The sequence below is a fragment of the Athene noctua genome, chromosome 8, assembly GCF_965140245.1.
Source record: "Athene noctua chromosome 8, bAthNoc1.hap1.1, whole genome shotgun sequence".
NCBI lineage: Eukaryota > Metazoa > Chordata > Aves > Strigiformes > Strigidae > Athene > Athene noctua.
Genome location: NC_134044.1, coordinates 12,996,143 through 13,140,321, shown reverse-complemented (window position 1 = coordinate 13,140,321; position 144,179 = coordinate 12,996,143). Strand labels below are relative to the sequence as shown.

General features: G+C 40.2%; 4 protein-coding genes across 6 annotated transcripts; 2 read left to right on the top strand and 2 right to left on the bottom strand.

Annotated features, from left to right (window-relative positions):
• Positions 1-15,857: 15,857 nt before the first annotated feature.
• On the bottom strand, positions 15,858-18,909 carry CHST2 (carbohydrate sulfotransferase 2). The gene has a single exon (XM_074912399.1). The coding sequence runs from the start codon at positions 18,767-18,769 to the stop codon at positions 17,477-17,479; it is 1,293 nt and encodes a 430-aa protein (XP_074768500.1). The 5' UTR covers positions 18,770-18,909; the 3' UTR covers positions 15,858-17,476.
• A 12,128-nt stretch (positions 18,910-31,037) lies between these two features.
• Positions 31,038-77,589, bottom strand: U2SURP (U2 snRNP associated SURP domain containing). Of its 2 annotated transcripts, XM_074912688.1 has the most exons (28): positions 77,502-77,589; positions 69,822-69,869; positions 66,882-66,980; positions 65,741-65,855; positions 65,208-65,341; positions 64,030-64,071; positions 63,210-63,277; positions 60,592-60,686; positions 60,475-60,510; positions 60,291-60,373; positions 59,642-59,807; positions 58,321-58,532; positions 57,336-57,379; positions 53,983-54,087; positions 52,729-52,795; positions 52,478-52,641; positions 51,202-51,364; positions 50,615-50,694; positions 49,467-49,554; positions 48,142-48,264; positions 46,626-46,782; positions 46,164-46,259; positions 45,516-45,582; positions 44,365-44,527; positions 36,401-36,511; positions 33,817-33,935; positions 32,811-32,987; positions 31,038-31,549 (listed from the first exon to the last, which is right to left on the bottom strand). In XM_074912688.1, the coding sequence occupies exons 1-28, from the start codon at positions 77,544-77,546 to the stop codon at positions 31,411-31,413; spliced, it is 3,006 nt and encodes a 1,001-aa protein (XP_074768789.1). In that variant the 5' UTR covers positions 77,547-77,589; the 3' UTR covers positions 31,038-31,410. The 2 variants fall into 2 exon arrangements, with proteins under 2 accessions (XP_074768789.1, XP_074768790.1); XM_074912689.1 differs by lacking the exons at positions 57,336-57,379; positions 59,642-59,807; positions 60,291-60,373; ... (7 more) ...; positions 69,822-69,869; positions 77,502-77,589 and having other exon boundaries at positions 58,321-58,497.
• Positions 77,590-86,948: 9,359 nt separating this feature from the next.
• Positions 86,949-125,251, top strand: PAQR9 (progestin and adipoQ receptor family member 9). Of its 2 annotated transcripts, XR_012634027.1 has the most exons (2): positions 86,949-88,533; positions 125,156-125,251. XR_012634027.1 is itself a non-coding variant. In XM_074911696.1 (1 exon), the coding sequence occupies exon 1, from the start codon at positions 87,060-87,062 to the stop codon at positions 88,272-88,274; it is 1,215 nt and encodes a 404-aa protein (XP_074767797.1). In that variant the 5' UTR covers positions 86,949-87,059; the 3' UTR covers positions 88,275-94,866. The 2 variants fall into 2 exon arrangements, 1 of the variants encoding a protein (XP_074767797.1); XM_074911696.1 differs by lacking the exon at positions 125,156-125,251 and having other exon boundaries at positions 86,949-94,866.
• On the top strand, positions 116,124-143,360 carry PCOLCE2 (procollagen C-endopeptidase enhancer 2). The gene is made up of 9 exons (XM_074911697.1): positions 116,124-116,402; positions 117,330-117,438; positions 125,156-125,411; positions 127,041-127,165; positions 130,268-130,404; positions 135,121-135,275; positions 138,957-139,040; positions 141,000-141,167; positions 142,806-143,360. The coding sequence occupies exons 1-9, from the start codon at positions 116,314-116,316 to the stop codon at positions 142,934-142,936; spliced, it is 1,254 nt and encodes a 417-aa protein (XP_074767798.1). The 5' UTR covers positions 116,124-116,313; the 3' UTR covers positions 142,937-143,360.
• Positions 143,361-144,179: the final 819 nt, after the last annotated feature.

The following is a 144,179-nucleotide window of genomic DNA, read 5'->3' as shown; positions in this document are numbered from 1 at the left end:
AGAACAGTTTGGATTCTGGCCATTCATCCCTACAAATCAAGCAGAAGACATGAATCTCCATGCTAGAGACACTAATCAGGTTACCAAACAGTCCCACACTTACAGCATCTTCCTATACTCCTTGAACACAGCAGCATCACACCAAGGAAGGCAGTGGCTTGAATTTCCCTTAGATCCTAAATGAGCCACAACCAAAGGCTGATAGTAAATAGCTAACATACATCCTAGCTTTTTTTCTCCTCCACACTTGCAGTCCAGTTTCACGGCTGCACCACTTGTCTGTGTGCACACTTTTTCAGAGGAAATAAGGACTACAGACCCTACATATGGTCAGGGCAGTGTTTGGTGTTACAACAATGCAAGGCCAAGTTCAGAGCAGCTCCATACACAGCTCATCTCTAACCTACGAAGCAATCCCTCTGCACAGTACATAACCCAGGAGCAGAGGTTGCTTTGCTGCTCTGCAGCTCTCAGGCAGCCCCTTGACAGGGACAAGGGACCCCAGAAGGCACATCTGGCAGAGCTTTCCCATGAAACGAAGGGCTGCTGCAGGGAAAGACTTACTCAAAATTGGTAGAGGAAAATTGGCCAGAGAAGGGATAGTACCCAACCCTAATATGGATCAGCTGAAATCAGGTATTGGAAGCTAGTGCTCAGTACTCAAAATTTCATCCAAAATTACTAATCTAGCAGCAATAATTTTAAAAAGCACAGATGTCCACTGCTGTGTACCAGCCTGCAGACACTGTTTGCACAAGCAAAAGATTAATCTCAATAAATACGGGCAAAGGGAAATATTCCTGCTTACCAATTAAAGATAATTTGCATAACCACCATCTGGAATTAAAGTACTTCCCCCCCCCCCCCCATTAAAATGTATGAAGAGACTTTCCCTTTGTGCACAATGGATATGCCTTCAATGGCTGTTGCCTTTATCTTGTTTTGAGTCAGGCACTGTATGATTTTTACTTACTGCTCTAAATCAACTCTGAATATACCCTTTGATAGGGCTGTTCTTTCCTGATTGCTTTCATTACTGTTAGTCATCTGCTTCTGTCAGTTACTCTGGATCTTGTCTTGTGCTCTTAAACATAAATGGAGTTTTGCCATTGGTTTCAATAACAATAAAGTGGGAAAAGGCATTAGATCACAGCACAGCATCATCTGACAGCACCAAGTCATAAGGCCCAACACAAATGCTCCTTGCATCCAATTTATTTATTATAGTGATGGAACCCAAAACTCAAGCCCTTTCTCCTCCCCCACTTCCTTGGAGCTCTGTGCAATGAGAAACTGAACTCTGCACAAGTCCATCACAAAAGGTTGAAGGATTATTCTGGGGGAATATGGCAGATGAGCTATTTCCTATAGGAAAGCAGCAAGCACTACCTCTCCTGGGCACCCACATCAGGCACCATGAAAGCTTTATCTTCTAGCTCTATTCTTACACGCTCATTTGCATTTTCCTCCTGATAGCTAAATTCTTTCAACTTTTAGACTTTCAAATGTCTAAAATCAGAAAACCTGTATTTGCTGACCTCAGACCTTTTTTTGAATTCTATCCAGAAGACTTTAACTTGGCCGGGTACACACAGATTAAGCAGTATTTAATAAGCTACTGCTATATAATGCGTAAGTCCATACACTCCACACTACTCTTGCAGGATGAATTGTTGTAAAGGGCATTTCCAAAAGTCAAACCATCTGTGTGGTTATTACTCACTAGCTTTAAGAGCAGAATTCAGTAGTAAAAATCCTATTCAAACAACTAGGTACATATTGTTCTTTTTCCAATAAACATGGAGATGACTAAATTATTTCAGTAACTAAAAATACTTGGGTCTTCTGGAGACATGAGTTCAACTCAGGAATTCTTTTCCTCTTCCAGATTTAACAGATTATTTCAGCAAAAAATAATTATATATCTACTCTGAACAGATATTAAGCATCTCATGGGCCTATTGCAAACAAGTCAGTTTGTGACAGTAGTTGACGGAGTACCTAGTCCATTGCAAGTCAAATATCAATGAAACCTTTGCCTGAAGATCAATTCTCATATTTGGTACAGCAGCAAATGCTTATCCAGGTGGTGTTGTTCAAAACAACCTTTCTAGTCAAGGAAATTATTGACATTTCTCAAGTTCTGCAAAAAGACTGAAGTTGCCCCACTGAGATACCTTGATAGTTTCAAATACTCTTGGAATGACAGGTACTACTAAAAGGATAATTATTCACCTTGCCTTTCATCCACAAATGTATGTGGCATGAGTAAGAGTGATTATATTTGCAGAATATGTACGGACTCTTTTATTCAATAATCCCAAGAGTGTTTAAAGAAGTTATGACATTAGGTATTACAAATGAAGAAAAAGTTACTGAAGCTCAGGCGAGTTTGCCCTAAAATTTTGTGGTACAAAAAGGAGCAGAATCATATCTCAAAGCATAAATAGGATAAAGATTAAATCTAGGGACAAAAAAACACCAGGAATTGGATCACCTGAAATATTGCTATACTTATTGCTAGATTTAGAAAACAAAAACATACAAAATTTTAAATTATATATCGAACTTAAAATTAACATTGCTTTTCATGGTTTTCAGTATGCAAAAGAATTGTGATGTTCAGTATGTGTGTTATAAACTGTCTAAATAATGCATTCTGATTTGATCTGTAGCCCAATTCTGAAACATATGTTAGATTTGATTTAGTGCACATTGACTAGATTACCGACATGATTTAATTCATGTTATCTACAATCGGGAGAGCTTGACGATAAGTAGAAAACAAATTATACACGTTTATTACACCCTCCCTCTCACTTACACCAATGAGTAATTATAATGAGAGTTATAATCATGGAAGATTTAAAGAGATGGACAGAAAACTGTGTTGCTGGTTCAGCATCCAGAAACAACATATGCCCCACATACTGATGAGGGTACATTATGCACAGACACAGTAGTCTGCAAAGCACTGGCATAACACTATACTGGGCTTCCCTCTCTTGAAGCTAATCTGCATATTTGACTATGTAACTCGTTTGCTCTCTGTCACCAAATGCTTTTGGTGGGGGCGGTGTGTCACACAAACAAAGAACATGAACTAAGCAGATGGTTGCCAATTCTTAGAAGACAACATGTGTTCCTGTAGCTGGCACTCAAGATGCATTAAATATCCTTTTCTTTCACAGAAATTTGGTCTTGCATTGTTCATTAGGCTGCCATAGATGTTTAGTACCTCACAGTCAGCCAGAAACAGCTTTATCCCACAGTTGTGTTCCATAAACTCACTTGTTCTTTCCCCTATTCTCTTTCAAAACAATCCAAATAACCTTTGCTATCTGTAACAGTGGACCTAAGAGATGTAGAGCTATCATGTGGCCACTTTGAACTGTGCAAATTCAAATAAATCTGGAAGTAGTACTGCCCTTTCTGGAAGGTGTTCATGCTAAAAAGCTCCAAGCCACAGAATCCATAATCCCTTCCTCCACTTCCCTAAGGAAAATGATTAGGCAATATTTTAACTTCATTATCCATAGGAAAACTCTTGATTTAAAGATTTGCACATGACCAGATTCAAGTTACACGATTTTAAAAGGAGAGGAAACTAATTAAGGTATATTAATATAACCTATTTATTGGTATCTATCCTCTTAAACACTCACTATTCTGAAGTTATAACTTCAAGAACGTTCTGTTGAAGAACTTGACCTTTGGGACTGTACCCGAAAAACTGATGCCAGAGAGCAGAGCTTTTCCTGTGGAAATCTGCTAATATTAAAACCTTTTTAGGGGTTTTTTTAGGTTTTTTTAATGCAATCCACTAACACATTTGATCATCACCTTTATCTAAGGTATCATATCTGATGTTCAGAGCCAGCACATTGGGAGTTTTCTAGAAAATCCAGTAGTGCTATTTGGAGAAAAATTTCCAGCTAGCTAGCCTTGGATTTGGCATGGTTATGAATCTGATGAGCCTCATTCAGAAATACTCATCCTTCACTGAACTAAGGAGGCCATTCATTTCAGCCCAATCAAATAACCAGCTGATTTTGTTATATTACTTACTCAACATTTCTGCTTCCCATCAGAAAAACTAAACTTGCCATTGGAATAGATGCACTCAGTAAAAATCAGATGCATTGTCTAATGAGACAGTTCATTGCCCATTACAGCTGATGCCCTGCCTGTCATTTCACATACTAAAATGCAAGGCATTGTGCACTGAATATATTTAAGTATATAATGCACAATCAAATCCAAATCCTGATTCATGGCGATAATGGAAGCATCCTTTTTACTCATTTCACTCAATCAATCTGCATATTAAAGGTACTTTTCAAGTTTAAGAGTGAAAAAACAGGGTGAAGAGACATGGCCCTCAGGGTAGTCATTCAGTAAGCATATTCTGACACCAAAAACCAACTCCACCCATGTACCAGGCATATGAACAGTCAAAGGGGTATGGAGGGAATAAGGACTGAGCTACCCCTCCCCTGTCTGAAGCCTGACTTTCTCATTTACCTGCAGGGACTCCAACACAAGTATTTTCTCTGTTGTCAGAAGAGATTTTTCTAGTACCAACTACCAGAGCCAGTCTGAGCTAGTACTGACGTGACTACCAAGGCCATCACTTAAATGGATCACAGACTGCAATCCATTACTGATACAAATATTGCAAGTGAACTTGATAGATCAACTGTTTAGCTTGATGCATCCACTTCCCAAGCAGTTGTAGCTCTTCCCAAATTCACTGTATTGACTTTCTGACAACAGATGTCACTACAGTGAAACCATGATGAAGCAGCAGATAAGAAAGCAGGCATGCCAGATCAGCAACACCAATTCCTACAATGCCTTAAAAATAATAGGAGTGTTCAGGAAACTAACTGCTTTTATAAGAATAATAATTAAAATTTTGCTGAAAAATACAGGGAAAAAAGTCCCTCCTTACTCTCATGTAAAACAGCCTAGTTTCAGTGGACGAGATCATACTAAATTCATGCTAGGACCAGAAGTGTTCCTCTGGCCCCAAAAGCTCCATTATGGGGAAATTTGTAAACACTACCCTCACTGCATGGGCACACAGATTGCTGTGAAACTCTGCATGAGAGACTGTGAAACAATTGCCCACCAGAAATATTGCTAAGATGTGGCACAGTTCCAGACTGGTACAAGTGCTAGGGCACCTACTGATCTGTACTAGACTGCAGAGCAAAGCATACAACTTACAGGGACATCTAGGGCAAAATCAAGTGCCAATGACTAAAGAAAGCCAAATCCAAGTAGGAAGGCAAGGCTGAAGTAGAATTCAAATACATTTGAAAGAAATTGTTAGGGATTTCAATTCCACTTTAGGGAGGGGGAGCATGTACTTCAAAGACTGTTCAGCTTAACAGAACAGAGGAAGCGTTGTTACTATGCAATACGCTTCATTAAAACAAGGAACATCTTCACAAAAAGTGTATTTGCGACCTCTTTACCTAGCCTCTATTGTAAACCCAAATTCAGTCCTGCCCATATCTCAACTCCCAGTACTAGCCTTGAGAAATTTATTCTGATTCTGCTGCCTGATAATCTCTTGCCATTACGTGCATAAGTGAAAGCAACGTCGATTTCTCTTCCTCAGACACCCTATCTTTTTGTGTGGTTCACGAACCACTTGTTCCCTAATGCCTTACATCAGCATAGAAAAGACTTCCTCCCTTTCTAAATTACCTTAAACACAGTTACCTTTTTTATTTAAGAGGGGGTTATGTGAGAATTAAATGTCTATGAGTTAAGACCATATTCTAATCTTAATGCAATATTTTTTTTTTTTATTAAGCATAGATTTTAAATAAAGAGTATGTTAAATCAATGAGCTAAATCGCCCCTATCTCCTGCTCCTCCAGCCACTGAATAACCTCTTGTAGCACAGCACCTGTCCCTGTATGTTTATCACATAAACTAGGCCTGGATACTCAGAGCACAAATGTATATGCACTTAGCAACATTGTTGGACCATTTTTAAAGATTTTCTGAAAATGTGAAGTGATTCTCAGTATTTTTTATGGCTTTTCTTATAGCTGTGGGCTCAAACCCCTTGGTTGTTCCAAGGGCAGTGGGACAGAAATCAAGGGCTCTTGGACACAGGCCCCCTACCACACACAGTGCCCTGCAGGCTGTTCATGGCTGCTCTAGGTCCTACCTGCTGCCACCCAGGTTGTCACAAACCCCCAGAGCTGTCTAGGAGCAACATGACCTCTTCCACCCTCACCACAACCTCTCTATGTAGAGAAACTTCATTCAGGTTAGGAAGAAATGTTGCACACAAGCTCTGAGGTGCCTCTCCCAGGTCACACCACTGCTAGAAGAGTTAAGAAGATTTTATGGCTAAGTACCTGGACAATGAAGAGAAGTAGATCTGCATTAGTGATGTATCCAGTGGTCTGGAAAAACAAAGTGTTTTGCACATCCCTAAGGATGCCAGCATGCTGCATTTTTGTCACTATTCCAGTTCAATAGAGGCAAAATATACATTGCTTTCACTAAGGTACCAGAGAGCAGAGTTAGAAACAGTAACAGCTTTGTATAATGAAGTATTTAATATACATGTTAGAATAACCATATGTCAAAATAACTTTTTTGACAATAACATGATGTGTTTTGTCAGAGGTGTTATCATCTCATTACCACACTGGTTCATTGATTCCTAGAGCACCCAGCACAGCCTTGTGCTGCAGGACGCTGGTGCACTCTCACAGCCAGCACAGGTACAGGGAGCTTATTCACCATCTGGATATCATAGGATAGCCCCTCTTCTCTGACCTCACCCACATAAAACAGAAAGCAGAATGCCCAGGCACTAACAGCCTCCAACAACAGCATTAGGGAGCCCTTCACAAATGAGACAGAAAAAGAAATAAGAGGAGTATCTTGATTTAGCTTCAGTAACCTAATGCAGAAGAACTGCTGTGAACACTCAAGATAATTGTCTTAATTATAGAACAGAAGTACTAACTAAATAGTTGCAGGAGATTTTTTTTAAACACAAACCATTTTAAATGCATCATCTGCCTGTGCAGTTAGCTCTCTTTCTCTAAAATTATGTTTAGATTTTTCATTTTTTCCATTTCACCTTCCCACAGGGATAAATTCAGCAGCCACCCAGAAGGCTGTCATGTGTTGCCTATACACTTAAGCCAAGAAAATCCAAGGTTTACATGCGAAAATAATTTATGCCTAATTTATTGTTTCAGCCAGGAGTAATAGATTATAGGGACACACATTCATGGTGGTCAGAGGAGTCAACAGGACTTCAGCTGCAAGCCCCCACACACATTTTCTCAGTATCTTCTATGTACATAGTTGTAAGAGAAAATGAGCAGCCATTACTAGACACTGTACCAAGGTCTGAAGCCTTCAGTGAGGAAAAAGTCCATTGATTTCTTAATATGATTTAAGGAATCTAACTACAGTTTACAGATTCTGCCACAGTGAAAGCCAGCAATTGCGAACTTCAAACTAATTCTTTATTCAGACCTAAGTGACAGAGATAAACAGGCTGGTTACCACTCAGCACAAGGCCCTTACCCAAATTATTCATTATTAAAGGACTAATTAAGCAACAGGGAGCCTGATCACCTACAGGTTCTGAATGAGACAGAAATGAGGAGTCAAGAGCTCACCTGTGCAAAAAGGTTAAGAGGCCAGGACAGCCATAACCATTTCAGGGAGAAAAGGAAGGGAGAAACACAGACATTTTCTGTAATTCATCTGTGACTCCAGGCATGGCACAGGACTGCTACCAGATACTCTAAAGAACTCCACACTGAGCCCCAACAAGACATATATATGGCAAGGAAATGCATACAGATTTTTCTGTCAGTCAGTTCATATGTGCATGAGGACTGATCAGCTCTCCTTACCTGTAGGAGATTTGAGCTGCTGTATATTCCTGAAGAGGTGGATATAAGCAGGCGCGCTCAGGCATCCAAAGCCCAGCAAGAGCATTCCTGTAGTACCAGGCAGAACATGGCAGTACCATGCAGCCCACAGTGGTGTGCCAGCATACCACAGCACAGATAGAAGCCAAATGCCCTCACAGCAGCAGGGAACCCACAAAGCCTGAACCCCACACCATGACACTCCAGACAAACAACTTCCTCCCACCATTCAGCTGCAGTCAACAGTCTATGAGCACCATTGCTCCACAGAGTCCCTCACAGGCTCCAAACCATTCCCCAAAACATACCCGGGGCTCCCCAGCAGGGAGCTTACACCACCAGCATCTCCAACAGCCTGGCCCAGCACCACTCAACTGCCCTGGACTCTCTGTGGGCAGAGCCTTTCCCTGCACACCAATCATTCCCCCTTCAGAGCCTACTTGACTAAAGCATAGGTTTTGTGCCATGTTAACTAATTTTTTAACATCTCCTCAGATTAGTTTTCTTCAAGCTACAGTCCCCTCCAGTTACCAGCCCAAAACAACATTCCCAGAGCCCTGCTGCCACCAGAACAAGCAGACCACTGGCACTCATCTCCTCATGGCAGTTTAGCAGATGGCACTCCCAAACATACTCCACCTTCACCCACAAACTTCACCAAAGCAGTGTCCCAAGACTGCATCCACCCCCACCCTCTGCTCATCCTCCCTACCACAGCAGGGCAGCAACCCCACAAGAGCTCACCTTCATCAGTCCCAAGGTGCCTCCCAAGCTGTGCCTTTCCTGCATGGTGCACAGCCACCTGTATTGCTCGAGTCTCATTTCTTGCTTCACTCCACTCAGGAGTATCCTTTTTCCCAGCTGATGCTCTTCAGTTTGCTTTGTTGACTCCTTACCCTGAAGTGTGTCTTCTACATAGTGCCTGCACACAGTGGCCTCACCACCTCTGGCAGCAGTCAGGAGACAGTAAGGCCTCAAGACCAAAAAATGCTTTTGCCCAGTCTCCTTCCTGCAGACTTCCAGCAGTCCCGGGGCTACAAAGCAGCCATGAACACCTGGGGCCTGCAGCAGACCCTTTCCTCAGAGGTGCCTCAGACAAACACAGCCCACCCCACTAAGGAACTCCCCTCTTACCAGGCGGGCCCACCCTACATTTATTGTCCCTGAATCCTGCCTTCAGGAGAGTTCCATCCCCCAGCCAGCTGCTGCCCATGAGGCTGACTGCACATGGCAGGCCCTGAAACAACGGGCACCTGAGCGCCAGCGGGACCAGGGAGACGTCTGTCTGCACCCGGTGGGACACAGGCCCTTCCATTACTTAAAGGAGGCCTACAGTAAAGCTAGGGAGGGACTCTTGATCAGGGAGCGTAGGGATAGAACAAGTTTTAACTGTAGGAGAGTAGATTTAGATTAGGTATAAGGAAGAAATGCTTCCCTGTGAGGGTGGTGAGGCCCTGGCACAGGTTGCCCAGAGCAGCTGTGGCTGCCCCCTCCCTGGCAGTGTTCAAGGCCAGGCTGGACGGGGCTGTGAGCAACCTGGGCTGGTGGAAGGTGTCCCTGCCCATGGCAGGGGCTGGACTAGATGATCTTTAAGGTCTCTTCCAACCCAAACCATTCTGTGATTCTGTGAAATGCAGATAAAGAGGGTGTGGAGGGGTGGGGTGTGCAGATCAATCCCATGCAACCCAGGAGGGCGGGGGTTTTTATTTTCTTTGTCTAAGAAACTGTTACCTCTCTGGGAGGTAAAAGGGTTTAGCACCACATCCTCTCAAACACTTTCAGGTGTCCCTTTTCTACATCATGTGCCAGCATTCCTAATTAGCACCTGCAATGCACAGCCTCCCAAAAGTTAGTGGTTACTCTCTGGTGTGGCATCAGATACATTTTTTATTTAAGGCAAAATAAAATGGAGGGGGCTCATGGGTGTGTGAGTTATGCCCTGTGGTAAGGTCTCCTGGGTTCAAACAACGCAGCAACTATGCTTTGGGCAGCAGCCACAACATTACACTTTAATACTGAGTATTTTTACCTCTACTTGGCATGAAAGAACATCCTATTAGGGACCAGATGTTAAACTCTTACAAAATCAAAGTTTTACAGTCAGCACTTGCTGCTTCATGTCATTTCCACAGTGGACCAGAGAAGCACAAATAACTGTTTCCCACCACTTACTCTTTACCATTGTACCAAAACCTCTTTGAAAGAGATATCCTTTACCACTGCCATCTCTGATGCTTTGAGCTGGAGCTATAGCCAGCAAAGCAGGTGAAAAGCATGTAACCCCATGGAGGTCAGCACGTTTCCACTCCAAGCTCTGCTCTGGTAGTCAGAACTTTTTCATTGCTTTATGGGTTGAAAGACCCCAAGTGTCTCCAAGCCTCCAACCACCCCAGTATGGCATTGGCAGGGTTTGATGTAGCTATCGCATCAGAGAATCATAGAATCATTTAGGTTGGATAAGACCTTTAAGATCAAGTCCAACTGTGAACCTAACACTGCCAAGTCCCAATAAACCATGTCCCTGAGCACCACATCTACACGTCTTAAATACCTCCAGAGATGGTGACTCAACTACTTTGCTGGGCAGCCTGTTTGAATGCTTGATAATCCTTTCAGTAAAGAAGTTTTTCCTAATAGCTAATGTAAACCTCCCCTGGCACAACCTGAGGCCATTTCCTCTTGTCCTATTGCTTGTTACTTGGGAGAGGAGAGGGCAAGCAAATACAAGGCTGTCCTGAAGAATGAAACATGTCAACCAAGTCAGTACACTTAAAAACACCTGCTTGGTGAGTGTGTGTCTGATTTTAGTAAATGGTCCAAATAACGTGAGCTCTGAAGGGCTCATCCCAGACCAGAAGAGCAAGCATCCATAGGAACCACCAGTTGCAAATAAGCAAATACTGAAAGCTGCCAGAAGTGTTTCTGGAAGTTACAAAAACACTAAGTGTGTCCCTTTTCCATTTTATGTCTCCCATGACAAACTGTTATGAGACATGTACATGGCTTGAAACAGATAATAACTGATAATCCCGACTGGTGGGAGAAGGAACCATCTGGCAGATGGAAAATAAGAAGGTGCCAAGAATTTAGCAGACTAGGGGGCTTCTTGAGAATTTATGCGTAGAGGCCTGAAGAAAGGATTATTTAGACAAAAGGTCAGCTATTCTGTTTCTATCTATACCCAAAACAAATTGGAACACCAAAAGTGTCCAAATAATTATGAAAATTATTCCTGTTTGAAATTCATCTTGAAATTATAAGCAAAACCAGTTAGTCTAGAACTGTAAGTGTTAGAAGTGAGGAATTCTTTCTGCAGAGCATGATTAATCGCAAATCGTTACAGCACACAGCATCAGCACATTTTATCTTATATCCTTCAGGTTTCTACCCTCTCTTCTTTTAACATGCAAATGCCTTTATTCATCTTCTCCTGACCTTGCTGTATGGTATCATTTGTTTCTTTCCATTTTCCTTAACAGTATTTCTTTCTTCTTAGAGCAGAGCAAGAGCAACTTCTCTACTTTGTATTCCTTTCCTTTCTTCTAAGAGAATTTAATTTCCCTCTGCTCTCCTCTTTATCACTCCTGGGTAAAACAAGGGACATTGCTGGATGTAGCATTCTAATTGTGAGTCCATATTTTTCCACTGAGATCTCTACTCATTAACCTTTTTGCTGCTGAACCTCCACAACAGCTGACCTGCAGCCAACATCTATTGCAGTTAAGGGGAAGTGAGGACATGAGCCACATCAGTAGTCACAGGCAAAACACAAAATTAAGGGACAAGAAATTTATGTAAAATAATTAGTGATTTGGGGACAGTTTTGCTGAAGTATCATGGTTCACCACAAGGACCATTAAGCACTGCAACAAGCTTCTCAGGGAGATTGTGCAGTCTCTGTCCTTGGAGGTTTCCAAGACCAGCCAGGATAAAGCCTGGAGCAACCTGGTTTGATCTCATAAACTGACCCTGCTTTGAGCAGGAGACTGGACCAGAAGCCTCCTGAGGCCCCTTCCAATATAAATTTATGAGGTCATGATTTTCAGAGGCACCCTGAAATACAACTCCTGCATAATATTCCCATTCCAATGAAAATGACACCCAAAGGTATTCTTGAAAATCACACTTAAAGCTTACTAGCACCTTCGGAGTCTTTAAAATGGTAGCTGCAGGGCCCCTTCCAGTTAGCAACTTCACCTTCCACTAATGCCGTTAGGAACAGATTGCTCAGCAGCTCCTACCAGCCTTCCTTGCTCAGATTGCTTTGTTAATATTTTTTAATTTGGAGAGTTCCTCCAATCTGATTTTCATCTTGTTTTTCAGCAAAAAGTCCTGGTTTTATTCAAACCCCATCAGAATAATGACATATATCCAGACACAACTTTGTGGTACCCCATACTAAAAGACCCACAGGCTGTCCTGGCTACTAACCAACTTCTCTGATAGGAAGAAAGAGATGGTAAACCTACTGTTTGACCTAAATTCCCTTCTCACCACCCTGTTTATAATAGCATATTCCTGTATCAGACATTGAAGTGGACATCAGAGATCTCACCCATATCAAGTGGGTGTAAATGTGTCCTTTACATACAGAATTTTCTTCTGCAAAGGAATATGCCATATATTTTTACATGCATTTTACAGCTTTGTGTTTCACTGCAAAGCAGATGATTCTTTAATCATAGTTCTCCCATTTGCAATGCCATTTATATTAGGGGTGGTTTTTTTTTCATAGCTTTCATGGTATTGATGTGTCTGAGGAACGTTGGCTCTTCACGTGTCAAGAGAAGATGGGACGCCTTATGTTTTGCACTGATTCTCATTGGATTTGCATTGATCTAAACACCTGATGCAGGCCCATTCTTGTGATCCTTTCATGATCTCATGATGCAAGGAACCCAAGCCCCAAAGAAAAATAAATACAAAGAAATTTTTCAAACTGCTAAATAAAAACAGTTTTTCTAGTACAGAATCTATGCATTTTCTTTGCAGAATTGGTAACTTATGTGAAGAATCATGTATGTCATGACAGCCAAGAGCTCTTACTTAAACAGATTAACTCATTTGATACCAGTGAATCCAAATAAACCAGATAAACCTTATTTTTTACTTTATATGTGTGCAATATAATGAATATTGCTGAAATGTTATTCCATTTTTTTTTTTTTTTTTTTTTTGGAACATGCACATTGTCATAGGGTCTTGCTCTGGAGCTCTGATACAAAATGTAAACTGCATCCAATGACTGTCAGGATAACTAGAAGAAAGCACTGGTCATCAAAGTTGGATACATCAACAGCAAGCAGTCTCACACTCACAACCTCCGAATTAAATCTGCTTGCATTATTCACACACATAATTCCAGCAGAGTAATATTTATCCTGGTACAACATCCTTAACTGAAATGGCACTAGAATAAGAACATTTCTGATCCATCTGATTAAGTAACACAAGCAGAATTCGCCTGCTGTTCAGGCTGTTCACATGAAGCAGCCCCATACAATCTGACACAATTGCCATTCACTGCTCCAGAGACCCATGCCTGCACTTTAAGGGATGCACAGGAGCAAAACTGAAACACAGACTCTAAGATCACCCCTTGCAGTGTGCAAAAGCTTAAATACCCTTAAATACCCTTCACTTTCAAGGACACTTAAAGCACACCACGGCAATTAGAAATTAAGGGGAAACAAAGAGTAATCCCACTCTTCTTCTCATGGCCTACAGGATGAAAAACATTTGTTTCAGATTTGATTATAACCACCAGTATTTCATCTCTAGAGACCAGAGTTCAAATCATAACTGAAAAACAAGGTTTGTGGTTTTAAATTAAGTCAGTTATGTTCCTCTTTACAGTCAGGGCTTGAAGCTTAACACCTGACAAATTACAAAGTGATCGGAAAAATGAAGAACTTCCTCCTTTTATTAGAAAGACTGAAAGATACTTTATCTAACCATTTTTTCATTATCAGCATTTCAGTCAGCTGCAGTAACTTGCACACTTTTACACGTCTTGTGTTTTAAGGTGATTCAGTGGAGGGCAGAGGGTTTTCTCCTGTATTTTCACTCACTGTGTCATCATTACCATTTAGAATACTAGTACAGTTTCCTTGTTTTCTTCACAGCAGAAAACACCACGTAGTTGCACACTGGCCTTTCTGTTCCATCAAAACGATGTGGCAAGTCTTCAAAATGGTCTCACTCCCAGTTCAGTGCAACTTGGCACACCCTTTACCTTGTGTGTGCTATTGATTCTTCACTGATACAAGCACTAGTTTCAGTTGAAGAAGCACACTGTAATTAAATCAGACAGAAAGCAAGTCCAAGCACTATTTTTAAGCATAAGAGTCAAGTATTATTTAAGTATTTCAACGTCAGCTAGATGCCCCTCCTCACAACAGGCAGAGGTCTTTAGTAACCATGTTCATAATCTGATACCCTATTTTTTTCTCTAATTTTCCACATTTAAAACTTTTTTTCCAGCTCTGTTTTGCTCTTTTAAAGTCCTCTAATCCTCTTTTCTGAATATAAAAAAGGACTAAAAATGGTCTCTTTTAACTGTCAGTTGTTCACATACTTATTTCTTTAATGGAGCAGCATTAAGCGTAAGGCTTAGCCCACCTGCATTTTACACAAGCAGACTCCCATTCACTTCTCCCGAAGCTTTACCTGAACAAAATTGCAGTGCTTTATTTTCACAAAATGAGCTTTGCATTACTTCTGTTCACCAAAACATGCCCAGGTACAATTGTACAGTATGTTGGGTAATTCCTTGCTGCAATGTAGTAGGTGGAGCTCAAATTATGGACCAGATTCAGATGCTGTAACTCTGCTGGCACACGGTTTGTATCAGTAAAGTGAAGCAGATGCTTGCAATGCACCACTATTAAGAGAGCAGCGAGTGCTCTCTCAGAACAACAGGATGAGCTTTTTAATGTAATTAGAATCCAAAGGAGATTTTTGGAACCTAAGTCAATCAGGCTCATCTATTTCACGCTCCCAGAGGCAATTAATTCCTGTTCACTTTACTCACCCAGAAAACTTTCCCACAAGAGACCAAGGAATTCTGCACACATAAATGATCATGCTTCAGCCCCCCAAATCAAAAGAGCTTATGCTGTAACACGCTGAAAGCCCCACTTAGAAACTGCAGCAAAGTTTCACACTTATGACAGCAGGAGCCAGAATGGCAGCAGTGTCCTAGCCCGGCGGGGCAGCTGGGCTCGCTTCCCCACGGCAGCACATCGCTCTGCAGAGAGGCTCTGCAGCTGCCCGGGCCGCTCGGCCCGCCGACAGCAGAGCTGGCAAACGCCACGCACGGCCGTTACGAGGAACCCAGACAGGACTGTGCAGTGGGCAGCAGGGGTGCTTGATGAACCACTGGATGGATAAAAAGCAAGCAACATGCTCTATAAGCAGATCAGATTTCCAAGCACTGCCTCTGAATACAGCAACTGCATAAAACGTCCAAAATCCGCTCAGCATCGCATCAGAACACATACAGTGATAACATAAACCACCTCATTTCACAACAACGCAAGTACCTTAATCTGTATTTTAAATACCAAATTAACTATCCCTCCCATTTGTAGCACTGCTGTCTGGAATTTGGGAATACACTACAGGCCAATTGTAAGATCTCCCATTGATTATTTATGTTATTTGTACTTATGGTGAAGATGAACTGAAGGAATGGACATGTGTAATGCAGTCATTCAGCAAGTGTATAGGCGACCTTATGCAATAATCTTTTAACTAGTTTATTAAATGTGTTTCCTTTTCAGAGTAAGTTCAACATCTAATGCCAAGAACTCAGATAGTTTAGTAGCCAGTTATCACCTGTTTAACTTAAAGTACTAATATAAGAAACAGAGGTATCACACATCACTAAAATTTTCACACATACACACACACACACTTATCAGCATCTTGTTTATATCAATTTATTTTCACAAATCAGTTTCCTTTTTCCTACTCATACTCTTCACATTTTCTGAAGGCACAACACCCAAATAGGCAATGTAAAATGTACTTCCTGTAAAAAAGTCTATAGTCTCCTAAGAGGACAGTTTGGCAAAACCACTTTTTGCTAAAAACTCAAGTCCCAAAACGAGCCTTCAAAGAGCATCAGAGAACACTGCCAACAGCAAAAACTACTTGAGGTGTCTGCACTTCTCATATGCAATACACCACTTAATGTTTAATAAACCGGGACTTTTTCAGGAAATTATAAAATGCAGAAGTAGTAAAATCTCTTCTTTTTTTAATCAAGTTTTAACGATGGGACAGTCTTTAGGCAAAGCTCCCAGAAAGAACCAGACCACCATCTGGCTCCATCGTACAGCAATGACAATTCACAAGACACGAGTATCTAACCAGCGCTCTGAAATCAAACACTAGGTTGACTCCGTAAAAGCTCCAGTATAGCTATGAACACACAGCTGTACGTTTCCCCCCTCCTCATACATAAATATACCCTCGGACACTTAGACAAAGGGGAAAAATAAATCATTTTATGCATTTTTCTATGCTTCCCTGTTATGCCTGTTACCAATCAACGTCAAGAAATATCTTACATATCTTATGTATTGTTAGCACTATAGAATATATAATATATATAATTTTTATTTTTTTTTCACACATGCTAATGTTTCCAGTATGATACATGTCTTTTTAAATCCTGCACTTCTTGTCACGCTGTAGATCCATTTCTATTTGACAGTGACTCCTGGACATACATATCAAGACAAAAATAAATACTGCTGTGATGGCAAACGTTTTAAAACTCTTAGGACAATTAATACAGTGGCACTTGAAAGACTTTTTAAATACAACAGAAAAGACAATAGTTAAATAGAAACCTTCTTTGACATAGCCGTAAAACCTGCACTACATCTGTGAGATCTGTACTTGTTTCTGCGAGAGCAGCTCCTAATCTTTGAACACGTCAAATGTTGCACTCCAGCCCCCCACCCATACTCTTTACAGAAGCATCCCCTCCAGCTGTACATAAGCAACACTGTAATTCCCAAACAATTGAGGTAATTATAAAAATGAATATCATTTATTGTTTGTTGTTTTTTTTTTTTTTATTATTACTATCATGTCTGAACATTTGCTTTCATACAAAAGTCTGATTTTCAGCATCACGCTCTCCAAGGGCATCCCCTCCCCACCAAGGGAGATAAAGATGTGTTAGGAATTGTGCAAGAGTTCTTCAAACCCACAGGAACTCCATAAACACGATTTTGGTACGGAATCACTGCCTGGCATTTTAGAGAAGGGGAAAGGGGCTTTACACATATTTTGAGTTCCACTTTATTTTTTAAATCGCATCTAACCCAATGTTGGGGGGGGGGGGGCGCGGGGGGGTTAAAAAAAATAAAGAAAGAAATCATCACATTACTGTATGTTACCCTTCAGCAGTCTTTGGAGGAAATCAGAAACCAGGTTGCTTTTCCCGGCTCCCTTCCTCACTCAAGCAGCCGGAGCGGCTCCTCTCCCCGGGGGGGCTCAGCCACCCCCGCGGGCGCCCGCCGCCCGGTCCGTCACAGCTGCGGCTTCCTGAGCAACGTTCTGCTGAGGTCCTTCACCTCTTCGGGGCTGCCGACCCTCTCGTAGCCCAGCAGGGCCATGGGCTGGTGGCAGTACTCCTCGACCTGCTTGATCTGCTGGTAGCTGAGCGCAGTCCTCCAGGCGCTCAGCGCCTGGGTGGCGTTCCTGGCCGACACCACGAAGGGCTTGGAGGAGTAGCCGGGGCCACTGGTCATGTTGAGGGCGAACTTCTCCATCTCTGGACTGACCGCCAGGTTGACGAAGCCGTACACCTGCCGCAGGGTCTTGATGGGCTCGACCACCAGGTCCTCGTAGCGCACAGCCATGTAGTTGCCCTGGAGCCAGTCCGGGGGGTGCAGAGCAGTCTGCAGGGTCTTGGCCATGCTGCTGCAGATGACCTCCATGGCACCCAGAGCATGGTAGTCCGAGCCGCCCCCGCCCTCCTTCTTTCCACCCAGCTTGTGGCCGGCATCAAGGAAGGGCATGCGGTGGATGCGGGGGTCCCGGCTCCTCACCACCTGCAGGCTCTCCCGGATGAGGCCGTGCCGGGACTTGATGCGGGAGCTGGCGACGGCCCGGGGGTCCCGCACCAGGTGGATGACTTTGAGGTCCAGGGTCGGGTCCCGCATGAGCGGGGCAAGGACGGCCAGGTCGAAGACGCGGACGCCCTTGATGACCAGCGTGCGATACTTGTGGCATTCCTCCTGGAAGCGGCTGAGGCGCTGCGGGGGGCACTTCTTACACACCCGGTCGTCCACCATGCCCACCACCTCCTTGCGGTAGGCCGGGCAAAGGGGCGAGGAGCAGATGACCTTGTTGGTGGCCGCCCCGAAGATGCCCAGCGTGGTCAGGTTCTTGCCGGCGCCCGCCGTGCTGTAGAGCTGGAAGACGGAGAGGTCGCAGCGGTACAGGGAGCTCAGCATGTCGCGGGCCGCCCCTTGCAGCGAGACGGCGTCCCCGGGGTACAGCTTCTGCCAGACGTGCCACACCGGCTCGTAGAGGAAGAAGACCTCGGGGTTCTGGTTGAAGAGCTCCCCGAAGAAGGACGACCCCGAGCGCCAGGTGGTGAAGACATAGACCAGCTGCCGGCGGGCGCCCGCCGGACCGCGGCTCCCGGCCGGCGGCGGGGGCGGCGGCGGGGGGCGGTGGCGGGGGGCGGCCGGGGGCTCCCCGCAGCGCCGCGGCTCCCGCCGCCACTTGTACTCCAGCAGGTTGAGGGCGGCGAGGAGCAGCAGGAGCGCGTAGCCCAGGCACAGCGCCAGCGCCTTCCGCCGGCACACTTTCATGCTGGGCGGCGGCGGGGCCAACTGTTGCTCAGCGCCCCGGCGCCCCGGGGCCCGCGGCGGGCAGCAGGGCGCGCCGCCCCCGGCGCCGTCTCCCGGCCGGCCCCCCGCGCCCGGCCCGCATGGCGCAGCCGCCGCGACGGCCCCGCCGCCGCCCCCGCCCCGCCGCTGCCCTACTTAGCGGCGGCGCGGCCGCCCGCGCTTCTTCCGCGCCGCCATCGCCGAGCGGCCGCGGGCGCCGCCGCAGCCCAGCTCTCGGCAGCCGCCGGGGCGAGGCGGCGCCGCGCTCCGCCCCGCGCGGCGGGGGCGGGAGCAAGGGGCGGCGGGCGGGAAGGGCGGGCAGGCCCCTGCGCCGCGCCGACAGCGCGCATGGCGCCCCCGCCCCGCCCCACGCCGCGGCGGGGGGACCCCCGGCCCCGGCCGCGCAGGGAACGGCCGCGGAGGCGCGGCCCGCGATGGCGGCGCCCCGCCCCGCGCCCCCCATTGGCGGCCGCCGCCGTCGCTCCCGCCGCCGTCCCGCGCCCGCCGCAGTGTCCCGCTGGGCTCGGCGCGCCCCGAGGCGGCGGCGTCCCTGACCCGGCCGCCGCCCGGCACCGGGCCGTGGCGCTGCGCCGGCCCCTCCCGCCTCTCGGGAGCGCCCGGCCCGCTCAGTAACGGCCAAGCGCTTACCGCGCCCGGGCCCGAAGAGCCGGTGTGCGACGGGCGGTGTTAGAACGTTGTTCCCGTGTGGCGGTGGGTTTCCGCCGGCCCGGCCCTGCCCCGGGGGCGCAGGCTGCGCCTCGGACGCTGGAGCTGCGCCGGTAACAGGAAACGGGGAAAGTAAGACGGGGGAACCGTGAGAGGCCCGGAGCGGGTCGCGGCTCCGGTCCCCGGCGTCGTTAACCTTATAGTTGCAGAAACTCGGATTTCTCAAAGGTTCCCTAATAACTTCTCTGAAAACATCCAACACCCCCCCCCCCCCCCCCAACTGGACCTTCCTGGCACAGCTCGGGCAGGAGGCGTCTTCCTTCAGGTCCCAGCGGTGTTTGTACCCCCGGCTGCCCACCCCCTTGGCGGGCCGGGGGCGCCGGGGCCCGGCCCGGCCGCAGCCCCGCCTGCGGGGGGGGCGTCTCGGGCCGGCCGCAGGGCCTGGGCTGGGGGGGGAGCGACCGGGGGAGCCGCTGCGGGCGGCACAGCGGCCATGAGGAGGGGACAGCCCCGGGGCGCACCCGGCAGCGGCACCGGGGGGGCACAGGCTGCCCCCGCCCGCCGGGCCGGGGCCGAGGCGCTGGCTCAGCGGTTCCCTCGCTGTCCCAAGGGAGATCAGAGCGGGCAGACGCGTGATGGCGAGTTGTAGAAGCATCGGGTGACTTTTCTTTCCCTTGTGCGCTTTCCCCCGCAGCTCTCACCCCCTTGTCGCCTTTCCCACCCCTCCAGAGGATAGATCTGGCCCACGGCCGCAGGGCAGGGGTGGGTGAGAGCTGCTGGCGGGCGGCACCCTCCCTCCACCACGGATGACACTGACAAAAGTTCTTGCCGAAACATTTATTTTCTGAATGGCATGGATCGGACACAACAGCACACACTTTTTAACTCAGAGAGTGAATAAAACACAAATTCATCTTGTGTAGCTCTCGCCTGATAGCACTTTTTTAAAAAGGGAAGAGTACAGGTCATGGTGTAAGCAATCTTTACATCCCTTATCAGAAGGATTCTTATACTCCTCTCCGATTTTCTACAGGGATATCAACAGCCAAGCTGCCTCTAGAGAAAAGCTCCTAAACCCCTTCCAGCCCCAGTGTGAGGTGTGACATCCGTAGCAAGCGAGCTCTACCCTTCCCTGCTCGCTCCTCCGAGCCACGGCGCTTTGCAGGGCTGGGTGGGGGCACCCAGGAGCGCGGGGCAGGGAGCGAACCCCGCTCCGAGACACCACTGCCACCGCATCCCGCTGTCCTGAGCGAGAGGCAGCCATCAAACCACACGGGACAAGCTGCCAAGGACTCGGTAGCAGTATTAACACGTAGTAACGTGTTAATAGCAGAATTAAAACAACCACTAAATATATGAGAAAAGTCCCTATTTCATCAGTGAGGAGGAAGGGGAAGCCATTTATTACTTAGAGCGCTCCGGAGGAAGCATTTAAAGCCACATTCTGAAAAAATAATTTGTATCGAGTCGGCAAAATAAATGCAAAGTTTAAACCTTTGAACAATTGACTTGTAACTTGTGAAACAATGTACATAATTAAAACGGCTACACCTCTGAAGCACCTTGAGTTCTTCACATAAAAAAGGACTTGTGCTTATACCCCTTTTATATAGGGATGGATCAAATATTTATTTGGCTTTATGCTTGCTAAAGATGAAATGTTCTTCACTTAGCTAAAGGAGAAATGTTTGGTTTTAATTTTGGAAGGGTCTGTAATAGCATCAGTTAGGCTGTATTAAATGATGACTAACAACAGCAGTACTGAGACACCGTAGTTCATAAAACAGCATCCCCCACCAATATTGTACTGCAGCACTAATGCAATAAAGGACAGAGATTACAGGGAGCAAAAGCAATTCAGAGCAGTGAAAAAATCATTAAAATACCATGAAGTTCAAATTAATCCCTTCTTTCCATTTCACTTGAGGACAGGTATGAAATTTTTTTTAAAAACTCTAACAAAGTCATCTCCAGTTCTTACACAATTTAAAATTTAGCAAGTAACAAATAAAGATAAGCAAACATGAACTGCAAGCATAACATCTGAAATGGCAAAACTAATCAGTAAAAGCTGTAATTGGATTCTGCACCTTCCCTGCTGTTACACAGCAGTTACGTCTCTCTGAATCCAAGCATATGAGTAGACAGTAACACTGCCTTCATTATGCTGCTCCAACTCTACCTAGGAAAACATGGGTCCAAGCAGCTCTTTAATTCGACCTACACACTGCAAAATGGAATCTTATTTTTCAAAACTGGAGATATATATGTATTTATTCTGTGCAGGTGGACTCAAGCACCCATGCAGAACCCAACTGAAATCAATCAGGTTCAGTGCAGCTGCAATATTCGATCCTCCCAGAACAAGTTTCAGACCTGGTAGTCAAGTTATCACTTCAAGCAACTCAATATCAATGAATATTTAATACATACAACCCAGTCATCCCTCAGATAATAAATAAGGTGGCTCTATTTACCTAAGACTCTGCAGCAAGCAATGTATGAAGTGAGGGGTAAGTAACTGACTAAAATTCCCCTAAACTATGAGGAAAAAAACCTCTCTTTTTTGCATTTAATGCTCAAATATATTATGTTACAGTTTAATATTTTATATTTAGTAATTATATTTATTATTTTTATATGTAACAGACAACCCAGATCTTAACTAGTTGAATGAGTTCTGCCCCCCACAAAGAGATACTACCCCAGTCAGAATCCTCTGACATTTCCCCCATAATATCCCTTCATTTAAGCAGTGGGGCTGCAAAAGGTTTGATCCTTACTGGAATGCTTCCTGACTTAATTTTTTTATGCTTTAAGACTTGCCTTTCTCATGTTCACAAGGATGGAGTGGACACAAGGTGAGTAAGTTTTTTCTGAAGTCAAACTTCAGCAGGTTTATCTTTTAAGGCAAATTATTTTTGGATATAAGTTCTGGGTGTTGATTAAAAAAACCCACCTGTATCTAGCCTAATCAGAATAAAAGAGATGCTTAATTCCTCAAGCACTGCTCAAAAGTGAGATTCTTAAAACTGAAGCACAAGATAGATCGCAAAATGTGAACAAAACTCATATAAAATTAAATAGCTGCCCAAACTTGGAAATCTATGAATTTGTTTAAGACTGTATTTTGGTATCACCAGTAGAGACGGGTGAGAAAAATCTGTACAGTAGCATTTAGAATTGCAGATGTTTATATTTTGCATCCTTCCTTTTAGTACTGTGCATAAGTTCTAACAGCTTATTCAAAGTCCCATGCAGTAGTGGCAGCTGATCTCCCTTGAAACACATTTATTTCTAATGATGCTGAAGTTTTCAGCAGCCATTCGATTAAGGTGCAGCAATCTGCTTTCTAAAGTCCTCATTTTCTCTTGGATGTTCCTTCTGAACTGTGCTTGCAGAAGCTGTGCTGCAGAAGCAGCTGGCATGGACTGAAATTAAACCAGCTAGTCATAAACCAGAAAAACATAGCAAAGTGGACAACCCGTCTGTAGCAGGCTGTTGCCCCACCTGCCCCCCACAACCCCCACCCCCATTTCTCCTTTATATTCACCTCCAGTTGCACAGGTGACAGTTTCAATAAAGTTAATTTCATAAATATTTATAAACCCCTGTTTGTGCAGCTGAAGGGATTCCAGAACTTTATGAATGTCCTGAGGACGCTGCAGTGTACTTAGGTCTCTATTTGATTTTTATTAAAATTAGAAATCATCTTCTCAGTTGTTGTGTAACTGGTTTATGTTCTAAAGGAAATTAAGAAATTCTACTTTTATAACCACATACCTTAAAACAACAGGCAACACACTGTTTCACATCAAGATCTTCCAAAACCTTTAGCAGGTCACACGTAAGAGCTACCTTTGCCACACACATTAGGGTAACTCAACTCCCTGCAACCAAAACCATGAACCTGGGTTAATCAATCTCAGCACCCTGCAACCCCATGATCTGCAGTGCCCAGGAACTCCTAAATCTCTTCAGCTGGTCAGTGCATCTCTCGCTCTGGTTAGCATCCCTGTGCTGGGGGGCTCTGCCCTGGCACCGGCACCACGCAGGGTGTCACCCCACACCTCCTGCTGCACTGCAGGGTGCTGGGAGCCTCCCTTGCCTCTTGGCCCCCCCCCCCCCCCGAGTACAGCAGGCAGCAGAAGGCACACAACAATGTTCTCCTGGATCTGAACATTCAGATGATGAAGCAAAATAGCTGGTCCTCATTTGGGTACAGATTGGACAAATATAAATCTTAGGGAAGAGAGTCCCAAGCCCTTGTCTTAAAATTCAAATACAGAGCTCAGGACAAAAGAGGGAGAATTGTTTCTCATATAATTGACATGCAACATGCTATAAATGACTGTTTAGGAAAGATCTTGAAATTAATCCACTGCATCTCTTGAAGACTCAGTGAGTAACATAAATCATTCACTATTAACTCTTGAAAATCTTCAGAATTTGAGAAAAAGGGACTCTTTATCTGTACATCAAATTTCTACTCCATATCACAGTGAGGACTTCCTACAGGCTGTCGTGAAAGATGAGCACCCCCAGTGAAACTTAACTGCCTAGAAATCGGGCTTTATTGTAAACTTCTTAAAAAATTATTTAATATAGTTACCCTCTGTAAAAACAGGGGATGAGAATCTACAGCCCCTCAACTTACACAATGGCCAGAATTCAATTCCAGTCTCATGTCTTGAATTTTATAGCCAATTCTTTTCCAGAGTTTGCCCAAGGCAATATTCTTCTTTCAGTTAATCAGCAGATAGTTCTCTTCTCACAGTATAGGGAAGATAAACTGAAATGCTGGGAAAAAAAAACAAAGTCACTAGCAACCCAAGAGATGCAGATTTTATGATGAAAATGACCAGTATCAGCTGTAATGACAACCTCTATACCATCATAAATTCAGAAGGTACATCTCCAGTCTCTGAGTTGCTCTGCAACAGCGCAGTGTGAGCCCTCGCAGTATCTAGCAGGTGAAAATATCTGGCTAAATCATTCCTGAAACAAAGGTGTACCTTTTTAGCATGGCTAAAAAGATGAAAACTGGTTTCCACCTCTAATGATGACTTTGGTAATGATCTTGGAAGCTGAATCCTGAGCACAGGCTAGTTCCCTGATCCATCTTCCCCACATCCAAACTGTATGCATAAATTCCACCCTCTTCTTCCCACGACAGCTAAATTTTATACCCAGAACAGCCTGTCATACAGAATTAACCTATTCTGCTAGGTTAAATCTTTTCATGGAAGATTTCTGAGACTTATTACATAGACCTTCTGCTTACCCTTCCTCCATGCTCACCTTTCTACAGGCACTTACCATACACAAGTTCTCAGAAGCCCAAGAAGCAGAACCAGGAAACAGTTTCCACACTTGCTTGCAGGCAATCTCTTTAAGGTCCTGAAGAGTAAAACTGATGGTCTGTATTTAAGGCAAGCAGCTACAGGAAGTTTTCCAGTCCACACAAGAGTAAAAATAGAGCAAGTACATCCAGGGATATCACAACATACCATGTTTCTCGACTGTGAGCTCTAAGTTAAGATTGTTAGTAACTGGGACTTGTAATCTCCCCCAAATGAATGCTCTCAGCTCTAACATCAAGAGTTCATATTCCAGCCTTTCCCATCTTGTGGGGGCATCTGAGATCTCTTTCCTTTTTTGGTCTTTTGCAGATCTTGCAGAAACTCTTGGAGACATTTGCTCCTCTCAGATTTGAGTGATGGGTTCAAGCATCACTGGAGAAAAGGGGAGATGGGAGAGGCAGACGCAATGTAACAGCTCGCTGCTGCTAAGAGAGGTGGCCTCAGTTCCGCATCTCCTTCCTCCCACGCGCCTCATCATATAAACCTGCCTGCTCTGTGCTCATCCTACCTTTCCACAAGGAGAGTGATCAAACAAGTGCTAGAGCTGGTGGTGGGAAAGTGACAAGAGCACATGACCAGAGCAGAAGTGAGCAGCATGTAGCATCAATTCAGCCCATCTTACCAAAACACATGCTCCAAATGAAAATACTGTGGATGGAGTTGCATGCTACAAGTGAGCCATTGCCAAAAATGAGGACCATCCTGCTCACTGTCCACAATTGTTCCCTGCACTGAGCCAGTTGAACTCACTAAACCAGCAGAAAGTCAACAAAGTGAAAACAGGCACACACACAAAAAAGGGTTTTTCCTTAATAAACTGAACTGGCTCCTCATAGGGCACCAAAAGCAGCAGAAAGGACAGAAAAGTAAGAGGAGGCACAGGGAAGGCACAAACAGGACCTGCACCCCACAGCAGCAACAAGCTGGGTCACTGGCCCAGCCATAACACAACCTCATGCTATGGGATGCCACAGGCTCCGATTCCTTCACCTGAGCCCTGCAAACCATTTTAGGTATTGAAAAGCTGCTGCTCATCCCAGTATCTGATCAGCAGTTCCAAGGGGGAGGTTTTCTTTGTTCAAGAGAGGATTATACAAGCAACTACACAGTGAGCAGCCTGTGCCTTGTTAATGAGTTTCTGAGAAGCACAGAGGTCACTGTTGACAGCAGAACAGCAGCAGCAATTACAGTTCAACAACACAGGCAGAATCAGCATCAACCAGCAGAAGAGCTGGTGAGGCCAAGAAACTACCTTTAGCATAACAGACATGAACATCACCCTTTTACAGGTTAAAAATAAAACCATTTCTAGATATCGGCAAACTGACAATTTTATTGTCACCATGTCATTTGGAAAATTTTCTGCATAAAATACAAACCCAAAAGCAAGTAAGACAAAAAAATTCATGTGAAACTACCATTTCCTCTTTTAATAACCACAAACAGAAAACTTTCCAGCTTATGACAGAGTTACACAGTAAAACATCCCTGCACAAGATTAGACATCAGAAGTGACAAGTGGAACAGGCTTACCCATGAAAACTGACTGTGCTGACAGAAGCAGGTGAAGAAAAAAAAAGAAGTACGCAATTGCTTAAGACTTATGCATCCTACATGGGGAAAAATACACATGGACAAAATTAAATTATTTTAGTTACGATTCTTACAAGACTGGTTTACAAACTGAAGAGCAGCAGTTACAGCAGTGGATGAACTGGCAGTATACTGAAAGTCTTGCAGTAGCTCATGAGAACAAAAAAGAAATTTTCAAATAATACTATGAGCTGTTTTAATAAAATAGAAGTTTATGAACTCAACAGCCTTATTCAGAAAAGTAACCTCCAACATAATTTTCAGGGTTTGACTGCTAGTATCAGGTTTTTAATTTGATAAGTCTCACGATACTGAAGAGTTGATTTTAAAAGAACTGTAAAAGTCTCCTCTAGCTTACTCCACTGCTGCCGTCTTCAGCTGTAGAGAATTCACTTCTCTTGTTGGACCTTCAGAACTGCCCCCAAAAATCTAGATTTTTTCAACAATGAAAATACATAGAGAGTAGACCAGTCTTTACTAAAAAGGCAGCAATTCAAATATCCTTCAAAACTACCTTTACCTTGATGCAGCCAAATATGTGTCCTCACGTAAGTACTTCAGTGTAGACCCACAACAGCTGAGAAACCTCTCACCCTGAATTCCTCAAGCGGCTCTATGAAAGTACAGCAAGACAGCCATCTAAAACTAGATAAAAAGTTCAGACTCTAATCCATCTGCAGAAATACAATAACACTTCTCATTTTTATTAAAAGCGTTAATTCCACCAAAGGACTAAATGCCTGTGGAGGAAAAACCCACAATCAAGTTGCCTAAGGTGATCAAAGATGCTTGGAACAGGTTTGTCGTTTTTGGCCAAACTTGCTTTTCTTAGCATAAGATTCTAGTTTTTAAGTCATGGTACGTGAAGTCCTTCAAGATACCTTCCTCTTACAGGCACAGTTCAGAGACAGTGCTATTTTTTTTTCAATGTGCCAAGAACATGCCTCAAACACTGGCTGATCCCCAAGAAGTCCCTAAGGATTTCCCATTTTAGTGCTCTGTAACTTAGACGTCTCAGGTAGTTCTCAGGCCACAGTGGGGGTCTGATACAATTTTTACAGTTATAGCTATAAAATCTACCTCGAAAATTTATTAAATAAATCAGTACAAGTTTGAAAGTGATCCCAGTGGTGGGGTTAATCACAAGTTTGTAACTGAAAAAGCATAGTGGTAGTTTTACATGCAGAAAAACAATGAACACAATCCAGCAACGGCAGCGGGTTCACATGTGCTTAGGTCGAGCTACTATATTAGTACAGCAGGTGATTTGTAAATGCAGAAAGCAGCAGTATGTTCAGTGTCACTGGGACAGATGAACTCACATTAGCGATAGTTGCAATTCTAAATATATGCTTTAGAAAACATAATTTGTTACCCATGTTCATAAGCAGTTTATTCTTACACTTCAAAACCTCTGAGGGGGAGCAGGGGGAGAACACATGCACAGTGCCTGGTGCCCAAATAACCTAACACTGACTTTCAGAAACCAACTCTTCCTCAAATAGTATTGCAAAAGGTATATGCAGCTGGTGTGCAGAGGTCAAAGGAAGTCACAGAGTTTAAAAAAGGCAGTTCAAATATAAACACTTCTGTAACATGGTAAGGAAAGATTTTAATTGTCAGAAGGAGACTCTATGCAACCAAGTAGCATTTCTCCACTGAGACAGGGCCCACACGCTCCGAGCGTGACAAGAGACACAAGAGACACTCACAGGGGTCAGGACCGATTCAGAGAAAACAAAGATGAACTTGCAACTCCATACCTAGGCAGCCTTCATATAAACATCTGGATGTCCTATGGAGTGCTGGGTAGGCTTCACCAAAACAGATCAGCATGACAGTCTCTAGTACATACCTGGGAATATGCCATATACGATCCTTTTCTAGTGTGATCCCACACCGAGATAGGCCTCACCAGCCACCATTTCATGCTGCAGTGGGGATACTCGGCCACGCTAGAGCGTGGCTGTAGCAAGCTACACTCAGTTTCTCTGCTCTGGACAAACCTTAACACTAAAGCATGAATATTTACCTCTGATATTATCCTTAAGTCCAAGCAGGAGAGGACAGAGAAGCCCCTTACCCACTCATGCCTCCTCCTCCTCCCAAAGCGAAGGGTCTGTCGCTCACCACCTGGGGGGTGTTGGAGGATAATGGGGTCCCTCTTACTGTACAAGCACAAAAAACATCTGGAAATACTGGACCACACCTCCTCAGCTCAGAGCTTTTTTCCACAAGGATTCATTGAATCCTACTCCATGAATCCCAGGAACAATAATTACCCTTATCCTACATCAACTAGACGATTTTTCACCATTTCACACCAAAAAGCTGCATAAACACCAGTCACACAGTAATAGCACACTCCGACTATACCATGTAACTGCAGCACAACGCAAGGAAAAACAAAATTTCACAGGCAGCCTAACTGTCAGTCTTCAATATTCATGTACATCTTTTACAAAAGATTTGTTACCAGATGCTGTGTCCCCCCCCTGCTTTTCTCTGAGAAAAAGCCAAGCTGTAAACAAAACTATTTATAAAGGAAGGGAAGAAAATTTTAAAAGTAGGATCAAAAGATGTTCTTTTCAACAGGAGAAAAAACCCCAGGAATCCAGTTAAGGATTCCTAATTGCTCTTAAAAGACTACTAGGTCGAAAACAGCATTTCTAAAGTCCAGGATATGAAGCAAAGAACAAGAGGTATAAGAATGGTATTTCAGAGAATAAAGATACTGGAAAAAGGTATTGCATAAGACAGCTGTCACAAAATAAAGTTTAATGGGTGTGCTTCTTCAGTTCTCTAGCTACTTGAGACTTATAATCACTGATGATAATTTTATAAAAGCTGAAATCAAAATTAATTATTGAACAGTATGGCTAACCTATAATGCTTAATTATTTTCTACCCTGAGGATTTTTAGCTATTAAATACACAATTGATTCTGCAGATAGAATATTCCTGTGGCAAACTATCTGTAGTCTCACTTTACCTAGAACATTGACATTTACCACCCCTCCATTTACAAACAGCTGTAAGATAAAAGTAATAGTTTTAAAGCAGTTAAACGACCTGAAGTGATCTTCTTCCTATTGTAAAGTTAGGATGCTCCCTGTTCCCAACTGATTTTAGTACCTACATCTTGCTCTAGAAACTTTACCCAGCCTGTGTCACATGTGAATACATGGCATTTAAGAAAAAAAAACAACTTAGTTTCTAATAGTTTAGCTACCAAAATCTGTACGTCTGAAACACCTTATGTTACAGGGAGAAAGAAAAATATAAAAAATAAACTCTGTATATTTCTAAACCAGATTCTTTATAATGTAATATAAACAGACATAAGGTGTATTTTTTCTCATTATCAATGCATCTATTGAATACTCATTCTAAGTCAGTCTTTACAGTATGCATTCTCTGTATTTTCAGTATCCCAGGTCATCTCTCAGATCTCATTAGCAAAGAGAAATCTCCACTTAATTCTCATGTTTGCAACAATTTATATACTCTTATAATAAAGTCTCCCACTGGGAAAAAAATTTGATTTTTTTAAAAATTAAATATGTATGTTTTTCAAAAGACCTTTTAGATTCTGCTTCTGAGAGTATTGCCTCTTAGGCTATATACATGTACACCATAAGATTGTCCCCTGAACATTTAGAAAATTCTAACAATGTAAAACCCGTAGATATACAACAGCAGGATCTCATCCAGCACTCTATGCCTGCAGTTGTTTTGCTTTTAGAAACAGTTCACAGGAAGCAGATCCCTTTTAATTTTGTTTTTATTACAATCTCCCCACACCTCCAAGTATAAACACTAAACCCTCCCCCATTTCTCATCCCTCCCTGCCTCCCACCCAGAGAAAGGCTGAATGATGAGACCAAGGTGAAGTGATTTAAAGCCACATCAATGCCTAACACACAGAACAAGTTTGGAAAAGGGAAAGTCTAACATTAAGAAAAGGTAAACAGCATCTTGATTCCAAAAGATTAATAAATAAAATACGTAATAAAAAATTTATTTTTTCCCATTTGGAAGGATTTCCACAACAGAGGAATAAATTCAATAAAATAATGTAAAAGCTGTCCTTTTGGAGTAAAAATCAGTTTTAGAAAACAATAGTGTGCTGTAGGTTGCAATTATTGTACCTAAACAAAGAAGTCAGTGCCTCAGACCTGATGTCCTTTTAATTGTTCCCCAAGCATGCCATAAGTATGGCTTGTTACTGATACATCATATATATATGATATACACATACATGATGCATCGCTGCAGAGGCCCCTTTTTAAAAACGAACAAAAACATTACTCTGGTGTCACAAATATTCCCTGCAATTAAAATGGAGAAATACGAAGCAAAGATTTACCTGTAAAGCTTATTATCATGGTAGGTACCAGACTGTTCAGCTGTTCTTAGGGTAAAATATCATGGTAGGGAAGAAAACCCATCCACTGGATTCAAAAGGTGCTTTTATCTGGATAGTCAAACTAGCGAAAACAGGAACAGAGCTACCACTATGCTGAAAGACCTAAGCACCATAGTATGTCTGAAATACACAGTACTTCCAAACAAACTATGAACTCCTTTAAAGATCTGTATCACCAGTGGGGCAAGAAAACAACATCTTAATTTTCTGTTCATATTTTATTTGAAATCTAATTCAAATTGTCAAAGCTACAAAAAAGGGGAACATTTGAGTTATTTCTGCTATGTCACAACATTCTAAAACAAAGCATCACTACTGCCAGCAGATCAGTTACACGCATTTCTGATGAAACTTCTAAACACAAAAACGTTTCTTTTGGGAAATAGTCACAATGAAGATATTTTGTACAATATAAAACAATGACAGGTCTACAGATGCCGATACTCATGAGTATACACGTGCATTCACAAAAAAAAATATCAGGAATGCTTTTTTGTTTTTTTAACAGACTGTTCAGGCACAAAAACAAAACCGCATTTCCAGTGACAGAATCATAAAAAATATTAACAATGTCAGTGTTTGCTTTTCTTTGACTTCTTGTGAGATCTGTGAGGAGAACGGGACTGAGACCTGGATTTCTTCCCTGACTTTTTAGGGGATCTGGATCGTGATCTTCTTGATCTTTTGGGTGTCCTGGAGCCAGATGGCGACCTGCAAAAAACCCGAAGTTTTATGTCAAGTACTAATTGATAAGAGCAACTTTTTCTGCCGCTATTTGGTATTTATTCATTGAGCTATACAAGGTGGAATATGTTTTTTTCTAGTAAGGGAAAGTAACAGAACAATATCCCGCTGTTGAGAAAAAGGCAATGTTTGCATTATAAGGTTTTTCATGTATTTTGGGCTTAAGTTCAGTGCTTAGAACCCACAAGAAAAACACCACCAACTCATGTCCTTAAACCAGCATAAGGAATTCACAGCCTTCCACATATGCCTCAACCACCTTGGCTCTTGTATTAATAGCAGCCTATACGCATAGAGAAGAGATTAAAAATGAGTAATTATGTTGAACTGTGTTATGTTGAAATACTTCTGACTCTCAAACATGTTCAGCTTGTGATGTAACCCCACAGAAAGAATGGACACTGAATAAACTTCCTGTCATCTAACCCACACCCAATACATTAATATGATATAACCTAAATTGAATGACCATCATATTAACTCTAAAAAAAACCCACCTCAAATACTTTTCTACTTCTATTCAGATTCCTTAGAGCACAAGAATCTGATTACTGTAAATACGTGCTATGATTTTCTCAACAAACGAATTTTCCTCAGCACGTCTGATGAATCTTGTATCAGTAAGGTATTATGCACGCTAAAAGAAGTGGAAGCTGAACTTTTGATTTTTGAGCTACAGAAGTATCAATACAATAATAAAATCTCACTCCAAGTTTAACAGTAGCTACAGACAAATATTTGTAAGTCTAGAAAGTAGGAAATACCTACTTTGGAAATAAAAATCTGTAAGCAGTATCTAATCTAGGTTTTTTTTTCATTAAGAAAACAAAGCATGGGAGAGGAGCTTCATGTAAGTAAATCATCAGTTGAAGACTACATGCTCACTATAATTCTGGAAGTTCTACAGGCTACAGAAGATTTGTCCTTTGAAAATAAAAAGCTAATAAAGCAGCAAGGTGCTTTGGTTTAAGGAGTACTTATCAAAATTTTCAGTAAACAGGTAGACAAGAACATAGAAGCAGAGTCTAGAGCTTTCAAAGCAGGACGCTGTATGCATTTCAGTGTCCAAAGATATTAACCAGGAACATGCAGTACAGTCCATTATGAGAGAAAATATTTGTGCATCAAATGTGCTCTGCTAAAAAACACACAAACAAAAAACCCCACTGAAAACACACCTATGTACTTAACTTTTCTATAACCTGAAATAGAGAAGATACCAGCTTACCTTTTGGCTTTTTTACTGACATCTCTAGGAGAATCTTTATGTGATGACCGAGAACGTGAACTCTCTTTGTGGGACCGTTCAGAACGCTCTGAGCGTTCTGATTTTGGTGACGGAGATTTTGCTCGTCTACTGCCACTGCTGCGAGATGGACTAGGTGAAGCACTGTGTCGTCTTTTCCTTTGTAAAGAAAGCAAATGCAGTTGTGTACATACAGACGCAGAGATACACAGAGTGAAAATTTATATTAAGAAAATCAATTCCTTTCTGTAATTTTTTTTATTTTGCCAATGTAACATTAGATCCTTTTAAGTAATTAACAAGTGGTAGGCCTTTTATTACTTAAAAAAAAAAAAAATCAAGTTTAACATGTGCAGCAGATTTTCTCTGGTTGAAAAAAAAAATAAGGCCTGTGACTCATCTTTGTTTATTGCATTGTAAAAACATTCTGTTATAGCTTCCTGAAAGGCAAGGCATTTTACCATATCTACACTTAATATCATGGAAGAGTTTGACTATACAAGTATTAGAAAATCAGAGTGTACAATCAACTACCCTAAAACTAGTTGTTTTGAAGAATTTTCATTATGAGATTAATACATTTAAACTACTGCAAAGAATTTGCAGTGTGACTTCAGTACAATTTTCTGACTAATACACTGCAGTAAATTTACAGCTAAAAGAGTTAAATATACCCTGTTTTCAACTGGTCATTATTTTACATGTTTCCTCAGGGTATAAAAGACCAAAAAGGAGATTCTATTCAATAAGGTACATCACTTGGGGCAGGATAAAAATGACAATTCCTTCAAAATTTTTAAGTATGTTTTTATATCCAAAGTGCATTTTTTTTGTTGTTGGGTGAGGTTTTTGTTTGGGTGGTTTTGTGTTTTTCTTTTCAAATAAGATGCATGATACAACAAAACTTCAAGACTGCCATTATATACAAAGACTATCACTAACTGTGAGGTTTTTCCTTCCATCCACTTCACTTCAAGGAAAGTCTTACCTCTCTTTTCTTGTTGGTGTACATTCCTCCTTCTCCTTCTTATCTTTGGACCTGGATTCAGATTTTTCCTTGTCTTTTTTGTCTCTGTCCCGTTCTCTTTCCAACTCTTTTTCTTTTTCCTAAATTATCAGAAGCATTCATTATTTCAGATGAGGTATGACTATTAAGTAAAAACAATCAAGCTATCACAAACAGCATAAAAGCATTGAGCACTGAAGAAACACAGTACATCATCGGGGAAGGAACTAAAGGTCACCCCGTACTCAGGCTTCAAATCTTTACTACTCCTTTGTACACAGCCAAAATATTTATTGTAACACAAACACTGACAAAAACATGAGAGATGTCCCCCAACATGAGAAAGTCTGAGTATCTAATTGGAAATGAACAGTCTTCAACTTTGCAAGTTTCAGGGAAATATTACAGCTGTAATAGATTTTCTAAACTAAACATGAAAGAATACCAGGAACCTCTTTCTACTTGAAACATATCTATTCATCTTCATTAATTCAGACTGAAATTTGAGAGACAATCTCATAGCTACAAGAAATTTAAAGGAAAAACAAAACTACAAACAAGACTCTGCAATAACACCTACTCTTGTCAAGAAAACCCCATAAAAACAGTCCATTTCTATATACCAACAGGACTATTTCAAAAGAAAATATATACCCTGAGCACGCCTCGTCTGTCTATCAAATAGTTAGAAAATTAATTTTACAAAAAAGAAACCTAAACCATCAGCAAGTCTGAACACAGAGATCAAGAGATGAGCTTCTTTCAGTACTGGCATAAAAAAAAACCTTCCATGGCAAAAAATTAACAGATATTCCCTGCATAACCCATAAAGAAGACAAAGAAGGGATGATTTAGCTAAATGAAAGATGGGGGGTGTGGTAGAAGGAGAGGGGAGAGATTACACAAGTACAGGAAATACCAGGACAATGGTACACTAATTTAGTCTCACATTTTCTTTACATGGAAGACTTACCAGTGAAATTTTAAAGTGTCCCTTATTGTTATACCTACTATTGCAAACTACTGTTAGATTATACTAAAATCAATGGGCTCTTAGGATGTGCCTTATTTATTTGATAGCACAACTAATTATTTCATCTTGATAAACAGGAATAAACAGTATTTTAAATAGCTCTCACTTCCTATTCTCTTAATATACAATACTACTAGCAAACTTACTCTTGGAAAGCTTATTCTATAGTAAATTAGACCCCAAAAAAATGACCAACCACCAAGTTTGTGGGAAATGCAATTAGAACTAGTATTACATTATTATTATACAAATTAACTTCATTATGGCATTAAAGCAAAAGATAAAGTTATTCCCTTAACAACAGGGTTATTACTGTTTTAAAGAACACCTGTTATAATTGTCATTAAATATTTCTTAACTAAGTATTACCTTCACCATTTAGAGTGGAAGTGAGATAATTATTAAAAATTTAAAATATTGCAAGCTGGTTGAACTAATTCAACACAAGGCACCTAACAAAGTTACCAGAATTATGATATCTGTTTTTTTAAGATACCATCTCACTAAACATCCTGTGCTTACTGTACAAATCACTTCTTTCTCTAATTACAGAAAACACTGAGGAAGTTGGAAGTTTTAACACACAACTATATTTAAAAGGAAAGTTACTTATAAAAATTAAAGCCTTAACTGCTAACATTGACCTTCAAATGTGTCTGTAGTGAACAGCTGTGTTAATTTTTACAAGTCTCTTTCTTCAAGGTACTGTGGAAAATTACTGTAGTGAATTAGTCAAATATTGAGCACCAAATAATGCAAAGAACAGGTGACAAACAAGCACCTGTTGAAAACTGCGTATTTGTATTTAGCTTCCAAGAAACTGCACAGGTATCCAATTTCATCATTGATCGGTCAGGCTATGAAACCAGACTAGAGAAGCAAATGCCACTTACTCTCACTAAACACACTGTCCAAACAGGTTACTTGTCCCTTCTTTATGTTTCAAAGATTCAAGATCACATGACATCACATTTGATGATAGTTTTTAAAGCCACTGTAACTTCATAGTCCAGAGAGGACTACCAAAACTGGTAATGGTACAGAATTATTCACTTCTGGGTGACAGTATGGGCTAGAATTATCCAGGAAATCTTAGACACTGGAGAATCAGAAGCACATATGCTGCTTAATACAATTCTTTGTCTTACTTTGGAAACCTTTTAGCACAATTACTAAAAGCAAAATTAAAAGTCTGATTAACACCTTCAAATGACAGCTCTCCTTTTCTTTTCCCACACCTAACTTTGTAGTAGCTTTGCTTTATGTAATAGATCCAGAAGTGACCTCTTTAAGGTTTCAATACATGTTAGCGATACCCATCTGTACACTGTGAAATACTACATTATTATTCTGATTAAAAAGAGAGATTATAGCTACTCCGCAGAAAGCACTCAGACTTAGACATGCAGTTTGACATTACAGTAGAATTTCAACGAGAACCACGTGCTGTTATATTTTATGCCACCTTACATTTGATAAACTCAATAAAAGCCTATCACAGAATCAGAGCCAAACATAAAGAACATTTCTTACCCTCTGGAGCAGCTTGTCTCTATAGTGTTCAACCTGTTCCTGAAAACTCTGGCCTGGTTTCTTGGGTCTTTTCCCAGACTCTAACTCATCCTGAAACTTCATCACCTTAAGCTGTGAAAATAATACTGACCATTAGGTTATTTGGCTTATTATTATCCAGTTAGGCAGGTGGCTGAAAATGAAATTTCCATGATTTATTATCTCTGGTTTTCACTCTTTCTACACAAGTTTGTGCACAAAAAGATACTAACTTAATTGAAACTGGATCAAAGCAACAAAACCCCATACTCATCTGCAGGCACCTGCAGTTGTTTACAGACATATTAAGAACTAAAAATAGAGATTTTTTTCCATTATTCTAATAAATTCTGTTCCATCATTAGAACACTGCATCCTTATATTTCTTAGATCATTATCCGTTTATTTTCTTTCAAAATGAGATCATTTACTGGACGTGTCTTAATAATATTGTTTCAACTTCTCTACTCTGAGTTTTCCTTCAGAAATTGCCTTTTTTTGCCATTTAACCCTAAATATTAAAATCAAATGACTGACATAATTAGGGTATAAAACAAATGCATCTCCTTTTCAAGGCTGTTTGCACAGTGACTGATTTCAAAGAAGTGATTTTTACTAACATCATAATCTTTCACATGCTATCAAGCTGAGCAACAAAATTCAGTTCACTAGTGCTGCTAAATGTAACACTGAATTTACTGCGATAATATCTCCGAGTCACAAAGTTAAACAAATGTCAGAATTCTTCCATGTGGGTTTTTTTTTTTTTTGTCTAGATACACTAAAACCTTTCTCCACGTTGACTCACATCATAAAACTTCACTCACATCCCCTATCATTTGTCAATTCTTTATTCTTACTGTCAGAGCCTTTTATAAACAATCCTTCAGGTTTTTTGGATGAGGAGGTGTCTCAAGGCTTGGTAATAAATCATGTTGTATTTGTCAGCCCTCTTCCAAATATTGATGCTCTGACCCTCCTGTATTTCATGTTTCAATACCGACTTGCACAGACATATATGAGTAGATTTTTCCAGTGCTTGAGGTTTCATTTTTAACAAACACTCAAAATATTTTTCTCTTTAGAAATATTTAAATCTTCCACACTGAAAACACACAAAGGAAAAATAGATTGCAACTGCTTCCATTTTGATTATCTGAAAGGATTCTTATTCTCCAGGTCCTCAATTCCCTAATATGAAGTAGGCACAAAAATAAAAACCCTAAAGGTTTTTTCTTCCCTCTCAAAAGCAGCAGGCTAGATGGAATATGAAGACACAATATACATTCGAATCAGCCCTTCTAATTATTGACTGAGAAGAAAGGAAAGGTATTACAAAAACAAACTAATCACAAGAACAAATACGTTAAGAAACATAAAACCCAGGCAAAGATAACACTACTTTGAACAGGCTTTGGAAAGGATCCCCTTCCCCTTGAGGCACAGAGCTTATGCCAACAACACATTTTTCATTTTAGTTTCAAGCACAATGAAGCAACCGGGGGGGGGGGGGGGAGGGAGGGACAGGGGACACACTGCTATCTTGTACCATAGTAAATTGCTGACAAATGTTGTGTTTACCTCCCCCATTTACAGAGTACACTCTACCTATGGTTGAGCTTTTTTCATTTTTGCTTACAATTCAGCCAATTAAATAGTCAGCAGCCAACGGAAAACTGACATCATCATTTGTCACATACCACTCCACCTTCCACAAAGGCATTTTTTCTTATCCCCCCCTTCAAATGTAGAAGTTTCAAAAGCAAGAGTGCCTCTTGGAACCATATACTCAGTGTCACCCTGTATGACTTGTTCTGGTGAGAAATCAAGATTGCATGCTCTACCGTGATGTGAACTCCAAGGCCATTAGTTGCTTAGCACACTCAGTACTGAATAGAAGGAGTACAGAGGAAGCTTAGCTGATCCAGAAGGCCTCTTGACCTGCCATAGTATGAACATGAACATAAGACTTCTACTTTGTTTTCTCAACTAAATCACCCAGATAATCTAAAAAACCCCAACAAACCAACAAAAAGCCCAGAACAAACCCCCATCCTAGTAAGATTTTATTTATACTTTTAGCCAGCAAAGCTGTGACACTATCTCTGTTTAACCGTATTTTGAAAGCAAGAAAACGTAAGTCTATAACACAAAGCAATCTGACATGAAGGAAAACTAGGAATCTGATCAACAGGCTTTATTTGATTTAATAAACTAATATGGGCACAAAGAAATGCTGAACTTCAAGCAGCCTGTCTTATACGTATGTTGCACAACTCACTGTTGGCATAAAATTTAAAATGCTAGGAGGAGCTATTTGCATGTAACTTTTCCATTAAAGGGGAGGGTGGGGGAAGATGGTCATTTAGCACGTGCCTAGAGGAAAAAAGCCTACACAACAGCCAACTCAACATCTCCCTGTATGGTTTCCTGAGACAGCTGTGGTCTTTTACAGACCAGTTCATCAGTGGATCTCTCTTCCACATACTTGCTGTATCTCCCTTTGAACCCAACTCCTTTTAGAAAGATGCTGTGGGTAGAGGAAATCAGCTCTAGTAAGTCCCTGGAAAAGGAGACTAGGTGTTACAAAATACTGAGATGATACCAACAGCTCACTACAGAAGATCATTCTCTTCCACCTCCCTTCTCTATTCTGGCACTCCAAGAAAAAGGTTCCTCCTCCACCCTGCCCTTGCAGCAGCTCCAGTGCTTGCTTGAGCCTTCCATAAACCAGATAAATTCACTAATCCAGCAGAAGTCTACCTCCCACATTCATTTTTTTTTCCCTGCATTAGTGAGATGTATTGGCTCAGGGAAAGAATAAGCAAGTGCCAGAGCTCACAGGTAGGATCAGAATATTCCCTTTCAGTAGAGGTGAGCAGTTATATCAGATCAGCTCATCCTACACCTTCACGTATAGCAACTTTTGCTACTTGCTCTAAAACATCACCACCATAACAATGTTTTAAAAGAAAAGGAATTACTCAGGTCCCAAAGTTCAGAAAAGAATTCTCTAAAGAATTCTATCACTCAAAATTACCATATAAACCTGTACGCTTGGTGTAGCCTATTGGCCGTAGTGAACACTCTTCTTATTGACCTTTTAATGTAGAGCGTATGATGCTTATATACCTATCACACAGTTCCAGGGACCTGCCCAGGAGAGATCCTTAAAACTTAGGCTTAAATCTGCTTAAACATCTAACCTAATCTGTAAGCATTCCACTTTCTAAACCTCCATTTAGAAAGAACTAATACATTCTCATTGAACTGGTTATTTAACTATTCTTGTCCAACAGATAAAAACTATTAAGCCTGTTCATCATTAGGAGTAGATACGTTGACTTTATCTACACTATGTCTGGAGACAGCAATGCACATGGTAATATGGAAGGGGAAAATTTTTCAAAACCCTTTGCCAAAACTTCGTAATACCAATTCCTTAGACACAGCAGTCTCCCACAGCAGAGTTTAGAGGTTTCCAGAGACTACAGCGTAGAAGTGTCAAATATCACTGGAGTTCCTGTAAGCAATCTCTACTAAATGCTCCAATGAAGGGATGGTATTTCTCACTAACCATGAGGAGGTATCTCTTATAAGTTCAACATGCCTCTTGTGTACTGGTTCTCATCTTGAAATTTTCCCTCTCTCTCTTCAAACTCATTTGAGGAGAGTTTAAAAGATTCAGCCTTCCATAGAAGTTGAGGCCTTGATTACAGACTAACCAGTAAACTAGCAAGTTACAGAAAAGGGTAACATCTTGCTGCCATGGTCCAGCGAAACCAGCGACTGACACAAACTGAAGCCCTGCATGAAGCTTTTTGCATTCTGACACAAACAGGTGTGCTGTGAGTAGCCTCTCTTGCTGAAAATTAATCTATTTTCAAAAACTGTTCTTGGTTTTCTAATCTTCTGCTGATGCTGTCCAAGTTCATACACAGTGGGTCTTCAGGGGGGAAAAAAAGGCTTTTTCACAAGAGGTTGTTGCACAGTTACACAGTCTCAGAACTTAAGTGGCCAGGTTCAAACATAACTTAAGGTGAATCAGCTGCATACCACATACTAGGATTAACTAGGAAGTTAATCCCCAAATGCTTGACGAAAGATAGGAATTTCTGCTCGATATATAATTGCACTCAAATCTAGACTGATTACAGACAGGATAGACAACCAAGCAAACCAAAGTGTTTTGTTCTTCCTTAAAACAGACTCACCCCCAACAATGGCTGCAACAAGTCCTAGACTTTGCTAGAAGGAGAGCAAAATACTTCTTTGAAAGCCCGAGATTTCTAGTGAGTCTATGAGCAGTGGAATTTCTGCAGCTACAATATTATCAACAACAGATGACAGTGATACTGATGTACACATGTGAAATACCTCTTCAGCTGTTACAGATCTCTGGCATGCTCAATCCCACTTCACAGGATGTCATGTGTCTTGGAGCTAAGCAATTCCTCACTATTGTCTTTGTGAAAAATAGAAGTAGATTCCAAGTTTTAAAATAGACCAGAATCTGCTGAATTAAGATACTTATTATCTCCTAAGGAACAACTGCTACAAATAGCAAAACTACTGGTCAAGCAAGAGATAATTTGTCTCATCTGTTATTATTAAGCTGCAATGAGGAAGATATTTAATTGGATTTTGCCATTTTGCAGTGGCCTCAAATGAGGTAGAGAAGCCTCCACAGACTGTGAAGACCAAAGTGTTGTATTGTTCTAGCGATGATTACAAGCCTCAGACAGCTACTATGACTTGATGAACAAATACTCAAAGGTGAGTATTGTGCATACTAAACACCATAATCCAGAGAAAGAAATAATGGAAACTATATGGAACTTGTTGGGGGTTTTTTTTTGACAAAGGTATACAGGGCCTTGAAACACACAACAGGCCTTAGATACAATCTGCTCTTGTGGACTATGCTTAATCTATTCTTATCTTGTGCTCTACTCATTCTCTGTTGGAGACTGAATACTACACTAAAGGAACTTTAATCTTGTCTGGTACAGCAATTCATAACAAAAAAAACAAGGAAAGTAACCTGCTTTCCTTTGTGACATACAGGATAAACTCCTTTGGCTCTTGGTAGAAAAACAGATTGCACCTCAAATACCACGAGACATTTTTGTCAGGGGAGAATCTGTTCACACACTGGGTAGGGAGATACTGACAAAGTACAAACACAGGACTGTATAAAACAAACCAGTCCTGCATCTCCTGGAGCTCAGCAGTATGTAGCAGCAAGGCTGAACAGGAAGATTGAAGACCATTAGTCTTCTACTTCTGATTAAACAACTGAATACTATTTTGAGGTCTCAGGTGGGTAACACAAAGGTGAGTAAAGGCAGCTACTAAAGATGACAAATCTTCTGTTTTCCCCGTTTGGAAGCACTGATACATCTGGATTTGTGAAGAGCCTGCCTTCTGCTGCAGATGAAGTCTGTGCTATGCTTTTTTGGGGTAGAATTATAAAATCTTGTGCAGCAAGATGGGGACAGAAGTAAAGTACCTTAGAGAAAAGTCCAAAGAGGACAACACTGCTTCATTTTGTCTGTAAATTTTTGTACTTTCTGAGGAAACAAGCTTAATGAACAATTTAAACAACATAAAATTCCCATTTTTCTAACACTTCACAGCACTGAGATCTCTTTACAAAGAGGAATATACCTTTCTTTTACATGTTGCTGGGGCAGGGAAAGAAATACATACACACAAGCAGAGCACCATAAAAACCATTCTCAAATTTGAGTTATAATGTAAAGCAAAGTCCGATCTTTCCACACTTCAAAAAAATAATTAAAGAAAACACCGTTCCTCGGTGTTACAAAAGACCCTCTGCTCTTGCTGAGTTCTGGAAAGAACTCACACTTCAGCAAAGCTAACAGGGGTATGGAGAAGACAAACAAAGGGTTAAAATAGCTGGTCTTCTCTGATGGCACCAGTCTGATGGCTGCGGCCAAAGTTTGTTTCTTACTGAACTATCCCCTCCCAGCTGACAAACTCAATTTACTAACTATGTGAAGAGAGAGAACTGTTGTTTGTATTCATCAGTTTCCAAAAAGACCATAAAAATGTGTTTCAGCATCCCTGGTAGTCACTGTGTAAACTGCTAGGGAATCAGACTTTGCTTTTTTTTGCCAAGTATTTTACACATTTTTAATGTGTATTTTAGATGGCATAATTGTTAAAGCTAGTAATTGGTTTCTTTTTTTTTCCTTAGTTCCTCCCCTCAAATGTAATAATCGATATATTCTTTGCCAGGGACTGGGTACATACTAAGAAAAAATGTTGAACGTGAATGCTTTGAAGTAATACAGGGAGTACATTCCTGTCAATGATAAACCTGAGGAGAAATTTTAAAATTTAAGTATTTCTGTATAGTGTCTGAAATATTCTGAAAATGAAAAAAAAAATACAATTATTTTCTGGCAATTCCAGAAGTCTGAAACTGAGATGGCAATTCACTTACCACAAAGAATAAAGATGGCAACATGAACTTGAAAATCTCAAATACTTGCCACCTAAAACTGTTACAGACAAGATACGTTGATGAAAGAACTTACAACACTTGTGCAGTGTAAAACTGACAATGGTTAAACTAAATCACTTCCCTTATCTGTCTCCACAACTGCCAGGATAACACCTATAAAACAGATACTCAATCCGAAAGGAGCCCTCTCCATAACCACTATAATCGTTAATACAGCAAAATGAAAACTAGTTTCACTTGTACTTTCATTAGTCTAACATGATATATTTTCTACAGAACTACTGCCACCATGAGTCAAGTCAGACATAAATCCCATTTAGCTTTTCTCAAAGTCAGAATGGCTATGTATCATGAATTTTCAAACTGCTATGCAAAGCAAGATGTTTCTAAGTGCTCAGTAATGGTCCATTAATCTTAATAATCTGAATAATTAAACAGAAGCATATCTGGGAGAAACAACAGTTGTGACATTTAAAAATATTTCTTTGTGTATCTTCAGAGTATTGTGGGGCTTTGCTAATGCCCAATTTTAGCTAACTAGTACATTATAGCATAAACAGGTAGGCAGCCACAATTCCACTTTCAAAATATTACCCAAATTATAATCTGTCACTTGGAGATACTACAACTGCAACAAGCAGTTTAGCACCTTTCTTATCATTTTAATGCACTGAACAGAAGGCACAAGAATTTCAGTATTCAATGTATCATGGGTTTTAATACTGAATACAAGCCGGGAAGTCACATGCAATTTTAAACCTGTTTTTGCAGACAAGAGACTTCACTGCTAGACAAAGGTCATGCTAAATTCAAGTTCTCCTTAACTTCTCAGTCAACCATAAACTTAGAAGCCAGTATGAAGACATAAGAATCTCTGCTCATCAACTTAACAGGTATACTAATGCCTATGCTTGGAGAAAGGCTAAAAGAACAAGTGAGTCCTATAAACTGCATGTAGGCCTTCAATTAGAACACCCCATTTCCAAGACCACCTGGTTTACTTGCATCTACTTCTTTGTTTGGTGGCTGACCCAGAGGAACTTTTAAATGCAATAAAATACAGACACTTTGAGGCAAGGGACAGAAAGAACAAGAAAGGCATAGGACTAAGGCCACATCCAAAAGTCACTCCCATTTACCATGTGGAGGAAAGTGTAGAGGCACTGAAGCAATCTAAGGCTACCAGTGGTACTCAAAAAGGTCACTGAAAAGAAGAGTGAATCTCAACATGCAATATCCTGACTCAATTTTTCATTTTTTTCTCCATTATTTTGAAAGCCAAAATAAGGCAAAGCGAGGCTGTAAATGTACCTCTATAGAAATACAATGGCCTAAAAAACCCACTGTGTAATAGGGCTATAATTATTTCAGTAAAAATAACTCCCTGTTAATTGTAGAGAACTCGGGGAAGACTGGAAAGGTAGAAGGGTAGCACAAAACACCACACACTGACCTCTATCTCTCGGAGTTTGGCACGCTTTTCTTCACTCATTTCTGAATATTTGACTGATGACTTGGATTCAGGCATTTCTTCCTTAATAGGATTGGAATACATGTGTTGCTCTTCTGACTTAGAACTCTGAGTGTCTTCCTCATCTTCACTTTCTTCTTCTTGACTTTACAGAAAACATACAGAATTAACTGCTATATAAAGACAATTATCTGTTACAATATTTACTATCCCTCCTACTTAACAAATTTCAAAACCAGTAACTAATCATAGAAACTTAAGTAAGATTATGTTACGTAAAAGTCTGCAGCTACAAAACAGTCTCCATCTGAGATAGCTATCTTAATATTTTGATTTAAATTGTTAATTTTATTACTCAGATAATCTATACTTTTCATATAAACAGAGTGCAAAAGAATTCTTGAAATTTATGGTCACCAAATCCATATCTAACTCACCTACAAAACAAGTCCACTACTTCAACAAAATCTCTAAGCGCTGTAATCATGTTCTTTAGATATAATAAGTTTTATAAAAGAAAAAAATTTACTACACTTTTGCTTTTTGGATACAAACCTAAGACACGGCAGATATTCAAAATTATATTCACAGACTGGCCGCTAGAGTGCTGCAGGACTACATGCAATGCAGTAAGATATTTAAAGCATTACTAATACATGCTCTCAATTGCCTAAAGAACAAAGCAAGAGACTAGGCAAAACCAAAAGATGTCATGGAGTCTATTAACATCCAAAGAAACACACACATCGGGACATTATTCACTGTGTTTGTCTCACCAGCAAAAGTCAAAGGTTCAGATACATTCACACATATCTGACATCAGGATTCCAAACTGTAAAATACTACCACCTTAGTTCTTACTATTTGACATTATCAGACCAGCATCAATTTAAAGATGATGGTTAAGAACACTACCAAATGGTGTAATTTATTGGGTTAGAAAAAAATTTGGGGGGCTGAAGGCATGCTGAACTAAAATCCTGATTTTTCTCCATTTTCTTATTTTCCTACTTTCAAAATTTCATTTTTGTTCTGCTGTTATAATACATATATATCTTATGGGCAGTTCCAAAGACACTCAATCTTAGAGGCAGAGAATGAATATGTTTTCATCAGAATGAAAAAGTATTTACTTTTGAATTTCTTCCTCCTCAGATTCTTCATGTTGGTCAAAAAGCTCCCACTTAGAAGTAGTAACAGCTAGAAGAAACAGTAAGATAACTTTAACAGAAAACACTTTCACTAACCTGAAAATTAGCATTTGTAGCTATAATTACCATGTGATAAAATTTACCAGCATCTAGTACTTAATACAGACTTTCTATTTCCTATAAATTCTCAAAACTGCACTTTAACAGAATATTTATTACTTACAGAACTATTCACTTACATTGCATATCATGTTTCAGAAAATCCTTCAAAAGCAGCCAAGTATTTGTCAGTTTGTAAAATCTTATCTTCCAAACAAATATTTAGAAAGCCTGCCAGCCACATACACAGATTTTTTTTCCAGTATTTATTGTTAATGAAGTGGAAATTATTTTTAAAGATTGGTAGGTGACTGAAGTAGAATAACAAAACCAGAATACGCTATTTTCCTTCACTGAAGTTATAAGCAAAAAGAAGTTAAAATTGAAAATCCTACTGTGTTACTACAGAAATCATATTAGCACTTTTAAACAGATCGAGATCGTGAAAATAATCACGAAATGGGTAAGTGACATTAAGGTTCCAGTTTGCTTAGGGAAGTATTTTAGTTTAACATATACTTTAAAGCTAACCTTGAGCTTCCAGTTCTGATTCATCCACTGCTTCCCACTTCGAAGGGGCAACTTTAAATATAGGCTCATTCTTCTTTGAGTCTTCAGCTGCATCCACTATTGGAGAAAAACACAGAAAAATAATTTTCAAAGCACTTAAATTCAAACAGAAAAATCCTAATATAGCAACCAGATTTAAATACTGAGGCATATTATACAGTTTTATTATTTCCAAAGGAAAGAAATTAGGATTTGGAACCTGATGTGCATAACATCAGACGACACCTACTGTGTCTCTGAAGCCATTACAGTCTAAAAGAAGTTTTATAACTAAATCTTCCTAGAACAAATTGAATCTTATCAATTCAACATTTTACAAAATCTACATTCCGTGTTAATTCTTGGCTGTACTCAAAAAAAAAAAAAAAATCATCATCAAAAAGTGAAGATTCAAACTCTAAGTAACGTTGAAACATTTCATACAAGGAACTCCATCAAGATCGTCATCCAGTGATTTAATTGGGACTCCATCCAGATCATCAATAGGAGCAGCATCAATAGGAATTCCATCCACATCTTCTAGTGGAGCACCATCAAGCTCTTCCTCAATGGGAGCACCATCAAGATCATCTGGTACTTCCTGAAAGCAAACAATGAATTATTTCAAGAACAAATAAATCTACATTGCTTTTCTTCTTCAATTATCAATTTCTTTTTAAAGAGTAGCTTTAAAAATACCTAAAACCCAAACAACTCAGCTTTAACAATTTTTACTACTAAGTACGGTTGCTTATTGCAGAGGAAAAACACCACAATATCCTCCTACAAAAAAAAAAAAATTCAAGGAAGAACCTGGAATTTGTCCACAATGTACTGGAAGCTTTGCAATACCTATATTCAAAAGAGGAGGTATGAAGCTGAGGTTTAGCTTGAAATGAGCCAATTACAGTTGGATAAATTATACTTCCTACATATGAAAGATTCCCTGAGAACCAGTAATTTGAACAACTGCCAGAAATCAACTGTTTAGCAGGCACACAAATAAACAATAAATACACCTATGTATTCTAACTTGCTAGGTATGGGCACTGTCCTCCATAGAGGCACGTTCACCCTGCTCTACTGCTAAGGGAAATAAGCTAACCTTCCAACTACACTGTAGGTCTCCCTCCTGCTGTTCTGAAAAGCACGCTTCCACAGTTACAAAATGAACTTATCCTATACATACATCCATTTATTAGTGTCCACTGTCTTGATTCTCTTAAATAATATTTATACAGAACTGCAAACAGATCAGTAACACTCACTGAGTGTTAATGGTGCTCTGAAAATTTTAAGTATAGAGCTTCAAAACACTGAATAATTTATACATCTTACTATGCAATAAATAAAACTCGCTACATATCATGTTTAAAATAGTCTCTAATAAAATTAAAAAAAACTATACAAATGCTGTAGCATAACTAGAAAGTTAGCAACTTACTGTTCTAATGCATCACAGCAAAGAACAAAGTAGAATATGACCAGTGTAAATGATCTATCACAGCCCTCCTCTCAAACTAAGAAAGCTCTGATGGCTCTACTACATCCAAATGTGACACACCACAAGAAGAAATGGGATGATCCAGGTAGCCAGGTGACCAGCTATTTAGAACTCTCAGAAATTAAAACTGATGCCTGAAATTCTAATGCAAAGTTCACAGATACTACAGTGTATTTCCAATACCATGGAAATAGCTGTCATTCTGCACTAGTCTTTGCTCTGAAATGGTTTCACAGTATAACTTTCCCACAGCAACTAATCTACAAGCAACAAATGCATAAGCAGATTAAACAGTATTTGCACTGAAAATATGTTACACCTGTATTTATGAGCAAGAATTCAGAGGAAAAAAAAGGTTTGTTCACACTGAGATAGCAAATTAATCCTTGCCAGCCCTATTTTATATTTATACATTTTTCCTCACCATCTGCTAGCATCACTATCAAGGTCACCTACCTCTGTTTCTTTATCTTCCATAATATTTACAAGCCCCAAGAAAATATTCTGTAGTTTGATCAGAAATGGTTCTGGATATATTGCCCAGTCTTCCCATGCTCGGAAGCACGTCATTACCCGTTGCTAGAAGCAATAGGAAAAAAAATGCTAATAAATTTGCATTAAGAAATTTTAAGTGATCAGAAATACACCACAGAGAACTACTATTGTAGACAGCTATTCCTAAGCAGTTCCATACTGGAGTATATTACAATGATACCGTGCTGAGCAAGACTAGTAATTTCACAAAAAATATGTATATAGGAACTACTTTTTTAAAAATCTCACTTGGGCCCTTTAAATTCCTGTTGCATTATCAATTTCAGCTGTTCATATCCCAATAGTAAACTTCATTCTGTCCAGATGTTCTAAGCAGGTGCCTCTAATAAATGTAATAGAAAATATTTCCCCTCATAAAATAACTAAAATTAACACTGTCTTATTCATATTACTGAACTGAAATTATGTTCTGACTTTCTTTTTTTTGTAGAAGTATATTTGAAATGATGGGCTTCATCTCAAGCTTGACACATTAAATGTAGCTGAAGACATGAATAAAAAAATCTACTGCCTGTCTTTACCATATTAATAAACAGTTTTAAAATATCAGATAACTAAAACTGATTTGCAATCTAGAGCAATTGGGAGCAGAGAAGGTAGAACAACCAGAATAGAGACATTAATGCAAAAAAACTAGCTACACTCTAAGCTTTGTATTTAAAGCTTCTGATTTAAAAAAAAAAAAAAAGAAAAGAAAAAAAACCAGAGGCATCTTGAAAACAGGAGAAGGAAAAGCTGGGCTGAGCATGAGAATGATGAGAAGCAGAGTATCTCAAAAGTCACTCTCAACTACGCATGGACAGGCTTGATTATCAGACCTCAAAAAATAAACCCTATCACAAAAACATTAAAAAGTAACTTTATGCTGTTATGTCCAGCAGTTTCTTTCCACACTGAGCAGCCGAAATTTATTTTTGAAACTGAAATATAGGTGGTCCAAAAACAATCAGAAAGCTAGAAGGCCTTGTTAGCAATTCAAGTACTAGATAGATATCCTCTCAACTCAATTATACATCTACTGGTACACTTCAGCTGTTAGATGCTAATTTTTTTCCTTAATTTCAAATCTATCTTTACAATAGAGAAAACTTAAGTGTTTTTTTTTAAAAAAAAAAAAGCTAATTTAGGAATCTTGAGGTCTAAAGCCACCTATCATAGTATGCAATCTCTTGTGCAGGAACATCTATTTGACTTCTATGTCATATAAATAACAATGAAATACATACCTTGAAATTTTCAGACTGTAAATGGCCTTGTATTGTACGGTAAGTAGCATTGAGATCAGAGAATATCTGACATAATTTTGTTTCAAAACTAGAATTAAACATATACATTTCTTAGTTAAACTTTGTAATATGTTTTCTGGACATACATAATTCACGAAAATACCTGGGACACAGGACTCAAAAGCACAAGGTTCTGATCCCTATAGTAGCCATGACGTGAACTATAAAACAAATATGATTACTGTGTATTAAATCACCTCAGACAACAACAGAACTGTGAAGGGAGATCTTCACATCTGCTGCAGTCTCTTTATAAAGCCTGGAAAGATTGGAGGAGGATAAAAGAAGTTTTACAAACTTATATACACCAAAAGAATCGTCTCAAAATTCAATTTGTATTTCAAAAACATTCTTAGTTACATTTCTATTCTAATTTACTCAGTGAGGCTCTCAATGAAAGCACAGTGAGTAACAGCTGCCTAGCTCCCATTGAGCTTATCTCAATGTGCAAAAAATAAACTGGCAGAGCAAAGACACACTGCAACAAGAAACATCATCTGCAGTCACTAGAGTTTTGTAACATGCTGAATATCCCCCATCATGCTACCACAGCATTAGAGACTCCAGGAAGTAGACACAATCAAATGTCCAAGGCAGAGTACCTTTGTCCTGTTTAGATATTTTTCCTAAATTCTGCTCAGCATCTTAGCAACAAAGTAAACGGTCCCTTTTTAAATTCTCCAAACTTCACAAAGAATTAAAAAACAATGAAAAAAATTCTATTTCAAAAACTGACTTCTTCACATGGACTATTTGCTATACCATATCTCGAATACTATCTACAGGCTCTCTTTCTGTAAAGAGGCACATGAATTACTCCTACCCCTACGAGGTTCCACGCAAGTGGTCCCTTGCATAGGGCATATACACTTCTTGCATTATAAAGCAACCATGTGCACTAACATGCTACATCTGATACATTGTCATCCAAAGAGATTAAATGTCAGCTGCTATAACAGTATCCTCATAGAAAAGTGTGAATTTCTCTACAACCACATTTATCCAGAGATGTGCAAAACTGAAAATAAGGATATTCTTTCTTTTTTTTTTTTTTTTTAAAAATCATTCACCTAAAATATTATACTTACAATTTTCTATAGTAGGAAGCATTGGCAACTTTAGCTGAAGAGTTGTACAACACATCGGACACTAGATATAATCTTGCAATCTACAATAAAGAATGTTCAAATTAAGATAACTCCAGTTTAAATTATCCCGAATATATGCATTTTTCCAGAAAGAATACAAAACAGCTTAAACTATTTAGAAGTATCAAATTAGAAATAAATGTAATACAGCCATATTGTTAATAAACATGCTAAGAGGCAATGAGTTCCCTGTTATGCTACAGGGTATTAGTCACTTTAACATGGTATTACGTAGTACTACAAAGGACAAATCATGGCATTCCAATTTTTATTGCCTTGTTTAAATAGACTATTCCGATATTTTTATCTTCACAGTAAGGCAGAACACTATTTACAAGCAGGTTCAGAAAGAACAAAACTATAACAAAATGGCACAGGAAAAAAGCATACTTAAAATTCAAGCCCATGTTTTAATACAAAACCTCAATGATATCTTAAACTTATAAAATAATGTGTGTAAATTATATGCATGTGCTGTTAAGTGAGCTCTTCCCCCAAAATGTAAGATTTATGTAAAATCTCCACACCTTCTTAGGAAGAGGAGTCTTCAGAATGGACAATGATTCTGTAATGCAGTCTACAATTTCTTCAGCAGCTTCCGCATTATTAAGACAGAAAACCATTGCATCACCAATATCATTCTTCCGAGGTGTTAATCCACGCAGAATTTCCTCTAATTTGTCCCTCTGTCTGAAATACCAGGAATTTTAATACTTTCAATATAAAATTAACAGTACTTTGGGGAATTTCCATTTAATGATGTTTTTGATTTTTCCATCTTTAAGACAAAAGCAATTTTAAATATTTCTATAATCTGTTGCCTGACTTTTTTTCAGTGACTCATGAGCATATGCATCCACATTACATAAATAAACTAAGTGCAAAAAATTCCCACTCAAGTCTTGACTACATACTGAAATCAAGGAAAAATAACTGAGAAATACCTAATGCAGCAGATCAGTATCTCTAACAAAGTAATTAGCTTTCTGGATTTACTTTAAACCTAAATCAAAATGGATAAATATAAAGCATGCAAGTAGTTTCTGCTGCAGAAAAAAAAAACATTAGGAATCAGAAAGGTTGTAAGAAGCAATTATTTCAGGTCTTCCCTGATCTCCATATATAGAGAACACTCTCAAAGGGTATCTTATTGAGTCTTTCAAAAACAAGATAAAAAAAATTATATATTAAAACCTCCAGAACCATGACTGGTACAACTACGATGAAAATAACAAAACGGGAAAAAATTTTACATGCTAAGAACACAGTTGGAAGAATAATAGCAAAATGAAGAAAATTATGTATAGATTTTCACTACCATAGCCATCCCCACCACACTTACAATTCACAAAGAACTCTGATGATCTGTCTCTTCCTGCTTATTAACAACTGTTCCCAATTTTAAGTTCTGATGCACAGCATCAATAACTCTAAGATAACTTTAGTTCATGAGATCACAGCAGTGATGAGAAAGGTGAAATATAGCCCCACCAACAGCTATTAACAGAAAATAAGGAAAAATTATCATCTTCCCAATCCCCTTCCAAAAAAGGGCTAATAACAATGGGATTGAAAAGACTCATTGCTCAATGATGACAAATCTAACTAAATCCAGAACATATTTAGCCACAAGTATCATTAAAAAAGAGTAACTGAAAAGCACTGAGGTTGAGTTTCTAAATAATATTATAACAAGCATGAAAACATTTTAGGGATGACCTATTATAACTACAAAAACACAACAGGAAGAAAACATGCAGATTAGCAGTTAAAACAGCATGATAAAGTGATGGAAGTTCGTACTCTTCCTTAAGTGCACCCTTCTTGTTTGGTTCCTCCACAAACGCTTCCGTTTCTTGCTCTTCCGACATCCCATGCAAGTATGGATTCAAGGGTGGTGGCCTCCAAAATGATCCATTTTTGAACATGCGGAAATCTTCTGTCCTCCACTTGGTTGGAGCATCTCCCTACCAAAACCAAGAAGTATTTTTATTTTGGTGTTCTTTCATTTCATCATGCCTGAATTTATGAACTGTCACTAAAATTCTACTTGCCTGAAGAATTGAATAAAGCTTCCATCTATAATATACATGGGCTGGAGTCTGGTTTTCAAATAAAAACCTGAACCAAGAGCAAAGACACAAAACATATTAAATTATTTAGCTGAAGCAAATTAAAGAGAAGCAATAAAAAAGAAAAAAATGTAACCAAACCCTGTTTAGAATCCCACCTCAGCTACCAAGTGAACTCAAGATAGCTAAAATTATGAACACGTAGAGCACAGCTGTGCAGAGCAAGTGCAACCACTCCACGCACATATATATACAATTTGCAAAGCAGTGCAGAATTCCACAAAGGCACTGCGTTTCTCAAAGTTAAAAGCAGAACAAACAGGGTCAGAAAGAACAACTGTGCAGCCCCACAGTAAAGCAGAAGAATTATCAGTGCAACAAGTCACTATGAGAGTAACTGCAACCTCAGCACACGTGGTGCAGGAACTCATGCGGTTCAGTTGCTCAGATCAAATACTAAATGACTTGGAGTTTTCCATCAGTAAACTGTCTGACAGAACACTCTGACAAGATTGGGGGAGGGGGGGAAGCAGCCCGTTTTTAACGGCCAGGGTATTGGGTATTTTGACCTGTGCATTTTCTCAATGCGTATATGAAAATTTTAACAGAGCACTTCAGCCTTACAGCAAATATAATGTTTTTCAAAAGTCATTTAGTGTTTCCCTGAAGAAGTTTTTCAGAGACTGCTTTTCACAAGAAATTTGGAAATTGATCCTTTTTTATTCCACTAACAACAAAGGCTGGAAATTTCACTATAACAGCTGAAGTTTAATCCTATTTGCACTGACATCAAAGAAAAATGACTCCCAGCTCTTGCTAAAGTTCAGAAATTAGGCTCCAGGAAGACTGGATTTTACATTGAGTCTGTCTGGTTTGGGGGAGATTTTTCTTTTTTTTTTTTTTTTTTTAAATGTATGCTACTGTTTCCACTGATGATTGAAAAGTATTCACAAAGGTGTTAAATGTAATTTTATTTATTATATGCAGATTTTAATATATACAAACATATTCTATAGTGTGTATATAGTATTTTATGTCTTTGTATGTACACATTAGTAACAACTGGAGTAAAACTGCATTCTTCTTAATAAAAAGATAGAATAAGTATTTGTACAATTTGTGAAATTTAAATCTGCCCATAAAGATAGAAATAGTAAAAACAACTCTTACTAGTATTTCAGAAATACAAAATATTAGCAACAGTGAAAATAGTGCTATTTCAAATGTAACAAGCACCTGAACATTGGATTGTTGATTTCTCGGTTCATGATCATGGCTTCAAACATAGGCCCTTCCCGTACCACAAACTCTATCATTCGATGTATCAAAGCGAGCAAATTCCTACAACAACAACACAGTTAAAGAAAAATTGACTCAGACCTAACACTATATAAAACTACACTCCACCTAAGATACTACAACTGTGCAGGAGATTATTTTGCTGTATTGTTAAGAAAACTGTATAAAAGGTAAGGTAACATGGAACATATTATAGCCTTGCATCAGAGACACGGGAATTCTAAAACAAAAACATGCCTAGGAGTGGTGGCGTAAGAATTTAAGAGGACACCTCCTTCCTGAATTTCCACAGCTCAGCCTACAACCATCTCTTATTTAGCAGAAGCTTAATAGTACTTATGCATAAAAATGGGCAACTGAACACCAAAGTACAATTAACTATCAAAACCTAAGCCCTCATCTAGTGTCTAGAACTAAGTCCAAAGTGTTAACTACAGAGGAACAACTGGCTGAATATTATGCTCAAAACTAAACACACATACTTTTGAATATTCAACAGAAACTGCATTCAGCTTTCAAACTATTCAAGCATGAAACAAAAAGCAAATAGCCTTCTTGATGCCAAACAGGGCAATGAATTTATTAAATTTAGATAATCTCTCTTTGGTCAAGACACAACTATTGGCACAGAACAAAAAACTGTCTATCGTTTTGTGTCATACCATCCAGTGTTTCCTCCCTCATATGCTCAACTGAACCAAATCACAATTAAAAAAAAAAATTTAAAATCTGTACTCGTTTCATTCAGCACTACATCCTGAGACAGGGAAGTGTGAAATGCACATTTTTCAAGCCACATCTGCAAATGCAGAGCCACTTATAAGCATGTTAACAGGAGACAGTCATATAAGCTTTATAAATAATAGTGAACGCCAGTTTCCAACCTTTTGGGGTTTTCTGGAAACAGGATCCTGAATTTTCAAATACAGATTACCTACATATGTCAAAAGCTTCACAGTACATGTCATTTGAATGTGATGCAAACAAAAAACCCCAGATTTTTATATTTTTAAATTTTTCTTAGATGTAACAAATGGATATTGGCTCTTTACATGTGTCTCATTAGATTTCCTTTTAGTGATTTTTAATTATTAAAATTCAAAAATTGTTACACGGAAAAGCTGTAGATTTTTCTATTACTTCTTAGTAATGAGATGACTGTTTTCTACCATGAGTATTCAAAGTTCTGCCACAGATACAATGCACTAGATTAAAAAAAAATTCCAACTTAAAAACATAGTAATAAGTGTTCTGTTTTATATCACCTAGCATTAATTCTACATTTGCCTCAAATATTACACAAAAAGCCAAACAGCTATCTACAGCTCAGTTTTCCTGTTTGCTTTTTATAATCCCAGAAACACTGTAAAGAGTACACAGTCTCAGTAATTCTATAGCCATTTTATTTAAAGCAGTGTTCTGAAAGTCTAAATAGCAAGACTGTTCTTTTTATATGAACTGTATTTGAAAACATCAGTAAGAAAATAATTCACAATTAGCTGTCAAGCCTCTGAGCTACTACACCCTCCATTTATTTTAAGGCAAGTTCAATGTGACCACTTCTGGCTTCCTGCAGAACCATGCCGTTGGCTTTCATCTAATTTTTCTTTCATCGAGCTCAATAAAGTTGCATAAGAGCAGCTTAGGCTTGAACAAGAACATCTGTTATGGAAAGACCTCAGATGTATGAAAAAAAGATTCAGTACATCCCATATCTGAAATGGCTTTACGTGAATTTCAGTGTATAAGACATAACAACTTCATAGTGAATTTCTCAGGAAAAACTTGATTGTGTATACTCAAGCTTTTCTGTTTAGTATTTACTAAGAAGAGATGTTAAAAATCAGTACTGAAAATCTTCAAAGGATACCAATTAAACATATTATTCCACTGAAGTCAGATGAAATTTCTGCATGATGTGATATACTGTGTCACAGTCTTTGCAGTTGCCATTAGCATCTTTGAAAGTCATCAGGAAAAAAAAAATTTAGAAGTATTTTCAAATACAGTTCAATTAACATGAGCTTTTCTTATCATGCAAGCTTTCAAAATGCTACAGTAAATAAAATGGAAACATTTTTCTTTGAAAGCTAATTACTTTGTAAGCACTGTACAGTTTTACAAGTACTTGTTCTACTACTCACTATGTTTCTCAAATCAAGACTCCTCCTGGTCACCGTAATTATTCATGCCTCTACCCAACAAAATTGTACAGCCCTAAAATTTCATCCAAAATACTAGTGCATTTGAGCATCTATTGACAAATATGTTAATATAGTACTATAACTAGCTTCACAAATCTTTCTTCCCCCCCACACACGCGAAAAAAAAGAAAAAAGGGGCTTTGTGACAATTAAAACAGTGTAGTAAAAAAAGATGATAGTTTTAAGTGCATTATTTTAAAATGTCATTTAGCTTAAGTTGGCCAACAAAAAAGAGTTTTTCAGTTATAATAAAACCACATTTATTGGAGCCGATCGTACCAATGTCTGGTCAAAAACTGTATACTTTCCCAATCCATCCCATGATGTTTTCCTGGTCCCCCGCTGCCGCAGACAGTTCAGCTGGTGTTGCTCACCAAGGCCAATGTCAAAGAGAATTTGGTAATCTTTTGTGCTTATTTACTTTTACAACAGTGTTGTGTTCCTATGTTTGGGAAAAGGTTTTAGCTTAACTGAGCAAGAGTATACCTAGACTAGCGTGAAGGTAGGAGCGCTGAAGGGGACCAAAATGTTACAACACCCTTGCAATACAGAACTACCTTTTTCAGTGACCGAAATTCTTACTTTTACTTGTTGCACATAAAAAAAAAAAAAAAAAAAAAAAAAATCGCAGAAATCAACAGTGAATTTTAACTGAATTGGTTACAAATTGTGTAAGTCAAAAAAAAAAAAAAAAAAAGAAAAAAGTAATACCCACAATCCCCACAGCACTACACTGGAGACAGCTGCATCCTAGCTATGAAGTACTCAGAGGTTTATGTCAAGACTTACACAACATCTCTAAAACAAGCTATTTCAACCTAGTGTTCACTCAAAAAATTATGCTACAACTATTTCTAGTGCTCAAAATAAATGCAAAAGATAATTACTTAAACCTACCCTCACTAAAAAAAAAGAGTTAAGATAGGATAATACGAATGTAAAACACGCACATTTCTCTCAAGTGTCACGAAAGAACCATTGCTCAGTCAAGCCATTACCTTTTCCTCAACATCACCATTTTTCTTTAAAATTCCGAAGGGGAAATTTTCTATATTTAGATCAGTAATAATAAAGAAAAACATGTACCTTTCTGTTGGGATAACCACTTTGACTATGGCTTGCGACAGAGTCTGTATATGAAGTCACATCAGATAATAAACATAGAATATGTGAGTATTGTTAACAAGTAACAAGCAAAAATATACATATGCAATGAAAATACTACACATCTATCACAAGTTTTGCAGGCAATCACTGCTGTGAAGTTATAACTAAGCAATTACACAAAATGCAAATGGTCGTGTCAGTGAACCATAAAGGTTCACTAATTGCAAAGTATCAGAACATTCCTGTCAGAATGTACACTGATGCACTGAATAGGTACTACACTGAACATAATTAAGAAAGGAGTTCTTAAGTTCATGAAAAGATTCTAAACTATGTGACTTGGATCATGTTGGTATTACTTTATTCCCAAGTCTTACAAAAACCAGCCCTAATATTTAAGTGTCATTCAAAGAATCAACAAATTCTTACAAATGTAATCACAAACCAGCTTGGTTTACAAGATACTTACCCTTTAATCGGCTAATATTCCAGAAAAAAGTTTGAAAACTGACTCCGTAAGTAGCATAAAATACTTACTCAATGTCCAGATTAATTACCTTCTACACAAAATACATCAACTCCTCTAGTGTAAAAATAATGCTACCCAAATTAAAATGTAGTATTTTCTCTAAAGAAAACAATTTAGATACTGCAATTTGGCAGCCAACAAAAGGGGGGGGACGGAGGAGAAAAAAATCCAGGGAGCCTGGAGGGGGAAAATTATAGCCAGATTTAAAGCAGCACTAAAATAAATCAAGACCCAATATACTGTACCCTAACACAGACATGAAACAAAGCTTCAGGAATTAAGTAGGTTCCCTTGCTCTACAGCAGGGAGCCACTCAGTTTGTACACTAAGGGCCACCAAAGTCAGCCTCAACAATGCAAATCTATGAAGCCATTGAAATACTGTCACAGATGTAGTATTTAACAATGAGATATGGCCCAGGGTACTGTAAGTTACCTTCTCAAAATCTTCTTTGTTTTTTGGTGGTGGTAACATTGGAGCATTAGGATTCTTCAATCTCTCCCTAGGCTGAGCATTAAAAGGCAGTCCTGACGGAGGAGGCGGGAGGGTATGCTCCATCATAGAAGGCGGAATGTATATTGGATGTGGTGGTATAGGTACAGCTTTACCCCAACCTAGCTTCATTTCAAACGACATAATCATCTTGCCTGAAAAAGTGAAAGTAAACAAAACCAAACCAAACCACCACAGTTACAAACTGGTTCTGTGTCACTCGAGATTTCTCTGTGTGCAGTTTTTAGGTTTGCCTGCCGTGGTTTACTTCTTGATTACATTATTGATTAGTGTACCACACCTATCATGCAAATGAAAGCCTATTACATTAAACATTTTACTAATCTTCCCCCATGTACATTTTCAGGAGACTACACTACACAATTACTTGACTTGTTGGGGGAAAAAAAAATTAAGAAGTTGATATTCAGCACATCAGGATGAACAGAGTAATTCTTACACTATTATTTCTGCACTCCAGTTCTTCAAAATGTTCATAATAATAAATTTCAAATTATGTTATTCAAAACCAAATGTAATAACCAATTAGAACTCACAGAAATTACATAGTGTAAGCCTACTTACTAATGGTACCAAGTAAAGGCTCATTTTGAGTAAGCTATATGCAAGAGCAACCTTTCATTTTTTAATTCTTTTTTTTCTATGATGCTGATTTTTTATTTTCAGGCTCTTCCTGAACTGTAAGGACATAGCTTTCTTCATCACATATTTTTTTCCTTTTTTTCCCAAATAAAAGATAGACAAGATAGTCCATATGCAAAATTACATGTCTGGTGTAGAACAATTACCTCTTCAATATCAGGAATTTAGCCATTATTCAAAAGAACATAACATATTTATCACCAACTATTGATTACATCCTGTGCACTAGTTAAATTTATTCACAAAAAAAGTTTGTTGGTAAACAAATACAGGTAATAGATTCCTTCTTTAAACAGTCTCTTTACATAGGAGAGATTATCAAACATTACCTCCCACTCACATCTTCAAAACAGTCAGAAATTTTACATCTTTACCCACATCAAAAGCCACCAGTATTCCCAGCCCTTGTGTATGCTATAGTTTGATGACATTCAGCTGCCAGTAAGATGGTGTAAACTAAACATCACTGCCAATGTGGTATCTACTGGAGTTACAACCTGCCTACCACCAGTCTGATAAAACAACCTGAAGATATGCTTACAGTTACTCCTCAATATTCCTACAAAGATAATTCCAATTCCAAACAGAGAAATCTGCTTACCATTTAAATTCTTTAATGCTCTTTCAGCATCTCTCCTGTTCATAAAGGCAACAAAGCCACAGTTTCTTTCTCTTGCTCTTTCTTCATCAGTTCTTGGCCACATAATTTTAACACTCGCTAATGGTCCAAAGCGTCCAAATTCTTGACATAACATCTCTTCATTCATCTACATGAAAACAGGTAAAAATTAGTATCTTGCTACTGTATTTCTAAGATACTCATTCATACAATTGTCCAGATGTTGACAATTTTCTGAGTTTCTTGAAAAACAAGACTCCAGTGATACTTCCCCAATGTGATCCATTGTAAAAATAAGAATTTTTTTTAAATTGCATTTTAAATTGAGCACACTCAAATCTTTGAGATATAACCTACCCTGCAGAGAGATATCCATGGAAAAAAAATTGTAGCTGAGCATCTGTGCATCTAGTAACTGATAGTATAAACTCTTAATTTTTGCAGCATTGTGTACAGAGCATTTATTTAAATCAATACTGTCTCCACAGTCACCAACTGTATACCCAGTATATGGGTTTAAACATATGCGTACGATTTAAAGTAAAAAAGTGGGGAAAACTGCCCCTGGAAAAAAATTCAGCTAGACTCAAACATGCCAACACTGCACTTCACTCCCTGGCTCCAAACTTACTTGAGGATTAATGTTTCCAAGATACAAATTTGTTGTACTTGGATCTCCAACATCATGTGACCCTGGTGCATAATCATCCAGTACTACAAGGATGGAGGAAAAAACAGGGGAAAAAAGAAGTCATAATCCTTGCCATCCATTTAAGTGACAACATTACACTGAATGCAAAAAGAATTTATATTACCACCAGATGATCTGTTTCTTCTTGAAGGAGCATCCACTGAATAAATAGAAGAAAAACATAAATAATTTAGTCCACAAATTTTGTAGGCAAAACAAACAAAAAATAACATCTACTTACTTGAACGACGCTGGCCATCTGAATCTGACTGGGGTGGTTCAAAACGACTCAATCTACCTTTTGTTTTATGTCTTTCATCACGCTCCTCTTGTATTCTGCAAAACAAGTTTAATGTAAGTAACAATACCATTTTGAGGTTTTATTCCAAAATTTTCAATTAACTTTAGAATTATGAGAGTTTTTAATATTAAACAATGGGCTTGTTAAAAATTTCCAATTGCCAGTATGTTTGAAGTTCTGTTTAATCAACTAGAATATATCTATCAGAATTATTTCAGCTGCATGCTTCCTCATTCATACTGTCAGGGTGTTTTAATCTCAAAGAAAATTGACTTGGTTTGAGAAGCAGTTCACAAGATCAGAAATAAGAACCGTGTTCTCAAAAAGTGACCTGAATTCCACATTCAACTGCCACAGATCCATTGACCATTCAGATGACTTTTCAAAATGCACACAACCCCTTAGTGTCTATTTCTCTTCCTACCATTTTGTTTTGCCAATTATCAGGCCTAGCATAAAGGACACAGCCAGCATAAAGATGAACCAATAACCAGATTGTATTTGATACAAAAGGGTCAGTACACGGGTGAGCGCTGGGGGTACAAACAAGTCAGTCAGGTTATACATAATCGACATCAATCCCACTGACCCCAACAATGACACCCCACGACCAACAAGGGGGGGAATAAATGGTGAAATGCAGTCTCCCATAGAAGGGACGGGAGACAACCGAGTCAACAAGCCAAACACGTAAGACCAAGGAAGCCACACACTGAATCTCTACACAGCCCACGTTTACAAAAGCCAGACCTGACTGGAGCCCAGTCCCAGGGAGGCGGGAGGTCCTTCCCCAACAGGGAACTCTGCACAGGGCATCCCCCTCACAGACAGACACTGCCCCTGCCTGCAAGTGGTCCCAGCTTTTATCCCTCAGTGGACACCTGACCTTGGGTTACTGAATGCAGACACCTGGGCTCATTTACCCAATGGCTCTCCCTGCCAGGCCGGCCCCACCCTGGAGGGAAGCCTAAAGGCAAACTCACCCCCCCTTTGGGAAGGGCTGTGGGAATCACCCATATGTCAACCTTAATTTGGGGCTCGGGGTTGAAACCCCAACATTTCACTTTTCTAAGCCTTATTCATGCAGGCTGTCACTTTGTAGGGTGACATACACCCCCATATGACTATTTCCAAAACACACAGAATTAATTTCAGTTTACACCTCTAAGGATAGTACTCACACAAGTAACTACTTGGTTCTTTGTAGTTTGGCCCTAAAACCTGGTATGAAGATATTGTGTACCAGGAATACAAGGCTGTCAATTCAATTCACTTACATCAAATAATGATCAGACAGCAGTGAAGTTCAGACACTACTCACAAGAGCCATTTACAGATTTAAAATTCACTACCTATTGTCTTCTAATGCATACAGACTTGTTTTCCATCTCTAACATTAGGGCAAATACACAGCACTCAACACGTGCTGCTCTTTCAGTTGTATTATACTTTCAGAAGCAAAAGAATCTGCTTTTTGAAGCATTATTCAGCTTGTTTTTACAATTATGCAAGCTGAAGTACATCTCTAAACTTGAATTACAAGTCTTATTTCTGCATCAACACAAAAAGCTCAAACTCCTACAGTTCCTTTGGATATAGTTTTAGAGATGCTGACAAAACTTATTCTTCCGGAGTCTTCAATTTGCTAACAATATCTTTGCTACATCCCCATCAAGAGAAAAGTCAACAGCCGGCACCTAAATATCCTCATCCATTACAGTACCTACTTGTCTTGCTGTATCTTCACTAACTTTAACAATGCATGAGACCATGTTAACAAGTGTTCTCATTTACCAGCACCCACTTGCTAATTTATGACAGAATTGCATCCCAAGTTCCACTTGCAAGTAACATACTGACAGCAGCTGTCAAAGAAACAAAGCTAGGTTTCCATTTTTTATCCTGGTAGATGGCTGGTTGATTCAATTATCAAAGCTTCTAGTCACACCTAATTGATCCAAAAATCATCTTCAGTAGCTTTGGAAACATAGCCAGTCATTCACTTACTGGGATCTCTGAAATACTTTATGCAATTTTTTTGGTTAGTTGCTCTGGGTATTCCTCTGCTTAGGAAGGCAGTACCAAATTATTTCAAAGATCACAATCAAACAACTGTGGCATGCCAAGATATTCATTAACGTCAACAAAGATTTAAACCAGCATACCTGGCTTCGCTGGTTTGGTTTTTTTGATCATTTTATAGCCTCTAGTCAATGCTAGATTTCAAAACAGAAGTCCTTTTCAGCAATAGGGTAAACACTTCCTACCATCAATCAGCATAAGAAAGAGCAGAAGTACCAAGGAACACTAGAGGAGTAATTAGATGGCAAACTGATTATCCAGAAAAATCACAGACACCTAGAGCATCAACTAGGATGGGTTCCTACTCACTGCCCTTATTAACTAAATTATACCACCCCACAAGCATTTGGGGAAAAAACCAAAACAAAAACCTACTGTGGAAAACAGCTTAGCAAGAATAATTCTAAATATTGCCTGTAAAAATAAATTAAAACCTGCCATCTTTTTTATTTACAGTAAGAACTAGTCAAACTTACTGCTTTAATTCTTCTTTAAAAAGTTCCAAATTACTCTTTTTCTTTTCCTTCTCTCCTTTCTTCAAAGGCTAAAATTAAAGATATATCAGCCAACATATCAGCAGATACCATGAAACAACACCAAAAATTATACGTATACAACAAAATTTTAGATAATTTCCATGCATATTTCACCCACAGCTTTCAAACCAACTACATGAGAAAGAAAAACAAAACAAAGACGTAAAAACATTAAGACTGAGTGCTATCAAACACAAAGCTATAAAATATAAATAGCTTAAACTAGACTTTGTTACTTATTACAATGAAGCATCTGTGATCAAACACTCTCTCTACAACATACAAATTTAAAATATCTACAATGTATTTTGTCAGTTTGTTCCACTTAGAAACTCAGAAGCTGACTACACCCCTAGCAAACCGTCATGCTCTAATTAAATTGATATATGTGTGTACATATATATGTAAATTATTTTACATATATATTCAATTATTTTATCCACACACAAACATTCTATGTGAAAATAATTTCCTTCTCTTGCTTCCTTTCAGATATAAATACAGGTCTGAAGAAACAGTTACTGTAAATAGTTCAAGACCCTCAGAAAAAACACTCTTGAATGACAAGAACACGGATATTGTAATACTTTTTTTTTTTAAAGTAATATTTGTACCTTAACTAACTCATGTGAACTCTTATCTCAAACAACATTGCTTTTATATAACCAAATTTAAATGAAAACGTTTCCAATAGGCAGACATACAAAATATTTATTGTGTTACACACTACAGCTTTGGAAAAACTGGACTTCCTACTCACCCCAGGCAAAGTTGTTTGTTTGTTTTTGTTTTTGGGGAGGGTCTGCCAAATAAATAAAATCATTTTTACCTCATTATCTTCAATCACCATTGGACAGGGCAAGTGAGTAAACTGATTGCATTACTTCATAAGTATTTATGACAAATTTGAAAAGCAGTAATATTCTTACAGTACAGACACTTGCATATGACAGAACAGAGCTCAGCATAATAAAAAAATGCTACAATTAATTTCTGTAACTGTAGAGCTTTACATACAATGAAAAATCAAACTGCCATCCAGTATTACCCCACTAGTCTAAATTTGAGTTCTGTTTAAAGTGGGAGGAAGGCTAGGATGGGATTACCCACAATTATCACATCACATTACATCTCATTTCTCATCCTAACAGGCAGTATCATATGTTTCACTTAAGCTTAAAAATTGTAGAAAGCTCTGTTAAGACTTTTTAAAGACATCCAAGACATTAATTACACATTACACATATACAGTAGTAACAGTAATCATACAAAACTACCACTTCACTTGAAGACTAAGTTTGTTCATAATATTTCCATTACTTTTTATGATGAAATCTCAGTTTAACAAAAAAAAGTATCAAGCCATGCAGAAGTTAAAATAAATTAAATAAAAACAATGTGTTCAACTTCAAAAATGTGCAAGTTCTACAACTTATTTGGTACAACTCAAAGAGCTAAAGAGACTTCTCAAACATCACCACAAAGAAAAAAAAAAATCAAAAAACCTCACCAAGAAAAACTTGGATTAATGCAAAGGTCAATTCTTTTTTTTTTAAGTTATAAAAACCTAAAAACAGATGGCAGCAAGAAGAATTGCTTCTAAAACTTCACAAATTCTCAGGATTGGAGATACTGTTATTTTGCAACAGTCATGGTTCTGTATTCATGAGAAGTCTACCTCAATTATCAGGAATACAGTAAAAAGATGCAGCAGCCAAATCGAAGTGCAGTACTAAGTATATCATGGTGGATACAGGGGTACTGGACTTCTGAATTTCATCATCTTGATACTTGCTATGGGATTAAGCAAATCAAAATCTTCACCTTCTTTTAATATGTGACAAAGGCAGACAAAACTATTCTGCAAGATCACACAGACTTTCTTCTAAGCACTCCTAAATTCTGTGTATGGGGTTAATATTCAAAAAAGAAACTTACAGGCTTTTTGGTTTCTATCATTAAGAGGGATGGAGGCTTCTCATTAGATGGTTGGCTTGGTTGATTTTTTTGATCTGAAAATCGTGATGAAGGCTTATAGATTTTACCCCGTTTTTCATCTGTTTCATGTTCCTCTGAAATTAAAGGCAAATTTAAAACAAATTGTATTAACTAATGTTGCTCAATACCATTAGAAAGAATGCTGCTGCTCTTCAGTCTTGTTCATTCAATTCAATATATTATTTCATTTTTTAAAAGTGATGAAAAGCTTTCTGTAATTTAACATCTTTTAATATGAAGAAAAAGAACAAGATTAGGTATATTAAAACAAAGCACTTTTTTCCTCTGTGAAGTTTAAGACAAATCATGCCACTGTCTATTTAGTGAGTCAAAGCATAAAGTAGACTTTAGCAGCAAGTTTCCTTTGCTGCTTCTAATGTAACATACTAAATTTTAAAATACAATTCAAAACCAATCTTCATCTTTACTCAAAACCCAATGATCTATCATCCCCAAAAAAAGATTAGTTATACCTTTAGATGCATTAACGATTCCTCCTCTTACAAATGTTTTCACTTTATTACCATCACTTCCTTCAAAGGCAGCAAGGAATTCTTCATAAATTTCTGCAGCAGCCTTCTCATCCTCCTACATAGCAAATGTTAATCTATTTACTATCATCACAGAACAACCTTCACTAGACAGCTATTCTTAAATTAGCGATGTGGCATTCCTTTTTATTTTCTAGAGTTCATGCTACAAAATGCATCAAATGAGTTTCAATTTTAGACAAAATTCAAATTTCTGAGAAATGTGGGAAGAACACAGCACATAATATGTAAAGCAAATAAGCCCTGTATGCTCAAATATGACTGTTCATTTACAAGAGTTTACAAGGCAATTTAACATTCAAAAGATGCCAAATAGAAAAGATCATATGAAAGATCAGCATTATGACAGTACATATTCCATCTTATCCGTTACGATCAACCCATGTGATTGAAGGCAATTAACAGGATGACCTTTATGTATTTCCCAAAGAAGTTAAATCATTGACTTGATAAAGCAGAGTAAGACACTAAATTTAGCACTACAATGTTTCTTTAGAATATTTCCAACAACCTAGCAGGAGATATCCCACTGAAATATAGGCATAAAGTTCAAAGCCCCAAATTTTCAAAACTTCCACCTTACCAACTATAAGCTACATACTTTCTAAAACATGGATGCTCCTGAGTATCCTAAAATTCAGTATCAAATTTTATTTTTTTATTAACTGCAAAAGAAGTCATTAGACAAAAATATGTTTTACAGAGTAACAAGGATGCGTACTTAAACAATTTCAGAGACAACAGTTACTCTTTTTCATTACTGAAATCCAATGATAGAGAGCAAATGAAGAACAGAAAATAACCTAAGGTAACTGCTGTCTTCATCTTGAGCAACACAACAATCAATGGACTGTTGTAATTCAGTATTTCAGGAAGCCAAGAATGCCATGTTCTTGCCATGGATGCCAAGAACAAATTAAACATGTAAAATGCAATTCACTTTCATTCTTAGAAAACTACAATTATCAAAATAAAAAGATTTGGTAGTAAAGCTGGCTGTAATCTAAAAGCAGACTTATTTCAGCTCTGCACACAAAATATAATTTTCATTGTATACTCTTACCTTCTTCTTTAATTCTTCTTGCTCCTTCTTGCTCAGAGTCCTCTTGGCAGCACTCATTTTGCCAATACTGAATGCTTTAAGTTTGCTTTCCATTAGAGGCTGCAAAAGGAATAAGAGAACAAACATTAAACCATTTACAAAACAATTAAAATAATGTTAGTGTTTACCTTGGTCTAGAACAGAAACTTCCCACCTGAAGTGACTTAACCTAAACAAAACAAATAGGCTTCCTGTACTTCTCCCTGAACTTGCCATTATCTCATACAACCAAACAATTTCAATCTATGTTTTTTTAAAAATAAATCATCCTTGGTTTGGTGAGAAAGCTTTTAATATATCATTCAAACACAGCTGAAATCTGAAGGGTACTTGCTGTAAGAGCCTGGAGATCTTATCACTATGCAACACACAGTTTCTAAACCTTTGGAAATACATGCTTTGCACTACAGTTCCTTTCTGACCATTGCAATTTCCAGGAAAAAAAAAAAGTTCTAAAAACTTTTCTAAATATTTTGGCCAGAAGAATGTTTGAACAAGGTTGAACAGGTGTAGCTTAAGAATGGATGCTAAATTTCAGCTGTACTTCAAGGTTAAGTGTAGTATTTTTGCTTGAAGAAAATACATTCTTGAGGTTTTCAGCTACTACATAAATATAACAAACAACCTCGCATTTAGCTCCTATTTTTTTTCTATTTTAGGTAGTTTAATTCCTCCCTTCTTGAAACCCTGATGAAGGAAGGACTCTACATAACAGTCATTTCTGGAGAGTATGGACTTAGAATTCTCAGATTCCATTGAGGTAGTTAACAGTAAAGTATTGAGAGAAGAAAGACAACAGGATGAAGACCACATCCAAAAGACATGGGCAATGGGAATTAAAGGAGATAAAAGATAAGTAACTTCTTGGAAACACCTAGTTCAACAGTAATTCATAAAGAACAAGCACAAGAACAAGTAAAAAGCCCCAGAAAACCAAAATATAATCTATTAGCCTTTGTCTTCAAAATAGTTTTGATGCTCTTACAGACTGCAGTGATGCTTAAAACTATCACTTTTGCAATGACAATTCTTAAAAAAAAAAGCTCAATTTAATGAAACTTCAAGACAAATAAGGTGAAACACGTAACTGTTGCATTATCAAAAAGTTTCAGACACTAACTGCAAAAAGTTTTCTCTAGTAATCATCTTCTTTGTCAAGGTTTATTTCTAGTATCAGCTTCCTATTCAGAATTTTTTACATACAAAAAAAGAACAAATACCTTCAGTTTATAATCCTTGTTTAGTACCACAAACACCTCTTTTATGTGTGCCAAGAGTATGACCAAAATAGCTCATATTTCTTTGAAAAATGCTCCCTACTTCACTATTACAAGGAAAACTATCAGTTACAAATTAATGCAGCACTGTCTGTGGAGTTATCTGGTTTCTAACACTAAGTCTGTCAACTTGAGCTGCTGTCACAGGTTTATCAAGAGCTTTTAGTGCATCTGTGTGTTTTTAGACTTAATAAAATCCAGTTTTCCTGTTGTCTGAAAGATAGCTTATATTTCAGTATGACAAACAACACACAACCTTGGCAAAACATGGGCATATTGCTATGGCACAGCAATGCAGAAAAAACAAATATCACACTCCTACCCAAGGCTTATCCTGTCATCAGGAAATAATCTCTCACAATAATGTTAGAGGATACCTGCAGATCAGCCACATGAATATATGTTCTAGTGACACAAGGGAAGGAGCTGTAAGGTTAGAGTTTTGGCACTAAGATCTCCACAGTTTAAAAAGGATCTCAGAAAAAAAACCAAAAACCCAATACTGTCAAAGTGGCTGGAGAAATATAAAGTTAATAGAATTGAACTAATTTATGCCTGCTAGTTACATTCCAGTAGGCAATTATAGATTATTAACCATATGCAGCTTCACAGAATTCCTAATAATAGAGCTATACAAAACTTGAAGAACTTCCTCCTTCAAAAAATGGAAAAAAAATACAGTGAAAAGCGTAAAGCAAATGATGGGAGCAAAGAGGAAACTTCTAGCTGAGTAATCAATACACTGTATGAAAACGAACTCCCATTGAACGTAATGCTGCACTGACTATAAGAAAGCACAAAGTAGTGCAGTCCCAGTTCCATTGACAACACAAAATAATCAAAAGAGATTTAAGAGTAATTTTCAAAATTGTAGCAAGTAAAGCAAATCAATAGAAGTACCTACTTCTTTATGAAAAGTTTATGCAATCACAACTTGAATAATGTTATCTTACAAGCAATTTAACAGCTGGTAATTGACTTTTTCATATACAAAATCAAATTGAAATCTTGAAGAAAATCCAAACCACAGAATGAATTGTCCGGTATTAATGCTGTTTGGCTCTTGCTGCCTGTTTTTATTTTAGCTCAGAAAAAGGGAGGCCTTCAAGAAACGTACCAACCACATGACCAGGCAAAGGTCTCTTCAGTGGCAGGGGGGTGGGGAAGACAAGGTAATTATTCTTACCTTTTTTATGAGAAATGAAGGATGAAATTAGGGCCACACTATCACATTTTTGAGAAGCCAACTGTATACAAAAAGACACTTTAATACACAGTGACTCTTCTGATTAATCACCTCGTATTTTGAACTATTCCTCAGTATAAGAGAAAACTATACAGAGAGTCCTTACAGCTTCTTCCTGTTCAAGTACCTATTATGAATGCAATATAATACATCAGAGCTTCCTACACTAGAGGTTGTTTGAAAGTTTCAAGGAATATTTTAAAACATGGAAATCAATGGTTTATTTACAAACACCTACAGATTAGACACCCAATGCACCTGCAGCAAGTAGTTTTCTTTAGAGAACAGGCCTATTTTGAGTTTGTGGGGTTTGTTTGATTTTTTTGTTTTGGTCATCATTTTGGTTTAATTTGGGGTTTTTTAATGTTTTGGACTTACATGTGTATCAGCAGATCCAGTGGTGTGTACTGCATCTGGCACTCTGACCTGAAAAGAGAATGAAGAGGTGGTGAGGCACAGAAAAAGAAACAGACAAACAACCTCTATCCTTTTAATCCAGTTCTTCAAATGTGATTTTCATTTCAAGTTGAGTGTCCAAATACATTACATGTATCTTTGTTTTTGTGTATTTCAATGATATATCTGAACAGGGTCACAGTATGAACAATGTCAATATGAGGCAAGGGATTAAAGATAAATAGCTCTTGCTACCACTAAAAACTCTAAATTTCTAAGGCTGGACTTTATAAACAAGCAACTGACACCACTGCAAGGAAAAAAAAAAAAGTTTGTTATACAGAATCTGCAAGAGTTGTCATTAAAGGTGTTAACGGTTACATTTGATTTTGTCTTACTTTAAAATCATTTCCAAAACTGCTCTTAGTATATGTTCTGCATAGATGGAAGCTGGCCACCTCTAGAACACTACTTTAGGCCCAATTTGTGCTTATGTACTAATTAACATTATGACTTTAAACTGTAACTGAACTTTCATAAACCAGCGTATAAACAAAATTTATATAGGCTTTTTTTAAAATCGATTTTTTAATGTGTTTAAGTGATGGAGAACACTCCAACAATAGGACTGAACACTTTCTTAAATTATGTAACACCCAAATCCCAGAAAACCTCACTGACATAGTATCTATTTAGACATAACTGCCTGATGCACAATTTGTATCTAAATTGAAATTAAGTCAAAATAAAACACTTCCACTAGCTGAAATCTGTTTATTAGTTACAGAACATTAGCACTTCTCCTTATTACCAGGAATTTATAGTTCTACCACAAAGAGTAATATGTGATACTTATCTCCAGTCTTCCAAAACAGACAAGTATGAAAATGCTACTCTAGAAGGTAACTTACTAGACCTTGTTTTCATTTCACATTACGCTTTTTCATCAGCTATGATACAGACATTTATCTCTGGACAAGTATATTACTACGTTTTACAGTCAAATCAAGTTTAAAAAATGGTAGACAGCACTTCAAGAACCAGAACTAAGTCCACAAAGGTAAAGAGACACACAAAGATACAACCATCAAAAGGGAGAAGCAAAAGGCTCCTAGGAATATGTTAGAGGGTTTTTTTAAGAAAGAGAAAGAGGGAAAAAAAACAAACAAAAACCCCAATTATGTCTTATTCTCAAAGATCTCCCAAATCCACTTACCTGCAACACTATACATTACTCACAAGGCACATCTTTGCACATAAGTTAATAAAAAGTTTAGTTCATGTGTATCAGTAGCCGTTCATTAACACACATGTGAAAGCAAGTATCATAAGCATCTTTTACTAATAACATTTCCTGCAAACTTTTCCTCTGTATTTGGTGGTGGATATTTTTTTTGAGATTCACAACTGCCTGTGGCACTCAGATCAGTAATCTGTTATTGACAGTTCTACGTACTGCAAAAATGTAGCTTAAGGAAACCTGTCCTCCCCCAGAAGGTTTATGAATGTATAGCACAACATCACACTGATAAAAGAAAAACACTATGCAAAAGAATTACAGAGCTTAAAAACAGCATTCTTCCTGCTGCCAGCTGCCGCCCTGCGGCAACCAACACATTAGTTACAGTTCCACCCTTAAAATCAAGAATTTTCAGACCTGCAGTTAAAAAGATAAATCTCAAAGGTGGACTGATACAATGGCATCTACCTTAGTGTACTGAGAGATTTGAGACCTAGCACTGCTTGGGGGAAGTGTGTTTGGCAACAGCAGAATGAAATGACTATTTCTCAAATCTCCACATCTGTTTCATTTACAGAAGTTTTGGGAAGCGACACCTTCCAACAGGGACGGGTGCTGAAGCTGCTTACAGGGAGAACAACAAACATGGCATCAATCACAGTAACAAACAGTACCAACACTCAGTACAATAACAAGACACAATATCCTGAGGAAGAACATTTAAAAAAAGTAACAGAAACTAAATCTGTTTCTCCAGCAACAGAGCAGATGATACTGCTCAGAAAGGCTCTCAGTGCACAGTAGCACGCAGAGATTCTGCAGGCTAACAGAAGGAAAGCAGGCCAACAAACCAAAAAAAGTCTGGAAGTCGCTGAGCTAGAAGGACTGCCAAACCCACCAACAAGGACCACAGCACTGTGGAGCAAGTCACCCCAAAATGTTAGCCAAGACAATTTCTACTAAGGTGCACTCTTGAAACATCTAAGAGCAGTTTTAGCTTTTAAACCAACTTTATTCCACAGCAACTAGCAGCTTTGCAGAGCCACATTATTCTCCTCCTTAAACAATTCTTATTTTTAAGGTCTTCTCTTCCCTTCTATAAATTTAGTTCATACCTTTGGCACTGCTTCTGACCATCCACGCAACTGTACCCATAAAACACAAGACAAAATGATTCTTCACAAAATTACTCACTGCTCTCTGACAGTTTCTAACTAGCAGTTATTAAATAAACATTCTCACAGCACTGCACTTTGCATCCCTCTGCACTGCCTCGGTGAAAGGGGCAATTTTGTTTCCTAGGAGTTACACCTGCTGAGTTGACTCAGCAGAATCATAGTGTCTTTCTAATATTCGAAGAGCACTTCCGAAGATGTTGCCCACATGTATTGAAACCTGAAACAGGACTATTACTCCTCTTCTCATCATGTTAAGTAGCTCAACTGAACTGCTGAAAGAAATACACCCAAAGCTCTGTCCTGCACTTGATGATGTCTGAGATGTGAGGTTAACTCCTTCATGTTCAAAACACTGACAGAAAAAATGCAGAGAGTCCATCTTTCAGTCATTGCCAGCATAAACAGTATACAAATGTCCTCTTATTCCAACTCACCGCCTCTTCCACTCTGTGTTAAGCCTTTTTTTTTCTTTCCCTAAACCAGACTATTTTCTAGATGGATCACTTGTACTACACAGGTCCCTCCAAGAACTGTGCCAGCACAACTCAAGTAGCAATGCAGGCTGCTGAAATGGCATTTCAGTAAAATACGACCCTGTCAAACCACAGTCTTGGAGGTCAGGTCTCTCAAAGCTCCATTACTGAGTATAGCCAAGTCTACTCAACCTTCAAGAGAAAAAGAAAAAATCTTCAAAAGGACCATACACATGAGATTTATGACAAATTCCTATCAGAAAGCCAAAGCAGAGAGCCTCCTCTCAGATTCCAATGTTTAAATTTTCTTCCAGATTCATGGCAGCTTCCAAAGAAAACAGAGAAGAGATGACTGCTCTCCAAAATCTTCCTTCCTGTCAGCAGTACAAGTGCCCACAAATCCAGCTCTTCATAGTTTCTCCAAATTTAACCACCTCTGGGTAAAACTGGCACCATCATGTTATTTCACAAATAATTAACATACACTGTATAACATAAGCAAACATGTTTTTTTAATTAATACTGATGCTATTTAGTAAAACAACAAAGGGCAACAAAAGCTGCCACTAAAACCCCAAAGACAACCCCATGGCCAAAATTAAAATATTATTTTTACAACTGTAATGGCTACAACTTAAACATGAATAAAATCCCTGCCCTTGCAAAAACTGATAGCTTCAGGGTCAAGTGTTTACAAGAAACTATGGTGTAAGACACTTTTGCTCTGTTTCAACATCTTCCATTGATTCTGCCCCCATGCCAGGCAGCTGGTCATGCTGAACTAGATCACCCTTCCTGATCTAACTGATCACTTAAGAAAGAGTTGGGGAGGCTCAGCCAAACCAGTTTCCGATTCATAACAGGCTCCACCCACAAACACCCCCCCAATCACGCCAAATCAGCTAAAGAGGACAGTGTTTGGTTGGGAGGGAAGAAGTAGCTAAGGCTGGGACTGGTTTGTGTCAGCACTGATACCAAGGAAAAGCAAATGGAACCACAGCTTAAATTAAGATGTTAAATCCAGCAAAGGCAGGGAGGTTTCCAGCCCAAGTTGTCTTTTTTATTCTTCCTTTCTCTATCAGACTTTTGAGAAAACAAATGCTTGCAAACATTTGAAAATTATTTTATAAATAATCTGTTTACATTTACTGGAATAGTGCATATTAGTATTATTCACTATTTAAATAAACACCACTTGCAGACACAAAAGTAAATGGAAAATCATTTTCCATTTATAAGGAATGTTATTCCATTATAACCTTAAAGTCAGATGAACAGGAGCTGTCAACCTTGTACTGCTATAGAGGAAATACAGACAACACCTCATTTTACATTTCCATCAACAGAGGAACACACCTACACCTCTCCTGCTCCTGGTCACCAGCTGAACAGCAATACAGGGAAAGTTTCACCATCCTGCAGAATGCTACATCTAACCGGAATTCACCACATGTACAGATTTTACATTGCTATTTTTCATACACTTTAACTTGCCAAGGAAAGCTGTCCATTCACAACCAAGTAATCACTATTCTTCAACATTTAATTAACACATAACTTACTCAAAAGTCTGAGAAATATATTTAAGATTAAGGAATGTTAAAACATTTTTTAGATAGAGAAAGGGAAACCTAAAGCTTGGTTCAAGTGGATAATCTCTTCTGTCACCTGGAACCCAATCTGTACTGTATTATATGTAAGAGCAGTGAACATGCAATATAGTCACTGTTCTTGGAAGATGAAATAAGAAAATGGCAGAGTCACTGAGCAGCTAATATTTCATTACATCAGGATAACAACTGAACATAATCAGTATCTGCCATATCAGAATCATATCCTACACTGACTTCCTGTGCAGTCTTGGGCAATGTCTATTTTCTCTTCCTTAATATTGTCCTTTCCTATTTAGATTTCTGGAAATCTCAAGCACATATCTTGCTATGCTAATCTCAAAGACAAAGGAATAGATGATGCTTTTGCAACACATTTCACATCAGAGACTCTCAAACTTATTTAGGAGCTGACAGTATCGTAAAAAGCAGCTACTACCACAGCGACACAGGTTGTGAGTGCTCCTGGACCTGTATCATCTCCAGTGACGTTTTTCAAATGGTGAATCAAACAGATAATGCCTGACTGAAATAAATGTGATCTTACACTATAAAACAAAACTGGCTAGATGTTAAAAATCAGTACTCTGACACTAAGACTGAAGAACAAACGCCACCTGTTCTGAAGAGAAAGAACCTGTATCTTACTGTAAGTGTTAAAGCCTTCAATCACTAGGCCACAACTCTTCCCAGAACACAGAAAACGAAATGTCACTGTGTCTTCCCAGGAGGTAGGTTAGAAGCCAGCAAAGGCAAATCTTGGAAATGCCACTGAAATATATCCTGTGGAGTCTAGAGACATATTTTTTTGCCAGTACAATTATTCTTATGCCTCTCAAATACAATGCACCAAAAGAAATGGATCCTAAAGCTTCAATTTTTATATGTAAGTAAATGAATCTTAAAATGAGTTTTAAAAAATTAAAATGTTTGATAAAAAATTACTTTATGAAATTGAGAAAAATGGTTATTTGCTTACATTGTTAAATGATAAACATTTTCATGCAGACTGAACTAAAAATATGAATTTTTATCCTTGTGTGAATAAGCTAACTGAAAAAAATAAGAATATTACTAATTTCAGTACCATTATGTCATACTTCTTTCTGCAGACATCCGAAAAGCATCTCTATGGATATTCATATCACAAGCATTCATGAACTGACAAAAAAAGAAAAAAGACACCACATACACCCCCCCAAGGAAAGTTGAGATTGAAGAAAATAAATCCCAAGAGCTAGGCATGTCTTATTTTATTTCACTTTTCAACAACAATCTCATAGATTCAGGAATGTACTATCACTATTTTCTTTGGCACATAAAATAATATTGACAATACAAACCAAAATCTAGAAGGTAAAGGATGGGAAAAAGACTACTGGAAACACAGCATATACATCCAGAGTAATGGGAAGCTGAGGAGTGGGGGGAACTTCACGAAGAAGGCAAGATTCCTCAACAGGCCTCCACCGATTAACATACATGTTTGACTTTACGTTCTCTAGCAGTCCCACTGACCTCAATGGGATGGATGATTTGATATGAAGAGTTAAGTGTCTGCAGGCAGACACCTCTACAGAATTGAGATCCAGCACAGAAAACAACTCTTATAAATTATTATTGTATACTAAAAAAAATAGTATAATTCATCCAGAAATAGTAAGCAACAAAACAAAAAAGTCTATGACGCAACTGTGAAAAGAAACTCTTATCCCCATGGGTTGGTTTTGTGTACATGTTATCAGTGCAGTAATCAATAATTAAATTATTATTCTCTAATTATACATGAAATTCCAAAATGTCTTATTCCCTGGAAGCCATTCTCCATAAATTAAGAACTACTTTACTACTAAAGTTTTCTGTCCAGCTCTCACTTGCAGTTCCAAGCCAAGGGCAAGATCCAAAAAAACATTTCCTGGCAATATTCTGAATACATCATAAAAAGGAAACAAAAATAAAACTCTCCTACTCTGCTAACACCAACTGGGTAAACATGCAAAGGCTCTCAGTAACTACATTTCAGCTAGTTTCCTAGCAGCAAAATAAATTAATCCTGTTATAGCTGAATACAAAAATGGGTAAAAATTATTAATCGGTATAGCACTGGAAATTCCTGAGCCAAAATATGGCTTCTCCCTTGACTGATTTACACACTCAAAACGAAAAAAAAAAAAACAAACCCACAAAAAACAAAACAAAACAAAACAAACACCAAACAAACAAAAAACCCACAGCAAAATCTGGAATATTTATATACTTTTGGCCAAAAACCTTCAACAAAGCTGAGTGGAAGGGAGTGTCAGTCATCGCCAATTCTCGAACCGTCAAAAGCCAGTGTGTCCGCCAAAACTTATCTTACCCTCCGCTCTCCTGGCAGGAGGGGATGCTTAGAGAGCAGGCGGCTCTGGGCTGTTAGTACCCCCGGCCAGGCAGGCGCTGGTTTCAGCGCACAGCTCCGGGCGACTTTGCCAGAACTCCTGCACTACCTGGACTTCAGCAAATCCAACAACCAGTAATTACAGGAAGTAGAGCGGGTACTGTGAAAAGAGCAGGGAACGCCACGGCGATTTTTGTGAAATTTGTAATTTCATCGCAAATCAGAAGACGCTCGATCTCAAATTACCGATCTCCTTCCCACTCACAAACTGGAAACTAACCCGACGCGGGCTTCAGCCCACGGGAGGGTCAGGACTCCCAGCACGAGTGGGATTCAACCCGTCCACGGGCAGGGGTAAGACTCGGGCATTAACTAACGCTCCGCAGCCGCGGACGGGCCGGCCGGCACGGGGCGCCCCGCGCCCGCAGTTACTGCGCGCTCCGCCGGGCCCCCGCCCCCCTCCGCCGAGGGCACGGGGCCCGGAGAAGGCCACTGACACCAGCCCGGGACAGGGACGCGCCCAGGGCCGTCCCGGGGAGTGGGGATGCCCCGCGAGAGGCCCGGGCGCCCCGGCCCCGCCGCACCGCCCCCTTCCCGCCTCCCCACCCCCTCCCGGGGCCCGCAGCCACCCCGCGCAGAGAGCAGGGACGGAGCAGGCCGCGCCGCCCGCGCCTCGCCGCTCCGCCACTCCCGGGCCCCGCCGCCGCGCCGGCAGGCGGCGGCCGTGCCATCCGGCGGCGGAGTGGGCCGACGGGCCGCGGGCCGCCCCGCGGAACGGCCTCACCTTCCCACTGGCTTTCTGCGAGCCGCTGGGCGCCTTGTCCGCCATCTTGCCTCTCCCCTCGCTCAGCCCTAGCGGCAAGGAAGCGAGCGCCGATCCCACCGAGCGCGCGAGCGGAGGGCGGGAAGCCGATGGCCGAGCCACCGATGGGGCGGCCTCTGCCCGGGCTGGGCGGGGCCTGTGGCCGGGCCCGCTCCGCGGCGGGACCAGGCCGGGCGCAGCCGCGGCACCGCGCCTCGCCCGCAGCCCTCCGCCTCGGGCGGCGTCTGTGGCCTCCCAGGGCCTCTTGCTCTCACTTTAGCGGAAGAAAACCCGAATGAAGTCGCTGGGCGACCCAGATCTGCCAAGCAACCGTCTGCGGTGCTGCCGGCAGTGACAGGCAGCGGCGGGAGCCCGCGCCCGCCCGGCACCCGCGGGCCCCTCGGCGGCCGGCCTGGGGCGGAGCGCGGGCACGGGCCGTGGTGCTGAGCGCTGCGCTGCGGGGGGGGCACCAGCGCTTCCCCTGCCCGTGTGGAGGACCCACGGTCCCGCGGGGAAACCCTAACGCGAGGGGTCGGCATTCCACACAAAGCCCTGACCCGCGTTGCCTCAGCCCCTCGGAGGGGAGAGGCCCGTACAGATCCTGCAGAACCTTCCCCAGTCACCAGATGTTTTCCTACAAGACGTCAGCAGGTGACAGCTGGGAACAGCTCAGGCTGCCGGGCAATTAACCTCTTTCCTGCGGGCAGAGGTGGGGTGCAGTAGCAGGCTCGGCTGAGGGCCCTGGGAAGGCCCGTGGGGCCAGTGGTGTGCAGGGTTGGCGAGGCACAAGGTGTGGAAATGCCTGGAGTGCTCTTGGTCCACACCAAGGACCCAAAATGTGTTTTAGACAGGAAGGCTTTGCCCAGGATCAGGCTGGGCAGGACAGACAGTGTGTTGCATAGCTGCAGAGTCCTCTGCTTCGGCCATTCTGCACAGCTCTCATCCACTGACCCACAGACACCAAGCGGTGCATGGTCATACTGCTCAGAGGCAGGGTTTGCCTCTAAAGATCTAGCAAAGTGAAATAGAGGGAATGCTGTTTCGAACAGCATCAAAATTTTACATCAAATTGAGAAAAGCCCAGGAATAAATGGTGAAAAGCATAGCACAGCAAATCCTCCATCATAGCACACCACCACAGCAACTTTCTTTATTGCACCTTGCTTAACTAGAAATTATAACCAGAAGTCACATTACATTTATCATAAGTCTTGCACTCCCATGCTTTTATGGATTTTCAGCATGATGTGGGAGATGCTGGGGTTGAGATAATACTTAAGGAAAAGACAGTAGATCCACAGAAATGAATGAAAGCTTTAAATCCACCAACTCCCAACACCTACTGCCCTGTGAGCCACAGGAGGGAGCAGGGCCTACGCTAATAACCACATTTGTCAGCAGAGGATGAAGTGGGAGCTTCCAGAAAAGACAAAAAGAAAGCAAAAGGAGAGGGTGAGGAGGGGCAACTGCAGAGGACTGGAAGTTTAGAGAGGAGGGCAAAACCCTCAGAAAACCTCCCCTGCTGTGGGTGTGCATCCAGCTGCATGGGGAGATGGTCTGACGAGAGTGTGTTGCTCTGCCGGTAGCTATTACTGAGTCTCCCTCAAAGCCAGAAAATGCTGATCAATATGCAAGACCAGCAGCGTGGACAAAAAATCGTTTTTACAATGACTATTTTTTGCTCCCCCAGTGCAGGGCAGCCACGCTGGGGGTGCAGGCGGCGCTCCTCGGCACACCTGAGGTCAGGTTTGCTACATTACATGATTTCTACTTCCCAAGTCACACAAAACATAGCAAAATAATAAATAATAATCACCATCATTCTGTAGATGCAAATTGCTTTACGCTGCGATCCAATCAGCGGTTGGGCAGAAGTGCTGCTGCAACTAAGAAAAAGGTGAGGTATGCAAAGGGTAATGTGACAGAAATATGCATTTCTCCCTGCTTTTCAAGCCTTCTTCCACTGTTTGGAAAATAACATGCAAAATTTTTCTGGTAATGGATTTGCAGCTAAAGATGAAGAGATATCCGATATTTATTGAGCTCACTTCAGCAATAAGCAATTACAACAATAAGCGTTCGCTATACATACAGCTGACACAGTACCTTACCATCTGGGATCTCACCTTCTGCACTGGAGCATGGCTCTCTGTTTATGCAACCACCTGCACAGTTTTCTGGGAGCACCCCAAGGCTTTGCACAGATTCAAAGTGGAATTACTGATGGCTTCAAGGGAAGGAGGGAAAAATAAAGCCCACTCCTTGACAACAGGGCTTGGGGACAATTCCATCAGTCTTTTTAGGATTTTTTGAGCTCCAAATTTGCCTATAGAGGAACTCTTCCCCAGGAAGGAATTGTGTTGGCCGAGGAGCTTTAGAGATGGATTAGGCAGGATCTTACTGCTTCAGAATCCAAATCAAGTCCTTCTCTTCCCCCATCTTTTTCACTGTTCTCTTGAGAACCACCTCACCAGCTTGTAGAGCCACAGGATTAGTGTCATCTGTGACCTGCTTTTGGATTTTTTTAACATGGTAGTGCTCTCCTTGGACTGCAGTAATAAACCTGGTGTGAAAGAAAGACTGGCAGTTCTGGATAAAAAACAAACATCTAGCTAAAAAGAGGAATGTGCCCTTGGATGCTAGAGTTTTGGGGCCACCAATGTTTAGAAAATTTGTGCTCCATTTGGCCTCAATCCCTTTATTTAATCCACCTCATTAATCCTTTTTAATTATCCACCTCATTGTTTAAATCCTCTGCTTTCTGCTCAGCCTCAACACCCTTTTGTAATTAATAAACTGCACCAAATTAAGAGCATCATAATCCAGAGCATGCTGTGAAAAACAGGAAAGATATAGTTAGTTTCAAAGGTCATCTCTAAAGATAATTATTCAGAATTAACTGTACTTCTGAATTTGTGCTATTTTTAACCCATTGCAATAATACAGTAGCACTTGTGTATGGTTAGCGAATGACAACACATGTCAGTGTCTTGGTCTTAATGGGAGATGAAGAGGAGGAAGGAGAGAGGGAGGGAAAGGAAGCAGCAAGATGCAGAAATCTATGGAGAATTAATGGAAAGAGTGGACTAATAATAATATTAAAAAGCAAATATTAGACATTTTTCATTGTTGTGCAGTAGGTCTGGTTGCACGCAGACCTGGGAGTCATTAACTCTTGTTACAATGACAAATATCATTAGGCAATATATTAGGGAAAATCATGAATTACCATAAATAATTAACACTAGGCTACATTAAGTAAACCACACGCTGCGGCACACTACCCACAGTATGTCTTTCTGATGTTTTTTCCCCCAATTTCAGAGGAGCTCTCTCCCTTGCTCTTACCCCAGGCCAGGGCACAGCTGAACCTCTGCAATCCTTTTGCAAGGGTGGGTGTCAGGGAAGGGAAGAGGAAGGATTTAAAGTGCCATGAAGTTCCCTATCCTGTAGCAAGGGAAGCACATGTAAGGTTATGAGGTGGCAGACCAAGAGTAGGACAGAAGTGTAGCTGCTGGGTGTACAGGTTTGTAAGTCTGTGTGTGAGTCATTCCGTGCTCTCTGTAGTGGCTCACAGATCGCTAAAGCCACAGGCTGTGTGTGCTGTTTCCCCATTGCTTAGGCAGCAGTCTTCCAGCTACTTTTCCCTTATTCCACCCTCCATCTCCTCCTACCCGAGTCTGAAAACCGCTAGGCAAGGATTCTCAAAATAGGTAGACGCACACTCCCCCGTGTGCTCGTGTGTTGCTAGGAAGCTATGGGTGTGCAGCTCGGGAGGAGAGCGGGCAGAGGTGAGAGGCAGGCACCACAGGCAGCTGGAGCAGATAGGGGTTGCATTGACATGTTTTAGTAGGGACCCCTGGAATAACAAAACAGAGCCAGAGAGGGTGGCTGGGAGAGGGCCATTTGGCTCTGAGGCTCCCAGCAGCCTGGACTTGTTGCTACTGCTCTGTCTGCTGTCTTCTGGCCGGAGCCATCTCTGTGTTGCTCTATCTCTGGGTGCTGGTGCCCCAACTTCTCTCAGGTGTGAGTCCTGCTCTAGTCCTGCCGTTCAGTAGCCACTTTCCCTTCCAGGACCCCACTGCTTTCCTGGGACACTTGTCTTATCGGGAAACCTGGGTTCTTTCTCACCCCGGGACTTCTCAAGCGGTGAGGCCCATTACGCAAACCAGTCACAGGGACAACATCTGACTTGTACTGTCTGGCTGAGAAAGGTCGGTAATTTGCAGTCTATTTTCCAGGCATTAGTGCAAGTATTGAATGAAGGCTTAATTCCAGAAGTTCTCCTGCAGCTTCTTGTCAGAGACAATTAGCCTACGTGGCTGGAATCCAGATGTGCAAGTTTATCCGCTGTTTAAAAGCATAGAAGTTGAAGATGAGTGCAATACGAATCCTTCCTTTATCCATACCAAGAGTCCCTCCTTTCAGCTTACCAACAGTGAGTAGCAATTTGTGTTCTGGAAAACACCCTCACTCAGCACATACAAACAGAACAATTTCTTAGCCACGTACTTTGTAAGGGAGGGTTCAGTCCTGCAACCCTCGCAAAGGACAAGTTGTACTTTGCTCTTGCTATGAGCCCCTGGTAGGTGGGACAGTGTTGGATTCTGACCATGGAAAACATATATGAAATATGCATATGTACAATATGCTATTCTTCATCACAGTGAAATGAATTTCACTGCAATACTTATGTTCAGATTTGCTGCTGTCCAGAAAAATGCAAGTTCTACCCCTAATCTTTCAAAAACAAGAACTTAAAAAAGACAACCATTCAGAGACATTTTCCGAAAATGTGAAGTGTTTTTTCCCAGTTTTCTGTGTTTAGTTTTTTCAGATTATTTCAGATTGGTTTTATTGCTGGTTTTTAAAGCATAAAGAGCACAAACCCGAAAATACTCAACCTGAAGGTAAAAAGGACAGAAAATAGGAAACTCCTGATGAAAGAGAAGTTAAAATGAATATTGCTATGCAACCATGATGGTGTCAGTTATTGTTATTCCCTTTACCATATCTAGCTTTTCTCACCTCCAAGTGAGGTTTTAAAATACAAGTATCACTTTCACTTATCTTCATCTATTAAGGAATTATGCTTATAAAGCATAATTGTCCCTAATTAGTTACTCAAGGAGAAAATGATGCAAGGAATCCTGTTTATCCAGTCTGAAAAAGATAGTGGGGTAGAAACTCTAAAGGCAAGTTAATCTCTTCAATATTAGATCAAAGCACTGTGCCTACTCAATTATTAGAAAAGATTGTAATCACTGCAGTAGAAAGTTACCCATCAAAACATTATTTTCACGAGATACACGCAAAAGGATTTAAAAAAATTCACATAGAACAAAAGGACCATGTCTATGTATCTCTGAAGATGTTCTCCCAGAGAAACTGCAAGCGTGAGCTACAGTAGTCAAAGTTAGATGAGGCTAAAGCCTGTCTTTAACACCTACTCTTTTTAAATAAGCCAGATGCTATCCTTGCTTATGGTCAGTGGGGTTCCATGGAAGATGTCAGGGCAAAATCAGATTTGCTACAGAGATTATAGTGAAGATGCATAAAAATCCAGAGTAAACAAAGAGGTTAAATGGTTTTACTCGGGTAAAACTTATTAAGAAAGAAATCAGTAAAATCTGTCTTGAAGGTGAAAATATAGAAAAGAAAAAGAAATGAGAGAAACAGAGTTCTATGGTAAAGCAAGAGCTCTTAAGATTGATGTTTGGCAGTGTGAGTGGGTTGAATTGGGTGAGGCTAAAGGTATACCTTCAAAAGAATCTTAAATCTTCCAACCGCCACCGCTGCTTGTTCACAAGAAGACCTTCTCTCTAGTGGTGGATTTAAGTTAATTTCTTTTCTCATTCAGAAAGGCAATGGATAATAGGAGGGATAAGTACAACCTCTTCCCTAGTGTGCTGAGTATGTTAAGAATGCAAAAGATTAAATTAGGGGGGTTTTTCTAACCAAAAGGCATAATTGCACTGGGGAGGGTTGAAGGAATTCAGAATATTTTATAGGGATTTTGATATTTCAGACAAAATGATACCTTGTGAAAGGACTTCAACGATGAATAAAACAAAAGTATAATACATTTGGTATTTTAGCACATCTTTTTCTTTCAGTCTTCAGCCAGCACTGACTGACTTTATATTCCATTACTTACCTCATTAGGCACTGCCTTCATCAGTGTTTTAAGAGTCTTCTCAAAGGTTATTTGGCAAAAAAAGCCTGCAGAAAATTCTACACATTCTAGAAGAAACCCTGGTATATGCTGACCATACCCTTCTAAATATGAACTCTGGTTGGAGAAATACCGAGGGCTCTTCATGCACTACATTATGTGGACTCCTCTCTGTGACCTCCAAATGCCCTGATTTTCCCCGGCCTACCACATAATAGTCATGTAATAGTAACCTTGATGGACTACATATGAATAAGAGGCTATTTTGATGTTGTAAGTGCTTTAAATTGTAAGGTTCCCAGTATACTACTCCACAGCTGGCTTGGGAACAGAATAATTATCTCAGTGTAAGATGTATGCAGTTGTCTTTATGAAAGCCCAATCTTCCCTCAGAGACCGTTCTGCCCTATGAGGAGGCAGTCTTGGAAAAAAGCAAAAGAACCAGATCAGTAGTAATGAGTTTCATTAATGTGGCTGCTAAAGCTACATTGCTATCACTTGGCAATGATGTGAACTGTGACTTTAGAAGCTCTGAGATCTCCTGGGCACTTTCTGGCCACACAAGGAGACCCAGGTTATGTGTGTGTGACATCAGCAGAGCACTTGGGACAAGCCAAAGCTGGATCCCTGCACAGAGGCAGAGAATAGAAAATACATATTTATTTTACACTGCTTGTCTTTGTCTGCAGCATAGTGTTAACAGGTAAACCCACCAGGATCAAAGCAAAACTAGATCGCTACCATGGGCCTGTGGTAGTTCCAGAGGAACTGGTACGTACAAGTCTCCCAAGTGGTTCTTGCCTCTGCAAAAAGCCCCCATCCCCCTAATTATTATTTTAAGACATCTTAAAATATTACAGGAAGACATCAATAGTAGGGAGTAATTTTCAGACATTTATCTTCTCTGCAGGCTTAGTGTGTACCTTCACCGATACCCAGACAGTCCAGTGGCCACTGGAACTGCGTCAGTCTTGGACCACAAGCAAACCCCACCCGCTGCTCCCAGCCTGGGCTGTACCCCATAAAAACACAAACCCAGTGGGTGTCTCTCCCATGAAGCCAGGCAATACCCCAGTACTCCCTGAGGCAGGAGGGCTGAATGCCTCCCACATCCTGAGAAGTCTGGAGGCTGTAGGAAAGTCAAAACATGTCAAACAAGCCCTGCTGCTGCTGCAAGGCCAGCAGTTCCCAATCAGCAGTGGATGCTGTTGTTCTTTAGACACTATATGTTGCAACAGCTGCTGGTAGCCTCCTAACAGGCTCTTTAGCATGGGTCTAAAACCAGATTGCTCCCAATCAACCACCTCTCCTTATGTAACCATGATGAGGGAGGCTGAAGATCACAGCCACTTCCGTGCTTTTCCCTAGGGCCTGCGATGACACTCACCACCATCAATGAGGATCACTTAGACTGGGAGCGCCCGCGAGTGTGGTGTGGTGGGTGCAGGGCAGGGGAGGAGGTATCTTCTAGTTAACAGCCCCCTCACCACCAGGTGCAACATCTACGGTGATGCATCAAACAGTCCAGCACTTGGCCTTTCTCCTCCTCAGGGCAGCCTCTCTCCTCCAGAGCAGCCCCATGAGAAGCCTGGTCTCTACCAGAGGCTGAGTGGTTGTGTTAATCCCAAAGGGCCTTTCCTCTCCCTGAAGCACACAGTGCAGAGCCCACACGCGCAGGGCCCTGCTCACTCCGGGTGCAGCCGAGGCTCACTGTGGGCAGGTTAGGCAGAGCCCTCTGTCAGTCACTGCCCGAGGGGCGTCCAGTCGGTAAGTCCCTGCACGCCACCAGGCAGCCCATCTAAAACACACGGGCACCGGAGCACCTTAGGCCTATTATCTAAAAAATAAGTTCCTTAGTTTAATATTTTACTACTCCCCTTGGCTTTCCAGCACTGTCCAGTTGTGTTTATTTTCCTAGCAGGACTCCTGTGTACTTTTTATAAAGATTATAAGCAGTGTCACGAGGGTGCCCTACTTTTGACAGTTTCCTAACATCACTATTTTCACTGTAAAGAAAAATGCATCAAAAATCACTTTCAGCAACACACTTTACTACCTTTTTTGGTGCCAATTTTTAAAAACCTATTTCTGATTACCCACCTGTGCAGAAGATTTTTCATGTTGTCATGATTCACTATCAAATAGAAGATTTTTATAAAATTCTTTGGGCAGAATGTCCTACTTACACTGGACCGCAGTTTACACCATATGACCATACATATGTATCTGGATATCACCATGGAATACATACACTGGAAAACCTAGAGCTATCATGTGTTTAAGGCCATCTGGACACAAAAAAAGGAAACACGCTGAAACAGCAGAGAGCAACCCCTTACTCTGGCTCCTACCTGCACCTGCAATGATTCCTTACGTTTCCGCACCACCTTCTATTTAATTCAGACGAGTTAAGGTACAGTAACACCCGTGCGGTGCTTTTCCCCGTATTTTTATACTCCGATTATGTAACCGTGCTGCTTGCATAACCGCACGGCCGGTAAATGTAGGATTGTCTAAGGATCAACACAGAATGGCAACTGCCAGCCCGTCACCGAGCGTCGCCCCAGCCGCCCCGCTCGGATGCGGGGTGAGGTGGGCGCCGTGGGTGTCGGAGCGACACCAGCCCGCCCGTTGCAGCCTGGCCGGGAACGCTTCGCCTGAAATCCTGCTGGCGTTCCCGGCGTGAGGCAGTGTCACCCAAGCACCAGGTCTCAGGCCGCCTCGCCGAAGCGCACACGGCAGAAACCCACCCGGCTGCCAGATGTCCCCTGCCTGGGGGCACTCCCCAGCTGCCTCCCGCCTGCGGGGCATCCCCCGGCCCTGCGGGGTCACCCTCCCCTTCCTCGGGGCTCCCGGCCGGCTTCTGCCGCCCCACGCGCTGGCGCAGCCGCGGCGCCGGGCCGGGCCGGGCAGCAGCACCCGCGGACAGCCGGGGCCGCCGCCCGCTTTGTGCTCTTCACGCCGAAAGGCCGCCGCGGGAAGGGCCCCGCACCAAGCGGCGTGGGTCTGCACGCGTGTCCCCCCGCCAGCTGTCCCCACCGCCGCGCCCCGGCACTGCCGCCGGCCGGGAGGGGCCCCGCGGGCTCTGCGCCCCCGGGCCCGGCCGCACACGGCGCCGCGGGGCGGCTCGGCCGGGGCGGCCGCGGGGCTCCCCCGGGCCCGGCCCCCCGCGCTGCGGCCGCATCAATCATTCACGGCGGGTCGGGTGTCCAGCGCCTCCCTCCCCGGGAAACCCTACCCGCGGCGGCGGGGGCGTCTCTCCCCGCTCCCCGGGAGCGCTGGATGCGCCGCCGGTTTCCAGTTACCGCGATGCCGGGCGGCGGGGCGGGAGGAGCCGCGGCGGTGCCGCCACTGCCACTGCTGCAATGAGTGATGCTGCCGGGGGCGGCGGCGGGGGAGGAGAAGCAGCGCAGAGCCACCGCGGCTCCTCCGCCGGCGGCTGCGGGAGCAGCGGCTCTACCTCGCCCGGGCGGCGGCGGCGGACGGCGGGGCCCGGGGCCGGAGGGGGCAGCAGCATGCCGGCGGGCGAGGGGGACAAGGAGGAGGCGGCGCCGCCTCCTCGCCCTGCCGCCCTGCTGCGGTGGGACGAGGTGCCCGAGGACTTCGTGGAGTGCTTCATCCTCTCGGGCTACCGGCGGCTGCACTGCTCGGCGCAGGAGTGCCTGGCCTCGGTGCTGCAGCCCACCAACGAGACCCTCAACTTCTGGACCCACTTCATCCCGCTGCTGCTCTTCCTCAGCCGCTTCGGGCGGCTGCTGCTGCTGCGGGGCGCCGGGGACGTGCCCTTCCACCACCCGGCCCTGCTGCCCCTCTGGTGCTACGCCTCGGGGGTGCTGCTCACCTTCGCCATGAGCTGCACGGCCCACCTCTTCAGCTGCCTCTCCCCGCGCCTCCGCGCCGCCTTCTTCTACCTGGACTACGCCTCCATCAGCTACTACGGCTTTGCTAGCACCGTGGCCTACTCCTACTACCTGCTGCCTGGGTTGAGCCTGCTGGACGCCAGTGCCATGAGCCGCTACGTGCAGCAGCGGCTGGGCTGGCAGCTGGACTGCAGCCTGCCCATCGCGGCCTACCGCGCCCTGGTGCTGCCCGTGGCCCTGGCGCTGGCCGTGGGCTGCACGGCCGCCTGCTGCCGCAGCCGCGCTGCCTGCTGCGCCTACCCCTTCGCCGTGCGCACCTTCGTCTTCGCCATGCCGCTGAGCATGGCCTGCCCCATCATGCTGGAGAGCCTCCTCTTCGACCTCCACACCCGCAACCCCACTCTCTTCGTCTACTTCTACCGGCGCTACTGCTGGCTGCTGGTGGCCGCCTTCTTCAACGTCAGCAAAATCCCTGAGCGGATCCAACCGGGGCTCTTTGACATCGTGGGACACAGCCACCAGCTTTTCCACATCTTCACCTTCCTCAGCATCTATGACCAAGTGCACTACGTGGAGGACGGCCTGACCGAGTTCCTCAAGGCACCCCTGGCCGCCCCCACCTACCTGGGCACTGTGGGGTATATGCTGCTCCTGACGCTCTGCCTGGCCGTGGTTGTCAGGAGGTTCCTCAACGTCACAGACCTCTGCAAGCAGGACTAGCTGGGCCGGCAACCCTTGGGACAGCAACCACCATAGCAGGGACCCTTGGGCTGGAGACCCTCGGGCTGACGGCCTTCAGACTGGTGACCCTCAGACCGGCCCCACCGCGTCCTGAACATGCTGTGAAACCTGGGGGAAACACACCTGTGGAAGAGCCAGGTCCCTTGCGTAGAGGGTTGTCGGAGAAAACGGCCTTGGCAGAACTGCTCGTGCTCTTTAAACTACTAGGTTACCAGGGGAAGCAAGCAAACGCTTACTGGTATGTTGCTGCTTAGAGTATAAGCTGAAATAATTTAGCTCTGCTACTAGGAAGAATGCATGAACTGTGAATGCCACTTACTAATTTCATAACAAATAGGTTTAAACTAGCTCTGTATATGCATATATATTTATATATCTAGCTATATATTTATTAGCTACATATATATGTGTATATATATATACACCTGAAGACACTTGTGCAATGATTACTCATAGACTTTTAATCAACTCCTGTGTGAAATTTCCTAGCAGATTATGCACTGACATTTATCTTCCTCTGTGATACTGTAACAGGCCTTTGCAGCCGCATACTGGATTTTAAATGCAAACAAATTGATAGCTATCTAGAGTTTTTAAGGTCTTGCTGCCTTCACAGCCTGGGAACAATAGATTTAACAGCGAGAGGAAGAACAGCTGTGAATTATTACAGAATTACCAGTTGATGGAGAGACTTTAATTAGACAGGCAGTAAGTGGTTGGTGTAGCCACTCGGATACTAAAATAAAATAGAGGGATATGTAAAATAACTGAACCAGAAGGAGGTCAAACTAGTTGGGGGGGGGGACGGGGGGAGAAGAAGGGCTCTGCATAATGGCATGGCTCTTCCCCAGCACGTTCGGAACATCTGTTGTGTTAAGGGGGTTGCTAAGGGGCCCCTTTATCTTCCCTGGTAAATCACCCCCAAATCAGCCCTTTAGAGTCAAAGTCAGATGCCAGACTTTCTATAAGCTCCTGCCAACCTCGGTGGGAGTTCTGTGGATGTAAAGAGAGTAACTGGTGCGTGAGATCTCATTCTGGATCTTTTAAAGAATTACATGGAAATGGTTTCTTCTGCTTTTTAATTAGAGCACTCTGTCAGATTTACCATCCTTAGTTGAAGAATAAGGTACTGCTGAATCTGAGTTCAGGACCTAAAATCTGTCTCTACAAGTACTGGATACTGGCACTTTCTCACCATTCCCCACCTTTTCCTGTCTTGTCTAGTTGTGGCTGCAGCTGGGTATTTTGAAGTCCTCTTTCAGAAGCTTTGGGGGAGTTCAAAGCCAAGAGTTACATTTTCCAAAGCAGTATCTTTTCACAGCAACCCAGGTATTATCATTCTCACACAACAAACGGCTAACTACAGATGGAATTTCCTTTCTATATAAAGAAACATTTTTGTAAAATACATGCAGGTCTTAGACAGATGCATTTTGATTTTGTCCAACAGAACAAGTAACAAATATGCAATGATATTAGATAGGGGGATTACAACTTGAAGTTCAGGTGAGAAACTGCTTGTATATCCCATTTTCAAAAAGAAGGGTGATACTTCCTTAGGAAATGCTGGTGTCACACTGCACAATGGTGTAGTGTCTCTTTAACTCAGCCTCTTTGCCCCTGTTGTGGAAATACATTTCTGCTTGAGGCTTTTCCATTTTTATGGACATGGCATCCGGACCCCAAGAAAATGTTTTGAGTCCCATTGCATAGCCTTCTGCAAAACAAAGCCCCCTTTGTTCATAACAAGAATATAGGAAGGACTATAGCTAGGTATTATGAGGTCAAATCCTTAATGTGAGTCAGAATTGTCACAGAAACCAATAATTGATCTGTCCTGTACCAATGTCAGCTTTGTGAAAATTTCCCTATGAAAATACATAAGCTAAGAGAAAATTACACCCATTTCATTTTATCTTTTATCTCAACTCATTTGAACTATAATGGTTTGGATCTTTTAGATTCTCAGTGAATGATGAGAATGGCCTAACAAAAACATGTATTCTTTGCCAGTCACAATTCTGCTAGTATATAATTTGTGGTAGGGTCACATGTGGTCTCTTTAAGAGATTGGCTAGAATTTTCTGAAAGAGCAGTTTCCAAACTGTGGCCTCCTGAGCTATCACTGATGGGCCATAAAAAACAGCATGGCCCTGTATGGCTGTCTCTGTTCTGTATTCATTTGCCAATCTGCATTAAAAGAAAATGAAAACTACATGAAGTATTTTTAATTTTACATATTTTCATTAACTTTTGTCATAAATATGGCATTGCTTTATTCAGCTGCCAATAAAGCAGAATATTATCTTCACCACTGGGAGAGGAGGCTGGTTCACAGCACTGTTGTGCTTTGAAATGTGTTTTATATTGTGAAAACCCCCTGAAAACTCAGAAGAGAAAGCAAATAGATCAAAATCTGCAGCGATGCCATCCTATGAATTTCCACAACTGCAGAAAGAGTCCAAAATACTCGAGATGTGCAGTATTCAAGGTAAAATAACAGAGACGTAGTAGTTAGAGCCTAATGACTCATCCAAGTTTCAAAATTAATTATGTAGAAAGGGTTTGCTTGGGAGATGCCACTAGCATGTCCAACCAGCAATTAAAAACTAAGAAAGAAATCAAAAAGCTTGGGGACATCAAATCTCAGCAGTAGAAGACAGCTTAGAAACAAGCAACAGTAAAAGCCAAATGTAAAAAAAGGCTTTTAAAGCATACCATATAATGAATTATATTTGTGCTTGTCAGTCACAATGTAGAGGACATCTCAAGAGGCAATGTCAAAAAAGGCTGTTGCTAACTTGTAAAAATACATTTGATATTTGCAGTTAGGCCACACAGGGCCGTCTATATATATCTCAACGACAGATAACAGTAAAGGTTGGATTGCAACCAACTGCAATTTTACTGGAATCTTACTGCTGTTACAAGAGTTGCCTGTGAGCCCCAGTCATGCTGCAGATTTGGTACCTAGCTCTGATATTAAGAATATTGCTTCATTTAAAAGTTTCTATTGGCAAAATGTTGAGGCACTACATGGACCAGAGTACTTAGTGGAATCACTTGTGAATGCTGGTTGCAAAGTACTGCTCTCTGAGCCACTGTAAGCAGGCTGTATGAATCAGGAGTGAATGGGTATAGGGAGATGTGATTAGATTTTAAGAGTTCTAATTAATGTATGTCCGTTTGTTTAAAATGTGGCTACAAATTAAAAAGTTACAATAAGTGTGGAGAATATGTAGGGAAATGCTACCTGAGTATCGTGTTTATTCAGTGAAGGACATGCGTGTAGATAATTGCTCCATTTGCCATGTCCGATAGCCAATCTTTGTAAATATGGACAGAACAAAACTGAGTTAAAGAGGTTAAAAGTGGAACAAGATATGTGTAATTATAGTGTTTGATTTTGCTCATGTAGATGTGAATGTCAGCATTTGTGTGGCTTGTAAGGGAGTAGGGTGTCTTTTTGGTGTGAAAGCACACAGGGCTGAACATTCATAAGCATAATGAGAGCTCAGACAGGAGGTCTAGCCTGCAGATGCATAAGGACATCCTAGAAAACAAACTTTTTTTTTTTTTTGCATAAGTATCTGTCATAATGATTTTATTGCCTGGGTACCTGCTATAAGGTCTACACAGTGGACTCCATAGCTCATCTTTAAAATGTGTCAGAATGTGTTTGAGGATGGGGGACAAGGTGAGGACTGGAGTAGAAGGGGATGGCCTGAAAATGCCTATGTGTCTTTCCGTCTTTGGCCAACACTGACCTTCAGACTGATAGACCTGTGCCAGTGTGGACTGCCTGTTGATGGGACCAGTTCCCAGAGTGTTGGTGGCACAGACATCCCCCCACACCCCCCCTTACAATCAGCATGTGCCTAGAAATGCAGTCTACACATCGGCATATATTTAGTAAGCTTAGCTTCTGGGCACTTCCGAGTAACCTGTGAGCTTCAAGCTTATCTTTGTGTAGGACTGATATACCTGGTCTGTAGTAATTATCCTGTATTCTGTGGCAATACACTATTTCTTCTTCTGCAGTCTATTCATTTGAATGTCACTATCCAGGATATCTGTGTAGCTCTGAGCTGCTTCGTTAACAAGACTGGAGTCTGCAGTCTGGAAACAAAGGAAAAGGTTTCATCTGCATGCTGCACTTGTAGAAATCTAGCAATTAGAAGTAGGAACACATTGGTTTTTGCTAATATGATAGTTTTGCTTAGTTGTCCAAGTGTTGTGCTATTATTTATTTGCTGAATCCAGCTACTATGCTGGGTTTTTGTCAACAGTGCACCTGCAGAAAATGGCAGTATGAAAGTTTTACTTAAGTAAACTCTCTGAGGCAGCACATTCATAAAGTATTATTGCACTTAACTCAGTTGATTACCATCCACATGCCTTACAGAAGCAAATCATACCTGTAGTAAATGCCCAGATTATAGTTTTTCATTGCCTATGAGAGTAAAAATGACCAAGTGGCCAGTAACAAGCTGAGGAGTCACGCACTCCTGGGTTCTCATCCCTGCTTTGCCACTACCTGTTCTGTAATCTAGGGCAAGTTGTTTAAACTGTGTTCATTCTGAATGAATTTAATTCATGTAAATCACTGGAATTGTACCAGGGTTGAATCTGACCCTCTGTGTCTCAGTTTCCACATCTGTAAGATGGGGAGAATATACCTTACCTACCTCGCAGGGTTGCTCTGAAGACTAGCTAATGTTTGTAAAGCACTTAAAAATGCAAAGACCCTCCTAGGTGCTAAGAAGAAATATTACTGAACTCCGGCAGAGAGAATGTTATATTTTTCCGTAGCTCCTCATCTCATAGGGAGAGGAATGTGAAGGTTTCTAGATCATGAAATCTTGGGACAAACCCTCGTTGTTGCCATACTCCTGGGAGGTTCACATCCTGTGTCCTTTGGAGCTGATAGCAAATTTTCCCCTGGCTTCAGGCGAGGACAGTCAGGATTGAGCAGTAGTAAATAGGCTGACTGAATGCCTAAGGGTCAGGAGTAAAGAGAACACATACATGAGTTAAGTACTCTTCAGAAATTCTCACTGGTGACTTGTAGCGAGGGGCATTGTAACGATGACATGAGGCCTTGTTCATTCAGTCATGGATTGTATTCCAGTTACTGTGAAACAATGGAGCAAGATCTCCCATCAGTGAGATGTATAAGACTATGATTATGTCTCATTGCCATTGGGAATTTCAACCTACTTCAAGCTACTTCTTATCAGAGACCTTAAATAAATGAAGCTTTTAAACAAACATTTGTAATCATTTGGGAACATAACATTATATTGATCAGACAAACAACTTTCTCTTTTCCCCTCCCATTCCCCAAAACCAACAACACGGAGCCAATCCTATTCTTGAGTGAAAACTGAACTTAGATCTTCTTATCACATATGTGTACACTTCCTTGGCTGTGGAGCCCTGACTAATGATCCTGCTAATAGACTCTGCCCTTCTCCTGGAAGGACTGGTATAAACAGCACCACTGAGTAGAGGACAATGTTTTTAAGAGCTTTTCTAACTGGCAGCAGTAGTGGAGACAAAAAAAAAACACAAGAAAGGCATCAAAGGGTTTGAGGGGTTCATTAAGTCAAAGCCTCTACCATTAGAAATTCACCCTATCCAAGTATATTTCTAGCTTCTATTAGACACCTGTAAGTTAGGGCTACACAACCAACACCCAAGTTACAGCTGAGACTTTACCCTGTTCTCCTTAGGTGAGATGCAAGATGCTGACGAAGTGTCACACGCACTGAAAGACACAGACCTCCATTAAAGATGTTTAGTGTCTTGGAACTGGGTGTGAAATAAAGTTATATTATTTTCACAACTTTCTTAGACAGATGCTGCTTCATTCCACTGAATTCAGTAATAAATTAATGACCAAGACAAAGGAAGCAAGCTTTTGCTCAAAGATCCCTGTGCGGAAACATCACCAGCAGACTTCTGCTTTCAGGGCTGTTGCTTCCTGAGCCGTACTCAGAACATGAAGGATTCTGAAGTAGGGCTTCTCTATTTCATGTGAACGCCTTAGGATTTGTGGTTGTAGCTGCGGTTTAATAGTATGGAGAAACAATTTTTAGCAAGTCAATTCTGTCTGCTAGAGATTCAAGCACGCTTTAGTAAGAGGTATCACATTTAAGGGTCTGTGCATGCAATGAACAAAAAGTGTGAATTTTGTTTGGTTCTGTTGGGAGGGTTTGAAAATTTACTCTTTGTACACTTTTGGATGCTGACTACTGTATATGTAATGACTATGCATTTTTAGCAAAAAAAAAGGTGTGAGCTATAAATAAAGTTGATTCTGAGTACATTTTTGCAGAAATGCATTTATAAAGTTTTTTCATGGCTTAATAGAAATTACTGTGACACCTGCAGGATCAGAAATGTGTTGAATGTAGTTATCTTCAAATACAGATGTTAGCGTAAGTACAGAAACTTCCAATTCTTGTATAGTGGTGTTGATATTGCTGAAAACACTATACCACAGCAAAAGTATTGTTGCCACTTGATTGCCTTTTGTATTTTAAAGCAATAAAACAGCGTAATTGCCTTTTTTAGTTGTCCAGTATCTATGCTAACTAATTAATGATAGGCATCCCTGTTATAATAAAATTCATTAAAATGTATAAGGGGATCAGTGTTCAGCCTACAGTGCTCACTGAAAAATCATGAAATTGGTACCAACAGCTATGTCAAGAATCACAGCAAAATATTGACTGCAAAATGAAGAGGTCTATTTGGCATCAAATAAAGTCTCCCATTTGGCAGGCTAGGAATGTTCCAAGTGGCAGAATATTGTTTTCAGTCCAAGTTAGGCACAAAAAAACACTCAGTGAACTGCAATTACATAAAGTATCTGCCTTAAGCCTTCTGTGTCAAAATTCAGCAGGACATGATGTATGCCAGCATAATTGCAGGGAACCCCCAATACTGTTAAAAAGATGAACACAATGGAAAATTGTAGGATCTTCTAGTGGAAGTTTTCAGAATTCCTTAGAAAGTTCTAAAATTCTTGAGAGCTCCTGTTTGAAGAGATTGTACATCCTATTTGAAATATGGCAATGACTTCAAGGATTTGATGAGCCCAGCAAAAACATCCACTGTCACCTCACGAACAGATGCTTCAAAAGCCTACATCCTACAAATAAATACTTCAAAAGACTGCATCCTACTGTTAACATTTAAGGCCTTTCATAATGTTATCAGAAGGCTCTGGATCTGACTGCTGGACATGAACATGCTGGAGGAAAAACCTTACAAAACTGATGGAGGCAGTGATGATGGCAAAAACTGAGCAGAATGGAAAGCAACAAAAGTCACGGCTAGGACAGGTAATTTATTGAGGTCAGTGCCAGCCTTCAGCTGAGATGGCTCCATAGTTCTGATGATAACCAATTGGAAATCTGAAGGCAATCTACATTTTCTTAACATGACATCACTTCTCTCTGACAAATGGCCCTAAAAGTCAGGACAGTGTATTTGCGGAAGAACAAAGGGACATCTGATAGCAGCTTTAACCTTCAGATTTTATTCTCTCATTGTAGGATAATGTATGGTTAGTAGGATCTGTGAGTGGAGATGAAACTCATTAAAAATTAAAAAGCTGGTAAAAATGAAAAGCAAATCAGTATTAATGCTAAGGCTCAATCTTGGTTTCAGTAATGAGAGCCTCTGGGGCAGACACTACAGATGCACTCTTCTGCATCAGAAAGCCCTCTATTGCAAGGCAGATTTCTTATCAAGAGTAGCAGTACACTTCTATTTGTTGGTGGGGAGCTGGAAATACTTCCCTTGCCAGGGAGCACAGCCTTTGGGTATATGATACATGCTTTACAGAAGAATGACAACAATAATATCACACAGTCTTTTTGGAGAGTAAACAATTTTATAGAGTTCTCTAATTTGAGTCTCTCCTGCCCCCCAGATCTAATCCTTTTGTGTCCCTCCTGACTGATGAAATATGAAAATACGGTTTTCCTCCATTTTTGGTGTTAAGCATACCTCTCATCTGTTATCCTCTGTTTGCTAGGAAACATCTATTCTCTGTCACTCTCCTCTGTTGTCCCAGGGAGCTGGGCAATGCCACTTGTAAAAGAAGAAAAACATTGATTTTTTTCTTCTTTATATGCTGGGCTGTCTGCATCTGCAGTCCTGGGGCTATGGAATTCAATCACTGGCACACAGTTGTGTCCCAAAATCTCAGCTTTTCTTTTTAGCAGCACTTGGAAAGACAACTGTGAAATGTCAATGGGGTGGATAACAAGCAGAAATATCTGAAGCACTCAGAAATAATATAAATAATGAGTGAAAGGTGAACAGGTCCCTAGGACAGATTCTCTGATATCTTTGCACACACAGGCATTCTCTCTCACTATCCAAATTTAGTGGAGCTCATAAGCACATGCTTAGCTTTAATGTGAATATACGTTTATCTTTGTTCATTCGCGGGTGAACTTTTCCTTGTGTTTAAGTGTGCTATAGAAGCAGAGCCCTAATGAGCAGACAGTGCCAGGGAAATGCTGCCAGCAAGAGTCTGGCACAGCAAATTCTGCCATTCAGCCCAAAGACGGTGTCGTACCCTCAGACACCCAAGACTCACATTCTCTCATCTGCCTTAGTCCATTAAAATATTCTCCTTTCATACCATTGTCTGATAAATTTTAATATGAAACGAAGAGCAAAATACATATGTAAAAGCTAGAAATGCACCAACTTAGTCTAGTCATGAAATAAAACCGCACATTTTCCAACTGTAGCAATTACAATAACAAAACATTGTTTCTTGTAGTCTGGTAGAAATTCATAGCTTGGAGTAAACCAGTGTGGAACAGTAATCAGACTCACTGAGCACTATAAAATACATTCATTAGCCAACCTGGTTAAAAAGAATGTTTATTTCTGTATTATATAGACTCAAAGATTAAACACAGAAGCCAAATATTCTGTGCTGAATACGTTTGTCCCCAGCAACAGAGCATGTTCCTCCAAACTATAAGTATTCCACCCCAACAGAAGCATGCCGTATCCTTTCTTTTAAAGTTCAGATGTACTTTAGACAGTAAAAAAAATTTTGACTTAACTGATTTCAGTGAAATATAGGGAATTGAGGGTATACAAGAGTGGAAAACTTGCTCAAATGCAATATGCAGGTTGTATAATCAAGATCACGTAAAGTCATGGCTAACTCAGCTCTCTGCAGCTGTAACACCTCAAAGGGAGTATACAGCCTGTGTGTGTTAAGATCTGCTTCTGCTGAGATGAGCAATAATCCAAAGGATATAATGAATTGATATAATGAATGGAAAATAGTACATACCTCCATTACAGTGAAGCTGCAATGAGTATAATCCTGTATTCAAGACATAAGGCTGAATTACTTACACAGTAAATGTGTTCAGACAGCCACATTTATAAAAAGGTTGGTAGTGCCCTGCGTACTTTCGTTGAGGTCTCCAGCTGTTACCAACAAGACATTTCAGAAGTCTTCCCTATTAAAGGAAAAAAATGGTAAAATTAATCTCATTGAAAAGATTTGTTGATTTTGACTTTGCTGGCAGACTTGCTACATAGATTTGCACAAAGCTAATGAACCGGTGAACTTACAAATATTACCAAGTGAAGTAATCACTGCTTTCTCTTCTGAAAGTCGCAGTGACTTTCTCCAAGCAGAGTTACTGAAGACCCACGGTGAATCTGGCCATCTCACTTTTACAGCAGTTGTGTCTCAGAGTGCAAGTCCTCTGTGGAAAGTACTGGATGTTCACCTAGCAGGATCAAATGGAGTTTGTTGATGCTTTTAAATAACCCTAAGGAATGTTATCCATTAGCCAAACATGCACATATAGCTAACAAATATTTATGATTTTCAGGCTCTGGAAGTGTCATGATTTCTAGTTTCAGTGTCAGGGCAGAACTGCCAGTTATGCCCCAGACATGAATGACTTCCAGTTTATTATTCAACATTAAGCACTTTTTGTTCTAAAAGCCATTTCAGTCACCCAATATCTCATGAATGAAACAATCTACACCAGGCTGGTAAATGAAGTCTCTAAGGTGAAAACTTCCCATGTGTACTATAATAGATTAGAGGTAGTGAGGTTCCTTTCACGAGTGATTCATGAGCTAAACTCACAAACAAGCACCAGACTCAATTCTCTTCTCTTTGCATTTTGCCTGGAAGGCTGGAGAATAATTCTGGCTGGCAAATCTCTCTGACCCTACTTATTCCCTAATCACATCACTCCAGGACTGGCACAGAGGATGCAACAGGAATGCAGAGTGGTGCAGCACATCTCCTCTACGCTGCACTAGTCCATATGTGGCACAGAGCCCCTGATGATCCCACCGGGATTGCCCCCCCCACATGAGTCAAAGCAGCCTGAGAACCAGGCAATTACAGCTCTGCCTGCCTGCTGTGCCAAGCGAACCTCAGAATAAAGAGATTCAGACCTGCTGTTCGGAAGAAAGTTTTGCAACATTAGTCTGTGCCCAGCAGACCTGTGGAGGTCACTGAGGTCAACCAGCAGGAGTTTCCTAGACAAGGTTTGGTCTTACTCAGTTTTAAGAAAACAAGCCTCCATTTTCAAACTCAGCTATCGGTGCTCTGAAATCTCAGAGTTTGATTGAATCCTCATATTTCACCAGCCTGAAATGAAAAAAAGAAAACCAAACAAACAACAAAACCAAAATAAATTATTCACATATATTGAAAAATGTCAGCTAATTCCGATTTTTTTTATTTGCCCCAGTCTGCACAAACCTGAAGAGCAGCAGAGTCGTGTGCGTGAAGATCAAATGAAGTGTAGTGCAGCACAGTATCTATTTTAACACAAGCTGGCTGCAGTGATTTTTGGAAGCTGGCCGGCACGGTGGCAGGGCTGGCCTGGCGGCGAGGCCGGAGGCTCGGCAGCAGAGCCACCAGGAGGAGCGCGCTGATCGCTCCCGGGTGCGGGGCTGGCCATCCAGCAAGGCCGCTGGCAAGCTGCATGGCTCCAGCCAGAACACAGTTTTTCCATGGTAGCTGGCTGCTGTGTTTGTCATCTGCAGCGCACAGAGGGGAGCAGAGCAGTACTCAACAGGCTCACCTCCCTGTTTTCCCTGGATGATGCACAGCTGGTGAAAGTGCTGCCCTTGGTGGCTCCCTTCCACCACTGGGCACCTCTACTGCCCCCAGGGCTTATTTGGAAGGGATGCTCCATCCATATAACACTTTAAGGGAGAAGCTGGCACAGGGAGCCTGATAGTCTGGCAAAAGTAATGCCTTAGAGGCAGCTGCTTGCTGATACAATCCTGTATGAAAAGGAAAACTGTTTTGGAGGGGATGACGCTGCCCTCTTAGGCATGCCTGGAACTTAAACCAAGAGTGAGTCAGTCAGAGCAAGAGTATGCATCTTGCCATGTTGACATTTTATTTAAACATACTGACTAAAATAAATTCATTTCTTCTGTTTCCCTTGTCACATACATGCCACAGCAGATACAGATTAACATATCTATTAGACTTACGTATCAGTTTAAAACTAATATGTGCTAAACAAGCAAAGAAACAAAACAGGCAATAGGTCAAAAAAATTTCTGAAAATATCCCTTTGTGCAGAATTTCATCCTCCAGTGCCTGGAAGGCTGCAAGGTTGAGCATTTGAAAGTCATCAATTCAGAAATAGCTCCATCCTGGCCCAGAACCTTCTGTGAGGATTTCTCAGGATGAATTCAGAGCAGGAGAGCGGTACTGGCTCAGCTAAAGCCTGAGTTAGCCGTTAGGCACCCACTTGGCTGGCATGGTGCCATGTCTATCGTGCTACAGGCAACCTGTCGCCTACAGGATGTGAACGGCTTTTTATTCTGCCACTCAGTTTTCAGGCTGGTCCATGTTAGTACAGCCTGCCTACCATACTCCCAGGTAATGTCAAAAAATGCACATATATTTCATTCTACAGTTTTCAACACCTAAAGCATTAAAAAGTACTTTCGGAAACACTGCGGTCCTCTTTTTGGCTCTAACTTTAAAATGTCAATTAAAGGATAATAACAGTGCTATGATTTGATCCCTGCTTGCTACTTAACTAGCTTTTTACCCCTCCTTCCACTGCAGAGTATACATATTGTCCCCTGCTCATAGTTTCCCACTTGAGCAGGAGCTGTTGGGCTTGCTCTGCTGTTTGTAAAGCAGAGGTGACACTCATCCCTCCTGTTCAGTGACAGACACGGATACTAGCTCTTGGCTTGCTGTGACCTTTGAGCTCTCCTGGGAAGCTCCAATTAATTTTGGCCAGTGACACTTCACTCCCAGCCTGCAGCCAAAGATCACCTGGTCCCTCTGAGACAGCCATGCTTTCCTGTCCACTATTCATTCTTTGAGCAAGCCTGTTCTGGGCACAGGCACAAGCCAGAGCTGCCCTGGGGCCATCAGCTGATCTCCACAGCCCTTGTCAAAGCTGGGATGTGAGCAAGCTTGGTTCACTCCTTTCTCATTTAACACCAACATATGGGAAAGTTTTTTACAGTACCAGCTTCTGCGCGAGCTGCCCAATGACGCCTGCATCTTGTGCTGGCACAGCCATGCAAGTCAGCAGCCTCACTGCATGGATGCAGATCTAGCATCTCATCAAAGTGTTTCCAAATTCCTTTACTATGCTATTTTCTTCCTTTCAAAAAACTTTTCCCCAGCCATTTATTTCTTCACATGTTCTAACCCAGTAGGTCATTACCTACTCTTTACAAATTTGAGGCCTGAAGACATATTTCTTTGGTTCTGACTCCATCAGGGCAATCCAAGCTCTGACAACTGCGAAGTTCTCCAAGAAAAAACAAGGTGGAGCAGAGACCAAGACTGTCCGTGCTGTATACGTGGTGCTTCTCCTTGGGTCAGTGCCATACCAATGCCCTGCCTGAGTCTTGTCAACATTGTGTAGCTACATGTACTGCTGTCACGCAGATAGGACATACAGGTGACTTCCTAACTACCTGTGGCTTTTTGATAGTCTCTTCCTGTCTTATATTATTGGTTGTATTAGAACGACAGTACATCCCACCTGAGATATGGTCAAAATGCAGCAACATGCAATCATGCCTGTACATTCAGCTGAATCCAATAATAACATAATAATCAATTTATTCTGACATACCATTGAAAACCAAAGGTACATATTTCCTCACACAGTCTATAGGTAAAGCTTTTCTGGATGTTTCAGACACATTATATAAACTAAGTCTACATACAGCCTATCTACATACAATATATCCTTGAAAGTGAAATTGTAGACTCTGAAGAATTTGCTTTGGTAATAGCAAGATTTATTGTCTTTTCTCATCAGACTTTGTTCTTTGGGTATCAGTCATCATTTCTTTGTCAACAGATTTTGTGTATCTCAACATGACTGATTGACTTGCAAGTCTGATCAATGAGAATCAGGAGGTCTGACCATATTTTCCAGTAACAACTCTAGGGATTTACTCTCAACTAAGAGTGTGAGGAATGTTCTGCAGTATGAGCCCCATCTTTTATGCTCAATGTCAAACATAACAGGCTTCTAATAATAGTACTACCACAATCAGTCCATCTATTCCAGCCCTGGATCTGCCACAGGAAGCATCTCATTAGATTATAGCTAATGCAGTAAACAGTGACTCTTTATAGTGACACAGAAAGGTTTACATGTTGGGGAGTTTTCTCATCTACAATACTGTTCTGGAGGATTAAGCAGGGTGAGTTTCAGTGAAATATTTACAATTCTTCTTACACAAATTACCACAGCATACACTGAACTCTGGGGTTTTCATAAGGCACTTCATAAGTAGGAAGGACAACCATCTACAGGGTATACTGATGCTGTCTCAAATTTCAGACCTCACTGATAATTCTGCATTCAAAGCTTTTTATTTTATGATGAGAATATAATGAAAGAAATAGAAATGTAATGGGGAAATGTAACTCTCCCGTTATCCCTTAACTCAAAGAATTTTCTTGAAAGTTCCCACATTCTCTTAAATTACTTTCATGCATTTCAGTTGCTTTATGACTAGATGTTAACAAAATAAAATAAAATAGTTTTAAGCTGTTGCTCAGCTATGACTACAGCGGATAATATTCCTGACTAATTCTGTGGTCCAGCTGGCATTATGGTGCAATGTTCTCACCAATGCTCATTTGAATAGTTATCTTAAGCCTACACAGAATTCATGCACAGATTTATGGGAGGAAAAAAGAAGTGATGCAGAGGTGCCAGGCTTCATGGATCTCCAAGCTATATGCAAAACCTTCATCCCCCCATATCCTGCAGCTGCACAGCCACAGCTCTCAAAATATCCCAGCCTCATGCTTTCTGCTGTGCAGTCCCACCATCCCAGCCTTACATCCTCTACCACCAGGAGAGCAAGCTGAGGCAGTGAGACAGGTTAAGCCCAGCATCCTGCAGCCACAGCTCACAGTCGGGAGCAAAGCTGAACAGAGTCAAGAAGTCATAGTTGATAAACCCAGATCAGAAACTCAAAGACAAGCAGTTACAAACCAAACCTGCAGGACTGCAGAGAGTTTTACATCTGCACCACCCGCACATCAGCGGCCTGGGCCAGGAGAGGGGTTTGTTTCCTGTGAGCACTTGGCCAGTGACAGCCAGCTGAAGGATGCCTTAACCTCAGCTAAGCAGTGGCTCACTATGCTCATTTCCCAAGGCCAGGTGCTCTCATGCCCTTGGCCCAAGTCTGTTTCCTGGGCTGGGCTGGGTTTTGTGGAAGGTGCTGTAGTGCACACAGCAGAGCAGTGAGACAACAGAAATGCTGCTTCCCCCCAAAATACATGCATCTGCTACACTTGCTTGCTGTGTTTCTGTACATATTGTAATGTCTGCAGTTAGCTTTTTCCACATTCCATATTGCAAAAGTAAAATAAACTATATTCAGAATATATGTATACAGTTGTGTCTCCATTTCTTCTCTGTCACATGGGGTAAATTGTGTACTCCTACCTCAAGGAATTTAGTAAGGTAATGGAGAGGCACTGGAGCATTTTGACACCAGTTAGAGTTGTGTGCCAGTTTCACATTGAATTTCAGTAGGAACGTGGTGTTGGAAAAATGTGTTAGCATCTACCTTTATGACAACTGCAATTGTCTCGGTCTCTTTTTGACAGAATCTATGATTTCTTTCTAGAAAAAAAAAGGCCTGAGATGCTGACCTGCCCTCCACAAGAAAGATGTCAGCAGATTCAGTAATTTTGCATTTCCTTGCTATGGCTTTAGAAGTAGTAGCACATTTTAATTTGTTGTAATAATCTAAGATTTGTTCATCTTTATCTCAGAATCTGGATATTGCCGTATCTCCAAGCTGGTATTTATGGTTGATACATTTCCACAACGCAGCTGATACATTATCACATCTCCTTTCCTCTAAATCTTAGTACAGATTCTGCACCAATTTTTACTTCCTCACCTGTTATATCAGCTACATGTATCATGTTCAATGCTGTTCTTGCTGATCAGTCATTCTCCTTCCATCTGCCAGAGCCTATGTATTATTTAACTCCTTAACTTTTGAGTATTCATCACAGTATCACTTGGTGGATTCTTACATCTTGCTGACAGCTGCTCGTACTTTTATAGTTTTTACATAAGACATATAGATGTGGAAATCTGTTCTGTCCCTTCCATCTCTGAGTTTAAGGACAGAGACTTCACTGCTTTTATAGCAGCTTCCCTTTAAATATTTTCTTTGAAAATATTTTATATGAAAATATTTTTTTTAAAGGTTAAAGGTCATGTGTTGTTCTAGAACCAGGTTTCACATATGCAGTGGCGGAAGAGGTGTCACAGGGACCTACCTTCTTACAGTGCAAATCTTATCAGCCCAACAACTTCCTTCTAAGTGTTGCTTGGCATATTCATATTTTGGTCCAGATTTCATTGTTTTCCTCCTCTTTATCCCATTGTATATCTACTTCTGTTGTATGTTAGCCATCAGGAGAATTTTGGTTTAGGGGTCACATTATACACATCCATCATCAGAAAGACTCCCTCCTTGTGTCAGTTAAGTGTCTACATGCAAAATTCCTCTCTAAGGTTCAGACTTTAGCAAAATGTGCATACTGAAAAAAAAAAAAATCACAGCAATGCACTGAAACTACCTATGTTTTTTGTGAGTTCTCTATTGCTAACTCATATGAATTGTAAGAAAATGTTAGAAAAGTATGTCACATTGTCTACTTCACAAACTGAGATAAAGTGAGACCAGTTCTCCTCAGCCTGCATGTAGCTTAAAGCTTGTTCCTTGTGTCTTAGCCCTGCATAAGAATTTGTTGCCTGAAATGTTGTCTTTTTAGTTGGCCCAATGAAAACTCATCTGTGCCTAAGAACCTTGCCTTGCTTGATGTCTTCAGTAATCACACTGAAAAAATATTACTGCCCGAGCTCCATACAGCTGTGATTATTCAACTGGCAGGAAGGTATCAAGAGTTCTTTATTTCTGCCAGACACAAACCACTATAAAGCAGCATTCTCCAAGAGACAGATCTGCTTATGGAACATATAAATACTGTTTTTCCTTCCATTGATGTCAATAGGAGCAAGGATAGAGGTATGATGTTATGAAACGTTAAGATCTTAAAATATGCTCTGAATTATTTCTATTTTAGGAGCTGTTTTGCTTTGGAGGATGAAAGGTCTGTTCACTTTAATATGAGGAACAAGGCCTGTCTCAGAGATGTGGAAGAACATTTATTCACTCAAAAGCTTAGCTATTTCAGGAATAATCTGTAAATTATTTTAAGAGTTTGTTTAAACTGTTGTTAACTATACCTCGCAGATTTCTGTCGAATGCATTATTGTTTCTTTAGCCTTCTTCATTCCTGTAAGGAAATTTTTGGGGGACAGGACTTGTCACTTCTCTTGTTGACACTGTTCTACTTTGTATAAATAGTGACACATTCACTGGGACTGGGCCTAACATCCCCACCCTCCCCAGGAGGGTTACTGAACCACCAAACCAGAGCATTGTTTTTTCTCTCACCAGCTGGCTCCATGAATATTTAAACATACTTTACAAAGTGGGACTGTTCCAGTCAAAGGGACAGGTCACTGCTGCAAGGCAGAAACCTAATCTGGAGAGGGTGAGGAAGAGGGAGAGGAGAGGAGAGGAGAGGAGAGGAGAGGAGAGGAGAGGAGAGGAATTAGATTTTATAAGGCATGCACAGACTTCTTTGGGAACACTAATATGATGTTTTTCTCGGTGGCATTTAGACAACAATTTATGTCATTATTTTAACAAGTGCATAAAAAGACATTTTTAGCATTAAGTGGAATAGTTTGTACCAAGTGAAACAGAGTTTGGGGACTTAATTTAATTTAGAAATATGAAAAAATCATATTCAGCTCCTGGGTACTGAGATTTTCTTTCCTGTCCAAGTATTCAGTCAATTATTAGCCCAGACTAACTTAGAAATCTTTCAAAATAATATCTTGTTTCCTAGTATGGGCTCCACAAATTCTATGCCTTCTATCTTAGTCTAATCAGAGTTCAGGTAGGTAATCTTTACTTTCTGCTTTAAAAACTCTGAATTGAACCTGTTGCCATAGAGTAAAGGGCTTCTGTGGAAGACAGGGTAACTTGGGAATTCGCAGCCTTGAAAAACTTCATTTCCATCAACTGGAAAACATTCAATTCATCTACTGAAGAAATATGCAAAAGCAAGGTTACTCTGATGCCCTCTTACTGTTTTAGGTAGTGATCATAATATCTACTTCCATCTATTCCCATGAATACTGAGGGGTTTATAGGAATTATTTTCAACAGTAACTCTTGCAACAATTCAGTAAGCTGTTTTCTAACTGATAGCCAACCATCAGACACATAGTTAAGGTCTGTTTGCTTTGACAGTTCTATAATTCTCTTTTCTGGACTTAAAGGCGGGAGATGAAAAGTCCAGAAAAGAGACTGGTTTATCTCAGAATCAAATGCTTGAGTTTACTGGTTGGTGTTTGGTTTTGTTTTGGGTTTTTTTACAAAATTTAACAATTCAGTTTTAACAAACAATACAGGTTTTCTCTTTTCAGTTGTATTTTGTACACCTTTGCTTCTAATAACTATTAAGCCTGCATTCACATTTTGATGGTGTTTAGACTGACTTCATCCCTTCTAGGGATATGTGTGACTTAAATATGGCCCATGGTTTAGCAAATAGTTTAATATTTTGAGGATAATTCAAATACCAAACTAAACCAAAACAGACAAACTGGGATTATGAGTGGAATGGACTACTAAACTATCCAAATCTGAATATCAGATTTAACTCTGGATTTTCATATTAATACAAAGTATCTGAAGAATTCTGAAATGCAGTAAAATTGTCAAAATAAACTTTGAACACAACGAGGATGCAGTATGATCAAAAGTCCTGTTAAAAAAATTTTGTGTTTTGATCAGACCTCTGATCATTTTTCTATAGCTATAACCTTTTGGGTATGAGTCTTGCATTAGAGCTTGGCTGGGAATGTATGCTGGAGTCTTATTCTACATCACAGAAAATGTAGAAGTGATACTACAGCTATAAATTCATTAATTAACAATCCAGGGCATGCCAGAGACATTGTAGTGCTTCAGAAGATACTAGAATCCACTTAGTTAAATTAGATGTATTTGAATTTCACCTACATTTAAAGCAGATAACTGAATAATGGTACTTAAGAAGAGACTGGAGTTAATAACACCAGAAAATTATTAAGGAATGCATAGAAGCACACTTTGATCTGAGTAAAAGCTGGTACCATGAGAGGGTGATAACCAAGAGACAGGCCAGCAAACATACTAGACATATTTAGGGTGGTGTCAAGGCAGAGAGAAACGTCAGCAGATTTTAAGAGTCAATCAAAAGCTTTGACAGCTCAGCTGGAAAGCTGTGTACAGAGATATTGTGCTGGATAGACCATATAGTAATCATGATCTATTGGTTGCACTTATGATGCAGGCTCCATATAAAACTGTTCCTCTCCTTCCCTTTCAAGAATCTATATACCTAGCATCACATACCTGCATCTGTGCCTATTTACAGCAAAGAATTCCTTACTATTTGACAGTTTACAGAATAATTATTATCAGTGCACTGAAGTACATCTGGAAATATGAGGGAATGTGGGCTCAGCATACGTCAGGTAAAGTACTGCACCTCTTAAAGAATGATAGCATACATAAAACAGGAGCACAAGAGCCTGATTAGTCTTTCATATACACTGAAAGCAAGGCATAATAATTTTTGTGAAGTGGAAGGAGTTACAGCAGTACAGCTCTCCAACTGTAGAACAGGTAACAATAGAAATTTAAATAAACACTTACCTATCCTTGCAAATTCTCTGGTTCCTTATTCAGAGATGCTATATATTCACCAGAAAATGTTATGTGGTAGAGGCAGGCATTCTTGGTTCCTTTCTCTCAAAGATTAAAAAGAAACTTGACTATAACCTCAAGAATGAGCCCAAAGAGTCTTAGAATCTGGAATGACTTTTCTCCTCTCAAAGTACCCTTTCAGTAAGTGAGCTGAAGCATTTAAACATAAAGACTCTTTCAAAACAGTTGCCTGTGCTCAACTGTCCACCTCCAGACTGAAGTTAAGTATAGTTTAGGAGCACTGAAATTAAATGACAATATTACTGGCTCAGTCTGGCCTTTATTTTTTTTTGGTGGATATGGGAAATTTCCTCAGAGACTGTTAAAACCAAAATAGTCTGAGGCTCTTAAAAAGCCTAGTTATTTGTTATTAAACCAAATAACTCCTGGAATACAAAAAGGATAAACTGCTGCTTCGTTCTGGCCCTGCACTTTTGCTTCCTAAAGTACTAAAGGACTGTTGATGAGTTAGAACTGCACAAAAGTTTCATGCAATTGTTTCCATATAACACTAAAAACACTGAAACATTCTTATACCAAGTATCTATCTAATTTCAGCCAATAATGCTGTTTCTCTAATGCTTTTCCAGTGTTTAGGTTACTTTTGTGATACATTTTGTAAACAAAACTGTTACTTTCTGGAAGTCTCTGGACTTGGCTCCTCAAATTTCCACATAGGTTCCATCCATTTTTTATCACTTTTAGCCTTAATACTTTAGCATTTTAATGACCTATAGTATTTTGCCCATAGCAAGAAGCACTTACCTAGTGTTCAGACATGTTGCTCTGCAATACCATGCTGAGACTAAGACTGACAATGACATTTCTTTACATATTAAGTAATGATGATTCTGAGAAAATCATTACCCAGCAACATAATAGATCCCAGATGTGTTTAAAAAACATAATATTAGACTAAACTCCAAATTCTGGCCTGGAATGCATGTATGCATCTCCCAGGGCAGTAATTCAGCATTTAGAAAAAGTAAACGTACCATTGTAATGCACATGGCAGATAGCTGAGTTCCAGCCACCAGTGAAATAATCTGGCCCAAATTTTGCATTCCATGACCCCTGTGCTCTGATGGGAAGAAGGCCGTAGGGACTGACTGTAACTCTCCTAGTCAGAACTGCCCAGTCCTGGTACAATTTATTGTTGCACAAGAACAGTCCCAGTTTACACCAGTGGTGCAACACCCTCCTTCTTGCCAAGCACTTTATGCTTGAAAGACTGCATAAAGACAACAGAGGGCATAGCATAAACAACAAGAGGGATCCAACAAGTCTTTTTGTATCATTAATATGATGTTGTAATTGGCAGAGAATGGCTGTATCAAGATGTTCCCTCCCAAGTACTTCAGCTCTCTTGACTTGATCTAATCTGACTGTTGAAGAAAAGGTATTTTCCCCTTTCTGGATTTTCATCTTTCAGGAAGAAAGTCCTTCAAATGTAGACTTCCCCATTTTGTCATTCAGATGTAGCTGTTGAGCTGCTCACTTAAGTAAGGGCCTCATATTCAAGTCAAGAAAACAAGTGCAAGAATGATCACATCTGACTAATTTTCTTGTATTCTCACATCTCTCGCTGCACAAGCTAGCATATCATTTGCACTTTTTGTGAAGAGTTCATTCCATATTGTCCCCTTCTCATGCAGTTTATGGTATTTTGGAATCAGATAATGAATTGTCTTATCAGTAAAAGTAGGAAAACTGTATTTTAGTTGGCTGAACTAAAATTGTTCACAACAATTTTCTTCCTAAGAACATTTTCAGTAAATAAATTAGATCAAACTGTTCTCCTTTTTATGTATAGCATTATAAATAAGAGTTGTAGAGGGAAATTCAGAAAAAGCAATCAGTATTGGCATGAAATAGTTTCTCACGGGATTTAGCTCTGATTTCCAATCTGTGTTGCCAGTAACAGTAGACTAATTATAATATGTGAAACTGCACTGTGAGACTCTGGTTCCAGGTATCACTCGTGCAATAGCAGCATGACAGCTTAACACATTTAACGCTCTTTAAAAAATATCTCTATTTTTCAACTGTAGCACTCAGAAGATGGAAAAAAAAAAAAGAAAAGAAAAAAAAAAAAAAAAAAGAAAAGAAACTGAAGCTGGGTGCCTTAATACAAACCTACTTATTTATAGAGGATGTAAAACCTTATTTTCCTGTAACAAAAGAGAATTAGAGCACACAAAAAAAATAGGCAGCTTCTTTGCTCGTGGTTCTAGTTTTCTTTTTCACAGCATTCTTTCCAACAACACCCTCATAAGCCTGAAAGAGACTTCTCTGGAGCACACTTGATGCATTTTCCAACTTTCCTTTCTCTGCTTCTGCTTGTACAGTACCTGACAAAGTCTCTCATTGCACAGTCATAACTTCTGAGTGGATTCACATGTGCATTTACCTCACGCCTCCGGTGTCACGGTAAGATGGCTGTGACCATCACCAGTTTGTTAGCACCACCCAGTGTGTCATGTAACACAGCAATGTCTCCATACTCTCTTCATTCAGGTCAGAGCTGATCTTAAAAGTCTCTGGTGGTGATGGTGGTGCTTTTGGAGGGGAGAGGATGCTATTGTGCTGTAGATTGCTCAGAATATCAGCTCTTTACATTTCTCAATCTATAAACCAGACTCTGCTCTAAGTCTGCAGAAATGTTTTCATATACAGACATGAGCTAGTCTTGTCTTTATATGAGGACAATGGATCCAAGGATTGGGTTTTTTTATAGATACCTCATGAAAGTAATTCTATTTTGTATCCAGAACAGAAAGTCCTTTTTTTCCATTTTGATGACATAATTTTCTAATTCTTATCGTATTTCCTTTCCCAAGCACAAGCATAATTAATGGTCTTGTGTTTCTTTCCTACATCTGCCAGAGAAAAGGGAACCTGCTTCGGGTTTTTCTTTCATAATATTATCTATTTAAATACTTGCTGATTTAGATTACACCGAGACTAGGATAATGACTGACTGGGTAGCTGATCTGTCTTTGCTCTTACAGCCCTCTAGATAAGAACAGCATTTACTGACACTTGATGATGCCCTGCCCTGTGCCGGGGCTTGGAAGCTGTCCTACAGAGAGTGAAGTGCCTTGCTCCTCTCTGTCTGCTGCTGCAAGATTCGGCAGTTGGACTGCCTGAGTCACAGGTACCTGCAGGCAATTCAGTGGTTCTGCCTATTTAATTTTATGGCCTTCTACTCTGTGTTTTATGTTCTGTTCCTCTTATGTACTAAATATTTTCCTCAGACCGATGTGTTTAAAATGCACTATTAGGGAGATAGCTCTTGCTTAGAAGCATTCTTTTAGAATCCATTTGTCTGATCAGTGCTCTAGCAATTTATCCACCTGCTGTGTCATATGGTCGTTGTAAGTGCACGCTCTTGGTTAATGGATGCTAGGATTCTTCACTGGAAACGTTGAAACGATCCTTTAGGAGGCTTTACTATGTGGTGTATCTGTTCACAGTATTATGAATGTTTCAAGCATTCTGCTTGATAGCAGGCACTCTGGTTAATAATTATTAGATCTCTTGGTTACAGGAATATTTGCAATTTAACAGTAGTTGTTCAATTTATCATTTTTATATTATCATGATAAACAATTCAACTAATGATAAATCAGCACCATTCTCTTTAGTATTTTCTTATGCTGGCAAATCAGCAATTGACTTTGAAAAATAGGGGATAAAACATTAAAAAAAAAAAAATATGGCATACCAGCTTGTATTCCTATGAAGAGAACAGACAAGTAGAAACTGATGGCAGAATTACCAAACTGACAAATGGAAGGACCAGAAGGTAATTTGGAAAAACCATACTGAAAAACTGTACCACTTTTGTGATTAATGCATCACATCTGGTCTCTCTGCTAAATGATAATATGAATTATGAAGTTTTGCAACTGTATTAAACACCTTATAACTTGAGGTAAAGCCAGCAAAGAGAAAAAAAATATTAATTCAGGAATATAAGCTCAGTTTCTAAGAAGTTCCTAAACTCCTAAAGAAGGTGTGGGAATACTGTCAATACTGCATTTGCACTTGGTATCTCAGTATCAAAAGAAAGCAAGGGAGGGGGAGGTCTGTGACTCATCAGAGACATTTTTTATATAAAGCCAGAAACCACATTGTCATTTGATAAATGAACTGAGAGTGAAGCTTGACATACAGAAGGAGAGAAGAGTGGGAATTCCAGCCTGGGGAAGGGTGGAGGCTCTGCAAGTTTTCCAGGGACAACTCTTGTGTGTTGTTTTTTTTTTTTATTTCTATAAAGTAGATAATTCAATTAAAGGCGTAACATGGACAAATCCTTGGCTTACAGACCAAAGCAAATTTGGGAATCCTAGGAACTGGGTGGGTACATCAGTTTGTAAGAGTCATTTTGGGTGCTAGGATTATCAAGAAAACAGGGATACATCCAGTGCTATTCTGAAAAGGGACAACGTGCAATTCCAGGAAATATCAAAGTTCTTTGGAAGTGAAAATATCAAGGTTTTGGCACTTAAGACCACATTGAGAGAGTTGAGGTTGTTTGGTCTGGAGTAGAAAAGGCTCCAGGAGGACCTTATTGTGACCTTTTAATACTTAAAGGGGATTTACAAGAAAGATGGGGACCCACAATTTAATAGGGACTGTTGTGGTAGGACAAGGAGTAATGGTTTTAAACTAGAAGAGAGTAGATTTAGGCTAGATTTAAGGAAGAAATTTTTTTGTGACAAGGGTGGTGACACACTGGAACAGGTTGCCCAGAGAGGTGGTAGATGTTCATCCCTGCAGCTGTTGTTGATGGCATTTACATAAATTTCAATTCAAGTAATTTCACAGTGTCAGCCTAACAGAACCTGTGCAGATACACTAAGAGAACACTAAGAGGTTTTACATCTTTTTGTCATAGTACATGGGATTTTGCACAGATGACTCTCCACAGAGAAAAAGAAGATTTGGTGAAAAGCCTGAAAGCTGGAGCATAAAGATTAAGAAATGAAGATTTTAGTCATTTTCAGTCAGATCAGCAGGTCCTTCTGGGCTGCTGCACAGCAACATCAGTATTAAATTTGTCACAGGGAAGACATCAGGGATGCACAGAGTGACAGGTAGAAGAGCAGGACCACCTCCACTCCATTTGCACCATCATCTACACAGTCTTTTCAAAGAATACCTCAGTGACAGACTGTTGCACAGGGTTATATTTCAGATAGAGGTTTCCCCTTTCCACTTCAGCAGTAGTCTCACTTTCAGGCAGACAAGGTCACACCTGCCAGACATTCATTGGGAAATTTGTCTCTCGTTAGCTTTGTGTAGAAAATATCTTTCTTCGATGACTGATAGGGAGAAGCATCACTAACTTAGGCCAGGAGAGCTAGCAGCAGCCAATGGGGGAAGGAGGGATCACTCAGGCTGGCATTTCTGCTAGACCACTACAGGAGGCAATGTCACACTGGGACAGCAAACATATAATTACTATGGCACTAGCTCTGTAGTTTACATGGTAAATAGTTTTTAACTAAAGATTCATCATTCCCAGCCTGTAGATGGCTCAGGGACACATGTAACAGAAAACAGTTTTTGTTCTACCTTCTAAAAGAAACTTCATTAGAAAAGAAAAGAAAGTTACTTGTGTAGCAAAGTCATCTGTCAAAAGTTAGACATTTTTTGTGCACATTAATACAGACTCTTTGCTTATGCAAATCCATGCTATTTTTGTCACATAACCTATGCATCATTTATGCAAAGAATACATACACAAGGCAACATAATTAAGATTGCATGAGAGACTAAATCTGCCATCTTTTGGTTTTGAGCTTAAAACTTTTATAACTTAATTTCTATCCATTTCCTACATACAGTTCCTAACTCTGCATTTCAGGGTTTTATCCCGCAAAGACAGGAACTATAACAGATGCTGATCAAGCAGCCTCCTGACTTCAGAAATTAAGTATCATCAATTTATTAAAGGGCTTATTTGGTTTAGTTCCCTGCAACAGTAGGGACTGGGCTGGGTGAAGAAGAAAGGTCACTTCCATTTTTATGTTCCTAACAGATATTAGTTTAGTTTATTTATTAGTTTAAGATTAATGTCAGTGCTGACACCTTTATTTATGGGTAACTACTTTTAAGAAGCCCTTTTACTTTTCTGTTCCTTCTGCAGTCATCAGTGGAAACCAGCCAGACATCTCTGGTTTAGTTCATGGGTAAATTCTCTCTAGCAACATCATCTACTTTTGGTAAATACAGTTTAATTTCAATTGAGTGCCTTGTTTGTAGTCTGTAATTTAGGGTGTGTTTCTGGATAGCCAATGCCAGGGAGTGATGCTGCTGTTGTTCCCGATACAGCAAAAGTGCAGGCTGCACATGCTGTGTACGGGTGTGGGGGCTTTCCCAGCAGCCTGTCTCCTGCCTCGATATGCTCATCAGGCCCGAGTTGTCTCTTTTCTGCATAGATCTGTAGATATTCTTGGGTGGTAATGCAGAACCCGTTATCACATTAACTGTTCAGAAGTTTAAAACTACCTTTGGAAGAGGTTAAAAGTCTGCAGCAACCACATGTAAAAGAGTCCTTGAACACGTAAACCATGGGAACTAGCAGCCTTTTTTGGTGGTTTTACATGCAGGCCAGCTCTTCAGTGAATATAAGGCCTGAAATACTTGTTTTTAAGTAGTGGGTCTTCCTTAGACTTCAAAAATGTTGACAGTAAGAGAGGAGCAGCAGGGAACACATGTGTCTGTGGTGTGAAGATTACACAACTCTCTGTTATATACATTGACTTCTATATCTAGCAATTTTTACTAACATTACATTACTTTTATGACTAAAACCAGCATACCTAGTGGTAGTGGTTAAACTTTCGGCTGCTGACCAGCATCCTGTTGGGCAAAGAGTAAGTAAATGTCTCCCTTTTAGCGTTCTTATTTCCCACTGCTGTCATTTCAAATCAGTTCAAAACACAGCTGCAAATATTATCTCTGCTCTGACCACGTTACGACCTCCTCTGTTTCCACGCTCCCCTTTTTGTGGGCTGGGGTCCCTGCGTTCACCAAGCCTTGCCTAGATGTGTCCCGCTCCTTCCTGCAGCCCTGCTGGGAGATGTGGGGCTGCCCCACCTCAGGGCTGAAGGCCAGGCCCTCCCGCCTGCCTGCCGCCACGCGTGCACTCATACAAAACCTGGGCCTTTGCAGATCACATGCACACCTCCGCCTCTGCTCTTTGATGTCTTCCTGTGTGCACGGAGGCAATGGAACACTGTTGGCACCTCTTACCAGCTGCCTCCAAAGATCTGGGATGTCCCAATAGCAGCTTCACCTCTCCCACACAAATCCTCTGGGAAAGTTAGCAAGCATGGAACCAGGTTATGCTACTGCTTTGTTCATGAAGCACTGCGGAAAGGAGAGTACAGGTATTACATCTGCCAAATGACAGCACCCACTTTCTGTTAAATACTCAAAGCATCCTCTCTAATCCACAGGAGTTCCTTAAAGACTTGGGAGTGGGATGTCCTTCCTCGTATTCTGCAAGAATAGCAATGTTAAGTGCTTAATAAATAAGTTCCAAATAAGATAATAGGTTTATATTCTGCCTTAAATTTCTGTTTAGTTCCTCTGGTCTTTGCTTCAGTTGGAAGTGCCTGAACGCTTTACTACAGGCTTACCTTCTTCTCCTGCAAGAGGTGTATATGGAGGAAGCACTTAGAGCAGGAAGAGGAGTAGACGCTTCTTAAAACAATCCTTAAAAGATAAATTATAATTTATTGACATAATAATCTGTATGTCATCATCCAGTATCACTAACAATGTGGTTTCTGGAAACATTTTTCAAAATGGCAAGTTTTCTTGTGTTCAGTAAGAATACTGACTTAATTTTTCATTTCTTTTCTCAGTCAAACAACTTTGGACCAAATCCTACAAACACACAAGTATTGAGTTCATTACTGTGAGCTCTGCCACAGCCCTTTAAAGAGTATCTTTCACAGTCAGAGCGAAAAGGCTACCAAAATGGGTCAAGATTACCAACTGGTAAACAAAACGAAGCATATTAAGTTTACTTTAGAATTTAAATAAAGAAGAAACTTTAAAGCAGCATTACTATTTTTCAAGCACTGGCGAAGCTGTACACGGTTGCACAAACGGTGACACTGAGTTCATTCACGACCAGGACAAACGCCCCCACTGTGCCACCGGAGGACGGGGAGCTGGGCGTCGCAGGGGGCTGCGGGTTCTGGGGCGATCCCGCTGACGGGGGGTCGCTGCGCGCTCCTTCAGCCCCTGCCTGCGCTAAGTACGCGGGGCCGGGGGCACCCCCGGGGCAGGGGCTGCGGCACCGCCGCCCGCCTGCCCCGGGAGATACCGGGGCGGGGCCGGGCACACCCGGGGCAGGGCCCGCCGGGGCACAGGGGACGCCGGCGGCGCCCGCGGCTCCGCGGCCGCGCAGCGCCGCGCCCCGCGGAGAGAGAGGGAGGGCGGGCGGCCCTGCCCGGCCCTGCCCTGCCCTGCCCCGGGGGCGGAGGGCCGCGGAAGCCTTTGCCTCCTCCTCCCCCGGCCGCGGCGCACACGGGAGGAGCAGGCGGCAGCCGGAGGAGCGGCTCCGCGGCCCCCGCCCTGCCCCAGCCGCCGCCGCCGCCCGGAGATGCCGCCCGCCGCCCCGCGGCCGCTGCCGCCGCCGCTGCTGCTGCTGCTGCTGCTGGCGGCCGCGCACCCCGCCGCCCCGCCGCACAGGTACCGCGCGGCTCTCCGCGCCCGCGCAGCGCTGCGCCCGCCCCTCCGCAGGAGCGGTGCCCATCGCGCGTCCGCGGGGCGCGCCGACACCTCCGCTGCCCCCGGGCGGCACCCGCGGGGTTTTATTGCCCGTGACCGCACCAAGGGAGGGCACGGACGGGCGCTTCTTCCACGGACACGGGCCGCCGCGAGAGCAGCCCCGGTAACGGGGCGGGCAGCGCGCCCCAGCGTGCCGCTGACAGACGGTACCGCTCACCCCCAGCAGCGGCGCAGGGGGGTTCGGGGGCTCCCGGCCCGTCCCCCCGGCAGCGCGGCCCGGCGGGGCGGGGGCCGGGCCCTGCCGTCCCGCCGCTTTAGTCCCGGGCGCCCGCACGGCGGCAAAATCGCGGCGTGCGGCTCCTCATCAGCCGGGAGTAGCGGGACTCTGTTCCCGGGGCATGGAAAGCGTCCGAAGCCACTTACGTGATTAAAATATCTAGATTCAAAGCGTTTCAGGACGGAAGAGAAAGGAATTAAAAGTTCTTTTTATTACTGTGCTATTTTAACTACTATTATCTATACTATAAAAAGCCATTACTAATGACTTTTTATTAATTATTTTTTCATTACAATAGCAATTTGCAATGATGTATCACACTACCACACCTTCCATTTTATGAGTTAAAAAAGAAGGGCAGGATAACAGTCTGCGCAAACCCAGAATTAAGGGCCAAGCAGTTAATTCTCTCTCCACCTAAGCTTGCATGTTAAATTGCACATTCTGTGTCAGTAATGAAATTGTGTAAGTAATGAACCATATGTTTAAAGTTATCAATGTTTTTAAGTATTTAAGCTGTGTTTTAAGACAGTCTGTGCCTCTTTACTATTATACAAAGAATAAATGAAATATATTTAAAAATTAAGCACTATTTTTCCTATTATTCTCAGGCCTACATTTACATGTGGAGGAGTTGTATCTGGAGAGTCAGGGTTTATTGGGAGTGAAGGATTTCCTGGAGTCTACCCTCCAAACAGCAAATGTACTTGGAAAATCACAGTAAGAATTTTTAATATCACAAAATCAGTGCTGAAGACAATGAGGACCTATTTGTTGTTAATGCCAGTGTTTTATATGGGATAACATAAGTGCAATAATGAACTCAGTAACTCTGAGCAGCTCAACTATCTGGAGCTTTTTAGGGTTACCGTAATATGATAATAGTGGCTGAAATAGAACTGACCTTGCCGAATGTTAGAAGCAAGTTTTCATTGACTTCCATAGATGCACTTCTAATTGTTTTAAATTAACTCGCTTGAAAGCAAACTTCTACCTTTCCAGTCACTGCAGAAAGCAGTAGTTAGACCAAATGGATTAAAGTAAAGCTTTGAGGTGTAGATGGTGAAAAGCAAAATTTGTTGGCAAGAAGACGTAGAAAAAGTTTCAAACAAAACCACAACATTCAGGCAAGTTTGCTTGTAGTGTGCTAGTAACAGTGTTCTGCCAGCCAGGACATCTGGAGTATGTCATACAGCAAGCTGACAGAGCAATAGCAAAAGTGTTGTTACGTTTATAAATGAGCACGTAAAAGCATATGGTACGATTGATATTCTGATGCTGAAATGAGACTGTAAGGCAGAGACATTGTATTCATGGACAGCAAATGCCATTAAAGAGCTAGGACTTTTCCTCACATCTGCACAAATGAAGCCCTCCAAAATAGCCCACCAAATTTCCTCTCCATTTTTTTAGGCACAGTTCACTAACTCCCATGACATTCAGGCCTAGAATATGGGCTTCACAGTAAAAAAGAAGTATAAGAAAGCATACAAAAATAAATTAGTCTGTGTATTGATGGGATCACTGAAGACAGCTTCCGTTCAAAGGCTGCCTTACAGGCTAGGTGTTGGCAGTGGAATAGGGTGTCACAGGATGATTGTGTCCTGCTACTATAGAGATGCTGATGCAGGAGACATTGATCTGTTTATAGTGTTCACTTAAAATGACTCTGGTACCAAACAGGTGCTGTAATTTTAATCTTTTTATCAGAAGGATACAAGTGAAGCTGTAACAGTTGCTTTCTGACCTTTATGTTGCACTATTATTGGGGTGAAGTTAGAGATTACCTTTAATCTGTGACTGATGTTATCCAGAAGAGTATGATGTGAAATACAACGTACGCTCTTAAATAAACTTGCTTCCTGCCGTTGAGGGGGTGAGATTACAGCAATTAGTGTGACCCACTTTACAGTCTAAAGAGCAGCAGTAAATTGCATTCGGAATCGTACACACATGCCTTAAATAAACAACTCTAAAGTTAGTTTACAATTGCAACTCAGTACTAAGTCTTCAGAAGTTCAAAACTGAATCTGGAGGGAAGTAGTAATTTTGATTATAACACCATGAAGTTTTTACCATTAAAAAATCTGGATTACAAATGGAAGCAGCACTGAAGAAGCATGTACTGAAGCATGCCGTGGATCTGCCCTTCGTCGGGGGGGTAGAGGGAGAAGGGAACGATTTTTATTTTAAAAGTCTATACAGCGTTGTTTCATTGCAGAATTAATGTGGCTGTTGCCAACAAGATGCGAGCATCCAGGTTAGCCTGAACATTGTGAGAAGCATTATGACAAAGCTGTAGCAGATCTCTCTGCACTCAGGCCTTACTGACTATGGGAGAACCTTGATGGCTTCTGGCATTTCATGATCATCCTGACTCCCACTGTTCTGCTGTGCTGCTGCTTACCCCTGCTCTTTGACTGCCGCATATCTACTCTCTGTAGCTCAGCCAAAGCCAGAGAAGGGCTGCACAACTGTGGTAGTCCAGGCCTTCTTCTGCCCACACCTCATTTAACCCCTATTAGACAATACTGTTCACTAAGCCAAGCTGAATTTTTTTCCCCATCAACTGTGTAGAATGCCCTGTCTTTTTGATGCACAGGAAAGATGTAGGGAAGGCAAGGGCTACAAAACTTGCAAGACTAAGCCTGCACCCTCTTTAAAAAGAGGATGATTCACCAAACTGGGGGAAAGTGGTACACTCAAGGGTCTGGTTAGCCTGAATATAAGCAACAAAATCCTTCCACCAGGTACTGCTGAGGCTCAGAGTAGCCTGCCATAGCACCTAAGTAAGAAAGCCACTTACACTGTCATGAAGATGTATGCTGTAGTTACTGTTAGGCTTCCTCATTTAGCATCTGATCTTAGAAAGTGACTAAGACTTTTTGCCTGGCCCTTTTAGCCAAGGGCTGTGAACACCTTCCTGAAAACACTCTGCCTAATGCAGGATCTGACAAGTCTGCAAGACTGGAAGAGACATTGATTCACTTTGCGTCTGGGTCACGAGAAGCACAAAGCTGTTTTCTCAACTACAGGATCTCATCATCTATAGAAGAAAAACACAGAGAGGCAGAGTGAAAGCAAATTCATTTTTTAGAAGAAAATACGTTTAGAAAACAATATAGGTAATACAGATAAAGCAATGTAGCATTCAGGTATCAGCTGAAAGCTTTCCAACTGGTTTGCTAAAGCTAGAAGAGTCTCTCTAACTCAATTATGGTTCTGTTATTTCAAGAGACTGGGACTTTTTCAGCTGGCTAAGGAAAACAGCTTCTCTATTCTAAGAGCTCTAAGAAGTGTTCAGCACATGCTTGTGGTTATATTACAACCTTGGCAGACTACCCAGCAGCTTTTAGCTGGCTTTGCTAAGAAGTCATTTGTACAGCTATTTCCTTTCCTATAGTAATGTATATAGCTTTATCTAAAATATGTCATATACATTTACTTTAATACTTTGTAATCCTTCTTGGCCATCACCTCACATAAATGTGTCACACAGTCCAAGAATCTAGACTGCTGTCCTGTGTTTTTCTGGCAGACTGTGTAGTTCCCATAAAACTCTAACAACTTTATGTGCAACAATAATACTGAAGACTGTCAGAGTTATGTAAGGTTATATTTTTATAAGTTCAGGAGCTGTGTTCCAGCAGGTTTGCTGACAATAAGCAAGGTTTGAAAAATTTACTTCTCAGGGGAGTTGGGAATCTGCCCTGGGGAAGTGAAATATTTTAAATAATTTTCTCTACGTTTTTAGCATTCATTTTCCCATATCATGTGAAACTGCCCTTCCAGTAGAGAACAGATTTTTACACACGGCTGTATTGCCAGAAAAGAAATAGCTGAACAGAATCTAATGCCTTTGTCAGAGAGAGCTATCTAATATGAAATTTTTAAAAAATTGTTCCTTTGTGGCTGGAGAGGATGGAGCTAGGGAATGAGTGACTAGGCAGGAACTGTGGTTCTTCCCAGTATGTAACTCCAAAAAACTTTCACATTCATTCTCAGTAGAGAGAAATCATGTTTGGATTGCAGGTAGTTGATGTATTTTTCAAGTCTACCTAGGACTGCTATGATAAAACATACAATCAGCATTTTGATATTAAACATACACCAAACTATATTAAACCTATATATAATATAGGTTTAAAAAATAGGCAAAATATTTTCTCAGAAAGTTGGCATTTAAGGATTTCCCCCCCCCCCCATTATTTTTGAAGGAAATAATCTAAATGAAGTAATTTTAAAAAGTGTGAGAAATCAGGAATCCTCCCCAGAAACATGAAGACACAGTGATGAAAAGGGCCTCTTGTTTAGTCAGAACAACAGAAAAACATCTTAACTTCTTTAAATGTAAGTGAACTTTGTTTAACATTATATGAGATACTTGCAAGGAAAGATAACCAAAAAAATCTAGGGACCTTATTTTGTGGTGAGTTGTATACACAAAATAATCATGACATTTTGAAGAGGTTAGTAATCTACATGGATGATTTTAAGGAATTATGCTCTAGAAAAACTCCTCCTAAAAATTCAGGGAGTGCTATTTTCCTTTAGCCTTCAGTAGCAGTAAGGCATCCTTCACGTGAGTTTAGCATCATAATTTCTTACCCTAAAGAAATTCGTAGAGTTAATATAAGGGAAGCAGAGGGCAAGTGTGAGTCAGTTACCCTCTGTGTGACAAGGAGAGGCAGAAGCTAAAGTGCCAGTGTCATTGAAAGATACCATAAAACAGAAAAATAAGGCACACCCTGCAGGGGAAGCATCACATATTCTTCCTTTGACCCTTCCCTCTTTTTTTTTTTTTTTTTTTTTTCTTTTTTTTCTTCTTAAGAGCTGCAATTCCTTCCAATTCTTCCTCTGAGGTATCCCATCGTCTTACTGCATCAGGCTCGGATGTGGTTCAGAGTAAACAATATTGAGTCATGCTGGCCTTTGCTTTCTCCCCTGTGTTTCTCATGGAGCAATATTTTAAACGTCCTAGGATAAACACTGGCAGATTTTAGCACATTAGTTTTCAACATTCAAAAAAAAAGGGCAATTGTTTTACAAGTGTTGTTTTGCAAAGATGCTGTACTTAGGGTGGGATGATTCCTTGGGAGTAGCTGCAAACTGGCGCGGCTACTGCCAGAATGTGGAACCACCATCCTCTGCACTCTTGAATGTCATCTGGCCAGACCACAAAGTTTTAATTGATTTAACATGCTGGAACAAATTTGTTATTTTTGTAAATAGTGACAAATATTATTTTAATCAGCAATGACATTATTTTATAAAGTAATGGCAGGAAGTAGTGACTGTCATTAAGGGCCCCAGTTCACACATTTCTGTAAAGTACTTATCTCTCCAAATTCAGCTGAATGTGAGCAAGGATTATTCTGACAACTGAACGCTGGAGTAGAGTCCTTGTTAAACATTCATGACCATGTGGCTGAGTTTTTCCTACACATTTTCTTACAAACTGTCATGAAACATATGTAGGAACTCAATGTATCTATGGGGAACAGTGGACTAAGATCAAGTAGACTGAACTAATAGAAGCTAGAGAGATTAAAAACTATAATGAAATATAACTGGATAAGGTAATGTAGCATAGTATAACATAGAGGTGGAGAGAGGAGAAGGAAGCATACAACACTGCACAGATTTACTTATACTATGAAACAGAAAACCCAAGACTTGAGTGAATGGTGCCTAGCAGTTAGGAATCTGGCTGCTTTGCCAGCGTTCTCTCCCTCATGAGCACAGCTCAGTCCTACATCCTCATTCCCCATGTCCCACCTGGGGCAGGATGAGAGAGCAGAATAGCTGGTGTAAGACTTGAGTGCCTTGAGGCTGGTGCGAGCAGAGCACCGCTGGTTTAACGTGCTCACGGACAAAGGCTGTCAGTGAGCACCCATCAGCATTACTGAGGGATAACCAGTCGCCTAAATCTGAAGGCATTTCTACAAGGACATCAAAAAGACCATTTCTTAGTCCAGGATCAGCCACCTCTCACATTTCAACTTCCTTCTTCAAACTCTGTGTGGGAGTAGGTATCTTTAAAGAAGCAATTCAAGCTGAGAAAGTAGGGGAAAATCTCATAAGTACTGACAAAACTTTAATCTACTATGATAGAGCAACTTCTGCTCAACTTTCAGAAACAGTGGAAGGAAAAGGGGAAATTCTTAAAGATAAGTTGCAGCAAAGCTGCAAGACACTGTAGCAGAAAATATTGGATAATCTTAGCTGTAGGCATAACAGTTCAGTCTGGTTTAAATCATTATAACCTCTAAAGGTCACCTCATTTGGATCCTGTTGTACCAGTTGTACAAATTTACGAATAATGAGTCTTCCACCCCAAAAGAGCATGTATTATTTTACATACATATTTCTGGAAGAAAGACTGTTTTAATTTAACTGCCTAAACCTGACTTTATCTGATTAACTTTACAGCCAGCATTTTTGAACTGATTTGTCTGGTCACATAGAATTAGTAGTGTGACCATAAATAACATTCAGATCTTCTGACAGGAATACCAGATTCCTTTTAGCTCTTTTTCTGTTAAAATGACCATGTCTTAATGCTTCTTAGTGATTCAGACTAGAAGACAAATGAATGCAGTAATAAGAGATCTAGTTATGAGAACAGTGATTCAAGGAATCACTCTTGCTTTCACAGAGTATCTTACAATATGACCATGTGTGTGTATTGGCCTTACGCTGACTAAATATACATGTGGGTTATTTTCTGATACCAGCTATAGGGCTTGCCCACTTCAGCAGTGTGAGTTTTAAAGCTAACATCTGGCTTTAATGTTTTCTAAAATACAGTCATTGTGCTTTGGAATTTCTGGGTAAGATTAGATGAGTTTTGTGGTTTTGATGTAGTAGTAGTAGTAGTAGTGATGTACGTCAGCACAGGGGAACTGAATGCATTTTTGAGAGAACTTTGAACGTAAGGAAAATACTCTGAAACCAGCAACAGGAACTACGTGGGGCTCATCAGCCAGCGTGTATGTGGGCCCTGGGAAAACAGCTCATGCAAAAGTCCGTCCTGCTGCAGGATCAGTAGCAGCACTAGACATAAAAGCAGCTGCATGAATGAGCAACCTTAACACAGCTGCAGCACATTCTTCACTACATATAGAGTTGCTGCCTGTATTAGTGTCTCCTGTGGGTTAAGTGATCACTTCCATCTATAGCACTGGCATCTATACCTGACAAGGCATTTTTAACGAAATTCACAACGTGAAAACACTGTTTGACAATTTCAGGTAGGAACAGTTTAGCTGTAGTTTATCTCAAACTGGTGTTTTAAAATGAGTCACTGTTAAGGAAGGCAAAAATTCATGAACTCTTAAATGTGGACTTACTGTAGATATATTAAGTATGTGTTATATATTTAAAGCAGAAAATAATAGCAGTGTCTCAGAACAGCTGCAATCATTTTAATAGGTAACCACTCTATGGGGCTATGAACTGAATGCAGATAATTACACTCTGCCTGTCTATGGTCTCTCTATACTTTAAAATACTGTTTCCCTTCTTCCTGCCCTGTTAAATAGCATTTTAGTGCTTTGTTAGAATAGTTTTCACTTTGCAGTATGCTGCTTATTCTCTTAAAAGCTTGCAACTCTATCTCAGAAAATGTTCTCCTCCTTGTAAACTATTATGCTCTCTTAATTTACATCCTTCTCGGTACTCTTGCCTCTTTTGCAATGTCTGCAGATGCAGACATGTAAAAAGATTTGCCATCTTATGTTTCCTCAGATGTTTCAGAAAACAATATTCTTTTCTGCATTGGGGACACTCACTAACAGTTCTTTTGAACTCTCTGTTTATAGTTTTACATATTCTTTCCAAATGTAACTCACTCACTGCAGCCTTCAAGCTAAGTGTACCCACTCCAGTAACTACTATGGTTGTACAGCATTAGCCATAAAGTTTCCCATTTTATTTATAAATGTGAAAGTCGTGTGTCAGTAAATAAAAAAATCCTTCAAACTATATCTTATGACACAAATCAGCAAGATAAGAGAGGCCATGTCATTTGCTCAAAATTGTAAATTGCTAGTTCCATATTTTTTTAAAAGCCATATTCATCTCAGCCTCCTCACCTTACCTGGTGACAGGGAGCTACACGGTTGATTGCATACTTTCAGCAGAAAATAAGAAAAACATGCCAAGTTGAACTGGGTATGATGGTATATTATCAACTACGAGAGTCTGGGTAGACAATGCTGTGGATCAGGAAGAAGATAATGGCAACAGAGAAATTTTTTTATTATGGGTAAAATATGATTTTAAAAGACACTCCGCCTGGAGTATGGTTGACACAAAGCTTACCTGGTGAGAAGTGAAGGATATGAAAATACTTATGCAAATAATGGGATCAGATACATAGGTGGTGTCAGTCACACTTCAAGATACATCTCTTCCTCCCTCCCTCTCTCTGCAGGTCCCAGAAGGAAAAGTGGTGGTTCTTTCTTTTAGATATTTAGACCTGGAAAGTGACAACTTGTGCCGATATGATTTTGTGGATATATACAACGGCCATGCCAACGGACAACGCATCGGCAGGTTCTGTGGTACTGTGAAGCCAGGTGCCCTTGTATCCAACAGCAATAAAATGTTGGTGCAGATGACCTCAGATGCTAATACTGCTGGAAGTGGATTCATTGCAAAGTTTTCTGCAGCAGAACCACATGAAAGAGGTAATTAACAATTATGTATGTGCTGAAGACAAATATAACTGTACAACTCTACAGAGAGCCACATTAATGCTTAAAAAGATGCAATGCCAGAGATATTAGGGATTGTGCTGTTCAATGTATTCCTTAATTATCCTGTTTGGCAATAGTCATTAATCAAAGTGGCAAAGAGGAGGGCTAACTATTGTAAGAGTTGTGGAAGAACTGCACCTAGTAGCAATACGGTAATAGCTAGTCAATAAAACGGCAGATGAAATTTAATATAGGTAAATGTTACAAATAACACCCTAACTTTATGTACAGTACAATGGGCTCTGAATTTACTATTAATGCTTAGGAATAAGATTTTAGGTTTAAGATAGATTATTTATGAAAACAATAGTTAAGCATCAATGCAGTGATCAATAGGTATCAAAAAAACTCCAGAAACAACATTTTTTTGAAAGGGAATAAAGACCAGAAAAAAACAACAAAAAATTATGCCACTATAAATCCATAAACATCTTGAATAGCATGTGCCATTCTGATGTTCCCATCCCAGAACAGGATATAATAGAACTATCAGAAGCAGATGCGACAAGTATGATAGAGTTAAGGAATATCTTCTACACAAAGACCAGATGCATAGCACAGACCTCTTCGTGCTGGAAAAGAGAATGCCAAGGGGAGCATAGGAGAGGTCTCTAAAGTCATGACCAGTATGGAGAAAGTGAATGGGCACCACAGTCACTAGCTCTTCTAATACAAAAACCAGATGAGCAAGTAGCTGCAAAGGAAAGGAGAGGGTGACTTCTCTCAGCGAGCTGTTAAGTGGTGGAGCATTGTGCCAGGGGACATTGTCATTTGTCAGTTCCTACACTGGTTTAAAAACAATCAGAAAACCGTATGAAAGAAAAATTTATTAGTTATTATGTAACATAAAGGCATTGCCTTGTGCTTGGGAAGACCATGAACTTCGAGGTTACAGGGAGGTGGTATTGCCCTGCTGAGTGACTTTTCCAAGGCTTTGGCTATTAGCATGATACCAGACTAGATAGGTTGTTAGGCAGATGCAGCGCAGGTGACAAGTAATTAATTAGTCCTTCCAGTTGTATCGGCAACTTTCTGAAAGATATGTTAAACAACTGTGCTGTGATAGAGTTAATTTAATAATAAAGATCAAAATCGTATTATAAATAAGGATTACATACCTGATGTAGCTTTGTAATTTGGTACCGGAAGGAGGAGCTGTGGAGGAAAAAGCCCCTCTCCGTTGTGGGCTCTCCACAGGCTGCAGTTCCTTTGGGAATAATGCCCGTCAGCCCCGGCACAGCTGCCCCGCGGCTGCAGGGATGGCTGCTCCAGCTCCTGCATCCCCTCTGCCCACCCTGGTGTTTGCAGAAGCGTTCCTTACTCTTTTTTTTTAACCTCCTCTTCATCTACGCCTGGCATTTTCTGCTCTTTATTAAATATGTTTTCCGGGCGGGCTCAGCCACATCCTGTGGTGGGGCCGTGGTGGAGGTGGCCGGGACCGGCTGGGATGGCCGTGTCTCCCTCAGGAGGCCCCTGCACCAACACAGGTGACACAGGTGCATGGCGCGGGTCACCGCCTCCCTGTTGCACTCTGGTCAGCATGGTGTGCTGTGCTTGCAGGGGATCAGTACTGCGGGGGGCGACTGGAGAAGCCGTCGGGGTCCTTCCAGACGCCCAACTGGCCGGAGCGAGACTACCCAGCGGGAGTGACCTGCTCCTGGCACATCGTCGCCCCAAAGAACCAGGTAAGGTGCTGCCATGGCCCAGCAGGTGCATCTGCACCAGGTGAGGTGCTGCGGCACAGCCCCCGTGGCCGCCAAGGACTAACACCTCATCAACTCCCTGCTCATGCCACACACTGCCTGCCTTGCACGGAAACAATAAAAATGCTCCCTGGCTGAAATGTAAGGCTGGGTAGGTGCAAGGAGTTGCGGGTGCACCACGCCCCAGGGATACCCACCTTCCTCTCACGTATTGCCTGGCTCCCTCTGGTAACTCCCATGCCTTCTCTACATTGTAGGTCCTCTTCTGTGCATGGATACCGTCCCCTAAATTAAACTTTTTAAAGCATTTGTGACTGATGAGGCTTTTGAAACAGATTTTTTTTAAAAAAAGATTATTTTGTTAATTAACAAGAGATCATGCAAATGAAGTTAGGACAGGTGATCATCTCAGGACCAAACATGATGATGACCAATGCTAGGTTTAAGTCTAACAACATTTATGGCATTTTTGGTGTTGCTGCAGTTTGTTATTGAGGTACCCAGGCAGAGCTGATGGAATTCAATAAAAGCAGAAATGATTTTATTCTGTTTACAGTACAGGGACTATATCTGGATGTGTCCTGTGCAGGGATTTTCAATTTACATTTCATAAAGTTTGGTTTATTTCATATTTTGAAGGCTTCATCCCATAACATGCTTGCTTAATAAGCCAGATGCTGTCAGAGCATATGTTACCACTTCATTAAGATCTGAAGAGATGTGACAGCAGACCAAGAAAATCCATTTGCCACCATTTGCTGCACATGGCAAACACAAGTGTGTTCCCTATGCTGCAGGGCTACTCTCAATCCTAGCTTCACATTTTCTGGTTGTTGCTGAGCCATCTGCTCTGTACCTTGGCAGGAAGTCTACAATGATTGAATGTTTTGGGCACCAAGCATGTTTGGTAGGTTGCTTTTCTTAACCATATCCAGTTTTTTTAATTCCTGTACATGTAAAGACGACTTTCCTCTTAATCTTCTGCTCATGACCATAATCCTCCAAATAAAAAAAGCTGCCCCAGATAAATATATTCTTCAGATCTTTCATACTTTTCCATTTACCAAAATATTTTCTCCCTTGAACTGAAGCGGTATGTCAGCTTAGTCTTTCCTGTACTGCTCTTTAATCCACATTCCTTGCTTGCTAGATACAGGTCATTTAACAATCCTATAGATAGGCAGTGATTTTTAAAACCTTATCTGTAAACTGCAGATTACAGTGGTTCTTTCCAAATATCTCTAGATAAGCTAAAAACTTTTCCTAAGCTTGTAGAGAAGATTTAAGAAAGGCTATATAAGCATAAAAATAAGGGTGTTATATCCTGTGCCTTTTGAAGATCCTGTTCCATAAATCTACAAGTTTCTGAATATATATTTTTCATGTACTGCAATAGTGGTTGTTTGCATGCGAATTAGGCAGAATTTTGACAGTTACAAAAGCCATTTTTGAGGAAGTAGTGAATAAGCATCGTTCTTCAAGTGCACATGAAAAGCTGTTCCCTCTTCTTTTTGCCAAAGTTCAGGTGCTGTTGTCTCTACTTCCCTTTCACAAGCATGTGGGCAATAAACAAGGCACTCTTTTGCTCCTAATACAAACCAATTCTTCATTTATTACGGAAGATGGAGGAGCTCCTCATGATGGGGAAGAGTTTCTATTCTATCTATGAAATACTTCTTTATTAGTGCAAAATGCACTTATGAACAATAGTAAAGTAGATGTTATGGCCTGCATTTTTGCCTGCGGTGGAAAAATTTAACATTTCTGCTTCCAGTTGCATTACTTATTTCTATACCATCTTTTTTGATTACAAGCATATTATTCAGATGGGTGCTTCTATTTAAAGTGCATTTTTTCATCATGATAAGGTTTTTGAAACAAGCCTGTTACTCATCTCTGAAACCAAGTGTCCCTAGGTTACTCATACTTTATGGGAAACAAAATGATGCCTTACACATCTGAGTAGTGGAAAAGCATATCCAGGCAAAACTAAGACATCAGGTGATAACAGGCTATCATTACTATGAATATAGAACAAGATCATTTTTACTATGTCAGTAAATCAAATAAAGTGTATGTACAAATCACTCCTTTTCCTTTGTACAGTCTTAAAAGATTTAATAACATCTTTGAGACAGATCTTTAAAGAGAAATCCTCCATATCTAAAGTCAACACAACTCAGTGTTGTCATTCAAGCCTCTTTTGTGCTATTTAAGGGAAGGTGTTTTAGATATTGTTGTGCTTCATATAAAGAAGCATTCCAAATGCACATATTACCTCTGTTTCAATCATGCAGTTATGTTCCTTCCTTGCTACACACAGCTGACAATCATATCACAGGACTTAGTTTCAGCGTAGTAAATTCCATTTCTGTTTCCTTGTCCATTGTTTTTCTTTCTTAATTAGAAAAGTCCATAAATAGAAGTCATATTGGAGAAAATAGCATCAGTACTGGAAATACCAGAGTTATAGTAGTTCTCACTTATGACTCATAAACCACAAAATTTATGGAAATCGTGTATGGAAACGCAATTCCTCTAACTTTCTTCTGGTTTTGGTCTTACTATTAGTATCTTTTTTCTATCAGTACTTTTGTTTCTGACCTTTATTTCTGCATCAAGTAAACACAGCACTGGCAACTGAAGTGATTCAAACCCTGCTCTTAATGAAGTCAGTGAAATGGCTCTTACCAACTTTGCCCTTGCTTTTTCCTTAGCATATATTGACTGATACAATGACTCTAAAAGCCCCTTTTCTGTGGTTTAGATTTGTCACAGTTACTTTAAAAGCAACAACACCTAACACTTACTATCTTGTTTTCAAGCACTGGTAAAAATAACTTTATTAGAAGTTACTTGCATATATTTGAGAACAAAACCTTTTTTATAGACATTACAGTCATATGTTAACATTTGTTGGACAGAAGTCATGTGAATTAAAATACTTTACTCCACAATTAAGTGGATTAAGGACTTTATGGAACAAAAAATGAATTAGTACTTCATATGAAGAGGGCACTATAAGAAGCACTAATAAATTCCACATATCAAAACCTTAATGAGTTATTTACACTTTCCCTGCAGCTAATAGAGTTAAAGTTCGAGAAGTTTGATGTGGAGAGAGACAACTACTGCAGATATGACTATGTTGCAGTGTTTAATGGTGGGGAAATCAATGATGCTAAAAGAATTGGGAAGTACTGCGGAGACAGTCCACCAGCGTAAGTAGCTCTCTTGAATTATGAGCTTCACTACCACTATGTGTCATTTTGCTAACAATTCTGTACCGGGCTTCTGAAAGATTTTTTTTTAATTAAATATCACTTTTCATACCTCTAACCATGCTTCTAGAAGTTGCTTAGTATCTTGTCTCTCCTGAGGTTTTCCCTTTCTCTCTCCCTCCATGACCAGCCCTGGCTCCAGCCCATGTTCTCTCCCGTCCCTCAAGCCTCATTAGAGCACTGCCTAATAACACCAATACTAATGCTACTGATACTGGTATAATACCAATATTAATTGTAGTGAAACAATATCACTTAATATGTATGTTTTCATTATAGATTCTGAAGTACAGGGATCCAGCTGAACTCACTAGCCCCTTGGCTCATTACTCTCTTTACCCAACTCATTTTCCCCTCACCCTTCTGCTGGTTCCCTGGCTACTCTTGCATCGCTGCTCGCGGTGTCTCCCATCTATGCCAAGTCTCTCATGGCACAGACAGCTTTCCTGAGCATGCTGGGTAGCACATCAGGCTTTCACCAGCTTGCTATCAAATTGCTGCCCCCAAACCCCTTCAACATTCCCCCACAACTCACTAATCCCCCAAAAAACAACCCAACCCCCCAAGGCACCCACCCCCAGAAAATACCCTCAACCCAGCCAATGGCACAGTAATCAGTCAGGTCTAGCAATAGAGGATCATAATTATTAAAAAAAGAGTATAAAGTTTTTGGGTGAGGCTGGTAATTTTTAGCTCTCATTTCTCATTCTTCCTCTTCCATCAAGCTTCTTAAAGCTCAGTAGCTTTAGAAGATTAAGAGGATGCATTTTGTCTCGAGAAATACAAGCTATTAAAAAAAAAAAAAAAAGCCATGGGGGAGTGTGACTAGACACGTCTCAGAAGTGGCAGCTAGTTTGATTCCCAGGAGCAACTAATTGTGGTACGGGGTGGGGGAGGTGCAGGCCTCAGTCTTTCTAAGCATAGCTTGCTAGACTGAGCTTTACTGTGAGGCGTTTTTGTGTTTTTTGTTTGGTTGGGTTTATTTAATGTTACGTAGTATACCCTCAGGACTCAAGAGGGGAGGCAGACGTTCTGTAGGGCTCTTTTTAAGAAATCTTTTTAAAGATTTTTCTTCTCCATACAGAAGCTATGCAATAGCATGACAGTGCTAGAAATAGAGTAAGTTTAGGCCTACAATCTATTAGAAATTTGGCAAGAATTTAATTAAAGGTAGGGCTGCAACTCAGATACATTAACTTCAGTTTCCTTCAGCCAATTTAGCCTTTTGGTCTTGAGTTACACTTTTATTCTTTTTTTTTTTTTTTTTTTTCCCCCTCCCAATTGGAAACTTTCTATGTAAAGACGTTTCTTATGTAAAGACATTTCTTTTGAGGCTCCCTTCTTGTAGTAAAGTTAAAAAAGCTCCTCTATGAAAAGATACCGATAACAGAGAGCCTTATGGGTAAGATTGTCCTTTAAGTGCTAGGTAATCCAGGCCACTAAAATGATGCAAGAGGCTAAATTCTAGCTGTAGTTACATACATAATCACTTCCTTGTTTTCAAGAAAAACTTCATTAGCAAAAGTAGACTATCTTTCCATATTGTCTCCAACCCAAAGGCTGTGAGATGGAGGGAGATTCTGCAAGGCAGAGTTAGGATTGAATCCTCAAGGCAAGGAGGTGAAATAGAAATCTTGGCTATTCACTCCACCTCTTTGACAAATGACATTCAGAATTTTTCCATTTTTGCCTCATGTATACATTCATAGCAAAGTGACTTCATACTTTATACCTGGAAACGAAGATGAATGGTTGTCCTGTGGTGCTGTGGCACTTGGAATGACTGCAGATGGACTGAATGGGTCTCCAAACGGCTGATAGGTTTCTTTGACCTGAATGTTGTAAGCATCTGTATATATTAGATAACACATCACCATCATCTGAAGTAAAAACACCCTACCAAAAGGAATTCTATTGCAAACACTCCTCTTTCATCAGACAGAATAAAAAAAGTAACCAGCAGATGATAGATGTTAGTTACATTACTTAATATTTTATCACCAGGTAGACAGGTATTCCATTGATGAGCATAGCATGAGAACCTCCTTGTGACAGGAGATCCATCCCTTACAACTCAACTGTTACTGCAGAACAGTAAGGTATTTACTTTCAAGCTACTGTAAAAAACCCCATACCCTAACAGAATCCATCATTAGAAACACTTAACTAGTGATCTGTACAAACACCTTCCGTTCCTGCCACGGGTGTTTTGTTGTGCACAAGTTTGTTCCAAAGCACCAGAGGAAATAGTCTTGCTTCCTAATTGAACAGAGTTTAAGCCAAAAACATGATTAGAGTCTAGTTTGACTCACTGTATATGTAAGTTGTGACATTTCAGATCTTTTCCAACTGAGGTAAGAACTTAACTCCACCTGATCTTGTCCTTTCTTACTTCTCAGAAGGCATCAGTGAAGACCACACCTTACAATGAGGCTGGTGGTCTCCAGTCTCTGGGATTTAGCTGCCTCTTTCCAGTGAAAACCAAGCCCAGCTGTGCAAGTACGTTTTGCACTGTCAGGATCTGGTCTTGTCTGACAGGGCAGTGCAAAAGGAAGAAGTGCCAGTTAGCCAGTTGCTGAGAGGCAACCAGGAGTAGCTTCCTAACCACCTCTCAGCTGTGGCTCGGCATCTATCCCCACAGCATGTGAAAGCTGTAAATTGGTCTGCCAAACCCTACTGGGTTTCAAAATATAGACATTTTAGTATGGACTTTGTGTAACAGGCAAATAAGGGCAGAATACTGGGCTCAGACTCAGGCCACATAGCTTAGAGATGAGATTTCCTGTTACAGAATGTTAGAAGTGTCCTGAAAGCCAATTTTAGAATAGCACTGCTTCCTAACCAGAGATCCAGTACAGAGCTTGAACACAGCCATTTTCCCTAGCAGAGTTGTATATAAGCAGCTTATATATCCGGTAAAAGGGGATTTTTCACTAGCTCTGCAGAATTCTCATCATTATGTATCAGCTGGGTTCAGAAAAATAGTAAGGACAAGACCAGTGTTGTAACAGAACCAGAAATCATGGTGTTTAAACTGAATTGTGGAGCAAGCCTTCTATAAAAAGTATGTTATATGTCTGACAGGGATTATGCAAGGTAGAGCTCATTAACCAGCAGATATAGATAATGTGATGTGGCCTTCTGTAACAGAAACAGTATACATCAGAAGTATGAGTAAAGCGCATACCTTAAACTCATTTGGTGGTTGCAGAGATGAATTCAGACCCAACTGCAGTCCAGGAACCATACAGTATAACCACAAACCTGATTCCTAAAAACAATTACTATGATAATTATCATAATAATCACAATTTATTAGAAGTAGTAATTACTCAAAAAAGCCCTCTGCCTCTCAGACAAAAACCCCTTTTTAAAAAGACAGGATACACAGATTAGGTCACATTTTTCAGATTTGGTGTTGTAGTCCTGGTGTTCAGGAGGCAGAACAAAACTCTTGGGCAGCTGATAATCAGTGCTCTCACCCACAGCCTGTGTCAATACTGCAGCAAGACAAGCATAATATGTGGAACTACTGTGGCATCTTGTAAATCTATAGAATTCCAGGTAACCAGGCACTTGCTTTTGGTTATGTCAGGCTCAGCCATCAGAGTAAACTGATTTCCAAAACACCTGCCAGAAAACTGGGAGATGATCACAAGTTTTTACTTCAAAGGCCTGATCAAGTGTTTTGAAGACTGCTCAGGAACTGTCAGGCTTGCTGGGAAGAGACAACACAGTCACTTTAGTAACACTGCATCTGAAAACTGCTTTCTGTTTTCCTCTCTCCTCACCAAGATTTTTTGCTCCTATATTTATTTTTTCTCCTGTTTCCAAAAACTGTGGTGTTGCTTGAAAAATTCAAGTTACTAATTACTAACGAATATTGAGACAAAGTCTGTGGAAAGCTCAAAAGAATAAGAAGCGTTGCTCTGGCTAGACTTAGATTCCATATGACTTTCTCTAATGGCAGTATTGACATCTCACTGCACTACATCCACATCCAGAGGCAGTCAGTGTCACAGAAGGTACTATGCAGTTTATGAACTGAAAAACAATACACTGAACAGCTCATGACATTTCAAATCCTAAGAAAATAACTCCATTAGCTCTTCAAGGCCTTGGTAATGAATATCCAATCATTGACAAAAATTGAGCCCACAGAAATAATAACCCAAAACATTTTATTTTTAGTCATTTTGTCAAAGATTTACAGAATCCAACACTGATTTAATTTTCTTAAGGCCCTCCAAATGTATGTTTTTCATTAAACAAAAGCAAGTTTTAAAAAACCCATTTTACCTCTGCTACGTACTGAGGATTTCTTCAATATATTTTTGCACTACGTTTATCTAGTCCCTTTCATTCCATGGAAGTGAAGTCTGCAATGAACTCACATAGAAGAATTTAAAGATAACTCATACTGACATACCTTCAGGAATCAGAGGTTTAGATGATTCATCAGAATGAGTTTCCCACTCAAAACGCCAGTGTCTGACATGACAGCAAACATGTATTTCAGTATTAGTCCGGGGGCAGATACTGCGTTCAGACCAATAAAGTGAAGAACGCTCTTGTTTTTGTTGTAAGAAAAATGATATTAATGCTTTTTGGTTTTGACATTCAAAAAAATGGAAATAATTTTTTTTCCTATTTCAGGCCTATCCTGTCTGAGAGAAATGAGTTGCTCATTCAGTTTTTATCTGATTTAAGCTTAACAGCTGATGGTTTTATCGGCCATTATAAATTTAGACCAAAAAAGTTACCCACAACTACAGTTCCACCTACTACCACAACAGTCCCTGCTACCTCAAGTAAGTTTTACTGGCTTTATTTTATTTCTTAGAAAAATCAATTATTCCAGGACAAGGAGAGTGTTACTGAAAAAAATCTAATAGAAAGTGAATTAAAAATTACAGTTTTATGGTTTGTTACTATTTCAAATATTGAGAGAATGAATTAAAATTAGTATACTCAAGGGAGTATCAATATACTTAAGGGAGAATCTACTTAACATTTAAAAAAAAAAAAAAAATCATCTACCTAGGTGAGAGTTCAGTGTAACAGTAACTCACTCCAGCTGAGACAATTTTCCTGTCTCTTCTCAATTTTTGACAGTTAACTAGCAAATTCCATAGAAGAATGGATGAGCAAAATTCTTTGGTATAAGAAGTCCTAAATCTTTCATGAAATAGTTTTATTTAAAGGAACTCTTTCTTCTATACAAGCTACTGTGTAAAAATCTGACCATATTTTTCTTCATATAGTTATTAAGATCAAGCAAAATTTGTACGGAAGCCACCTGAGCCCTCTTCACATTCTGTCAACATCCTGTCAATATGACACCCTCCTAGAATTATTTTTTAAAAATTCAGGGATTGGAACTTATTCAGAAATATGTTACACTAAAATTAAGTTTCCTTTAATATTTAAGACTAGGTAGCATATATGAAAGATCAGAGGAGGATTTCTCTGAAGATATTGCCAAAACTACTTTGTTGCTGAGATATTGAAGGGATAAATTCTTACAACTTCTATAACCTGAATTAGGGGATTTAAGATACAGTTATAGCAAAAAACCGAATTATTTATGATGTTTTTGCAACACATAACCTGATTTGTACTTAAAATGCCTCAAAAGTCAGGGCAGCAGTGGCTTGTCAGCAGGAAACCAAGAAGCTGTGGTGCTTAAATACTGAAAATGAAAGGTATTTAAAATAGATGAAAATAAAACATTACAAAAATGAAATCATAATGACCTTTAAATTATTCTGATGTGACTGCTACTCTAATAATAAATAATTCAGCTCTTCTTCACTACAAAGCACTTCTTATCCAAGTTGTTAGTTCAAACACTTGGTCTCAACTAATCCAGGCTGTCAGATACCTGCATTTGTGTTCAGGGTTTTGCCACTGAGGTTTGCTCTGTGAGCTGTTTGTGCACATGCAAAAGAGATGCACTTTACTAATTAATGCCAAATTAACTTTCATGGCAGTGTTAGAAAATGAAAACCATGTAAAGTCATCTGAGAGAGTACAACAAAGGGAAGGTGTTCAAAAGGACTTGGCAGGCAGACAGAAGTAAGAAGTCCTTTGAATGTCTGATCAGTTGTGCATGGTGTAGGATTTCTGATACTAAAAACAAACCAAAGCACACCAAACCTCTGATCCATCCTTTGCGTTCAGAAGTGTCCACTTCAAATACACTTAGCTTATTATCTTGCAAATCAGACCTGTTCACACTTGCATAGAACTCTAGGTTTTAATAAAATATTTAACTTCAGTAGGCCCTTTCAGGAATTACTTCAGTCTTTATCTTACATAAAAATATTAGTACCTGAAGAAATAAATAAATGCTATGCAAGTAATGAAGATTAATCCAATACATATGGTTAAGTAATTGATTTTCTTATTTCATTGAGTCGTCATGCATTTGTCTGTCAATATGGCTACATGTAAAATGGTAGGCAACTAAACTTTCAATTCAGTTCTTCTCCAATTCATAGTTCTCTAAAATACCTTAATAGTCTGTACAAAAACAATAGTCAGTCTCTACTGACAAATCATAGTGATGTTAGTCACCAACCAAAATTTACTGAACTCAGAAGTAAAACTTGGAAGTGTTAGCACAAAAAACCCCCCAAAGGCTGAGGGGACAAACAAGAATATTGCATATTCCAGTTTTAAATGCATAATCCCAGTTTTAAATTTAGAAAAATCAGAGCACCTCTATACATTTTTGGCAGCTACCATATTGGCATGCACCTTTGACTCATCTACCTGCTACATTTCTTATCTTCCTACTGCAAACACTGAATTGAAAGTTTCAAGGAACGTTAAGTTCTTACTATTCGTTATGCTGTATGTAGCACTGAGATAGGAGGTACTTGCAAGACTAGCAACTGACACTGTGAGACAGGAAAACTAATTAAATGGCATGGCACCCTGGCAAGCGCTAACTGTAATTTGAAACAACAATTTCAAAAATTGTCATTTAGTTTAAAGTTCTAGGAGCTGAATATAGTGTATTATTTCTACATTGTATTCTACACAGAAGTCACTTTATAAGAAGCAGCTCAGCATATAATAAAAAATAATTTTAGAAATACACTGGTAGGAAAGAACTATGCAGACACAACAAGGCAGCGGAAGCGATGCCAGTGGGAGTTCGACTCCTATGAGCACATAGATCTGATTGTAGGACTGAGGCTACATCATATAGAATAGGGCTAGATATGCCTCTGAGGACTAGTAACTTGCTCTTCAGAACACTTTTCTTTGTGGGAGGCATTTAACTTTCTGAAGAGTCTCATTGAATACCAATTATATAAAGACTGGTGGGAAAAAAAAAAAAAAAGAACAAAACGCAAAAATCAATGAAAAATATGGGGTGCAATTTTTACTCTTTGGATTTGAAAGGCAGTAGTATGCAGAACTTCTAATGGTCATGGCCATAACACTGAAGAGAAAGTCATTTTAATGCCATACAGTTGAATCTCAGAAACCTGGAAAATTGTAAAAAGAATTAATTCATTCAATTAAAAAGAAGTACAATTATAAAATACTGATTGGAAAATTAGTCAGAAGTTCTTTTACAGAGAGTATAGGCTGAATAAAACTTCTGCATATGCTGAAAGTAAAAAACCTGCAAAGATATTCTTCATAAATAAGTTAGTTTTTCTTGAAAATTAGGGTTATGTAGGTGTTTGGGTTTTTTTAATCTGCCGGTCTCAATTCCATGTTTGCAATAATGATGAGCTCATTGACCAGTTCCAAACAAATTTGAAAAGGAGATCAAAGCCTTAAAAATATTGCACCCTGACACATTATATAGAACGGGTTAGCTGAGTGAAGTACAGATGCTATTAACATCTACTCAAGGAGGAAAAAAATACAAAGTGTACTCACTTGTGTATATACAAAGCATTCCATTTCAGAAGGGAAATGGCAATTCTAAATATTAAATAGATACTTCAAACATTAAGATGTGTTTCAAAATATCAGTAAAAACTATACAGTACTATATGTCATGAAGCTACATGAAAAATTTAGGAAAAAAAGTCAGGAATTTGAACTCTGATCTCTTCCATCACAGTACAGCAATTTCAGATGAAAGGCCACCTCCTCCCTTTGAAGTGTTACTGTCATATATTATAGTTTAAGTGTACTACTAGGGCTGTCTGGCAACAGACAACAATATTAAGTTATATATGTAAGATCACACTGCAATCAAATGTAAATTTTCCATGACATCCTGTTCTATAAGGTCACTAGAACAGATATGTAGCTGAGACACACATGAAATGATGATGATTGGAGGAGGGCAGAGAAAAGGAATGTTGTTATTGTGGTGTTCATCCCTTGCAATACCAGACCTAGTTAATGTATATATCGGGATTATTAATCTTTTTTTTTTTTTTTTTTTTAACATACTGCTTTGCATTTGTATCAAATACCTCACTTCAATTTCAATTTACTCCTTGCTCTTCAAAAAGCTGTGAAACCTACAGCTGCCTTGTGCCAGCAAAAGTGTAAGAGGAGCGGGACTCTTGAAAGCAATTATTGTTCAAGCAACTTCGGTAAGGAAGCAAAATTTGTTTCTTTTTAATTATTCACTGGGTACTGTGTTTCTAGACTCATAGGAATTTTTCCAGATGTAGTTCTGAGTTATTAATATATAAGCTATATTTTTACACCATCTCATCTGTGTATCTGACATTAGTATCTGTGTTTCGCTCAATACATTCTTGGAGATATTCCAAAATAGGCACCGCACGTATGTCTGAAACAAAGCTACTCTCCCAATCTGAAAAGCAAATGACGATAGAAGAAAACCTCCTACAGGAAAGCATTGATTCAATTACTGTACTGTCATCTCATTTGTCTGTAGCCAGCCAATACACATTTTATGCTCTACCTGCTGGCTCTTCAGAATTCAATTTATAGACTTCTGAAACACTTTTAAGAGAAGTTAGAAGGGATGGAAGCTTGCAAGTACTGCTTTCCATACACAGACACAAACCACTCATGAAAAATGGTGTCTGCTCCATATTTGGACGGCATGGCTGATTTATTCAGTTGTGTCTCAAGAGTATTCTCCCATATTAATACTGGGAGCTTTTTTTAATGCCCTATGATATGCCTAAAATTTTGATGAGGCACCTTCCCCCCCACCCCCTTTTTTATTTGTTTGTTTTAACCTAACTCTCTCTATAGCTAATCCCATAAGATCTGAGGAAATCTGCTGTTCAGGAATGTGGGGGCAGCTTTGCATCATTTTGCCACAAAGAATTGAGGGCAGTGGCTGTACCCTAAAGCAGAATGGAGTCATTGCAGCATGACCCCTTACCACTCTTGACCACCAGCCTGTTTTAATTGGCAACCAGTGTAGGCTGGCCCAAGAGCAAAAGAAGCAGGTAGGAAAAAAAAGAAGTGTCTCTTACTGACCACACCTCAGCTCTTGTAGTTGATGGTAAATGACACTACATAAAACTTGTTCTTTTTCCTCTAGCATCAGGGTAATAAATCACATTCTTCTCTCTCACCTTTTTTCAAATACTTGAAATTTTTCAGTTTTTTCCATGGCAGGACAAAGAGTAAAAATATTTTATATGCTACCGTGAATGCGAGAGTATCATAAGGTAAGAGCAAAAGGTGTGGTCTTTATAGAATATGATTTATTCTATTTGCTGACTTTATGAATTTAGAAAATAAGAGCTCTTTCATCAATCATTTCATTTTTATTGTTTCTAGAAATATAACTACAATACACACCATTTTAACAGCCACAGTTCCCTTTTGATTGAACTTGAATATTCCTATTTAATTAAAAACTCTGGATTGAAGGAAGATAATGTGAAAATTTACAAATGCCTACCCAAAATGTGGATTGTGCGGATTTGTTAAATAAATCTGGCTGCACATAACTGATAACTGAAGATCTAATTGATTTTAGGATATAATAGCTTATTTTTAAAAGGTGATCTGAGAAGGAAAAAAAAAAAGTTATTACAATTTACCATTCCTTTATGATAAAGATGGCCTACTAGTTAAACTAGTCATCCTAGGAAAAAATGGTATCTTTATTTTCATACTGAGAGGTCTTTAGGAGTATGATGGTCTAATCTGTAGTCTAAATTTAGCTGAAATCAGCAAATTCGTATCAGTACCAGGCCTCAGACAGATTAAAATCTAGCTCCTAGGACACTGTTACTCACTGTTACTCCCCTGTTACTCATTTGAGTGTCAGAGAGCTGGGAATTCAGTTTTTGGCTAGAACATTTTCAATTCAACTTCTCCACTGTTTTAAAATTAGTTGCAAGAGAACTGGACTTGCAAGAGACTGATAGACTCTAGGAACAGTTTTTTATTTGGTGCCACCAAAATTTGTCAGTAGTGAGTTATCTATTACAGGTGATACCCACAGTTTTAGTAATTGTTTCCAGTATTGTTTGTTTCCTTATTATGGAGATGCCTCAAAATCTATGTCTAAAAAGTAATAAAAATATATCAAATGTATCAAATGTTTTTTCTTCCAGTAATAACTGGAACTGTAATCACAACAATAACACGGGCTGGCAGTCTGCATGCAACAATATCCATCATTAATGTATATAAGGAGGGAAATTTAGCAATTCAACAAGCTGGCAAGAGTATGAGTGCCAAGATTATTGTTGTATGTAAGCAGTGTCCTCTCATCAGAAGAGGTAAGTACACAAAAATAACTGCTTTGTGTGTTTATAAAAGACAACGATTTTGAAAACTGCAATTTGAAATCTGATCACAAAAATCAGTAAAGTTACAATGTTTCTATAATCAGCAACTAATATTATAATCAATTTAAGATAAAAATTACTAGTTATCCAGGATAATATTGTGTTTTTCAGTTTTACTTATAAAGGATTAAACTTACTTAGATCACAGGAATTTGAAACACTTTTTTTTTTTTTTAAACCCATATGATACAAAGTAGAATCTGATTTGGCTCTCTCAAATGAAAGGTTTTTTTAGATTTTGGTTTTACGTGTATGTATTTTGGAGCTAATTTTCAGGCACAGTTATTTAAAAGGGAAAACCAGCATGCTATACCTAGAAGAGTAGTATGTCACAGCAAATGACAAAAAAATCTACGTTTCTCTGTTGCTTCTCTCCTGTACATATTTGCACCTTTATTGTAGATATAACTAGTAGTATTAAGCCCACTCTGTATCTGCAAACAGCCAGTATTTCTATAGCTATCTTAAAGTATTACGCAGAGATCAACCAAGATAATTTCCAGTTAAACGTAAAAAGGGCTATACCTACATGGTGTTTTAAGAAATACTGAGACTATTTTTCATTGAAGCAACTAAATGAAAAATAAAACAGTTTTCGGCTCTGCCTCCTGAGTAAACAGGTAGAACAGGAGAATGTAAATGGAACCGCAGCAAGAAACAGTCGAAGTAAGTTAATAAGCATCAAAAATCCCCTGATAACATTCAGGATACTACTGGCATTTAAGCATATTAATTAAAAGTGGGCAGTAGCAAAGTGAAAATTCCTTGTCAGAAACTGAATTTTGTTTTTACGTCAGTTCTCTGGAAACTAGACATCTGTCTGGGAGACGTAATAATATCCTTGGTGGAACAAATTGTCTCCTTTTAGGCAGACCACTGGCTCCAAACCACACACTTCTGTTTCTCATCCTAAATCTCCATGAATTATTTAACAGCCATTACTTAATATCTCAACTTTTCTGCTTATACCCCTATAATACCACTCCTACCAGCCTAAGGCCTTGCAAACCCCCAACCCTTTTAAGCCATAAAAATACGCAAATCCATCCAATTTCTCCAAAGCCAGAGCTTATCACACAGAAAGTCCACCTTGCTTGCCTGACTGCCTTTCTATATATCTAGAAAATGTTTATGTCTTTGGGTGAGCAAAAGGGAATGAAAAGGCTTAAGTGCATTATCCCTTAAGTGCATTATCCTACAAGCTGAGCAAATGAGAAAATATGCAGAATGAATGAGACACATGCCATTTTGGGTGTTAGAAGAGAAGTTATTCAGTGTTTATACTGCATTTCTAAAGTCTTTCAGACTCACCTTCAGTCTACATTTAATGAATATCTCCTATATATTTAATTATGTAATAGATACTAAGCTATATATCTACTTGATTTTCACATGACTGTACTGTGTAACGAGCATAGCAAAAATGGGTCAGGAAGTATATGCTTTAGGTAGGAAGGAAAAAACGTTAGAAGGCATTGGTAACAGTTCAAATGAATAGAGACCATAGATAAGGACTATACTTATCAAATCACATCCCGGATTCCCGTCTTATCATGCTTTCCTTTGTAGGTTTAAACTACATCATCATGGGCCAAGTAGAAGATGACGGTAGAGGCAAAGTCTTTCCCAACAGCTTTGTCATGAGTTTTAAGACTAAGAACTCAAAGATCCTAAATGCCTTGAAAAACAAAACCTGTTAAAACTAAACTCTGCAGCTGCATTCTATCATCTCTCTTGAAAAATTTTCATTTAGTGTTGTCATGAAGATACAACTGACTGTCAACACTAAGACCATGCTCACCCTTTCTTCCCTCCCACCCACCTAAGCACACCCTGGTACAAAGTGGTATCCATTACATGTACAAGAGAACAGATCCTCCTATGTTTTAAAGCCGAAGATCTGCAGCAGAGCCATCTGATCTCAAACATACCAAATTCCAATTACTCGGAAGCTGTTAATTTATAGTTGTCCAACTTTTTAAGGAGTTTTGTATGTAAAATAAGAATTCTAAGTGCAATATTTATAGTAACTCATTTTAACTTAGCTTTTTCTCTAAAGTTGTTTTATTACATGGATTTCTGCATTATTATCTGTGCTTAATAAAATATTTTAAGATTAAATAATACACCAACTAGTTATTCATTATGTATAAGACTGGGACAGGCTAAACATATTCTTTTTTGATCATTTACATGCTTTTGATGGTTTGGGTTTTGCACAGTATGACAGACACTACACTTCCTTGCTGATTTTCCTTCCATTGAAGTCACTGAATCATTGATTTGAATAGAAACTGGATTTACTCTTCAAAGAATTAGACAACAGTAAAACAGCACCATGCTTTTCTCTACTGATGACTATAATCTAGTTAATAAATGTCACTATTAAGTTCTTTAAGGTAATGAGGGAGGAGGAAGGTAGAAAATAATTCAGTGGCAGTAAGGTACACATGCAGATAGTTTGAATTTTTTCTGTATTGTTAAAGGACAATACAGCAATGCTCAGTCTGGCACCAGCAGTGTAAATAGCTTATCTAATTTATTTCATTCCTACACACAAAAGGATGAACAAATAACTCCTTTGAGAATAAGGGAAGGAATGGACTGGAAGCAGTTAGACAATAATGTTAAGAGATCTTTGTCAGGTCTGTTGCATACAGTTATTTGTTACTCTGAAAATGAAAGACTATAACCGCCAAAAATGGAGGAACAGAAACAGACTGTAGGTAAAGAATACTGAAAAGTTGAAGAATATTGTGATCAAAAGCAGGTAGGAAATACATGCTTTTCAAACTGGGCAAAACTTGAATACTAATGACATGGATGGGACAGAATTTAAGATTCCTTTAAATACTTGTTTTCCTTGTAGATAAATACCGTATCAGAGTTCTTTTGATGTAACCATGGGCACGAAACTGTAATGAAATACACAGTCCCTACTGG

Coding starts and splice junctions, on each gene's coding strand:
- CHST2 (XM_074912399.1), bottom strand. CDS start 18,769: ATGAAAGTGTGCCGGCGGAAGGCGCTGGCGCTGTGCCTGGGCTACGCG.
- U2SURP (XM_074912688.1), bottom strand. CDS start 77,546: ATGGCGGACAAGGCGCCCAGCGGCTCGCAGAAAGCCAGTGGGAAG. Junction 59,808..60,290: donor TTGGAAACATTAATCCTCAA/GTAAGTTTGGAG, acceptor GTTTTCATGTAG/ATGAATGAAGAGATGTTATG. Junction 54,088..57,335: donor GTGGTTATCCCAACAGAAAG/GTACATGTTTTT, acceptor TTGTTGTTGTAG/GAATTTGCTCGCTTTGATAC.
- PAQR9 (XM_074911696.1), top strand. CDS start 87,060: ATGAGTGATGCTGCCGGGGGCGGCGGCGGGGGAGGAGAAGCAGCGCAG.
- PCOLCE2 (XM_074911697.1), top strand. CDS start 116,314: ATGCCGCCCGCCGCCCCGCGGCCGCTGCCGCCGCCGCTGCTGCTGCTG. Junction 130,405..135,120: donor TGCGGAGACAGTCCACCAGC/GTAAGTAGCTCT, acceptor TTCCTATTTCAG/GCCTATCCTGTCTGAGAGAA. Junction 141,168..142,805: donor GTGTCCTCTCATCAGAAGAG/GTAAGTACACAA, acceptor TTTCCTTTGTAG/GTTTAAACTACATCATCATG.